Source organism: Phoenix dactylifera, unplaced genomic scaffold, assembly GCF_009389715.1.
Source record: "Phoenix dactylifera cultivar Barhee BC4 unplaced genomic scaffold, palm_55x_up_171113_PBpolish2nd_filt_p 001048F, whole genome shotgun sequence".
NCBI classification, from domain to species: domain Eukaryota; kingdom Viridiplantae; phylum Streptophyta; class Magnoliopsida; order Arecales; family Arecaceae; genus Phoenix; species Phoenix dactylifera.
Genome location: NW_024068399.1, coordinates 1 through 142,044, shown reverse-complemented (window position 1 = coordinate 142,044; position 142,044 = coordinate 1). Strand labels below are relative to the sequence as shown.

At 42.5% G+C, this 142,044-nt stretch overlaps 9 protein-coding genes and 1 pseudogene across 21 annotated transcripts; 5 read left to right on the top strand and 5 right to left on the bottom strand.

Moving 5' to 3' along the window:
* Positions 1-5,505: 5,505 nt before the first annotated feature.
* On the top strand, positions 5,506-37,575 carry LOC103696727 (annotated as a pseudogene).
* Positions 37,576-41,097: 3,522 nt separating this feature from the next.
* On the bottom strand, positions 41,098-49,066 carry LOC120107861. The gene is made up of 3 exons (XM_039121362.1): positions 48,678-49,066; positions 45,445-48,339; positions 41,098-41,299 (listed from the first exon to the last, which is right to left on the bottom strand). Exons 1-3 carry the CDS (start codon positions 49,064-49,066, stop codon positions 41,098-41,100), a joined length of 3,486 nt encoding a protein of 1,161 aa, XP_038977290.1.
* Positions 49,067-54,299: 5,233 nt separating this feature from the next.
* Positions 54,300-56,027, top strand: LOC108510729 (polyadenylate-binding protein 8; the record flags this gene model as incomplete). Its single annotated transcript, XM_017840507.3, is given in 2 exon segments — positions 54,300-55,888; positions 55,891-56,027. Coding segments are annotated over 2 exon segments (228 nt in total), but the record flags the coding sequence as incomplete, so codon positions are not given.
* A 1,215-nt stretch (positions 56,028-57,242) lies between these two features.
* On the top strand, positions 57,243-72,052 carry LOC103696729 (protein root UVB sensitive 5). 2 transcript variants are annotated; one of them, XM_008778436.4, is made up of 15 exons: positions 57,243-58,198; positions 58,323-58,373; positions 58,755-58,903; positions 59,901-59,980; positions 60,563-60,621; positions 61,409-61,455; positions 61,532-61,610; positions 61,691-61,763; positions 62,876-62,965; positions 69,366-69,425; positions 69,532-69,645; positions 70,099-70,159; positions 70,240-70,358; positions 71,064-71,159; positions 71,251-72,052. In XM_008778436.4, the coding sequence occupies exons 1-15, from the start codon at positions 57,945-57,947 to the stop codon at positions 71,494-71,496; spliced, it is 1,578 nt and encodes a 525-aa protein (XP_008776658.2). In that variant the 5' UTR covers positions 57,243-57,944; the 3' UTR covers positions 71,497-72,052. The 2 variants fall into 2 exon arrangements, with proteins under 2 accessions (XP_008776658.2, XP_008776657.2); XM_008778435.4 differs by having other exon boundaries at positions 59,901-60,001.
* A 1,945-nt stretch (positions 72,053-73,997) lies between these two features.
* On the top strand, positions 73,998-78,098 carry LOC103696730 (cis-prenyltransferase 4, chloroplastic-like). Of its 7 annotated transcripts, none has more exons than XM_026801011.2 (6): positions 73,998-74,759; positions 74,893-74,960; positions 76,782-77,233; positions 77,375-77,392; positions 77,477-77,574; positions 77,768-78,098. In XM_026801011.2, the coding sequence occupies exons 1-3, from the start codon at positions 74,013-74,015 to the stop codon at positions 77,227-77,229; spliced, it is 1,263 nt and encodes a 420-aa protein (XP_026656812.2). In that variant the 5' UTR covers positions 73,998-74,012; the 3' UTR covers positions 77,230-77,233; positions 77,375-77,392; positions 77,477-77,574; positions 77,768-78,098. The 7 variants fall into 7 exon arrangements, with proteins under 7 accessions (XP_026656812.2, XP_026656811.2, XP_008776661.3 ...); XM_026801010.2 differs by having other exon boundaries at positions 76,782-77,266; positions 77,351-77,392; XM_008778439.3 differs by lacking the exon at positions 77,375-77,392.
* Positions 78,099-83,063: 4,965 nt separating this feature from the next.
* LOC103696731 (high mobility group B protein 1) lies at positions 83,064-89,956 on the bottom strand. 4 transcript variants are annotated; one of them, XM_008778440.2, is made up of 8 exons: positions 89,773-89,932; positions 88,462-88,551; positions 87,509-87,637; positions 87,348-87,405; positions 87,203-87,247; positions 86,740-86,820; positions 86,561-86,644; positions 83,064-83,417 (listed from the first exon to the last, which is right to left on the bottom strand). In XM_008778440.2, the coding sequence occupies exons 2-8, from the start codon at positions 88,530-88,532 to the stop codon at positions 83,391-83,393; spliced, it is 495 nt and encodes a 164-aa protein (XP_008776662.1). In that variant the 5' UTR covers positions 88,533-88,551; positions 89,773-89,932; the 3' UTR covers positions 83,064-83,390. The 4 variants fall into 4 exon arrangements, with proteins under 4 accessions (XP_008776662.1, XP_026656814.1, XP_026656815.1 ...); XM_026801014.2 differs by lacking the exon at positions 83,064-83,417 and adding an exon at positions 83,596-83,973 and having other exon boundaries at positions 89,773-89,956; XM_026801013.2 differs by lacking the exon at positions 87,203-87,247.
* A 488-nt stretch (positions 89,957-90,444) lies between these two features.
* Positions 90,445-97,969, top strand: LOC103696733 (protein yippee-like). Of its 2 annotated transcripts, none has more exons than XM_008778441.4 (6): positions 90,445-90,553; positions 90,658-90,957; positions 93,019-93,062; positions 97,329-97,437; positions 97,516-97,571; positions 97,728-97,969. In XM_008778441.4, the coding sequence occupies exons 2-6, from the start codon at positions 90,862-90,864 to the stop codon at positions 97,810-97,812; spliced, it is 390 nt and encodes a 129-aa protein (XP_008776663.1). In that variant the 5' UTR covers positions 90,445-90,553; positions 90,658-90,861; the 3' UTR covers positions 97,813-97,969. The 2 variants fall into 2 exon arrangements, with proteins under 2 accessions (XP_008776663.1, XP_008776664.1); XM_008778442.4 differs by having other exon boundaries at positions 90,483-90,583; positions 97,728-97,967.
* Positions 97,970-111,375: 13,406 nt separating this feature from the next.
* LOC120107860 (E3 ubiquitin-protein ligase RGLG5) lies at positions 111,376-112,467 on the bottom strand. Its single transcript, XM_039121360.1, has 5 exons — positions 112,457-112,467; positions 112,121-112,257; positions 112,002-112,010; positions 111,715-111,812; positions 111,376-111,435 (listed from the first exon to the last, which is right to left on the bottom strand). The coding sequence occupies exons 1-5, from the start codon at positions 112,465-112,467 to the stop codon at positions 111,376-111,378; spliced, it is 315 nt and encodes a 104-aa protein (XP_038977288.1).
* On the bottom strand, positions 111,512-114,426 carry LOC113463659. 2 transcript variants are annotated; one of them, XR_005509476.1, is made up of 8 exons: positions 113,903-114,426; positions 113,753-113,807; positions 113,472-113,571; positions 113,242-113,365; positions 113,013-113,104; positions 111,912-112,010; positions 111,715-111,812; positions 111,512-111,534 (listed from the first exon to the last, which is right to left on the bottom strand). XR_005509476.1 is itself a non-coding variant. In XM_039121365.1 (5 exons), exons 1-5 carry the CDS (start codon positions 114,086-114,088, stop codon positions 113,042-113,044), a joined length of 528 nt encoding a protein of 175 aa, XP_038977293.1. In that variant the 5' UTR covers positions 114,089-114,426; the 3' UTR covers positions 112,666-113,041. The 2 variants fall into 2 exon arrangements, 1 of the variants encoding a protein (XP_038977293.1); XM_039121365.1 differs by lacking the exons at positions 111,512-111,534; positions 111,715-111,812; positions 111,912-112,010 and having other exon boundaries at positions 112,666-113,104.
* A 15,517-nt stretch (positions 114,427-129,943) lies between these two features.
* On the bottom strand, positions 129,944-138,512 carry LOC103711170 (ASC1-like protein 3). Its single transcript, XM_008797220.4, has 6 exons — positions 137,889-138,512; positions 136,345-136,544; positions 133,351-133,506; positions 131,394-131,579; positions 131,134-131,312; positions 129,944-130,449 (listed from the first exon to the last, which is right to left on the bottom strand). Exons 1-6 carry the CDS (start codon positions 137,997-137,999, stop codon positions 130,430-130,432), a joined length of 852 nt encoding a protein of 283 aa, XP_008795442.1. The 5' UTR covers positions 138,000-138,512; the 3' UTR covers positions 129,944-130,429.
* Between the last annotated feature and the right edge of the window lie 3,532 nt (positions 138,513-142,044).

The following is a 142,044-nucleotide window of genomic DNA, read 5'->3' as shown; positions in this document are numbered from 1 at the left end:
TTGGCCGGGCGCCAGTCGTTGGAGCTGCTTTGGTCAAGGATTTCCGCCATCCTCATTGCGTCTTGAAGGCGATGGGTTGCTTGAGCTTTAGTTCCTTGGCAAGCCAAGGTTGAGCCCATCTACAAAGGTGCCAAGTAGTGCCTCTTCCAACCAACCTTCCACCATGGTTTAGAGTTGGCGGAATTCATCGATGTATGCTTTGCACCTTGCCGTCTTGCTTCAGTTTGGCCAATTGGCCGTGGTGATTGATGGTTGGTGAAGGCCCCTATTGGTTCATGAACTCCTGCACAAAAGCCGTCCACCCCAAGTAGTTTTCCTCTTTTTTATAGATATTTCTTAGCCACCTCCACCACCTATTGACTCTCCCCTTTAGATGGTAGCTAGCTAAAGTCACCCTTTCTTCCCTAGGGATCTCATAGACTTGGAAGTATTGCTCGACCTTATCGAGCCATTCGTATGGATCTCCTCCAAAAGATGGGAATTCTATTTTAGGCTTCCGGACCCCTCTCTCATGTGGAACGAAAACTCTAACATCTTTTTCATAAGCCACCCGTTCCCCTCTCCTTCTTCCCTCAGGCTCATGTCGGCCATGAGGCCTCCAAGGGTTGGGACTCCTCACGGGTTCACTCATATGCCTTTCCATGCTTCTTGGCCGATCCTCCATAGGGATGCCATCGGCCCATCTATCAACAAACTCATCACCACATTCAACTCTTCCTCCTCTTCTCCTATCTTCTCTCATTTTTCTTTCTCCTTCATTCACTCCGTTTTCTTTTCTGCAAACCGCCTCTCTAGCCTTTCTATGTTGGCATTCCCTTCTCTCCTCATGGTGGCCAACGTGGTCACCAAGTGTTCCAACACCCGGCTAACTTCGGCGTTGTTATTTTCTATGGTTTCAAGGAGCTGTTGCGGGCTGAATGAGTCACTACCCGACTCCATGAAGTTCTTACCCCTTACAATCAGATTTTTACAGATTTTAACAGGAATTTTCAGATCTGATTTTCAGACCTCTAAACGTATGCAATGAAGAGTTTAGATCTGAAAAGATAGAGGGATATCCTTGAGATCGTCCTTCCGTGGATTTAGACTGAAGCCGATCACCCAACGATCTCCGTTGAAGCCTCTCAATGAAAGCACCAGTGTTGGCCCGCGGGCTTTGCGGTCCCAAAACCCCGCGCCAAGGTTTGGAAGTGGATGTGTTGTTGGGACCGACTTGAAGTGGGTATCACGCTCTTCTTCTTGCTGCCTTGGAACCACGCCGTGTGCTATTGCTTATGCTGCCAGCAATGGGAAAGAATCAATAGTTGGGGCTCAATAATGAAAGGGAAATTGACTCTATTCCAATAAGCAACGATTTCAAGGACTCTTGGCAAGATCTGGAAGGAACCTTGCGACGCCTAAAACAATCTAAGGGGAGTTGATGTTCTCCACCTTAGCCCAAGCCTTTCGGCCGAATGAAAACAAAGGGGTACAACCTTTGACACAATACTTGAATTCAAATGATGGTGGATCGATGCCGACTAAGGGCCCTAATGGCTCCTTATATAGGCGGGTGCCTTGGCTTATTCGGAATTTAATTCAAATGATAAAGACTTCCTAACTTGACCGCAAAGGGTCTAACTAAACTTGGCCCTATCGGCCTTGTGCTGGAATGAATTGGGCGCTCGGGATTCGCTACCTGGTTGGCCGGGGCGCGTGTCCCGTGCGGATGCTGCCACCTGCCCGCGCTTTGGCTTGATCCTGATCTCGGTTGGCAGGCTGGATAATCTTCCGGGTTGCGCTTCCTGATTTGCCGTGATGCGCCTCCTGATTTCTCGGGATGCGCTGCTGTCGCCCTTGCTCCCGCGGATTGCTGGCGTGGCCTCCTGTTGTGCGTTCATCTCACGGCCTGATGCATCTTGGCCGCCTATGTCTTCGTCTGCCAGATCTCCATGGAAGAGCCAGCAGGCTCCTCCGTTGATTCTGCGCATTCTCTTTCCTTGTTTAGCCCTATGCTTGTGCATGGATTTCCGCCATGTGTCCCTGCCGGCTGGCTTTGGCCGGGCGCTACCTTGCGAGGCCTTTCCTTATTTGCTCTCGCACGCGGATGATTGCCACTTGTCCTTTGGTCACACCTTTGGCTTGGCCGACCGTGGCTTCCTTGTTTGGCTCTTGGGCGCGCATGCGCTGGCTGGTCTGGGCTCAATGTGCGCGGGCTCGATTGGCTGGATGTGTCTTTGGTTGGGTTTGACTCGTGCGCTGGCCTTGAACCTATTTGGCTTGGATGCGCTCGGCCGGATGCAGCCTCGGGCTGAGCCTTGCGCTCGCTGTGCCTTCTCTGCGCGCGCACACTTGTGCGTGTGCATGGGCTGGTGCCTCTGGTTGTCGCTCATGTCCATGCCCATGTCCGGCGCACGTGCAACCCACTGTTGTGCGTGCGCCAAGTGTTGGCGAGGACTGGGGATGCGGCTTGGCTGTGCACTAGTCGTCCCCTGTCTTGGCGAGGTTCGGGTGCGCCAGGCGGGCGTGGGCGCAAGCCGCCGGGCGCGCGCTGGTGCACGACGCTGGGTTGGCCTGGCGCTCGGGCGCTGGCCGGCCCGGATTCTACTCGTGCGCGCTGTTGGGCGTTGGGCGCAGGACCGCGCGCAGGCAGGCGCGCGCTCGGAGAGCTACGCGCAGGCGGTCGCGTGCGTGGCAGGCCGTGCGCAGGCTGGCGCGGAGGACCGTGCGCTGGCCGTGGTGCGCGCGAAAGGCGGCGCGACTGTGTCTGGGGCCCACTGCGAGCGGACTGATGGGTGCTCGGGATGTGCGCTCCTGCTGGCGTGCGCGCAGAGGGCCGCGAGTCGGGTGTGCGTGTGCGCAGCGGGCTGCGCATGCCGGGGGCTGCCTGGGCGCGCGGATGGCCGCGCGCTGCTGTGGCCGGCTGGGCGCGCGGTCGGCTGCATGCTGCTGGTGGCTAGGCGCCGAACCTCGCACAGGCGCTAGGCAGGGCCTGCGTGGGGCTGTGCTGGTGGCTAGCGAGGTTGGCCACTGCTTGGGCAAACTTCTAAGCAGAGGATTTGGCCCGATGGATGGATTTGGCCGTGACTTGCCTCGGCTGAGCCCTCTGGAATTTGGCTCGGTGGGCTGGGGTGCTCATCACCAGGCCGGCGCGCACGCGCACCAAGGAACACGCACCAAGGAACGGGCGCGCGACAAGCGTGCGCATACGGAACGGGCGCGCGCGCTAGGTCGGGGGTTCTTGACCGCGCGCGCTAGGTCGGGGGTTCTTGACCACGCGCGCGCTAGGTCGGGGGTTCTTGACCACGCGCGCGGCTTGTCCGACCTAGCGCCCGACGCACATCTGCCCAACGGCCAACCGCCCATCGACCAACGGCCAACCGCCCAGCGGCCAGATGGCCAGCAGCCAACCGTCCGGCGCCCAAGTGTCAACGCCAAAGTGCCAGCACCAACCAACAGCCATGAACCGCAGGTCACAGCAGATTGCAGCGCCAGCCAATAGCAAGGAACCAACGCCAAAAGCTGCTGCAGTGCCACAGCCTCCCAACCGTCGGAAACCATCAAGAACCACCGGCCAAACCACTTGGCAACCGGACAGCGACCAAAGCATCTCTTCAGCCAATCCAAGGACAAGTAACCAGCGGTTGCCATGAAGTTATCAAGCTAAGAAGAGGGCCAAACTACAGCAACACATGGCACCTCCTTAGGCATTGTAATGGCCTATATAAAGTTCTAAGTTAGGGAAATGAAGGGGTCTTTTTCAGCATCATTGTAATAGCCACTTAAGTGTGTTCGGCCGCAAGGCTTAGGTAGGCAATAGTGCCTAATTTGGTCCCTAAGGACTTGGGCTAAGGTAGGGTTATCAACCCCCCTTAGAATCATTGTATTTCCTTTCTTCAAGTGGAATCAAAGCAGCCTTTTGTTGCCTCAATTACTTCCTTGAGTAGTCTACAATTGGCCTCATTTGCCCAAGGTTCCGAAGAGGAAATCCTCCATTCTTAGCCAAGTTAAGCTCGAAGTTAGAAGGTGACACTTGCAAGTTTTTATTTGGAAGACCAGGCAAGCAAATGGTGGAAGTGGCTTATGTCCATTTATGAAAAGGAGGCAAGAAGTCTAGGATGGACGACCTTCATCAAGGAATTTATGATCCAATGGGGTCCTTCACCAAATGTCAATCACCATGGGCAATTAGCAAAGATCAAACAAGAAGGTAAGATAAGAGCCTATATTGAAGAATTCCGACAACTACAAACATTGATGACGGGGATGGTTGGAGGAGGCTCTACTTGGCACTTTTGTGGATGGATTGAGGCCTTGGCTTACCAAGGAACTCAAGTTGAAGCAACCTACATGAGGGTGGCTGAAATTTTGGAGGAGGGCTACCAATCCGAAAGAAGGATGATCAAAGACACTATCAACCGGGAGGCTAAACTCATTCCACCAAAAATCAGTTGGAAGAGCAAGGAATCAAGCATCAACAACTCCAAAAATCTGCAACCTCAAGTCAAGAAATTGTCCCGGGAGGAAGTCCAAGAATTCATTAAGAAGGGATTGTATTTTAAGTGTGGTGAAAGATGGAACCGGGAGCACAAGTGCAAGCGGGCCAAGCCTTTCTTATTGATGTTCTTGATGCAGATTTTGATGAAGAGGAGGCCAACAATTCAAGTGGTAATGAAGAGGACTTGGCACCAACCAAGGAAGAACATTCCAAGGAAGATCATGATGATGCCGAACTCTCCCTTCATGCCCTCACAGGTATTCCCAAGCCATGTACCATGAGGCTCCTTGCATGGATCGGAAAGAATGAAGTTTCTTTGCTAGTGAATAGTGGGTCATCCCACAACTTCATCAACACCAACATTGTGCCAAAGTTGGGTCTTCATCCTACCCAAATTCAGCCCTTTGAAGTCAAGGTTGCAAGTGGAGAAAGGCTCAATTGCAAAGAGGTCATTTATGATGTCAAGATGAACATCCAAGGGGTATGTATCAAGGCCGATTTACATATTCTACAATTAGTTGGTCTTGACATTGTCCTTGGAAGTGCTTGGCTCCGAAGCATTGGAAGGGTAATCACCGACTATGATTCCATGACCATGGAATTCAAAGTCGGTGGGCAAAAGAAGATATGGACGGCGTCCCTTCACCAAGAAGGCACCACAGTCCACACTATATCCCATGAAAAATCTTGGATGAACCATGAAGCAAAGGAGTTCATTTGCACTACTATTAGTGGAGTAGAATGGAGGATTTGGGATCACATCCGTGAGGCCGTCAAATTGGATGCTCGATCTCAAGAGATCCAAGAGAAGATTGAAGCCTCCAACGAAGGAGTTAAAAATTTCAGCATCAAAGATGGCTTGATCTTCTACAAATCCAATGTGTATGTGCCGGATGTTCCTAACTTAAGAGGCGATATTCAGGTCTTTACCTCTTTCTTTAATCCTTCCCAATAGAAGAAATGCTTCACTCTAACCAATGGGGCAATGTGGTATTTGTCAAAAAATTAAATATGATCCAAGAGCACCAATGGGGCTTCTCCAACCATTACCAATTCCTAACCAAATTTGGGAAAATATTTCTATGGATTTCATTGAAGGTCTTCCTACAAGCAAAGGCTATGAAGTTATCTTAGTTGTGGTGGATCGACTCAGCAAATATGCCCACTTCATTCCTCTACAACACCCCTACACCGCCAGATCAATGGCTCAAGTATTTGTTGAGTATGTGATAAGGTCACATGGAGTTCCTAGAAGCATTGTGTCGGATAGGGACAAGATATTCATGAGCATGTTTTGGAAGGAACTACTAGCACTTCAAGGGAGCAAACTCAAAGCAAGTTCATCATATCATCCTCAAACAGATGGACAAACCGTGGTAATCAATCGCACCCTTGAGCAATATCTTCAGTGTTATTGCCATGAGCAACAAAGTAGATGGGTAGAATACTTACCATGGGCAGAATTTTGGTACAACTCTTCATACCAAGGCTCCACCAAGAAAAGTCCGTTTGAGTTGGTATATGGGTGCCCACCGCCTACCCTCACTCGTTATGAAGTTGGCACCGCCAAGAATGGAGTAGAAAAAAAATTGCTTGCTAGGGATGAAGTGTTGACAAATGTCAAAAGAGAATTGAAGAAGTCTCAATAAAGGATGAAACAATATCATGACAAAAAAGAAGGGATGGGGAGTTTGAACCCGGCGACTATGTCTACTTGAAGCTACAACCAACTCATCAAAAATCTTTGCGGAAAAGGTTTAGCTTTAAATTGGCTAAACGTTACTATGGGCCATACAAGGTGTTAGAACGTGTTGGTAAGGTTGCATACTGTTTGGAATTACCTTGCAATTCACAATTACACCCGGTTTTTCATATCTCTTGGCTCAAGAAAAGAGTAGGTGATTCCTCCACCATTGGACAAGAACTGCCCATGTTTGATGATGAAGGCTGATTTTACAACCCATGGAAGCCCTTAACTACCAAATCAAAAAGAAGGGGAGAAATAGAAGGAAAATATGGCAAGTACTTATCCGATGGAAAGACATGCCCCAAGATGAAGCAACATGGGAAGACTATGAAGAAATCGCCCGAAGATATCCAAGATTCACCCTTGAGGACAAGGGTGTTCTTCAAAAGGGGGGAATGGTGAGGTTCCCTCAAATTCTTCCCTATTTGGCGGCCGAACCATGGTGGGCAAGTCAAGGCCAACCTCGCCAAGTGCTCAGCCAACTTCTACAAGTGCCAATTTGATGTCAATTGAGGTTAGCCACTTACCCCTATTTCTTTATCAAGCCAAACCTCACTCACGGCTTGGGGCGAAACATTCGGACTATTTGGCATTGGGCTCGGCACGCGCTAGCCGTGCGCGCTCGGCCAAAGGCCGCGCGTAGGGGCTTGGCACGACCATGCCCAATGTCTTGAGTGCCCCAGCCATTCGGGCATCACCAGCCACCGCACAGCGCGCGACCTTGGCCTTTCAAGCCTTGGCCAGCACGCGCCCAAGCAAGGAGAAGGCGCTCGGCCAAAAGACCGAGCAGACATGAAGGCAACCAGCGCACGGCCACCAGCCCGCGCGCCCACGCTTGGAGCAGGCGCACAGCCAGCAGATCGAGCGCGCGCACCAGAACCAAGCGAACGGCTAGCAGACCACGTGCGCATGCTTGGAAAAGGTGCGCTGCAAACAACCCGCGCATGGGTGGCCAAGGCACCTCAAGCCTCTGCCGGTGCACGCGCGCGCAAGGAAAGCACGGCAAGCGTCGCCGCGTGCGCGGCCTTGGCGCTATCAGGCCAGGCCGGCGTGCACGCGCGCACCAAGGAATGGACGCACGGCAAATAGGCGCGCGCGAGGTTCTTGACCACGCACGCGGCCCGCCCGATCAAGCACGCCCAGGTGCCCAGCGTCCGGCGCACTACCGCCCAGCAACCAGATGGCCAGCAGCCAACCGTCCGGTGCCCAAGTGTCAACGCCCAAGTTTCAGCACCAACCAACAGCCATGACCCGCAGGTCACAGCAGATTGCAGCGCTAGCCAACAGCAAGGAACCAACGCCAAAAGCTGCTGCAGTGCCACAGCCTCCCAACCGTCGGAAACCATCAAGAACCACCGGCCAAACCACTTGGCAACCGGACAGCAACCAAAGCATCTCTTCAGCTAATCCAAGGACAAGTAACCAGCTGTTGCCATGAAGTTATCAAGCCAAGAAGAGAGCCAAACTACAGCAACACATGGCGCCTCCTTAGGCATTGTAATGGCCTATATAAAGGCCTAAGTTAGGGAAATGAAGGGGTCTTTTTCAGCATCATTGTAATAGCCACTTAAGTGTGTTCGGCCGCAAGGCTTGGGTAGGCAATAGTGCCTAATTCGGTCCCTAAGGACTTGGGCTAAGGCAGGGTTATCAACCCCCCTTAGATTAGGCTAAGGTTGGGTCATCACGCCCCCTTAGAATCATTGTATTTCCTTTCTTCAAGTGGAATCAAAGCAGCCATTTGTTGCCTCAATTACTTCCTTGAGTAGTCTACAATTGGCCTCATTTGCCCAAGGTTCCAGAGAGAAAATCATCCTCCATTCTTAGCCAAGTTAAGCTTGAAGTTAGGAGTCACAAGTGCCACATTCCAAATCAGCCGGCGTACCTCAATTCGGTCAAGGCACACATCATTGGCCAACGTCAAAGGAGCCAAAAGCCAACGCCAAGGGAGCCAAAGGCCAACGCCAAGGGAGCCAAAGGCCAACGCCAAGGGAGCCAAAGGCCAACGCCAAAGGAGCAAATGGGAACCCATTGGTGTGGTTGGCGAGTGACTGACGCTAGACCACCACCACACGGCACCCCAAGCCCGCCGACTGCTGCCACCCAACAACCGAGCCGCCTTACCAACTATCACACCAGTTCCTTCGCACGAATTATTTTTTCTTTATTGTCCTTGAACAAATGATTGTTATTCTTTAGCGAAGATGGTTATCCTACTAAGTTAATTGAGTTTCTTGATGTACACACAAGCATGTGGACAATGCTGCCTAGATGGGAATTGTTGCAGAATCTATTGATGGTTCATACTGGATTGGATCGCTAAAATCTCTTTAATCTCTTTAAAGGTTGCAAATAACTAATACAATTGATTTCCTTAGAAGTTGCAAATAATAATCACAACTAAATTCTATTTTAAATGAATAATGAGTAAGAAACCATGATACATGGGCATAAGTACTTTCCAACAACCATTAGCTCATAAATATCACGTCCAAACATGATGTTTATTATTCAGTAACGCTATATTTTACCATAGAAGTCTGGAGGTTTATGTAGAGAATATGTCATTTATATGCCACCTCCATAACAAGCAAAATGATGCACAATATTGTAGGTACGCCATCATTGTTATCAATATTGATATATGAAATTGCCTCCTTTTGCCTTTTGATGGACAAAAAGTATTCTTCCTTGTTGATTGCTAGGGAACATCTCAAGAGAGTTTCTCACCTTTGCAAACCTGCTAGAATCTAATTTTGAATGTAACCAACAAAGCATGTTTTGCCCCTACATTTCTAAAGTGCTGTGAGACTTTAATATATGTTTGGTAAACAAATTGAGAAAGTACTTTTGGTACGACAAAATGACTACAAAGATCATTGCATAGTATTATACAACAAAGCATAATAAAATATAATATGTATTAATACATAAATATATAATATAGTACAATATTACTATAATGTAATATAATATTATTATATATGGAAATATAATATTGTATACTATAGCATAATAATATAACATAATTTAATATTATATAACACAATATATCAATGTATTATGATATGATATAATATAATATTTATAGTATAATACAATAATAAAGGTATAAAATATTATAGTAATAATTATTATATATTAATATTATTATTTTTTAAGTTATTATATTTTATTATAGGTATTTGGTCTAAAAAGAAAAAAAATTATAACTCAAAATAGCTTTCTAACAGGACCTAAAAGTGCTTTTCCGGAGAAGCTCCTCTCAAAAAGCTGTTTTAACTTTCTGGCAAAGCTAAAACAACTTTCCGATTTTTCTACCAAACGCCCCTATTCCATCTAAAAATGATTTTGGGCAGCCAGAAAGTGCTTTCTGGCCGTTCAAAAGCTCTGCCAAACAGGGCTTAGTAACCACTCGAGGATTAATGGCTAAGTTTGGACAATTCTTCCTTACAAGTTAACCCATAGCATAGGTAACCTTGCAAAACCTTTCAAGGCCCTGCCAAGAGCCCTAGCTCTAGGTATAGCATTCTGGAGTTGGAACCCATTAATGATGAGGAATCAAAGAAATCTAGAAGGTAATCCGGTTTACAGTCCTTTGTGCTCTTAAGAAAATGGTGTCAAATTGAAAAGCTAACTTTATCAAATGACAAGATGGTAATAAATCACTCAGATAAAGTAAGTCTGGACAATTCTCCGCAGCAAGTCAAGAAATATCAAATTAATGTGAGAGGTCCAAAGTGATATTAAGAAATGTGAAAGGGCTTCCAATGTATATTTGTGAACCTTGCATGAAAGCATTATGCTATTTTATAGTTTTTGTTCTGATATATATATATATATATATATATATATATAAAATAAAAAAATAATTCAAATAGAAAATATTAGCGATTTGAATGATTGAATGATGTTTTTTCTAAATGATATTCGGATGTATAACTACGCAAGCAGGGATAAAATCTCTTGATGAAAAATTTTGGAGCAACAAGAGATGTATTTAGTAACTCTAAAGGAGTATTTTGACACATCTATTGGACTATTCTTAGCAAGAACCTTATTGGCTTTCGTTTTGTGTGTACCGTTTGACTAATGTTTTTCTATTATACACATAATATATTTGGATGATGTAAATTTCTCCTCATCATTGAAGTCAGGAAGGAGTGACAGTTGATTTGGCAAGGAAGAATATCTTTAATTTGGGAAAGTCTTTGGGAGTTCTGAAAAATGTTGGCGAGTTTATGTATAAATAGAATGATCATGAATTGTATTAAAAGAACTATAGATACTTTTGAATAATCGAAGTATAAAATTTGCACAGTTTTTAAGATATTAATTTCAAATATCAGTTGATATAGAAACATATGAAATTCTATCAAATGATGAAGATGATTTTCTGTTAAGGTGCTTCAACAATATATTGGCTTTTGCTGGTTGATTATATACCATTTGACAGAAATCTGAGCATTGTACTTAAGGACATGAGTAGAAGCAAAGTCATGAATATTTGTGGACCCTATGTCGAGAAAGACTCCAAAAAAGTAGATCAATTCACGCAAAAGCACGGCTTGAAATGTTGCTTGCAGTTTCATTTTTGTCTAGTTTTGTGTTGTTTCACTTTGCTCAATTTTGGCAGCTTTCAAAGTTGTGCTCCAAGTTACAAAGTTTCTCAGTAAACTCGAGAAAAAATTTAAAAAAAATGAAATAATAGGAATAAAAACAAAGAAGCCATGAAAAATTATTATTCAACGTTTTAAAGTATTTTATGTCATATAAGTTCTTCATTTTTGTATTTTTGGCAATTTTGAACTGAAGTTAATATTCCATATAGGTTAATATTTATGAGGAGCCTTTTGTTCCCACCACCCCCTGCTCCTCGAGATGAGCTGGTTTCCTTTTGTTGTAGTTTTTGTAGTGTTTTGGACAAGTATATATTCACTCTTTTGTCATAGTGCTGGTTTGCATCAATCCTGCTTGTGCTTTCATCTTACCCTGAAAATATTTAATACTTCATAGTCATTACACATTTGGTTTGTATTTTGTTTTCTTTGGGTCAATATTGCTAAAGTAATAGGAATATATTGATGATTTGAAACTCTTTATTCTTTCCATTTTATACACATTGCCAATTAATCTCTTTTTTTTGCTGTAGCCCTTTCTTGTTGATAGTTTGTCATTATTAAATTCAGGCACAGTTTTCACAAATGCGATTTGTAGAAATGATACCTGCCATTGGTCCTCATGTTCCCATGTACCCCCCGGTCCCGCTGGTCTTGGACAACAACTATTTTATCGTCAAGCTCCTCCTGCCCTTATTCCTCCACAGGTAACTACTGTTATTCAGGTAGATTTTATTTAATTGTAAGTTCCCTTTTAACATTATTGTCAAGCTTACAGTCTAACAACTAGTAATTATAAATAATGGAAGCTTTTCAATCTTATAGCATGTCAGAGGTTTTGCATTTGCCATTGCCATTGAGATCCTAGTAGCAGATGAAGCTCGAGATTGAAGTTCGAAAAAGAAACTTAAATTAGGTACTCTTATAAGTTCTAATGGCCTGTCGCATGATCAGCAACGTGGCAAGTGTATGAACTGGCATATAGAATACATAAGTAGGGTGAGAGAGATTTTGTTTTTGCAAGTTAGGCTATGTATATAGCCTCACCATTCTTTATCTGCATTGAATTTTGAGGTTTAGCTAAAGTCATCACAAGGTATCAGGATTAGCGATTTAGGTTACTGTGTCATGACCATAATCAAGTCTAAAAAGTAAATTGTCCTTTATTCTTCTTGTTGAATAGAAGATGACAGCATGTTGGATCTTAATTGATACAAGGGGGTATCTTACTGAAAAAATTATAAAGGGTAAGATTTGGTAGCCAGACTCTTTTAGTTGGAAGTGATAACTATTGGCCCGGAGTGGCAAACCCAAGAGGGAGGGGGTGAATTGGATTTTATAAAATTTTGCGGAAATAAAATCAAATCCCCTCAAGTTTTTAAATCTAATAAAATAAACTAAATACAATCACAATTATACAACTAAGCATGAAAAAATAGAGTGAAGGAAAGAAAAGTGATACACGACGATTTATAGTGGTTCGGTTATCTAGTGAGCCTACATCCATTTTTCGTGACTTCTTTCCGAGATGTAATCCACTATACTTATCCAAAGCATTACAAAATACTTGTCTTCCGAGTGCAAGCAATTTTTACACTTGGTGATATCCGAGCTAACCCTTGGTTGATCTACTACCTCAAGCATTCTCTTGTTTACCTAGAGTACAATCCTCCCAAGCAATCACTCTCTATCACTCAAGCTAACAAGAGCTCAACAACTCTCTTACAATATTTAATCAAAATAACAAGAATGAAAATAATACAACTTCTCTCAAGAATAAGCAAACATAAGCACTACACTCAATTTCTCAACAAGAAAGGCTTTTTACTTGTAATCACAATACTCTCTTGATTTTTCTTCAATTCTTTCTTTTAAATGTTGATGAAGATACTCCTATTTATAGGCTTCAAGAGATAATAGCCGTTGGTGTTGAGAAAAGACCAAAATACCCTTGAATTGGGCTCCAAAATTTGAATTTCAAATTTGAAAATTTTGAGTTTCAACTTTCTGATTTGATAGGACAGATTAGAGCCTTTGTTTCCTCCTTCAAACGATTTTTTCTGCACAAGCCACAACAGGATATAAAGTAGATCTATGAGTTGTTTACTTGCTGTATTTTTTTCAGATTTTTCCTCCATGTGGTTTGGGAGATGTAATCAAAATACCAAAGCTGGTTCTGAAAAGTTATCTGCTGCAGTTACTTTATTTGCAGCTCTTATTTCATGTACTAGAAGTTCGAGCTAAAAAGTTTGCAAAACATAAACTTTTAGATATATGAGTCTGTTATAACATAATCAAATTTCGTAGCAATTTAGTTAGTATGTCTCGAGATATGTCAAAAATACTAAGACAGTGTCTAAGGAGTGTATGTAACAATCATGTTACTAAGAATGATTGATTCACTTGAATGTATACCACTTCATTTATACAAAAAGTAATATTTAAAAAAAGTATAAACAACTACTAAAATATCATCATTAATTATTAATCCAATTCATATTTATAACCAACCTTTTATGAAGTGCAATGCCAATGAATTCATGTATGCATATAAAACAAGGTAATATGCAACATACTAATAACACTTTGAAAATCTTCTTAATAAATATTCGCATAATGTTTGCTATCATCAAAATCAATCTTATAAAAACTTAGTCTAACAATCTCCCCCTTTTTTATGGTGTCAAACATTGATGACTAAATAAATGACTATATTACTCCCCCTTTCAACATCAACAGAAACATTTATAGATAGACGATCACATAATTAATTCCCCCTTAATCTATGCATTGATCATGCCGAGTTCTCGCCTAATATAGGAAAATCTATCCTCGTTCAAAGGTTTAGTGAATATGTCTGCTAATTATTTATCTGTGTGAACATAATCTAGGACAATATCTCTTTTTTGCACATGATCTCCTAAGAAGTGATATCTAATATCTATGTGCTTCGATCTAGAGTGTTGAATCGAATTTCTAGACAAATAAATAGCACTAGTATTATCACACATAATTGGAATATGATCATATGACAAATCAAAGTCGTGTAATTGTTGTCTCATCCAAAGAATTTGTGCACAACTACTGGCGGCGATGTATTCCGCCTCCGCTGTAGAAAGTGCAATTGAGTTTTGTTTTCGACTAAACCATGAAACTAAGACACGTCCAAGAAATTGGCAAGACCCGCTAGTACTTTTTCAGTCTAACCTACATCCAGCAAAGTCCGCATCCGTATATCCAACTAGGTCAAAATTCATACCCTTAGGATAGAATATGCCTAGATTTTGAGTGCCAATAAGATATCTAAGAATATGTTTAACAGCTATAACATGCGATTCCTTATGACAAGATTGAAATCGAGCACATAAGCACACACTAAACATAATATCAGGTCTACTTGCCGTTAAATATAAAAGCGAGCCGATCATACCGCGATATATCTTTTCATCAACACTTTTATTGTTTTCATTCTTATCAAGCTTTGTTGATGGACTCATAGGGGTTCCAATTGGCTTTGCTCCATCCATCTTGAATCGTCTGAGTAGATCCCTTGTATACTTAGCTTGATTGATAAAAATTCCGTCTTTACTTTATTTGATTTGCAATCCGAGAAAGTAATTCAATTTGCTCATCATGCTCATCTCGAATTCATCTTGTATACACTTAGAGAATTCTTTACACAGATCTTCATTAGTAGCACCGAAAATGAGCCGCCTTTCATCTTGCCTTTGTTACGCAAGACGCCAACAAAGATAGCATCATTAGCTCTTGGAGATATTTTTTCGAATCATTCAATCAACCGACCTTGCTTATCATCAACATATATTTGAACAATAAGCATGTCTTTGTCGCATGTTTTGATAAAAAGAGTGGTATCTAATTTATCTTTAGAAAAATTATTTTTAATCAAAAATTTACTCAAATCTATCATACCAAACTCTAGGTGCTTGTTTTAAACCATATAATGCCTTTTTGAGTTTAAAAACATGATCCAGATATACATGATTTTTAAAACCAGGAGGTTGTTCAACATAAACTTCCTCCAAAATATAACCATTTAAAAATGCACTCTTAACATCCATTTAAAAAAGTTTGAAATTTTTGAAAGATGCAAATGCAAGTAATATTCTAATTGCTTCTAATCTAGCTACCGGTGCAAATGTTTCATCAAAATCAATTCTCTTTTTGATTGTAACTTTGGGCAACTAAACTAGCCTTGTTTCTAATAACAATACCAAATTCATCCACTTTGTTTCTAAAAATTCATTTTGTACGAATAACTAGATGATCATTAGGCCTTGGGACTAAAGTCCAAACTTGATTTCTTTCGAATTGGTTTAACTCCTCTTGCATAGCAAAAATCCAACTTTCATCATTTTTGGCCTCTTTAAAATGTTTTGGCTCAATTTGTGAAAGAAATGCTAAATGATTTACAATATTACGTAAAGAACTAGTTTTTACACCTTCACCGAGATTACCAATAATGAGCTCTTGTGGATGATTATGAGCAAATCTCCATTCTTTTGGTAAATCGTCATGTTGCTCGGTTGGAGTTTGTACATTTCTTTGAAGTTGAGAAGTTGACGGTTCTTCTTGTTTCGATTCTTGAACTCTTTCTTGAGGCATTTGCTTGTTAATTGTCAAGCTTTCAACATTCACTTCATCATCATCATCATTAGTAGTAACTTTTGAAATAAAAGGCATAGATTCATCAAATGCAACATGAATAGGTTCTTCTATCAACAAGGTTCTTTTATTAAACACTCTATATGCTCTACTAGATGAAGAATAACCAATAAAAACAGTCTCATTATATTTTGCATCAAACTTGCCTAAATTATTATCCTTACCATTATTCAATGCGTAACACTTACAACCAAATGCATGCAAATGACTAATATTCGGTTTTCAATCATTCCAAAGTTCGTAAGGTGTCTTCTTCAAAATAGGTCTAATCATGGCACGGTTTATCACATAACAACACGGTTTATCACATAACATACAGTGTTGACGGCTTCAGCCCAAAAGTATCTTGGTAGATTGTTTTCACAAAGCATAGTCCTAGCCATTTTTTCTAATGTTCTATTCTTTTTTTCAACAACATCGTTTTGCTGTAGAGTTCTAGGGGCTAAGAAGTTATGATCTATACCATTTTCATCACAAAAAGTTTGAAGATGAGTGTTTTCAAATTCACCACCATGGTCGGTTCTTATGCTAGTGATCATAAAACCTTTTTTGTTTTGAAGATTACGACAAAGTTTTGAAAACTCGTAAAAAGCTTCATCCTTATGAGTTAAGAATTTCACCGAAGTAAATCTACTACAATCATCTACCATGATAAGTGCATATGATCTACCACGAAGACTAATTGTCCAAGAAAGACCAAATAAATCCATGTGAATCAATTGCAAGCATCTAGAAGTAGATACAACATTCTTTGATTGAAATGGAATTCTAGTTTGTTTTCCTAGTTGGCATGCATGACAAAGTCGATCTTTAACAAAGCTAATTTTAGGCAATTCTATAACAAGATCTTTTTTAGCAAGTTTAGAAATCAAGTCCATATTAGAAGGAGCAAGTCTTCTATACCATAACCAACCATTATCACTCATAGCCGCAAGATATTTAACATCAACATCAACAACATTATGTAAATCAACCATGTAAACATTATCAAGTCCATGACCAACAAATAAAGTTTTCTTTTCAAGAATGCTTTCAATAACAGAATGAGAATTTTCAAATACAACTTTGTTACCCTTATCACATAATTGACTTATACTAAGCACGTTATGCTTCAAACCATCAATTAATAACATATTATCAATAATAGAATTTAAATCCTCAATCTTTTTCTTTAAAACCTTATTTTCTTCTTTTAAATAATTTGAACTAGAAATAAGATTTTCATTCGTACTTTTCAACATTTCATTCTCATTTTTTAAATCCTCACATTCTTCACTAAGCATTGAAATCATCTTTTTAAGTACTTTATTTTTAACTCTAAATTTTTGAAACTCATCATGAAGTTCTTCAAAAGCATTTTGGTAAAGCTCCTAATCCTATTATTGATAATGTGTTATTAGTTGGTTTGAAACATAACTTGCTTGGCATAAGTCAATTATGTGATAAGGGTAATAATAGAGTTGTATTTGAAAATTTTTATTGTGTTATTGAAAGCATTCTTGAAAAGAAAATCTTATTTGTTGGTCATAGACTTGATAATGTTTACATGATTGATTTACATAATGTTGTTGATGTTGATGTTAAATGTCTTGCAGCTATGAGTGATAATGGTTGGTTATGGCATAGAAGACTTGCTCATTCTAATATGGACTTGATTTCTAAACTTGTTGGAAAAGATCTTGTTATAGAATTGCCTAAAATTAGCTTTGTTAAAGATCGACTTTGTCATGCATGCCAGCTAGAAAAACAAACTAGAATTCTATTTCAATCAAAGAATGTTGTATCTACTTCTAGATGCTTGCAATTGATTCACATGGATTTATTTGGTCCTTCTAGGACAATTAGTCTTCGTGGTAGATCATATGCACTTATCATGGTAGATGATTATAGTAGATTTACTTGGCTGAAATTCTTAACTCATAAGGATGAAGCTTTTTACGAGTTTTCAAAATCTTGTCGTAATCTTCAAAACAAAAAAGATTTTATGATCACTAGCATAAGAACCGACCATGGTGGTGAACTTGAAAACACTCCTTTTCAAACTTTTTGTGATGAAAATGGTATAGATCATAACTTCTCAGCCCCTAGAACTCCACATCAAAACGATGTTGTTGAAAGAAAGAATAGAACCTTAGAGAAAATGGCTAGGACTAAGCTCTGTGAAAACAATCTACCAAGGTACTTTTGGGCTGAAACCATCCACACTGCATGTTATGTGATGAACCGCGCCATGATTAGACCTATTTTGAAGAAGACACCTTACGAACTTTGGAATGATAGAAAACCGAATATTAGTCATTTGCGTGCATTTGGTTGTAAGTGTTATGAATTGAATAATGGTAAGGATAATAGGCAAGTTTGATGCAAAATCCGATGAGGCTGCTTTTATTGGGTATTCTTCATCTAGTGAAGTATATAGAGTGTTTAATAAAAGAACTTTGTTGATAGAAGAATCTATTTATGTTGCATTTGATGAATCTATGCCTTTATTTCAAAAGTTACTACTAATGATGATGATGAAGTGAATGTTGAAAGCTTGATAATTAACAAGCGACTCAAGAAAGAGTTCAAGAATCGAAACAATAAGAACCGTCAACTTCTCAACTTCAAAGAAATGTACAAACTCCAACTGAGCAACATGACGATTTACCAAAAGAGTGGAGATTTGCTCATAATCATCCACAAGAGCTCATTATTGGTAATCCCGATGAAGGCGTAAAAACTCGTTCTTCTTTACATAATATTGTGAATCATTTAGCATTTCTTTCACAAATTGAGCCAAAACATTTTAAAGACGCCGAAAACGATGAAAGTTGGATTTTTGCTATGCAAGAGGAGTTAAACCAATTCGAAAGAAATCAAGTTTGGACTTTAGTCCCAAGGCCTAATGATCATCTAGTTATTCGTACAAAATGGATTTTTAGAAACAAAATGGATGAATCTAGTATTGTTATTAGAAATAAGGCCCGTTTAGTTGCCCAAGGTTATAATCAAAGAGAGAAAATTGATTTTGATGAAACATTTACACCGGTAGCTAGATTAGAAGCAATTAGAATGTTTGTTACTCGCATTTGTATCTTTCAAAAATTTCAAACTTTTTCAAATGGATGTTAAGAGTGCATTTTTAAATGGTTATATTTTGAAGGAAGTTTATGTTCAACAACCTCCAAATTTTGAAAATCATGCATATCTGGATCATGTTTTTAAACTCAAAAAGGCTTTATATGGTTTAAAACAAGCACTTAGGGCTTGATATGATAGATTGAGTAAATTGTTAATTAAAATTAATTTTTCTAGAGATAAATTAGATATCACTCTTTTTATCAAAAGATGCGACAAAGAAATGCTTATTTTTCAAATATATGTTGATGATATCATTTTCGGTGCTACTATGAAGATATATGTAAAGAATTCTCTAAGTGTATGCAAGGTGAATTCAAGAAGAGCATGATGGGCAAATTGAACTATTTTCTCGGATTGCAAATCAAACAAGGCAAAGATGGATTTTTCATCAATCAAGCTAAGTATACAAGGGATCTACTCAAACGATTCAAGATGGATGGAGCAAAGTCAATTGGAACCCCTATGAGTCCAACAAAGCTTGATAAGGATGAAAATGGTAGAAGTGTTAATGAAAAGATATATCGCGGTATGATCGGCTCGCTTTTATATTTAACGGAAAATAGACCTGATATTATGTTTAGTATGTGCTTATGTGCTCGATTTCAACTTGTCCTAAGGAATCACATGTTATAGCTGTTAAACATATTCTTAGATATCTTATTGGCACTCAAAATCTAAGCCTATTCTATCCTAAGGATACGAATTTTGACCTAGTTGGATATATGGATGCGGACTTTGCCGGATGTAGGTTAGACTGAAAAAGTACTAGCGGGCTTCTTGGACATGCCTTAGTTTCATGGTTTAATCGAAAACAAAACTCAGTTGCACTTTCTACGGCAGAGGCGGAATACATCGCGGCCGGTAGTTGTTGTGCACAATTTTTTTGGATGAGACAACAATTAGATGACTTTGATTTGTCATATGATCATATTTCGATTATGTGTGATAATACTAATGCTATTAATCTGTATTAGTTCTTTTTATATTTTATATTCAATGCATAGATTAAGGGAGAGTTAATTATGTGATCATCTATCTATAAATATTTCTGTTGATGTCAAAAGGGGGAGTAATATTAGTCATTTATTTAGTCATCAATGTTTGTCATCATCAAAAAGGGAAAGATTGTTAGACTAAGTTTTTATAAGATTGATTGTGATGATAGCAAACATTATGCGAATATTTATTAAGAAGATTTTCAAAGTGTTGTTAGTATGTTGTATATTACCTTGTTTTATATGCATACATGAATTCCTTGGCATTGCACTTCTTAAAAGGTTGGTTATAAATATGAATTGAATTAATAATTAATGATGATATTTTAGTAGTTATTTATTTTTTTTAAATATTACTTTTTGTATAAATGAAAGTGGTATACATTCAAGTGAATGAATCATTCTTAGTAACATGATTGTTACATACACTCCTTAGATATTGTCTTAGTATTTTTGGCATATCTGGAGATGTACTAACTAAAGTGCTATGAAATTTGATTATTTTATACTAGACTCATAGTTCTATAAGTTTATGTTTTGCAAATTTTTTAGATCTAACTTCTAGTAAGTGAAATAAGAGCTGCAAATAAAGTAATTGCAGTAGACAGCTTTTCAAAACCAGCTTTGGTATTTTGACTACGTCTCCCAAACCACATGGAGGAAAAATCTGGAAAAAATACAGCAAGTGGACAACTCATAAATTTACTTTACATCCTTCTATGGTTTGTGCAGAAAAAATCGTTTGAAGGAGGAAACAGAGGCTCCAATCTATCATATCAAATCACAAAGTTGAAACTGCGAATTTTCAAATTTGAAATTCAAATTTTGGAGCCCAATTAAAGGGTATTTTGGTCTTTTCTCAACATCAATGGCTATTAACTCTTGAAGCCTATAAATAGGAGTATCTTCATCAACATTTAAAAGAAAGAATTGAAGAGAAATCAAGAGAGTATTGTGCTTACAAGTAAAAAGCCTTTCTTGTTGAGAAATTGAGTGTAGTGCTTATATTTGTTTATTCTTGAGAGATAAGTTGTATTATTTTCATTCTTGTTATTTTGATTAAATATTGTTAGAGAGTTATTGAGCTCTTGTTAGCTTGAGTGATAGAGAGTGATTGCTTGGGAGGATTGTACTCTAGGTAAACAAGGGAATGCTTGAGGGAGTAGATCAACCAAAGGTTAGCTCGGATATCACCAAGTGTAAAGATTGCTTGCACCCGGAAGACAAGCATTTTGTAAAGCTTTGGATAAGAATAGTGGATTAAATCTTGGAAAGAAGGGGAATGGATATAGGCTCACAAGGTGACCGAACCACTATAAATCGTCATTTATCACTTTTCTTTCCTTCACTCTTTATTTTTCCATACTTAGTTGTATAATTGTGATTATTACTTGCTATACTAGTTGCATCTAGTTTATTTCATTAGATTTAAAAACTTGAAGGGATTTGATTTTATTTTCACAAAAAATTTATAAAATCCAATTCACCCCTTTCTCTTGGGTTTGCCACTCCAGGCCAATAATTGGTATCAATTATTATAAGTTCTAAAAAGAAACCTAAATTAGGTACTCTTATAAGTTCTAATGGCATGTTGCATGATCAGCAACATGCAAGCGTATGAACTGGCATATAGAATACATAAGTAGGGTGAGAGAGATTTTGTTATTACAAGTTAGGCTATGTATATAGCCTCACCATTCTTAATCTGCATTAAATTTCGAGGTTTAGCTAAAGTCATCACAAGGTATCAGGATTAGCGATTTAGGTTACTGTGTCATGACCAGAATCAAGTGTGAAAAGTAAACTGTCCTTCATTCTTCCTGTTGAATAGAAGATGACAGCCTGTTGGATCTTTATTGATACAAGGGAGTATCTTACTGAAAAAATTATAAAGGGTAAGATTTGGTAGCCAGACTCCTTCAGTTGGAAGTGATAACTTAATCATTGAGGTAAACGATGTTTTATAATGAAATAGTTTCTTTTTTTTTTCTTTTTATTCTTGGCTGGGTCAAACTACATGTGGTTGATGTTCTGTAGACCGTGCTTGGGAATTCTATGTAGATGAAGCTACATGTAATTATAATTTCAGTATTTTGCTACTATATCAGATGTTTGGTTGATTGTGCATACACTTTCAGCCAATGGAAAGCGACTATTTGGCTAGATGTAATTAAGAGATGTAATGTGAATATGATAGTTGAATAATTTATGATAATTTACAGTTATATACTAATATCATGTATGATAAAAATATCATCACATTTTATCAAGTGTATTAGTGGCATCGTCATAAATAATACTATTAAATCCCTGTAAGAATATAGTAGTCAAGATAAACAACATATCTGAAGTAAGGAACTCTTATAATATAATAATATATTTACTATATTAATATAATAAATAATTTATTATTGTAATATACATTATTCCATTATTTTCTGATACTACACTAAATATAATAATATATAATTATAAAATTTGTATATGGATATCCGATAATAATGCAGTACATTATTATATCATTCATCACATTATTTTTTCATTTGTCAGAAAATTATAATTTTATATTAAATTATTGGCATAATGCGTATTTGATTAGTATCAAGATTTAAGTGTTGTTGGCATGGGGCATGCAGGCCAGTGGTCACCAAGGTATGTGCCGTATTGGAAGAAAAAAATGACTTCTGGCTCAATATTAAGCTGTATTTTCTCATCTTGAACCGGCATGGTTTGATAGGGGCCAACTTAGATCTATACTGGCCAACATACAACTTAGTAATGACCTCGTGAATGGTTCATGATGCATGTTGGTTGACACCAATAGGCACAGGCTGGCATTAAGCATTGATTTTAATACACGTTATATTTCACAAGATACTATGATATTATGTGATTGCAATATTATATATTATGATTGTCAATAATATCATATTAAGATATTATGATATCATATAATGATAACAATAGTGTGGTCTTATTACATTACAGCAATAAAGGGTAAAGTTTCTCAATTGGACTAATTTTGTGACTTGGCCCTATTGGAAAATGATAAAATTGCTTCCATGTATTGCCATGTTAACTTTGCTGGTAGCGGGATATTTTTGTTATCATCCGATGAAGGTGCATGCTATAGATTAAATGACAGAATCCTGGAAAGTGAAGCTACCTAAGTCAAACACTTGGGGTTAAAATTGTCATTTACTGTTAGGACCAAGATACAGAGTTGTTCTGACCACAGCAAGATAACTTAATGATTTATCATATATTTTATAGGTTGATGCCTATATATAAAAACACCAATATTGAAATATTACTAAAGTGTCGACAATCTTGTATTATTACTAATGATACTATTATATTTGCTGACACATTGCCACTATTAATGAATTTATTCTTATTGCTTTGAAGTGACAAATCTCACCCATCTAACTACTGTATGATTTGATATGCAGTTATATTAGCTGTAGAGTGCATTTGGCCCCAAATATGTATTTTAATATGTAACTACATGCCAGATGCCAAACTATGTTGAAACATTGGATTTGAGCTCGTTGTCGTAACATGGATTGTTGCATGTTCAACTATCTGCAACCAAACAGGCCTATGGTGCAATTATGGATTTTATAGGCTTAAACAACTCAGCAAAGTGTTTACATTAGCTTATTAGTGAGTGATGGGATTTTAGCTTACTAAAGGCTCAGTTAAAATTCCTCTTTTTTCTCTATCATTTGTTGCCTTTTTGTGATTGTGTTCTTGTTTCAACCTTGGGTTTGCAACTTAAAATGAACTCATGATGTACATCATCATAGATATCATTGTGTGCATTTGTAATAATACTGCAGGGCAAGCATCAAAAGCTCCTTCAGTCTTATCTAGGCTGAATAATTTTTTGTTTTCGTAACTTTGACAGTTTTGACAGAAACTAAAAACAATAGCTTAGAAATATTAAAATATTAAATTAGAAAAAATATTTGAAGTCAAGAAAGTAAGTTATGCTTAATCTAAAAGGATGGTGCATTGTTTGAGATCTTTGTCTCATTTTGGAGGTTTTGCATCGGAAAAGTCAGAAAAAATATTATTTCTTAGCAAAATGTTAAAAATAATGTTTGACATTATTTTAGGGAGTAATATGTCATTTTAATTATTGTTTGTTGATTATCAATTGACTGGCAATCATAAAATTATGAGATTTAACTCAATAGGCAACCCATATGTTGATAGATTTCTTTAATTTCTTTGTACTCACAGTGCTTTCAGATTTCGAAGCATTCAAAGTTTATGTTAGGCTTGAGAATATGTTTCTTGAAATCCAACGGGATGAACAAATTGTAAAGAGGTGTAAAACATGCATATAAAGGTTTTGTGTTTTCTCTGAGTTAAAATCGTCATGTCAATTCTGTTATTGCATTAAAGTTGAGGTCTTAAGTCAGTCTGCTCTGGATGGTTACATAGAAACAAAAGTGAGATTTTGAGGGGAAAGCTCTAGCATTAGCTTGATAACTTGATTGCCAAATTTCAGGGTAGTGGTACTGCCAGTTTAATTCGTTGTGGACTCAACTGCATATCTGATGTCAGGAGTTTGTCAACGTATTCTATAATCATCATAAACTTGGTTTGCTTGTGGGATGCAAATGGTAAGCAGTAGTCAGGAATCTTTTCGTGAAGGATGTTACTTATGAAAGAAACCCTAATCAAATTCTAAACTATGCTTCTTTTAGTGCATGGAAACAAAATTTTGTTAAGCTAATATGCACTTTTACAGGAGAAGGATCTCCTATCTCGGTCCATGTGTTCGTCCACAATCAAACAAATATGTTACAACAATTGTGAAGTTGAATATTATTTTTCAAAAGCTAGGATGCATGTTTGATGTGTATATTTCCTCAACGTTCACTTACAAGAACGCCGAAACACTGTACATTTATTTTAGTTTTGTTTCCATTACAATTGTAAAATTTGTGCTTCGACAACTATAAGAATAAACATACCTACTAATTATTAATGCATTTAAGTGTGTTTTTGCTCCGTCTCTTATTTTATATATTGGCTCTATGAAAGAATTTGTTGGCATGTATATGCTTTGAAAATACTCGGTATATATGCTTGTTAAAGAAATTGTGAGGAAATGGAGCATTAGTGTTGCAGTGAGAGATTTTTACCATCATGGAATTGCATTTTCTTTTGACACAGATTTGCGTAAGCATGGAAATACTTATGTTTATATCTGCTATGCAATTCATGAATCGAAGGAATGCTGCCTTTGCCAGGAGTGGGGAGTTTAGGGGTATTTGTGGCATTAACAATGCTGTAGAGTCCTGTAATAATCCCAAAATATTTTTTTTATATAAAAAGGGATAGAATAGTCCTTTAAAATTGATATAAGGGGTAAAATTGGAAGTAATCAAAAGTTAACAGCATAACAGTAGATATGTTGAAGTGTTAGGGGCAAAAATGAGAATTTAATAATATTAAACAAAGGGTGAATAGTGTCTTGATGTGACATAAATCATGGGTTTGAGCTGGCTCACGGGAGTGAAACAGAGAGGAGAGGAAAAAAAAAAAGAAGAGGAAAGGAAAGGAAGAAAGAAAGAGGAAGAAAAAGAAGAAAAGGGAAAGGAAGGAGATCCCGATTGCGTTGCCAGCTGAAGGAAAAAACGTAGATCTCCTTCCTCTCTACGCAAGGATCTCGATTTCCAAAAAGAAAAAGGTAAATATCCATCCCTATCTAGTCTTTTGATGACATTAGGCTATACAAAAGTTGGATGTAGTCTAGAGGGGTCGGATAAGGGTTGTAGAGGTGGTTAAAAGAGGAAGAATCGGATTTCGACAAATTTTTCCGGCACTACGGAAAAACTGTGTCGAAGTTCCAACTTTGGTGAATTATTTAGGGGGTCAAACGGCCTCCGATGATGATGCATGTTATCTCCTTGGAATTCTCTATGAGTGTAGAATGTTAGGTAAAAATTTCATCAAATTTGAAGTCCTGAAAGTGGATCAAAATCGGGATGAAGTAACCCACTGTCAGTCCGGGTTACTGTTCATCCGGGTGGAAAATAGGGGATTTCATGCTATAATAGGGTATTAAGCCTAGATTAAGCTAAGGGGACCTTGTACTCATGCAAGGGAATCCCTAGTATACATAAATGATGAGTTAATTAATAGAAAAAGAAAAAGAGAGAAAAGAAAAGATTTAGAGAACGGGGGAGTTGAATCAATTAAAGTTCTCTATATTATAATTGGCACGTAGATTATGGCTCTTGATACAAACCTAAATGTATTGTAAATGCATGTATCAGTTGGGCAAGAAGCTAGGGAACAAGAGGAAGAAGTTCCCCACTGCCAGCTGTAGATTTTTGGAGGCGTATCAGGGCTGTGCCAGATTGACAGGTGAGTGGGAGTCGTACTTTGCACCATGAGCATCCTTAATTCATTTTCATGAATGTCGCCAAGTGTGAATTGATTCCACTTGAGCATATTGATTGATATTGTAGTAGATTCCTCTATAATCTTGATTCTCCATGCTTGATTATTTTGTACATGCATTTGAGGGAACATTGAGAGGAATTACAAGGGGTAGATGAGTAGTTAAATTGGTTCCAAATTGTTAAATGACTTCTTTTGTAAATTGATTTCATTTCCTCTATTTCAAAGACTTGTGAGTGGTAGCCTTGATTATACTCCTTTATGAGTAGTTAAATTGGATCCGAATTGTGAAATGACTTCTTTTGTAAATTGATTTCATTTCCTCTATTTCAAAGACTTGTAGAGCCCTTCTCATGGTATATTGAGTTGCATTGTACTCCCGTGATTCCTCACTCCCAACCCTGATGTTAGTTATGATTGGGTCATGACCGAGTGAGTGGTAGTCTTGATTATGCTCCTTTTTAGTAGAGTATTGGAAGGGTGCATTATGGCATTTATGCATGGCTTGGCAGTATCTACAGGACACCTATAGTCGATGGGGTTGAACATCGGCCTGTGTGCACATAGTAGCCTTCTGGGTGGGCGGAGCCCAATTCCTTCCTAGGGGGGACACGGCCCTAGGCGTAGGATCGGCCGGTCCTACGACTTATATTCTGCTTGCCGCCGGACATAGTAAGACCCCGCGAGGTGCAGTATGGCTTTTTGCGGATGTAAAATTTTCGCGAGGTGCCGTTTAGTATATAGATGTGAGATGGATTTCTGTTCTGGATACTGGCCAGCATTTACATTATCAATATGGTGTCTTATCCTGCATATGCATGTGACAGTGGGGAGTTGTTGCTAGTTCGCCTGGGGCGTAAAACCCACCTCCCGACAGCTGTCTAGTATTTATATTATCGATATGGTGTCTTATCCTGCATATGCATGTGACAGTAGGGAGTTGTTGCTGGTTCGCCTGGGGCGTAAAACCCACCTCCCGATAGCTGTTTTGTTGATGATTCAGCCTATTGACACCTGATTTATATGATTCAGTACTATGACCTGTTGAGCATATTCATGTTATCATACATATTTGATTATTCTATATATGCTCCAGATGAGTTGATTGGGATTGTGATGATTTACTCCTTATTTCTTATGTTGAGTTATGTGTACCTTGTTCTTGACGACTGCTCATATGCTCTTAAGATTTCACCTTGAGCCATGATTATATCTTGTCTCATATGCATAGTACTCTCTACTCCACTCACTGAGTATTTATATACTCCCCAGTTTGGTGTTTTTGATTGCAGGGCAGGTATTGTATAGAGAGGAGCCGGATTAGTGGTTGCCTGCTAGCTGTGCCGCTCCATAGTATAGTATAATGTAGATAGAGGTTTATCCTCTTTTGGTGTATTATAAACCTTCTGTTGTATATAGTGTATAGTTACAGTCATAGATCCTTTTGTGAATATGGGTTTGACCATGGATGAAATGGGAAGCAGATTTTTATACAGATGAGTTATATGCCTGAGATGATGTATTGATATATATTGTCCAGGTTCATTATATGACAGATTATGTGATTACTGCTCTGACAGGTAGTGTTGTATGTATTGAGATAATTCTGACAGGTCACTATAGGAAAAGTGATCATTTTGTGCTTGTATCATGCCAAATTTTTCAAGATTTATTGATGATTGATAGGTAGTAGGGTTCCACGCGGTGGATGGTGGCCTTATGCCTACCCGCACCCTAGGACCGTCGCGGCGGCCCGCCGGAAGGGGGCGGGGGTCGTGACAAAGCTTGGTATCAGAGCAAAGGTTAAGAAGAGTCCTGTCAGAGCAATAGGGTGAGTCAGGATTAAGTATAAGATTATACTATGGAGCATAGGGTTTTTCTGTATGTTAATTTATGAGTCATTTACAATTCAGTAAAATATATTATGACTCAGTGTATAACGACCGCCCTCTCTTTTTAACTCTTTTAGAGACATATAAAGAATACCTCAAAGGAGAGGACCTGCTCGTCCTGGAAGGAGGATGAAGCCAGATATAACATTGGATGCGGGTTCTGCACATGTCGAGCCCCAAAGAGAAAAATCTCCTCCTGCTGATAGACGGAGGGTTAATGATCAAGGAGAGGTAGGAAGTAGAGATGCATTGATGGAACAGTTACTGGCGGAGAATCAGGCTCTGAGAGAGCAGATTGCTCGGAGGAAACCTCCTGCCCCGTCAGTAGTATCCATCTCACCTCCTGTACCTGTGCCAAGAAGTTTGGCCAGGCGGGCTCTAGATGATGAAGGGATTACTGTACAGGAATTTCTTAGGCTCAGAACCCCGGAGTTTAAGGGGGAAGAAGGTGAAGATCCTCAGAGATTTCTGGAGGAGACTGAAAAGATGATACGGAGACTGCCTTGTTCTGATGCAAGAGCTATGGAACTTGTAGGGCTTACAATGAAGGAAGATGCCTGGGACTGGTACCAGAGACAAGTGGAGGACAGATTGTACAGTAGGAATCCTCCAACCTGGGAAGAGTTCAGGCAAGCAGTGATGGATGAGTTTTTGTCTCCGGCTGAGAGACAAAATCGGGCTCTTCAGTTTGAGAGGCTGAAGCAGATGCCCGGAATGAGCGTATCTGAGTACGCTCGTGAGTTTACTAGATTGGGGAAGTATGCTCCTTACATCATCCCCACTGAAGCTGCCAGGATAGAAAGATTCAGGCGGGGTCTGATTTTCCCGCTTTATAATACAGTACTGGCAGTAGAGGTCCCCACCTTGTCTAGGCTAGAAACAAAGAGGAAAGAGCTGAAAGAGAACAGAGAAAAATGAGTGTGGGGAAGGAGCAAAGCAGTAGAGGTAGATCTGAGGGAGTAGATCTCTCGGAGGGTCCGACGGAGTAGTTTGTACGCTCAGCTCCACCTGCCCCACATAAGAGGAAATGGAGGGGAAGAGGTCAATCACAAGATACTTTTCTACCATCAGTACCTCGTCCTCCAGTCACTATAGCCAGAACTGAATCCGGGTTCCAATCATGGCCAGTGTGTGGCATATGTGGGAAGCAACACCCTGACAGATGCAGAATGGGTCAGGGAGTGTGTTACAGATATGGACAGCCGGGTCATTTTGCTAGAGAATGCCCGCAGGGTGCCACCCAGCAGTTTGTGCCTTCAGCATCCTACCCTTCTGTGCAGATGGACAGGCCTAGTAGTAGGGAGCCTGTAGGCAGAGGTAGAGGTTAGACACCAGCATCACAGCAGAGTGCTGGACCATCCCAGCCATCAGCTCCAGCAGGCAGAGGGCAAGGAAGGGTGTTCACGGTAAATCCACAGGAGGCACAGGCATCGAATGCAGCTGTGACAGGTATGCTCCTCATTGATAAGATTAAAGCTAGAGTGTTGTTTAATTGTGGAGCTACCCATTCATTTGTGTCCCCTTATTTTGCTAAAAAGTTAGCTAAGGATAAGATATTAATGAATATTCCCTTAGCTATTAGTACACCTATAAGGGATAGTATAGAAGCGAAGTATGTGTATCCTACCTGTGTGGTAGAGATAGAAGGTAAAACACTCCCAGTTTATTTGATTCCCAATACCACACCGAGCAGAATATGAAGAACGGATACACTAACCCCTTTGAGTAATCAGGTAATTTACTTTTTTAAATTCGAGGACGAATTTTATATAAGAGGGGGAGGATGTAATAACCCCAAAATATTTTTTTTATATAAAAAGGAATAGAATAGTCCTTTAAAATTGATATAAGGGGTAAAATTGGAAGGAATCAAAAGTTAATGGCATAACAGTAGATATGTTGAAGTGTTAGGGGCAAAATGAGAATTTAATAATATTAAAAAAAGGGTGAATAGTGTCTTGATGTGACATAAATCATGGGTTTGAGCTGGCTCACGGGAGTGAAATAGAGAGGAGAGGGGGAGGGTTCTCAGACGACAACAGAGAGGAAAAAAAAAAAGAAGAAGAGGAAAGGAAAGGAGGAAAGAAAGAGGAAGAAAAAGAAGAAAAGGGAAAGGAAGGAGATCCCGGTTGCGTTGCCAGCTGAAGGGAAAAACGTAGATCTCCTTCCTTTCTACGCAAGGATCTCGATTTCCAAAAAAAAAAAGGTAAATATTCGTCCCTATCTAGTCTTTTGATGACATTAGGCTATACAAAGGGTGGATGTAGTCTAGAGGGGTCGGATAAGAGTTGTAGAGGTGGTTAAAAGAGGAAGAATCGGATTTCGACAAATTTTTCCGGCACTACGGAAAAACTGTGTCGAAGTCCCAACTTCGGTGAATTATTTAGGGGGTCAAACGGCCTCCGATGATGATGCATGTTATCTCCTTGGAATCCTCTATGAGTGTAGAATGTTAGGTAAAAATTTCATCAAATTTGAAATCCTGAAAGTGGACCAAATCGGGATGAAGTAACCCACTGTCAGTCCGGGTTACTGTTCATCCGGGTGGAAAATAGGGGATTTCATGCTATAATAGGGTATTAAGCCTAGATTAAGCTAAGGGGACCTTGTACTCATGCAAGGGAATCCCTAGTATACATAAATAATGAGTTAATTAATAGAAAAAGAAAAAGAGAAAGAAAAGATTTAGAGAACGGGGGAGTTGAATCAATTAAAGTTCTCTATATTATAATTGGCATGTAGATTATGGCTCTTGATACAAACCTAAATGTATTGTAAATGCATGTATCAGTTGGGCAATAAGCTAGGGAACAAGAGGAAGAAGTTTCCCACTGCCAGCTGTAGATTTTTGGAGGCGTATCAGGGCTGTGCCAGATTGACAGGTGAGTGGGAGTCGTACTTTGCACCATAAGCATCCTTAATTCATTTTCATGAATGTCGCCAAGTGTGAATTGATTCCACTTGAGCATATTGATTGATATTGTAGTAGATTTCTCTATAATCTTGATTCTCCATGTTTGATTATTTTGTACATGCATTTGAGGGAACATTGAGAGGAATTACAAGGGGTAGATGAGTAGTTAAATTGGTTCCAAATTGTGAAATGACTTTTTTTTGTAAATTGATTTCATTTTCTCTATTTCAAAGACTTGTGAGTGGTAGCCTTGATTATACTCCTTTATGAGTAGTTAAATTGGATCCGAATTGTGAAATGACTTCTTTTGTAAATTGATTTCATTTCCTCTATTTCAAAGACTTGTAGAGCCCTTCTCATGGTATATTGAGTTGCATTGTACTCCCGTGATTCCTCACTCCCAACCCTGATGTTAGTTATGATTGGGTCATGACCGAGTGAGTGGTAGTCTTGATTATGCTCCTTTTTAGTAGAGTATTGGAAGGGTGCATTATGGCATTTATGCATGGCTTGGCAGTATCTACAGGACACCTATAGTCGATGGGGTTGAACATCGGCCTGTGTGCACATAGTAGCCTTCTGGGTGGGCGGAGCCCAATCCCTTCCTAGGGGGGACACGGCCCTAGGCGTAGGATCGGCCGGTCCTACGACTTATATTCTGCTTGCCGCCGGACATAGTAAGACCCCGCGAGGTGCAGTATGGCTTTCCGCGGATGTAGAATTCCCGCGAGGTGCCGTTTAGTATATAGATGTGAGATGGATTTCTGTTCTGGATACTGGCCAGCATTTACATTATCAATATGGTGTCTTATCCTGCATATGCATGTGACAGTGGGGAGTTGTTGCTAGTTCGCCTGGGGCGTAAAACCCACCTCCCGACAGCTGTCTAGTATTTATATTATCGATATGGTGTCTTATCCTGCATATGCATGTGACAGTAGGGAGTTGTTGCTGGTTCGCCTGGGGCGTAAAACCCACCTCCCGATAGCTGTCTTGTTGATGATTCAACCTATTGACACCTGATTTATATGATTCAGTACTATGACCTGTTGAGCATATTCATTTTATCATAAATACTTATTTGATTATTCTATATATGCTCCAGATGAGTTGATTGGGATTGTGATGATTTACTCCTTATTTCTTATGTTGAGTTATGTGTACCCTGTTCTTGACAACTGCTCATATGCTCTTGAGATTTCACCTCGAGCCATGATTATATCTTGTCTCATGTGCATAGTACTCTCTACTCCACTCACTGAGTATTTATATACTCACTCCCCAGTTTGGTGTTTTTGATTGCAGGGCAGGTATTGTATAGAGAGGAGCCGGATTAGTGGTTGCCTGCTAGCTGTGCCGCTCATAGTATAGTATAATGTAGATAGAGGTTTATCCCCTTTTGGTGTATTATAAACCTTCTGTTGTATATAGTGTATAGTTACAGTTATAGATCCTGTTGTGGATATGGGTTTGACCATGGATGGAATGAAAAGCAGATTTTTATACAGATGAGTTATATGTCTGAGATGATGTATTGATAATATTGTCCAGGTTCATTATGTGACAGATTATGTGATTACTGCTCTGACAGGTAGTGTTATTGTATGTATTGAGATAATCCTGACAGGTCACTATAGGAAAAGTGATCATTTTGTGCATGTATCATGCCAAATTTTTCAAGATTTATTGATGCTTGATAGGTAGTAGGGTTCCACACGGTGGCTGGTGGCCTTATGCCTACCCGCACCTTAGGACCGTCGCGGCGGCCCGCCGGAACGGGGCGGGGGTCGTGACAAGTCCCAAGTTACCCTTGGACCTCATGTAAGCAGGGAAAAAAGGGGGAAAATGATAAAAAGAGATGTTACCTGAGATCCAATTTTACTCTAATCAAGTCATAAGTCATTCTGTTTTAGGATCAAGAATAGAAGCCTGGCCTTTGTTAGATTTGTTTTTTCTAATACTAACTACTGAGACTTGACCTTGACAATTATTTTGATTATTTTACTGAAAAGTCTAACCAAATTCATAAATTTTTGATTGACTGATGCCATTTTCTTTACAGCCTGGATTTGGCTTCCAGCAACAGCTTGTACATGGGATGAGGCCTGGTGGTGCTCCTGTGCCAAATTTCTTTATGCCACTTGTGCAGCAAGGTCAACAGGCCCAATGACCAGGGAGTAGACATGCTGGAGCAGGGCCCATGCAACAAGCACAGCAGCCCATGCCAGTAATCCAGCAACAGGTGGTCTCTTTTTTCCCCTATCAATGTTTTGGCATCGTTTGCCTCTATCATTACGTCCACCACCGCCGCCATTTGATAGGTAGAAATATGATTAAATGCCATTAGACTTGCCTGATAGACTTGCAGCTGAATCCAAGGGTCAGAGATCTTTCATGGATTGAAAGGATTGGTGGATAATGTTGTTCCAAGCAGTTGGTTGTGATCATGTTTAAGTAACAGTTTAGGTAATTGGGTAGCTTTAGAGACATTTTTGATTGCATTAAGTTGGCACGGTTCCACTCATGAATATATGTATTCTAGGAAGAACATGTCATTGTGCTTTCTATTGATAGGGTTCGCCATCACGATAATGCTTGAGGGTGTGCACTTGGCAGCATCCATGTATATTCCTACATCTTTTATTATGAAGTTAGAAGTCTGTCCTTTTTTTCGTAAAAGCCTGCTTTGCAGTGCTTCTACAGCACTGTGTTATTGGGAGAGTTTGGTAGGCATGATAGCTCATTCTTCTTTCATCATTACTCTTTTTGAAGGCTTTTGTGGTACATGCAGCAGAGATATTATGATTTTTTTTTATGTGTAGAATAATTTCATTTTTTTCATTGTTTTGTTTCTTATAAAAGAAACTGCTTTTCATGTTATAAGCATGCTTGCCATGATTTCGAAGCCATCTGTTAATACCTGATAGAGATAATAAATTATTGTTGCTATGCTGGTTTTGTTGTCTTTATTGCAGATGCTTCCAAGGGGACGCCCCTACCGCTACCCTCCTGGGCGCAACATGCCTGGTGCTGCTGGTGGAATGCTCTCTCCTTATGACATGGGAGGATTGCCAGCGCGAGATGCTGGCATGACACAGCCCATTCCGATTGGAGCATTGGCTTCAGCCCTTGCAAATGCAACTCCTGAGCATGGTATGTCACTTTCAATATTATACCTTCTGTGCTATGTACTACTCCATTGGTACATCAGGCAATCTTTTTGACACGTGCATGTTATCTCATACAGAGGCTGTGAACCCTGTTACCAAACTACAAAACTCAATGCTAGCTTTCTTTCAGCCAAATGTAAATATTTCACTATGTGCTAGATTTCTATCCTATATTGACACATAGATGCCTGAGACTTTAGGACCACCATTGTAGGGTAGTATGGTTTTTTTGATTAATTACTAGTAAGATGACTAATTTGCTATCCTTCTGTGGAAGTTGCACTCCTTTTAGTGTGGACCGGGTTTTCATCCCCTCCAAGATATCGGTTTGCATTGGTATCAGGCACTCACTGATACAATAAAACCATATCTTGGCTCTAATTATCTCCTTTGCTCTATACTGATATATGACTGATATGATATTGGTATATCAGCAGTGATTTCCTAATTAGTCATTCACAAATTTAAGTAGGTTCACCATAATTGACTGAGTTTCCAATATCAGATTTTAAAAATAGGGATTTTGACCAATAGTTTAGATACCATGGGATAGGACAGCCCCGGTTTTTCTGTGGAACTAGATGCCCTGTGATCTGACACTCTGGACAGTGGATGTATTGCTTTGTTCATATCAATTTCTTGACTAGTCCTGTTTTGACACTCGGGATGGTGCTCCAATACTGGATGGTGGGGCGTCTTGTCGTTGCACCGATATTTAAAACCTTGATTTTAATGTTACAATCCTTTTTTTATTGATCTAAATCGATATCAGTTTCACTTTTTTCATAAAATAAACAGATTTCAAAATCTATTTTAGAGGTCAGTACAAGGTTCACCATCTCGGTACCGGACCCCGTACTGGTGCCACACTAGCATAGTGTCGGTACGGTACACAGTTTTTTGGCATACCGAGTGTCGATACGCTACCAGTATCGGTGCTGAACGAGTACGGTATGGTACGATATATCATAGGTCAGTATAGGCTTAGACACCCACTTAAGAGAGGGATCTATTAACCTTTTTGTTGCCATATATGAAATGATGCCCTAACTTCTTGTTTTCTTTACCATAAAATTCATCCTTTCTATCCACCTCTACAACTCCGTTCCACAGCCTCTTTCTCATTTGTTGCCCAATTCCAAGCGAGTTGATTAGGTTGCTTCCTTTACTCTTTAATGTTGCCTCCAGCCCCCAACTTCAAATAATTAATGTTATTTGACCACTTTATTTTTCACATGAAGGTTGTTGCTCACGCTGTCACTGGAACAAAGCCATATCGCTTTGAGATAAGACTTGGCACTTGAATGAAATTCATGATAGGTACATCCATGTCTCCCTCGATATTATTCTACTTTCTTGCAGACTTCATTAGATGTAGATTGGCGCCACAGAAGCAAGTTTTTCTCTAAAGAGAAGATGGGAAACAATTAATTCCCAATTCAATTAAAGTGATTCATGGAACTTATTAAGAGAATGGTTTCAAGTACTTGATCCCAGATATCAACTAGAAATTATAGAAATTCTCACTATTTTGATTTCCTTTGAGCTTTCTTTATTGATTTAAAAAAATGTGGATCTTGAATTTGCAAACCTGATCATTCTTAAGTGTATGAATCAGGGTCGGTGGAAGCCTTCCGAACCGGGCAGTCTGTACTTATGGCTCACCGGTATGGTTCCAGCAATGGAAACGAAACCTGTTGCCGGAGCCGGAGGAGAAAGAAAGAGAGCGAGTGGAGGACGAAGGGAGAGGGCGGGGGGCCGGCGGATGCTGGTCTCCGCCGGCGTTCGCCACCCTCCGCCAGCCTCCTTCCCTCTCTCCCTTCTCTCTCTCTTTTTCTCTTTCACACAGTCTGCATGCTGTCTTCATCGGTACAGGCCCGACACCGCCCACTCATGCCACCAGAGAACCGGTACAGTGCCCGGTACCAGTTTCGCCGACCTGAGTATAAATGCTGGATACAAGTGGGTGCTAATGGAGGAGGGAAAGAAAATAGAGCATGGGAGGATGGTAGTAGAAGCTTTGACAGGAGATGTGGTAGTCATTTAGTCGAAAAAATCTGATGGAAGAATAGGTGCAAATAATGGTTGAAGCTAGTTGTACATCACATGAAGTTTCAAATGGCATATTTACTTTTTCAAAAAAAGAGATCCTTTTGGGATTCAACTAGAAATCCCTGAAGAATATTGCTGAAATTTACAATATTGGGATATCTTGGAGGTTTCCAATTTGGAACCCAACCTTCCCAACCAACATAAGCTGAGATCTCGGTCATCTCAGTCTCAGCTCAGTTTTGGCCACGCACCGAGATGGCTGAGATTAACAATTTTAAAAACCTTGATTTTGGGAGAGGTGATCACAAGTGTGCTACAATTATGCAGTACATATAGTTTTTTTCTCCTTTGTCGGTTATTTAGGAGTGTAGTGAGACATCCAAGTGCAGTTCCGAAAACTGAAGATGAGACATGCAAGTTCCCTTTTGAAGAGTGGAATATTTGAAACTAATTGGTAATCCAAGTGTGTTTATAGGGATAGAGCATGGAAGAAATAATATTAGTTAAAGATGAATATGAGAGAGGTGGTCAAATAGATTGAACATGTTTTTTTTAATATTGACAATAATATGCTGTCACAATATTTTATTTGAAGTTCATCTTGCATGCGGCCTCACTAGATTGTTTATGCCCAATATCCTTTAGCGAAGTGATTGACTGATTAATTGTTCTGCCTCTTTAGATGCTTGGCGAAGGTCTGTACCCCCTTGTGGAGCAACTGGAACATGATTATGCAGCCAAAGTGAGAGGGATGCTTCTGGAGATGGACCAGACTGAGTCCTGCATTTGTTGGAGTCTCCTCAGGCTCTGAAAGCAAAAGTTGCTGAAGCCATGGAGGTACTGAGGAATGTTGCTCAGCGGCAACAGCAGCCCAATGCACCTACTGATCAGTTGGTTGCACTGTCTCTAAATGATGGCCTTGTATCTTGAGGCGATGCAGTTATTATTCGATTTGCTTTGGGGACTGTCGTAATTTGAACTAGTGATGGTATTGAGTGGTTTTGGTTTGGCTTTGGATGGCAGAACTTGCTGGCTAATGTAGGTTCAGAATTTAGTTATACTTTTTTTTTGTTTTGGTAAATCGGTGGCTCACACCTAGCGAGTGTGAAAAAAAAAAATCTTCCGAGTGATGAGCCACGAAGGGAGCAATCTAGTCTGCAGCATCATTCGTCTCTTGATATATATGCGTGTTCTGGTTAGAGTCAGTCTCTCCTGGTGCTCTACGATATTCATAGAGCAGCTGCCGGTCCTCAATTGAGCATCTGCCGGTCTACAAGTCTGGCGTCGTGATCCCTGATGACAAATCCTCACCTCCGCAGCTCCCATCCTCTGCTACGCTCTCATCGAAGTTCACCTTGAGATAGCCAGGGGGTGAGGGTGTTGGGATTTGTATCCTAAATGTCAATCATCAGCATATTGATGATTGAATTTTGTAAATGAATTAACAAATTAATAGAGTGTTATTTGACTTTTTTCATCATTTCATCTTCAAATGAACTCTTATATGATGAAGTCCTTAGGACTTATTAATGATAAAGGAGGATTTATCTTCGAGTCCTTAAACTAGTTCGCGGCCAAATGATATGTTGTTACAAAAACGATAACATTATCGAGATTAGGTTGTTGTGTGACATATACGTTGGTTGTTCTCTTAACCAAGAAGTGTGAAGACATTGGTATGCCACACAGGTGAAGTGTTGGAGTATATTTCACTGAACGTGACCAATTTCGGAACGCTCTATTGTCAAGAAATGTTCTAAGTGGATATGGGTATAAGTTTGGCCCTCTGACCTGAGACCGCAACCTGTGACTAGCAAGTAACTCATTGTACTTTGGTACCGGACTATCTGGATTTCTAATTCAGTGATGGAAGGTCACTAGGTGCAGTCAAGTACTTGCATAGTCAGTTGTGAGTTGAGATGGAATTGACCTCTTCTGGAAACAGGAGATAATGTCATATGATTAATTTAGCAAAATCTTGGTCAGGGTAATCCCAGTGAGGAGTCACGGGACATCTAAAGTTAATCACATAATGGATGTACTAATTATAGGATTGACAGTGAGCTCTAAGTCATCCTAGCATTAGGAGTCAAAGGGATTGAATTATACAGTAATCATAATTCAGGGTTTTAGAATATTTGCTTCGCATATATTCGGCATATCGAGACGTCGGGTATCATTACTAAATGGTCACATCGATTAGTGTAGGAAGTCGTTCCTATACTACTGGCTTAGGATCGAATCTATGAGGTCACACGCATAGAAGATTCCTGATTGATCGAGATGGCTGAAGAATGATTGAGAATCATTCAGGGCTAATTTGGTTATTTCGATTGAAAAATTATTCTATAAATAATTAAAGTAATTATTGGAGGATTAATTAGTAATTAGATTACTAATAAACTCAATTTGATTGAGTAAATGGACTTAGGATGAGCCAAATTGAATTGGATTCAATTTTGGGTAAAATCAGATTTTTCACCTTATTGGGGTCGACTCGAACTTAAGAGGAGTCGACTCGAGATGGTCTGGAGTCGACTCTCTCAGAAAGTCCAGAGGATGACCTCTTCTGTTTTTCCAGGTGGGGTCGAGTCGAGTTTTTTTAGGGTCGACTCGAAGCAAGTTGGGGTCGACTCGAGCTATGAAGGGGTCGACTCGCTGGGCGTATCAGAGAAATTGTTCTCTGTTGTCTCAGCCGGAGTCGACCCGCGAAGCTTTGGAGTCGACTCGAGGGAACTTGGAGTCGACTCGAGCACGAGTAGGCCAAAAATTCTGGAGCTAGCGGACGTTCTGAACTTTCGGGATTCGATCCAGAAGTTGTTTTTCAATGAAATGTGATGGGATTTGGGTCGTGGAACATGTGGAAAAATGGGTAGATGATGATGGAAGAACATCACCACTCATTTTGATCCTATCTTATCCGCATGAACCATATATTGTTTGGATTTTGAATTCAAACAAAGATAAGATCTATCTTGTTGCAACCATCCCCTACATGTGCCAACTAAAGGAGGATTTCAGGAGCTAATTTTCGAATTTTGAATGAAATTCGAAAGCCATTAAAAAGGGGTCAAAATGGGCGCCGGATATAGCAACCATTGCAGCCTTCTTCCTCACACGCCTTCTCCTCCTCCTCCATTTTAGATAGGATTTTCAGGGTGAATATCTAGAAGATTCAAGATCAGATCTGAGTCCTCTACTTCCCTTACAAACCTCATCTCCATCTGCTTCAAGACGATTGATCAAGAGTTGGTTGAATCCCGGCGAGCAGATTTCAGCTTTCAAGTGTTCTGCAGCTGCTAGCACTGTTGCGGAAGAAGATCCTTCAGGGCTTCGCGTGTACTTCTTGTAGAGGCCATTCGTGTGCGTGGCTGCGAAGTCAAGGATTAGATCTACAACTTTCATCCATCATAAAAGGTATTAATCTAGCATTAATCATTTATTATGGTGTCAAGGTTTAGGTCTGATTTTTTGAGGTTTTACCTTTTTTTTGGAGCTCCTCACGGAGATATTTTCAGAATCTATTCGATGGATATTCAGAAATTAATTGGAATAGAGTTTTTAAGTTACAGATCTAATAGCTAATCATGTATAAAAGTTTTAGCATAATTGTTTAAACGACTTCGGCATAATCCTATGTGTTCTTAATGTGATGAATTCTATATTTGATCTTATAAGCATGCATGAATTAAATTGTTTGATTCATTTTTTCGCTGCGTTTTTGAAACTTAAAGAGAACTACGTGTGGCTGGATCCCCCTTGTGAAGGGGTACGTAGGCAACCCGATCAGGTTCAACCATGGTTTTCAAAAAAAAAAATACAGCATGCTAAACACTGAAGAACCTAGGATTCACTTTCAGAGGGCACCCAGGATACCAATATCGTTCTGGACGCTGCAAGAGCAGAATGGGGGCCCCAGATGTCCCTGACCAACCTAGTAGGTGAAGCCTCAATAGTGCCGGTAATCTCCGTCGCATGCCATAGAGTTCGATCCGCCACCACCCTTGGGTGGCCGTCGAAAACTCGTGTATTTCTATCCAGTCAGCAATGATAGGCCAGGTAGGCATCACGAGTCCCCCTTTACTCCTGTTCGGACCCTCGAAGTGAGGCCTCCAAATGCCGTAGGAACTCCTCGGTGGACGCCCACATCTGCCCCAGGTCAGGCTGAGCTGAGGCATATCTCCATATCTGACTGGCTCTTGAGCACCCAAAAAGAACATGGTGAATGGACTCCTTCGTCGCCTGACAAGCTCCACATCCGGCAGGAATCCTCACTCCCCGCCTCACCAGCACTCCACTGGTAGGTAAACACCCCCAAATCACTTTCCACAAAAACAAGGCCATTCGGGGGTGAATGTGCATCCTCCATATCCAGCTGCAATCTATCTGTCGCATTGAGGGCCCTCTGCTTACCCACGAGAGGTTCCGGGCATCCACAGTCGTCCTTCTAGTCCGACTCCATACCCTCCTATCTACTACCTCCCCCTCTAGGATCGGCAGAGCTAGAAAACGCTCAGCAAGGTGCTCCCCGAATATCTGTCGGACGAGGACCTCGTCCCACCTTTGCTCCTCCTGGGCAAATAAGGCACATACTCTGTGCCCCTCCAACCAGCCATGGTCAATCATGGTGGGCCAGCCCTGTAATGCTACCTCATATAGCCACCTGTCCTCCAAAATGTTGATCGTCCGACCATCCGCAATCTCCCACCTGATCTCCGGTATCACTCCCGGGGCGCGGACGCAGATCTCTCCAAATAAAAGAAGCTCCTTGGCCAGCATGGAGAACGAACTGGGGGCCTGGATCCCCATACTTTGCCTTCAACAGCGAGCCCCAAAGGCTCTCAGGCTCTAGAAGAAACCTGTTGCCATCCTGGTCGCCAATAACTCCCTACGCTCAATTAGAGAATAGATATTAAGCCCTCCCCTGTTGGACGGCTGACAAATAGTCTCCCATGCCACAAGGTGAATGCCCTCTCTACCTCCCTGCCGTCCCCAAATAAAGCTACAAAACATCCTCTTCAACCTCCGGATCGCTGCAAGAGGAACCAGGGTATTGGAGAGCAAGTAAATGAGGATGGAGCTCAATACTAACCGTACCAGAGTGACTTGCCCCATCATCGACAATGCACCCACCTGCCAGCTCTCCAATCTGCGTCTGATGCCTAGCTCCATAGATGTGCACTCCCCCCTGCATAGGCGACATCCTGTAATAGGGACCCCGAGATATGTAAGGGTCCCATCCTGCTCGCCGATCCCCATAATGCTCATGATAGAATGCTTCGCCCTCTGGTCAGTCTTCAGGCTGAAGCAAATGACAGACTTGGTCAGGTTGACCTGCTGACTTGACGCACCACAGTATGCCCCCCAAGATTCTGCTAATAACCCGAGTTGATCCACTCGTCGTGCGAGCCAAAAGTATATAGTCATCAGCGAATAGCAAATGTGAAATTCTGGTCATCCCGACCGTCGGGCCATAAACCTCCATCTCCTGCCCCTCAGCTGCCTATATGAGCGCTCGGGACAGAGAATCTGCACATAAGATAAACAACAGTGGTGACAAAGGGCAGCCCTGTCTCAGCCCCACCGACAACTCGAAGAAGCTCGATGGTGAGCCGTTGACCAGTAAGGCAAAGGACGGGGACAGTATACACCCGAGCACCCAACTGATCCACTGTGGGTGAAATCCAAACCCCTCCAAGCATCGCCGCACAAACTTCCATCTAATCCTGTCGTATGCCCGCTCCATATCGAGTTTGATACCAATTAAGGCCCTGTTTGGGGGAGCTGTTGGCAGTAGAGCTGTTGGAAGTAGAGCTGTCTGAAGTAGAGCTGTTATAAAAAGTTGTTTGTTGTTTGGTAATTATATTTTTAAAGTGCTGTGGCACTTTAACATATATTTAGTAAACAAACTGAGAAAGTACTTTTATATGACAAAATTACCATAAAGGACATTGCATAGTATTATACAATAGAGCATGATAAAACATAACATATATTAATACATAATATACGATATAGTATAATATTACTGTAATATAAAATATTATTATTATAATATAGTAATATGATATTGCATAGCATAATGGTAATATAATTATTAGAATAAATTAATTTTCTATAATATAACATAATATTAAATTATTTAACATAACATATTAATGTATTATGATATAATGTAATATATATTATATTTATAGTATAATACAATAATAAAGGTATAAAATATTATAATTATTAGTATTAATTAATTTCTCATAATATAACATAATATTAAATTATTTAAAATAACATATTAATGTATTATGATATAAGGTAATATAATATAATATGTATAGTATAATACAATAATAAAGGTATAAAATAATATATTATTAGTATAAATTAATTTTTCATAATATAACATAATATTAAATTATTTAACATTACATATTAATGTATTATGATATAATGTAATATAATAATATATTTATAGTATAACACAACAATAAATAACCATTTATCTGTTTAATAGATTATCTCTTTACTTAACTATTTGCAATGGCGACAAATTCACTGTACTTATCAATATCATAAGGATCAGATTATTTGCCACTCACTTATTATTTTTCTTTATATTTATTTATTTATACGTTCATTCGTATATATATTTTTATTTATGCATTTATTTATTTATTATTTTATCCATTGAAATATATTTATTTATTATCTTATTATTTATTCATTCATTCATTCATTTATATAAATATTTATTTATGCATTTATTTATTTATTTATTCTTTTCTTTTCTTTTCTTTTCTTTTATTTCCTTTTTTTTTCTTTTCTTTTTTTCTTCTCTTCTTCTCCTTCCTTCCTCCGCCCCCTTCTCCGTTCTTCTCCTCCCGCGCGGCCGGCAGCACCGGAAGGGGTCCAGGCCGCGGCGGCCGCCGAAGGGGGCCGGGCCGTGGCCGGCGGCAGTCTCGGTGGCCGACGGCGCCAGAGGGGGTGCGGCACTACGGCGACAGGGGAGAGGGATGGGGTGCAGCGGCGGGGGAGAGGAAGGGGGTGCGGCACTGCAGCGGCGGGGGAGAGGGAGGGGGTGCGGCGGCGGGGGAGAGGGAGGCACAGCAGCGGCGGCAGCGATGCGGGGGGAGGGGTGGGGGTGCTGGTGGGTTGGGAGGTGGGTTGGGAGAGGAACAGGGCGGGGGGGGGGAGGGGGGTGGGTTCGGGTCGGTTGGGAGAGGAACAGTCGGTAAGACAAGGTTTTGGGGGAGGAATTTTTTTTTTACACGGGGGTATTTTGGTCAAAAATATAGCTTTCCGAAAAAGCTGAAAACAATATTTTCGGAAAGCTCCAAATTGGAGCTTTTCCTCAAAAACTGTTTTCAGCTTCCCGCAAAAGCTGAAACAGCTTTTTCAAAAAATTACCAAACACCAATTTTTAGCTAAAAGTACTTTTGGAGGGCCAGAAAGTGCTTTTTGGCCCTCCAAAAGCTCCCCCAAACAGGGCCTAAGCACCTACGCTTAGGCGCTTTCTGGAGGTCATCCATGAACTCATGAGCAATGAGGACGTTGTCGGAGATGGGTCGCCCCCAATGAAAGCCCCCTGCTCAGGGCAAATGAGTCTGGGTAGAATACCCCTCATCCTCTGGACCAGGATCCTCACCATCAGCTTATAGAAGGTGGTGCACAAACTAATCGGTCTATAGTGACTCGACTCAACGGGATCCTATCTCTTCGGATCATGTCTAATCATTTAGTTATACTTTCATTCACTTTCTTTTGTTCCTAGGATTCATGACATGCCCTCTTAGATTTCATGACTTGGCTCTCTGAGATTTGGACCTCTTTACAAGGTTTTTTATTTGCTGGTCTCCTTGATTATTCCTGTGCATCAGTGGGTATCTGCCCTCATGAACTGCCTGTGCTTCAGTGTGATATATATATCACAGGCTGGCAGATTTCTTCGTTGATGCGTTCGAGGACAGCCTTTAGAGAACCCGAAACGTCATTGGGAACGGTGACAGGGCGAACCTATCTCTTCAAGTGAGCTGTCTGGCGACTTTGTGTGCTGCGTTGAACTGTTTCTTTTTTCTCTGAGACACCGGTACGTCACTTATAAATCGCGGATGACGAACTGCACCAGATGAGAGGCATCAGTTTTGAGTCCCATGATAATTTGCTGGTCAAATCAAAAGGCTCTCCTGATATTCCCAGGCAGGGGCAGCGGTATGGTTTTCTACATCTCTCTTAGCAACCAGCGGTTGCCATGGTGGAAACGTCCCCTTGGTGCACGTAGAAAAAGGATTTTCGCCAAGGGTAGAAAGGACACACAAGTTACCGCGGTTCCGACTTTCCCCAAAGCTGGTTGGCATTCTCTCTCTAAATGCATGACTTGTTGCAGGATGCAGTTTGCTTACACAGACGAGTAACCTCGTTAGGTGTCTCATCAATTCTCTTTGTGACTCTAATCCCCATAGACTCCATGATGAGTCCTTAATTAAGTCAAGGTGCCGACAGCAGGAAGGTACGGCCCTCAATTACCCCGTCAAGCTGCTTTTCGGCTTCACACAATCACACCCACTGTCCAGATCTCCTTTTTGTCTATCAATCATTTCTAGATACAGTATTCTTCCTTCGGTTTCACACCCACCGTCCAGATCTCCTTTCCCATTATCTAGTTTTGTTTCGTCGACATTAAACCACAACTATGCTTGTTGCAGAGCAGATCCAAGAACTTCTGTGGTAAGGGAGCAATTCTAGTATCCTTTGAGCATCTGCTCTTGTTTGAGTATGCTACTTCAGACTGGCTTCTTTTTTTTTTTTTTTTTGGGTGAAAACGGCAATTCATATAGCTCTAAATTGAGTACATCCAGCCATATCAAAATAAAGTAAAGAGTGCAACGTAGAAGGAATATCTCCTAACGAAGTCCAAATGACCTCTCCGGAGTGCCGAGCGGCAAAGAAGGCGACCCAGTCTGCTGCACTGTTCGCCTCCCGAAAAACATGTGAGGCCTGGAAAACGCTCGACTCCTGAGCCAATCTCTGAATCTCACGGATGAGAGGATGATCATCTCCATATCTGTCCACTCCCCGAATCCACTCTATCACCACAGAGGAATCTCCCTCAAGGCAAATGTGCTCAGCACGCAGTACCCGCCTCGCATAGGATATCCCCTCCCAAGCTGCCCGCAGCTCCGCACCAACTACGGTAAATCCCGGCGCGCGGCGTCCACCAGCTGCTATCAAACTACCGAGATGGTCTCTGATAACAAAGCCAACTCCTCCTGACACCCCATCAGCCGACCTACTACCATCAAAATTCACTTTGAGATGACCAAGGGGTGGGGGTACCCAAGAGACTAGGGCAAACCTGGGCGCTGTGACAGCAGAAAGAGTACCCCAGGTGTCCCTGGCCACCTCAGAAGAGAAAGTAATAGCAGCGGTAGAAACCTCCCTAGCAAGACGCATGGCTCTGTCCACCACCATCCACGGGGGAAACTGCCTACCCTCAAAAATGCCGGCATTCCTATCCAGCCAGATAGAATGAGCCAAATATGCCCCCTGGATCCCGGCCTCAACTGTGCTAGGCCGCCGTATAGCCACTCTCAACCAATGAATCAAACCCTGAGTCGACTCGACTGAATGGGGTAGCAATGTGGGCGATCGGCTCCAAATGCCCCTAGCTCTGGGGCACTGCAAAAGGACATGATCCATCGTCTCCTCAGTCTCCGTACACTCATCACAAAACTGAGTGATCCTCACCCCTCGCCGCGCCAGTAAGCTCCTAGTCGGTAGGCAGCCCCACGCTACCTTCCAGATGAAGAGCGCCACACGCGGGTAAATCCGCATCCTCCAGATCCATCCTCCCTCTATCTGTCGTGCTGGCTCTCGGCTCAATAATGTGTGGATATCCCTGGCTCGCACCTGCGATCGCCCTGTCGGCATCCAGACTAATCTATCCGCCCCTCCCTGGGCAAAAATAGGTAGGGCCAGGATCCTCTCCGCCAACTGCTCCCCGAAAGCCTCCCTGATCAGCTCCATCCTCCAGTGGTCCCCCTCCGGCTCCATCAAGTCACTGACCCTGAGACCGGCTAACCTCGATGTGTCCACTGTAATCGGAAGTCTACTCATAGGCTGCTCCGTCACCCACCGGTCCTCCAACACATCAATAGATCGACCATCACCAATGGCCCATCTAATCGCCGGGAACACCAACCCTGCTCTAGCACAAATCTCCCTCCATATCGGTGAGTGGCGTCGCCCCGACCGGGCACCCGGCACTGGATCGCCATACTTGGCCCTCATAAGTGAAGACCACATGCCATCGGGCTCCAATACCACTCTAGCAGCGTGTCGTGCAGCTAGAACCTCACGCCTCGCCACCAAAGACTGCACACCCAAACCACCATATCTCGTCGGCTGACATACAACCTCCCAAGCCATAAGATGGATACCCCTTCTGCCTCCAGTCCTACCCCAAATAAAATCCCTGAAGATCTGCTCAATATTCCTAACTGTAGCTACCGGTATAAGAGAGTTAGATAATAAGTAAATCGGGATCGAGGAAAGAACTGACCGTACCAGTATAATCCTGCCCATCATAGAAAGAGAGTGTATCTGCCACCCCTCCAGCCTATGCCGGATACTGATCTCAAGAGAGGTGCAATCACTGCTGCGCAGACGCTGACCAGAGATAGGGACTCCCAAATACCTCAACGTGCCCTCCTGCTCTCCCACCCCCAGAATCTCCAGTATAGCGGTCTTCACATCTGGTTTGGTCTTCGGGCTAAAACAAATTGCTGATTTAGATAAATTAACCCGTTGACCAGACATAGAGCAATAATCCCGCAAGATCGTCCAAATGATCCCTGCTGCCTGTCTAGTCGCACGGACCAACAGAAGACAATCATCGGCAAATAGTAGATGAGAAATCGGGGAGGCATCCGGCACGGGCCTATAAACCTCCAGCTCCTGGGTGGTCACTGCATACCGCAAGGTCCTGGAAAGCGCATCTGCACATATAATAAACAATAGAGGGGAGAGGGGACAACCCTGACGCAGCCCACCAGAGGACACAAAGTACCGTGATGGCGTTCCATTTACCAAAATGGCAAAGGAAGGGCCTCTGATACACCCCATGATCCATCTGATCCATGCCTCGGGAAATCCAAACTCCTGCAAGGACTGCTGTACAAAATCCCACCTCATCCTATCGTATGCCCTCTCCATGTCAAGCTTGACCCCCATCAGACTTCTCCTACTCGACGCCCTGCCAAGATCATACATGAACTTCTGGGCAATAAGAACATTATCTGTGATACTCCGTCCTCCCACAAAAGCCCCCTGCTCCGGACTGATCAATCTCGAAAGTATGATCCTCAATCTGACAGCTAGTAACTTCGCCGTCGCTTTGTACAAGGTAGTACAGAGACTGATCGGGCGAAAGTGACTAGGCTCCGAAGCATCCTGACGCTTCGGTATCAGAGTGACTAGGGTCCTCTGCCAATCTGTAGACATCACTGCTGTGCTGAAAAACTGCTGTATGGCCGCCGTCACCCCCTGACCAACAATCATCCAGTACCTCCGGAAGAATAACGGTGGAAAGCCATCCGGACCCGGCGCCTTGTCCCCCTCAAGGGACCACATCACCTCCCTAATCTCACTATCCAATACCGGCCTAGTCAGTGCGACCATATCCTCCTCTGCCACCCGTGCCACTGGCGGTATGATACTCCCTGAGCTCCCAGTACCCATCTGCTCAGACCATCTGGCCCTGAAGAAACCCTCCAGCACCCTCCGAATCGAATCTGGATCCTCCACTAACTGCCCATCCTCATCCCTAATCACCCTGATCCTGTTCCGATGCCTCCTGATCACTGTCGACTGGTGGAAAAACCTAGTATTCCGATCCCCCTCCTGGATCCACTGCACCCTCGATTTCTGTCTCCAAAAGATCTCCTGCTGTCGCAAGAGAGAATCATGTAAGGATAGTAGAGATCTAAGCTCCCCCATCTCCTCCTCTGCCAAACTCCCTCCCAAGGCCTCCTGAGCCTGTAATCCAGCAATAGCCTCCTCAGACTCCTCAATCCTCCTGAAGATATTCCCTACCTCCTCACGGTTCCACCTCCTCAACCTTCTTTTGGTCAGCTCCAACCGGCGAGACACACGATACTGTCGATACATAGCATCCCCTCTCATCGGTACATCCCATGCCTCCCTCACAATCTCCCAGGACCGAGGATAACATGTCCAGAACTTCTCAAATCTAAAAGGGGAATGAAATGAGACAGCTGTATCGGTACTCACCAGTAGGGGGCAGTGGTCGGACGCAATCCTCGGCAAGTGACGGACATGGTAGTCAGAAAAACACTGGGCCCACCCCGCTGTGGCGTAGACTCTATCCAATCTCTCCCAAACCCGTGCCTGCTCCTGCTGATTATTACACCATGTGAATGTTGGTCCCGATCCCAAGTCTATCAGTCCATTTGACGCTATAAAATCTTGGAACTCTCTGATTTCCCTCTTATAAGTGAAGGCCCTCCCCCCATCTTCTCCTGGGGATCCGTGATACAGTTGAAATCACGTGCCACCAACATGGGATACCCCTGAGTGATAAGCTGAGACGCCTCCGCCCACAACCGCCTCCGCACTCTATAATCTGTACTGGCATACACAGCTGCTAGGACCCACGGGCTCCTATTATCCTCTGATATCACTAAGATGACCTCCTGTTTACAAACATTGAAAACATCAATTTGGTAGTCACCCTGTGCCCAAGTCACTATAATACCTCCCGACAGTCCTTGAGATTCCACTGCATAAAAATTCCATGACCTCGGTATCGCCGCCCGGGCCTTCTGAAGGCTTTGCCCGGAGAGCCGGGTCTCGAACAAAACACAAATTTCAGGTTTGTGCTGTTGCACCAACCTGCGGAAAGCCGGGGCAAAGGAGGGCTTACCTGCACCCCGACAATTCCAAAGGAGGGCTCTCATGGTGCACGTGGTGCGTCGGCACAGCCCACCTCCCCCGGGCCGCTGCCGCTTCTAGGTTCCAACTCCATTTCCTCACTACACAGCACAGCACCTCCCTGCTCCAAGTCACTGTGCATCACACCCTTAGCAGTGGCCAGCAACTGCTGAACAGCCTGTTGGTGTGACCCCCTCAGCCCCTGTGCCATTTGGGATTCAGAATCCACCGACATCATCTTGAATTCTTCCCCATTACCAGCCCCGCAATAAGCCTTCTCCTCCACTCCTGGGCCGCAGACCTTGCTTCCCACCAGGGCATCAAAGGAAGGGGAAGGGGAGCTCCCAGCACCCTTCTTATCGCCAGGTTGGTGTACCAAACGGCACAAAACGTCCTCCTCCCTTTCCACTGAAACCCCCATGGCCATGGGTCGTACCACACCGGAAAGAGTGGCCTCCTCGTGCTCAATGGGTTCCGCGACTCCCACCTGAGACGACGGTCCAGCTACCACTCCCGCCGGTTCTCCGGTCACCGCCGCCAGCAATTCCGCCGCTACCGACGCCGCTCGGGCCAGCCCCTGCCGCAAAGGTATGCTCTCCCCCTGCCGTCGGCTCCCTCCTTCCTCCGCCTGCCTCATCGTAACTATGTCCGCCGCCACAAGGGGTGGCGGCGAACTCTTGCTCCGCCGACGGCCACCTCCGGCCGAGCGGAACCCATCTCCCCGAGGGGGAAGATCCCGTCTCGGTGCAGCATTCGGGCCGGTCACAGGAGGCGTCCCGGCTGCCGGATTCGGCCCACGCGTTGGCAGCGCCCGGTGGGCCTTAGGCGGACTCCGGGCCCTTTTGAGCGGACTTGAGCCCGGCCCAGCCTTTCCCAGGTCCACCTGGCCCAACGAGGGCGGCCGAGTCCCCCCACCGAGTCCCCTCGCCGAGTCACTGCTGGGTTCACCCAGCTCACCTGGTTGACTCAGGCCTCCGTCCATCTCCACGGACGAGCCGCCTTGAGCTAGCTTCTCCGGCGACTGCCGTCTGGCCACCTTGGTTGGCTTTTGCCAACCTTCCAAATCCTGCGGTGAAACGGGCAGCCGCGGCCCCCCATCTCCCTCACACGGACTCACCGCAGACGTCGCCGGAGCCGAGCCCACACTGGTGCTAGCCCCTGTCTGCATCGTCTTCCCTTTCCCCCTTTCGGAGCTCCGATGCCCTCGTTCCAGCTCATAGAAAGCCAAGGGCCGTAGATCAGAGGATCTCCCGCTTCCCTTGACGTCTTCCCAGTGTCTGGACATCGAGCATTGCTACCAGTTCCAGCCTCCATTCCACCCGTCGCCGGGGAAGAGAACTCACAGGCCGCCTCCTCATGACCGATTCGGCCGCACCTGTAACAGTAGGCAGGTAAGTTCTCGTACACAAACTCCTGCCATATCTTCCTCTCTAATCCCTCCTTAGCTCCCTTCATGAATATTCCCGGCTTTAGAGGAGCTCTTATGTCAAGCTCCACTTTAACCCGTGCAAACCCCCTCTTCCTCCCTTGATCGGTGGCTGCGTCCAAGGCCAAAGGTCTCCCCGCCGTCGCTGCAATCTGGATCAAAGTCTCCTTAGCCCAGAAATCCAACGGCAACCGTGGGAGACGGAGCCAAGCTACCACCCGTCCAGGACCACCGGAGCCGATGATGAAGTTTGGCTTCCACCGTTCCATCGTGAGAAGCTGTCCAGCCACTAAACATGGCCCCCTCACCAGCATGGCCTCCCGAACCTCCTCACAGGCGAAGCGGACCGCCAGGACGTCGTCGGCCATTGTGACACCCTCGATATTATAGTCCAGGTTCCCCATCCTTCTCAGCTCACGCCCGACCCACTCCGCCGGAACCTTCCGCCCCACACTCTGCATAAAAACAGAGGTACTCCTCCACTCCTTCCTTGTCTTCTCTAACCTCTCCTTCGGGATCTCCAGAACTTCCGTGAAGCAGGACTTCAGAGCTCCCAGCTCCCCCTCCGAAATCTGGTGGCGTGTCCATCGACCTTGGTTCGCCGGGCCCCTAGCCACCGCCGCCCATGATACGCCCTTCGAGTCGGCCCCCAGGGGCTGGTGCCCCAACCCCCCGGGCCTCCCCGTCTCCCTCCCGTTAGCCCTACTGTCGACCATCAGAACCACCCAACACCCGTTTGAGGAAAACCCCCCAAGACCGCACGACTATTAACGCGGCTCTCTCTCACTCCTGTTACCTACTTTTCCCTTCCCTACTTCAGACTGACTAGGGCCTCAACGCTTTCATAGCATTTGACACCCGAAAAGGAATTTACGTGAAAAAAGGTTCAGCTCAAAAATTGTATTGACGAGGAAGGAGAAAAACTGAACACGAAAGACAGAAAAGAAACAATATTAATGTAGTTGGTGACAATTTTGCATGGGAAAATAATAGGCGAAGAGGAAGTTCCAAGGAATCATAAATGTTAATCCCCAATAATTTTTAAATATTTTTTCAGAGGTAGTCTACCTTATTTTTTTAATTTTATAAATCCAGATTATTATTATTATTGTCATTATTATTGTTGTTGTTATTGTTATTGTTATTATTATTATTAATATTGGATTTGTTTTATAGCTTTTGGTGCTTTTGCCCCCAACCTTATGAATATGTTGATATGCATTGCATGTGTTAAAATCATATGATTGATTAGAACTGTGATTGATTAGAGCTGTGATTGCTCGTGCTAAACTTAGTCGGCCTTACTAAATTTCACTTTGATTAATTTATGATGGATTGCACCAAATTTAGTCGGCCTTAGTAAACTTTGTCAGCCTCCTAGTCTATATAAAGGTTACTCCTCTACATTGCAATAGATAAGTAGAAATACAATTCTCTTTTTTAATTTTTCCATTTCAACATGGTATCAGAGCAAGAGACCTCGAATTGGATGATGCCGAAACCTAGAAGCTAGAAGCTAGAAATCTTTAAAATAGAAACAGAAGCTAGAAACCGCAGCCAAGGCAAAAGATGATGCCAAAACCTGAGCATCCGCTTCCGGTACTCCTGAGATGAGGGAGTTACGCTCCCTGAGCACCTGCTTTCAGTGCTCCTATTGAGGAAGTTAAGCTTTCTGAGCACCCGCTTCTAACGCTCCTGTTGAGGAAATTAAGCTCCCTGAGCACCTGCTTCCAGTGCTCCTATTCCTCCATGTCGGTGACCCTCTCGTTTCAAACCTCCAGAGCGGCGTGTCAAACCGTACTGTCAAAAGCTTGGTGGGTAAATTTGGCAGGCGTGATTTCGTTCCAAATCCCAGCAGCGGCGCGTCAAACCGTACCGTCAGAAGCTTGATGGATAAATTTGGCAGGCGCGATCTTATTCCAAACCCCAGCATCGGCGTGTCAAACTGTATCGTTAGAAATTTGACGGATAAATTTGGCAAGCACGATCTCGTTCCAAACCTCAGCTGCGGCGCATCAAACTGTACCGTCAGAAGATTGGCAAGTAAATTTGGCAGGCGCGATCTCGTTCCAAACTCCAGCAGCGGTGCGTCAAACCGTACCGTCAGAAATTGAACATGTAAATTTGGCAGGCAGGATCTCGCTCTCGATCATGGAGGCATACAACTGCATGGCATTGTCCCAATCCTCAATCTCCGATTTTATTTGCTGCCCCTGGCTCCTTCGTCATTCAGTTCGATGTTTCTTACTATTCTTTTATGGTGCTTTCGTCTACGAACATCGTTGAGCTTCAGTTGTCTTCTCTCTAAGATCTATTTTTGTTGCGAACATCTTCACCAAAGCTCATCCTCATGGCATCTTGCAATCTTTTGTTTTCAAACTCAAGTTGGTGTCACTTTACCACCTTGAGTTTGAGGGGGGAATGTTAAAAATCATATGATTAATTTGAACTGTGATTGATTGTGCCAAACTTAGTTGGCCTTACCAAGCTTCACTTTGATTGATTTGTGATTGATTGTACCAAACTTAGTCGGCCTCCTAGTCTATATAAAGATTGCTTCTGTACATTACAATAGATAGGCAAAAATACAATTCTCTTCTCTAATTCTTCTATTTCAACAACATGCTAATATAAAATTCATATGTATATTAAAATTCACATTCATGTAAAATTTATATTAATGCAAAAAAAATATGCACTCATCTTCATATATTTAAGCATAATTTGAGAGTGTCTCGGCTAGGATTGAAGGGGAAAAAAAGGTCTGAACATTTTAATGATGGATCAATTTTAGAAAGCACTTTCGATTTGCTGAGTTAATAAAAAAAATGGGCAGTTCTTGTAAATTTTCTTTTTAAGCAGAGGAAAATTCATCATGCATGAAGCAAGCTATGTAAAAATCTTCAGTCTGATTAGAATTCAAAACTTGACAAAAAAATTGTGTAGTCATCGTCTGCATGCCTAGCATTACTTTATTCATCTCCGCAATCTAGAAAGTATGATGAGCATGGCTATAGTATCAGATCATAAATTCAAGGATCCAGTTCTAATTCAGATCATATATGCAAGACAGCTTTTTCAACCATTCACACCTTCTAACATCCATAATGAATGAGGGCTCCTATACTAGTGCCATCTATTGAGAGAAGTTCAAAGTTGCATATCAACGAAAAAGGAGCAAATGCTCTGTTTATTCAATTAGGGAAAACGAGATGAATTTCTATTCGTTAGCCAGTAGGAGCCTACGGCAAGAAGCGGAGATAGAAATTGTAGCTCATCAAAAAAGGATGGACTACTTCTCAGGGATGGAGCGAGTTAGGAGCCTGTAGGTTTGATGGTTAGCGTTGTCCCTCAAAGGCCATCACCCTTCAATTTCGGTTGGCTGGACTAATAGGTCTTTTGAGAATGGTTACGCAAACCGGGGTAGTGGGTCACTTCATGTTCTAGATGGATGTGGCGCAAGCCTTTAAGAGGGCGTTGGGTAACCCCAACAGGATCACCACGATGATCTAAGATCCCCGGTGATCCGAATGCCAGGGTGATTTGATCTTCGGTGATCTAAGATCAATGTGTTTGGTAGGCCATGGTCCAGTGATTAAAAATCCCCGGATATCCATGAATAACTTGTTTGGTATGGTATGGAGATCCAAGATCACTGACCACATAATACCATAAATACCCTTGATATATCTTAGATGGATTTTTTATATATTTTTAATTCTCATGAATTAAAAATGTAAGTCAATATACTAATTCCTATAATAGCTCCATAATTTCGTCACATATTCTACTTTGACCGCTTTATTTTTCACATGAAGGTTGTTGCTCGCTCTGTTACTAGAACAAAGCCATATCGCTTTGAGATAAGACTTGGCACTTGAATGAAATTCATGATAGGTACATCCATGTCTCCCTCAATATTATTCTACTTTCCTGCAGACTTCATCAGATGTAGATTGGCGCCACAGAAGCAAGTTTTTCTCTAAAGAGAAGATGGGAAACAATTAATTCCCAATTCAATTGAAGTGGTTCATGGAACTTATTAAGAGAATGGTTTCAAGTACTTGATCCCAGATATCAACTAGAAATTATAGAAATTCTCACCATTTTGATTTCTTTTGTGCTTTCTTTATTGATTTAAAAAAATGTGGATCTTGAATTTGCAAACCTGATCATTCTTAAGTGTATGAATCAGGGTCGGTGGCACCATTCCGAATCGGACAGTCTGTACTTATGGCTCACCGATATGGTTCCGGCAACGAAAACGAAACCTGTTGCCGGAGCCGGAGGAGAAAGAAAGAGAGCGAGCGGGGGACGAAGGGAGAGGGCGGGGGCCATTGGAGGGCAGGCGGAGGCCGCGGGAAGCAAGACCGCGGCTGGTCTCTGCCGGCGTTCGCCACCCTTCACCAGCCTCCTTCCCTCTCCCCATTCTCTCTCTCTTTTTCTCTCTCCCACAGTCTGCATGCTGTCTTCATCAAGATAGGCCTGACATTGCCCACACGTGCAACCAGAGAACCGATACGGTGCCCGGTACCGGTTTCGCCGACCTTAGTATGAATGTTGGATACAAGTGGGTGCTAATGGAGGAGGGAAAGAAAACAAAGCATGAGAGGATGATAGTAGAAGCTTTGACAGGAGATGTGGTAGTCATTTAGCCGAAAAAATCTGATGGAAGAATAGGTGCAAATAATGGTTGAAGCTAGTTGAAGTTTCAAGTGGCATATTTACTTTTTCAGAAAAAGAGATCCTTTTGGGATTCAACTAGAAATTTTTGAAGAATATTGCTGAAATTTACAATATTGGGATATCTTGGAGGTTTCCAATTTGGAACCCAACCTTTCCAAGCAACATAAGCTGAGATCTCAGTCATCTCAGTCTCAGCTCAGTTTTGGCCATGCACCGAGATGGCTGAGATTAACAATTTTAAAAACCTTGATTTTGGGAGAGGTGATCACAAGTGTGCTACAATTATGCAGTACATATAGTTTTTCTCTCCTTTGTCGATTATTTAGGAGCGTAGTGAGACATGCAAGTGCAGTTCCGAAAACTGAAGATGAGACATGCAAGTTCCCTTTTGAAGAGTGGAATATTTGAAACTAATTGATAATCCAAGTGTGTTTATTGGGATAGAGCATGGAAGAAATAATATTAGTTAAAGATGAATATGAGAGAGGTGGTCAAATAGATTGAACATGTTTTTTTTAATATTGACAATAATATGCTGTCAGAATATTTTCTTTGAAGTTCATCTTGCATGCGGCCTCACTAGATTGTTTATGCCCAATATCCTTTAGCGAAGTGATTGACCGATTAATTGTTCTGCCTCTTTAGATGCTTGGCGAAGGTCTGTATCCCCTTGTGGAGCAACTGGAACATGATTATGCAGCCAAAGTGACAGGGATGCTTCTGGAGATGGACCAGACTGAGTCCTGCATTTGTTGGAGTCTCCTCAGGCTCTGAAAGCAAAAGTTGCTGAAGCCTTGGAGGTACTGAGGAATGTTGCTCAGCGGCAGCAGCAGCCCAATGCACCTACTGATCAGTTGGCTGCAGAGGAAGAAGAGAGAGAATCTCAAGAATTAAATCAAGGAGAGGAGAGAGAATCTTAGTCCGGATTCAATCAGAGGTCTGGGTTCGGTCCCTCATAGAGGCATTAATCAATGTATCTAGTCCACGAGTCAAGTAGAGAGAGAAAGTCCCATAAAGGGAGCAAATTCTGTAGAGAGAGAAGATCCTGTAGTGAGAGAAACACAATCTAAAGCTTATTGAACTTTTCGGTTTGATCTACTTAGTTGGATCCAATCAAAGGTTTGGCCTATTTAGTCCAGTTTGACGAAAATCGGAAAAGAGATATTTGACCTAGGTCGATCTGAATGAATGGGCCCACGACGGATGAACAGGCCCATAATGGGTGAACGGGCCCACAATAGGTGAATGAATACGACCCAACTCGGCCGAAATAGATAAACAGCCCAACAAGGCCCAAAGGGGTAAATGACCCGACACGGTCCAAATGAGTAAACGGCCAAACATGGCTGAACGGGGCCTAAATTGGGCCCACAATAGAAGAGCCCAAGATGATTGAACTGAATCCAAGTTGGGCCCACAATAGAAGGGCCCAATAGAGCCCAAAGTGGTTGAAGTGGGTCCATATGTGAATAGGGCCCATATTAATGCTCATGGCCCATTACGGCCCACTATGGGTAACAGGGTTGTTCTTCATCCCGCTAAGAAAACAGGGAGGAAGGAGGAAAGAGGGGAGAGAGGAAAGAGGAAGGGAGCTCCGGCGGTGGCCGGACCTGGGTGGCGACTGGCCGTCGACCTCCTGCCACCCGAGCGCAGAGGCGGCCGGCAGCCGCTGCGGGGGCCGGCGGGGAGGAAGACCGAGAACAATCTCGGTTGGGTTCGAAATAAAGATTCTAAGAATAAAAGAACAAGGAGAAGGAGAGCTCGTCGGCGAGTCTACGGAGGGAACGGATCTCGGCCAAGGGTGGTTCAGTCCGGCGGTCAAGCGGCGGATCTCACGGCGGCGGCGGCGGAACTCGGAGGAAGAAGCCGAATCAGGTGCTCCGGCTCAAACCCAAGAAAGGACAACGTATAGACATAGAAAAAGAAGAAGAGGAAAGCAAGCGACGCTCACCTCAGTCCGACGACATTCCGGCGGCGTTTCCGGCGAGAAATCCAGGAGGAAGAAGCTCGGAGAAGAAGGCTTCAATCTTGGCGATTCTCGGCGGCTTGGGTGGAGGAAATCAGAGGAGGGGGAGGGGAGATTTATAGGCGCGATCCTAGAGTTCGAATCGAACTCGGATCGCCCCATGGGAGTCCTCGATCCCGCCGGATTCGGGGGAGGAAGAAGACTCCCAGTCGGGGTCTTCTTCCCCGTCTCCCCCACGGCCAAGCATGGGTCGACCATGGCCCTGGCCTATTCGGGCCGGCCCACGAGCCTAACAGTTTTTTTTCTTTTTTTGGGATATTACACTATATCCTAAATCCTAAATCCTAAATCTTAATCCCCAAATCTGATAAACTCTAAATTCTGAATTCTAACTCCTAAACCTTAAACTCCTGAACCTCTAAATTCTAATTTCTAAATTCTAAATTTTAAAAACTCTAATTCTAAATTTTAAATCTTAAATTTTAAATTCTAAATTCTAAATTCTAAATAATAAATTTTAAAATCTTAAATTCTCAGCTCTAAAACTCTAAATCCTAAATTCTAAATCCTAAATTCTAAACTTTAATAGTTTAAAATTTTATGTTTTAGATTATAAATTCTAAACTCTAAAATACTAAACTTCTAAATTCTAATCCCTAAATCCTCAACCTCGAATCTCTGAATCTCTAAATCTCAGCTCCTAAACACTAAATCCTAGCCACAGCCGCATCCGGCTCCCATCTTTTCGTCCGTCACACGATTGGAGGGGAGTCCAACTCTTTCCCACCTTGCCGAAGGGCTGGATCAGGCGAGGGGGCATGCGAATATGCCGCTTCTGCGTTGCTGTTTCCCGTATAAATACAGTAGCCGCTGCTGCTCCTTCCCAACATCTCCCCCTCCATCTCCGTCTCCATATCCATCCACTGTCTCGTTCGCTCCTCTCCCTCTGCAACATCTTCGCAGCCGCCGTCCACACCGGCCTCTGCGTCCACTCTTCTCTCTCGAATCAGAAGTCCCCGACGACGATGATAATGACATTGGTCGAAGCAACCGAGGCCATGGGATCCCACCGCGACCCAGGTGAGCCTCCACCTGTTCTCTGCTACATGATTTCTAATTCAAATCCTAGCTCCTTTGTTTTTGCTTAAAATGGCGTGGCAAAAGGAAAATCTTTTGTTGTTTCTCTTTACTCCCATTGTTGCAGAGAGCCGCGCCAAGTACTTGTGGAGAGACGCCGAGACGGCACGGCTAAGAGGTGGGTACCTGAAGACGGTATTTGCTGGACTTGCCAGTGGATATGAGGGAGAGCGGAGTACATGCTATGGACCGGAAATTCAACAAGGAAGGAGGGAAAGAAAAGGGACACAGAGAGAATAGAAACTACGAGGGGGAATAACAAACCCCTTAGCAATTGCGGAAAACACATCTAAGGATCCATAGCAGACTCTCTCTCTCTCTCTCTCTCTCTCTCTCTCTCTCTCTCCATCTCTATCTTACCCCCATCCCCCTCCTCCCCTCCCTTCCTCCCTCCTTCCCCACACACACGCACGCACGCACGCACTAGTATGGTTCTGTAATCACATTATTATGTATTTGAGGTTCTTTTTTTTCTTTGTTTTGCTTCTGCATTTGACAGATACGTGTTAGATGTTAACTCAGAACTACAAACTTACTGGAAGGGGCGCCAATCGTTGATGAATATAATGATAGAAGAAGAACGCTTCTCCGACTTATCTTGGATTCCCGACATCTTCAAGAATTTTATATTACCTGCAGGGTTTCCAGGTAAATATAGGAACACTCTCTTTTATCAAATTTCCTTCTCGGATATGAATCTTTTGCTGACATCTGTTGGAATTCATGTTCTTAATTAATTCGCCTCTATGGAGATATATAAGATGGTTTAGCATGCTAGTTGGCCTACTTGAATGGGTTAGTAGAGCATGAAACTCATACTTTGATATGCAACCATTTGTATGGCGAAGTGCATCATTAAATTGATCTTCACGAGAGGGATAGGAACCCGCTTCCCCCACCCTTACATGGCAAACATGAAATCAGAATCAGCACTCATAAAATTTAGTAAACTTTACACTTCAATTTGAATTTTGGACTTTTAGATTTTAATGATATCATCTCCTCAACACATTACCTACTTCGAGGATTTCACCATGAACTGTTTTTGGCTATCTCCTGATAAAAGTTGATATAGTATATAAATGCCATTCCTATATGCTGAAAGCAACATGCCATGATCGGGAAATGTCTGTTTGGCCACTGATTTGTTGTGGAATGTAATGGACCTCCTGCAATGCCACTGCCTGACAAAGTGATGCGAATACAAGAAAATCATGAAAAGCAATTGCTCTTCAATATTATATTTTGTGGCTGAAATGGAGTCATAATTGCTTTTGAAAAAAATCAAGCATCCAGTTGTGATTAATTGATAGTGCTTACATGATTAACATGGTATTTTTTACTTGATGATTTTGATGATTTTCTCACCGTATCCTCTGCTAATTATCAATTTGCATGTATACTTGTAAGAAAATATCTCAAGAGGAGTATCTGTGTTAAGGTATCCCATCTGAGTAATCCTCCAAGATTAGTCTCAGAAGATTATCTGGAGTACATGCTATTGTAGTTCCCTACAAATGATACATACGTTTTTTGATGTTTTTGTCATTGTATCCTATGCTGTCATCAGTTTGCATATATACTTCTAAAAAATATCTCTAGAGGAACTTCAGTGTTAATGTATCCCATTTGAAAAACCTGCCAGGATCAGTCTCAGAGGATTATCTGGATTACATGCTTTTGCAGTTCCCTACAAATGTAACAGGATGGGTCTGTCACACATTGGTAACGTCTAGTCTTTTGAAGGTATCTCATCATTATGAGTTGTTCATTTGCTCCGGAATTATTTTTCCTCTATTGAAATGCAAAGCCTCAAATGGAGAAGTCAATTAATCTTAGTGAGTTTTCAAGTATATTTCAGCATTCAAGCAGTGTCCGAGTATGGGTGTAAATCATTTTAATGACATGTCATGCCATCTTAAGTAGTCATGGTGGTGAATTTGTCACCAAAAAGAGTTATCAGAGATTCTAGAAGCATGGATAGTTTTAAGTTGGATGAGGAAGTTCCATCATGAACTGTGGATTGGCTAAAGAGTATATAAAGTGTTCCTAATAGTTATGCGGGCTCATGTAGTTAAATATGTATAGAGGCTGTATTTATGATGTTTCAGTGGCTCCATTATTATCCATGCTTTGTTTAAAATTGCATAACCTCTATTCCAATTTTGCTAGCCAAAATGTGTTGCTTGATCTAATTTTAAGATGATACTCAATGTTTGAAAGAGAGATAATCAATTTGTTTATTGCCCCCAAGATCATATTCATAAAATAATTCAAACTGACTGCTATATATGAAGATTGCATCAGGCTGTTGGTGTAGGCTCTTCTGCAGGAACTAGTGCTGCTGCTGCTGCTGCTGCTATAAAGTAATGTTCCTAGTTCTGTCTTAAAATTAATTTGTTGGTAGACTGTTTAAGTTTGTATTCTCAGTTCCTTTGCTACATGTTGCATAGTCTGTACATCTAAGTAACTCCAGGTTATGTCATTGTCCCAATCACTGATTCTAAATATCATTTCGTATTTCTCTATTTTAGTTGTGTTTGTTAGATTGTGTTGGTCTACTTGTTGCTATTTGTTGAATCGCATCTATCATTATGTCAATCTATTGTATTGTGCTCTTGGAGTGTTATGCTGTTTCTTTTAGGGTTTCTTTGGCCCTGCTTTAAAAAAAGTGCTTTTGTGACTTTTAAAGCAAAAAAGCATTTCTTTAAAAAAATGTGTTTGGTAACATTATCTGAAAAGTGCTTCTGCAAGAAGAAAAAAGAGCTTTTTTGGAGATATTAGAAAATCTAGCTTCTAGCTTTTCCTTCTATAAAACAGAAGCAACACTAAAAATGCCCTTAATTTTTTTTTCCAGAATCTAAATATGATTTAATCATGATGGATCAAGATTTTGTTTTCTGGAAAAATGAGGCCTGCAGTAGTATATGGAAAAGATGCTTGGTACTCTGTTTTAATCTAATTGAATAATTGGTATAACATTGGGTCCCTTGATTATTATTACTAAGTCAGTTTCCCATTAAAAAGCTGGTAGTGTTTGATGATCTTTGGTTGGAGACATCTATATTATAGCTAGAAGTTAATAATTATGTAAAGATTCAAGTTTTAACAAATTCAATGAGCACTAATGTATTTATTTTGGCCTTTTGCCAGATGGGTGTCAAAGGATGGCCTGGGAGCTATTGGACGTCTATTTGTTGGTAAAGGAAATCATTAAGAATCATTAGAGAAAAGTATAAAATCATTTGCTCTAGCTAAGAAATATGTGTCTATTAGGTGGGCGTTTTGGGAGTCTTTTTGATGATGACCCAAAGCAATGGCGGATGTATGCAGATATCATTGGAAGCGCTGGAAGGTTTCTCAAAGCACCTTGTCCACAAATTGACATAATTTTCATTAAATTAATGTGACTGCAATGATTAATCCACCATGCAGCATCTTTGAGCTCAGCACACAACTTTATCCAGCATATTTCCTCCCACTTGCATCCTTAGGGAATCTTGCAAAGGTATTTAAAGATGAGGGAACTTTTCTGAGAGTAAATTCGCTGTCAATTTCGTGGACTTCCCTAACTTCTTATTGCCTAATTTAGGAAACTATTTACAACATGATTTACTGCTTGACCACTGATATCTTTTGGGATCTAACAACTCCAAATGCTGTAACCTGTTAAAAGTAATATTATTGTAATAGCGAAAGAGGAGTTTTCTGTGATTTTTAGGCTGATAAAGCCAGTACATGTACAGTATTAATAAGCTTGATATGCACTATAGACCCATTCCCTGTTAGCTTAAACTTTTTCAGCCAAGTGGTTAGTCAACATGGTACTAGAGCTCCATTTGCTGGAGATCATGAGATCAAATGCCCCCCAAGTTAGTTATTTATTTAATTCACCAAGTTGTCATCTTGAGTTGTTCCAATTATTATCTTGATTTGCTTACCCCCCGCATGCACAGACGGGGCCACATGGGGCAAGGATGTTCAGCCTGATATACATCGTTGAACTATTCTCTATTGGCTTAAGCTTTTGAGGTTAAGTGGTTAGCTGACAAGTTTCAAGGACACACCAAAGAACCACTAAATGAACTTAATGTAGCTGTATGTATTGTATATTGCACTCTACAAAGTTGTTTGGTATCTGTGAGTTTTTTCAAAACAGATTACTATAAAATTCTGTTTTTTTTGTGAAATAGTTTTTATAAATTGGGGGGGGGGGTGTTATATTTTCATAGAACTCATTTTTCAGGTCTTATGACATGCTGATTCTACTAAACAAGTTTTGTAAAAGCAACTAAATGAGCATTTTGGTAAAAATCATTTATTTTATGTTTTGTAGAAACCTATTTTTAGTAAAACCTGAGAGCCATACAACCCCCAGATTCTTTAGGCATTATGAAAATAGTGCGAGTTTATTAAGTAGAAGACATTAATAATTAAACATTTCTCTCCATCAGAGGAAGTGTTGTTACTGGTTTGATGTATCAATCATTTTGTTGACAATATTTGATGCTCTGCTTACAGATCATGCATTTTGAATATAGTAAAAACTTGAGCTTGACTTACCTAAAGTTCATATTTTTGATGCAATAGTTTTCTAAAGACACTTGGTTTTTTAAGCAGGCTATAGCAAGAGGGCTCAAAGACCCTTCATTTCGTGTTATCCAAAATCATTTTGCCATGTCTGCAAACCTTGGAGAGGTTGCCGCAAAGGTAATCAAAGTAAATGAACACAATTATGCATATAAAATAGTTTGATATGTTTGTTAGATATCAAACCAACAAGTGTTCTATTTAATTGGCTTGACTTTATGAATCCTCATGAAATAATAGAGAAATATTTGAACATGACTGGTTTTAGTAATGTCTTTTTTCTCATTTCTTATTGCATCAAATTTCTCTATAAGACAAGCTTAGAATGGACAGTAACTTCTGTTATGGATTATAGGAGCTGTTCTCATGTAACAGGGACAAATTTGGCAGAGATAAAAGACTTTTCTTCTCTTAAATAACTTAATGTGCTGAGATGCCAAAATTTTCAGTCTGTGGGTTTCTGTCATGGACTTTTAAGTTAGAAATTGATCTCATTCTGTTTTCGTCTTGATTTTAATCTGAGATTCGTTTACGCATTCATGCATCTCGTTAATGTTTTTAATTATCTAGAGCCATATATGATTTGAGAATAAATTTGAGGATAAATGTGGTGGAACAAAGAAATGCTAAGAGATGACTATACTGGAGCATATGTAGGAATTGCATCAATTAGTGGTAAGAATGGAGAAAAGTTAGATGTTATACATGTGATGCAGAGATACAAGGGTGAGCTGAACGAGAAAAAGTAAGATGATGTACATCGAAATAACGAAACAAAGAGATCTTAACAGTAAGTGAGGCTTGGTTTCTGGCTTAGTATTGGGAAGAGGAGTAGATAAAAGGGTTTAAATATCAGTATCAAGCCTCATACTGGTTTTGATACAGTGGTTGTATGGTTGGGACAGGTCAAGGTAGTCAATATCAACAAAAAAATGCAAACCAGCATGCAACCAATATGGTTGGCATCTGCCAATACACATGTGAAACCCCATGGATTGGGCCTGGTCCACTTGACCGACCCAGCCCAAAGGCCAATGGGAGGAAGACTCCAGCTGGAGTCTTCTTCTCCCCTTCCAATCGTGGTTAGGACTCCTCCTCGATCGCGATGGGATCGGAAGTCCATCGCGATCCAGAGACCTCCGAATAAGGCCAGGAGATCTATTTATAGAGCTCCTCCTCTAAGTTCATCCGAAATTGAGCCACCAAATCCCACCTCTTCTTTCGATTCGGGTCTCCATCTTCCTTGATTCGTCACCGAAGAGGGAGCTGCTAGAACCCCGCGGGGACTAAGTTAAGCATTCCTCGTCCTCTTCTCTTCCTCTCTTAGTCTTTCGGCCGTGAACTACCTTGGCTTTGAGCCGGCAAATCGCCGAGATTTGACCCAAAACAGAGGAGCCTGTTCGACCCATGTTCTCTCGCCACCGGCCTTGTTCGCCGCTGCCGGCCGCCGGGGTTAGCCGAGCCTACCTCGCCGTCTCCTGCCACCATTGGGGTTGGCCATCGCGGCCTCCCTTGAGTTTGGTGAGAAGGGGGAATGGATCCCCTTTTTTTGGATAAGAAGAAGAGCAGGTCTCTCTCTTCTTTCTTTCTCCTCTCTCCTCCCTGCTCTCTCTTTCTCTTTTCTCTCTCTTATTAGATTTTCTCTCTCCTACTCTCTTTTCTCTCTCTTGACTCATGCCAAATATGATCTAGATTGATCTATGCCATTGATGACCAAACCCAGACCCCTGGTTGAGTCGAACTAAGATTCTCTCTCTTCCCCATCTTTTCTCTCTCTAGATTCTCTCTGTTAAACTCTCTCTATACTCTCTAGGATGGAAGATCTAGTAAAGACTCTTCATAGTAATTTTGAATTGATCTTGGTGAAAGATCCTGATCTGGAGTCGTTGGATGGCGTGTCAACCCCACGTTAGTCCTTGCCAATACTATTAGATTTGATCACCTCCAATCTCTGTTGAACCATCTGTGTCCTAATCCGAGCATGATTTGATAAAATCATCTTGATCGAACCGATCCGGATGTCAGACATTCCTGCTTAGTCATCCCTATGAGGATGTTGGAATTTAGGATTTCTATTTTTAAAATAATTATGATGAAATTCTGATGAAAAGTATAATTTTGGAATATTAGGCTCTGAGAAGGATTTTCGAAATTAATTAGATTTATTAGTTGGATTGCATTTGCAAGGTAAGTAATGATTTCCCTTTTCTAATTTCTTCATTTATATAATATTTTTTTATATCAAATAAATTGTTAATGAATTTTTATGTGATTTATGAATTTTACGAGATGATTTGAATGCAAAATAGATATGTAAATTAGAGTAATATTTTTCGGACTATTGTTATATTTACTGTTCTTACATCATATAGGCATATTTAATTGGATTATGATATATTTATTATTTTACAAAAAGAACTTTGATGTGCATCAGATTTGGAACTCTCGGCCTGACTATATTCTAGACCCTGCCAATTGGGGGTTATGCATTGGTAATTCTGATCAACTTCGCACGGTATAAGTGCAGTATTCTGGCCCACTCCGTAGGGTATAAGTGTGGTATTTCGGCCTACTCTGCAGGATATAAGTGTGGTTCTATTTTTGGCCTAGCCACAGGGTATAAGTGTGGTTGTAGTTAAAAGCTGTTGAGTTGAATGTGATTTGTTTCAGATCAGATTTATGATTATGTATACGGATATTTAAAAGATACAGATTTCAATGGATTTGTATTTTGAAACGGAATTGATTATATCTTTATGCTGATTCATCGTAATTTGTATTTATATTTTATGTTATTAAATGAATTGTCTAGTTAAGGTATTCATTACTTACTGGATTGTCTAGCTGATTATACGATTTCTTACTATTTTTATAGATCCAAAGAATTAGCTCGATCCGGAGTTTTACAATAGGGAAGAGTGATTAGAAGAACTGTGGCATAAGTTATCTTAGATTAGAATTTATTTAAATTGATGTATTATCTTAAACTAATGTTGGAATTGTAAGATATTGTATGTTAAGTTAGTTACAGAAATAAAGATTGCATATTATTAATTAAATTATTTTCGCCGCCTGATTTTGATTTCATGATGAGATACCTTGCATGCTTGTGGGAGAGTTCCCTATAAGTATGCGGCAGTTGCCGCGACCCTCGGCTCGTGATCTCGGGTCGGGGCGTGACAATTTTTATAGTACCAGAGCATAAGTGGATAAAATCTAAGACAAAGAATCTTACATAATATGAGTGTAGGTAGGTAGACACTAGGAATATTGGGATGTACATCTATGTCAATTGCATTGTAAGCTATTTTTAAGATTTTCTATTAAGCCTTGTGATTATGAATGAAAAGGTTACTATGGAATTATGATGAAATTTATTTGAGGTTTGATACATGATGGAAGGTTGGGCAATCTATAAATCAAGTTATAATTAGTTAGATTTGGATCAAAATTAAGTGCAAGAGGATTGACCATGGAATATTATCATGTATTGTGATTATTTGTTATTTAAGTGAACTTGAAAACTCAAAAATTGATATGGAGGTATTGGATCTTATTCTTCTGATAAGAACTAAAGTTAAAGTTGTATTGATAAGTAGAAATATCGAAAACTTGAGGATGATATTAGAACTATGTATCTCTAAGCTTTTGAAAGTGCAAGAAAGAAAAATTTTGTGGACGAATTTTTTTTTAGCAGGGAGAATGTGGAACCCCATGGATTGGGCCTAGTCCACTTGACCGGCCAAGCCCAAAGGCCGATGGGAGGAAGACTCCAGCTGGAGTCTTTTCCCCTTTCGATCGCGGTGAGGACTCCTCCCCGATCGCGATGAGATCGGAAGTCCATCGCGATCCAGAGACCTCCAAATAAGGCTGAGAGAAATCTATTTATAGAGCTCCTCCTCTAAGTTCATCCGAGGTCGAGCCACCAAATCCCACCTCTTCTTTCGATTCGGGTCTCCGTCTTCCTTGATTCGTCGTCAGAGAGGGAGCTGCTAGAACCCCGCAGGGACTAAGGTAAGCATTCCTCGTCCTCTTCTCTTCCTCTCTTGGTCTTTCGGCTGTGAACTACTTTGGCTTTGAGCCAGCAAATCGTCGGGATTTGACCCAAAACAGAGGAGCCTGTTCGGCCCATGTTCTTTTGCTGCCGGCTTTGTTCGCCGCCGAGGTTAGCCAAGCCTACCTCGCCGTCTCCTATCACCATTAGGGCTGGCCACCGCAGCCTCTCTTGAGTTCGGTCGAGAAGGAAGGGGGGACAGATCTCCTGTTTTGGAGAAGAAGAGCGGGTCTTTCTCTTCTTTCTTTCTCCTCTCTCCTCCCTGCTCTCTTTCTTTTTTCTCTCTTGTTGGATTTTTCTCTCCAGCTCTCTTTTTTCTCTCTACCATACTTTCTGTTTCTTGACTCATGCCAAATACAATCTAGATTGATCTATGCCATTAACGACCAAACCCAGACCCCTAGTTAAATCAGACTAAGATTCTCTCTCTTCCCCATCTTTTCTCTCTCTAGATTCTCTCTACTGAACTTTCTCTCTCTACTCTCTCTAGGATAGTTAGATCCAGTAAGGACTCTTCATAGTAATTTTGAATTGACCTTGGTGAAAGATCCTGATCTGAAATCATTAGGCGGCGTGTCAGCCCCCACGCTGGTCCTTGCCAACACTGTTAGATTTGATTACTCTTGATCTCTGTTGAACCATCTGTGCCCTAATCCGAGCATGATTCGATGAAATCATCTTGATCGGACTGACTCAGATGTCGAGCACTCCTGCTTAGTCAGCCTTATAAGGATGTTGGAATTTAGGATTTCTATTTTTAAAATAATTATAATAAAATTCTGATGAAAAGTATAATTTTGGAATATTAGGCTCTAAGAAGAATTTTCAAGATTAATTAGATTTATTAATTGGATTGCATTTGCAAGGTAAGCAATGATATGCCTTTTTTAGATTCTTCATTTATATAATATTATTTTTATATCGAATAAATTGTTAATGGATTTATATGTGATTTATGAATTTTATGATATGATGATTTGAATGAAAAATAGATATATAAATTGGAGTAATATTTTTCGGATTATTGTTATATTTACTGTTCTTACATCATATAGGCATATTTGATTGGATTATGATATATTTATTATTTTACAAAAAGAACCTTGATGTGCATCAGATTTGGAACTCTCGGCCTGATTATGTTCTAGACCCTGCCAATTGGGGGTTATGCATTGGTAATTCTTGCCAACTCCATAGGGTATAAGTGTGGTACTCTGGCCCACTCTGCAGGCTATAAGTGCAGTATTCCGGCCCACTCCGCAGGATATAAGTGCAATATTCCGGCCTACTCCATAGGGTATAAGTGTGATTCTATTTTTGGCCTAGTCACAGGGTATAAGTGTGGCCGTAGTTAAAGGCTGTTAAGTTGAATATGATTTGTTTCAAATCAGATTTATGATTATGTATACGGATATTTGAAAGTTACAGAATTCGATGGATTTTTGTTTTGAAACAGAATTGATTGTCTTTATGTTGATTCATCGTAATTTGTATTTATATTTTATGTTATTATATGAATTGTCTAGTTAAGGTATTCATTACTTATTAGGCTGTCTAGCTCATTATACGATTTCTTACTGTTTACAGATCCATAGAATTAGCTCAATCCGGAGTTTTACAATATGAGAGAGTGACTAGGGGAACTGTGGCACAAGTTTATCTTAAATTAGAATTTATTTAAATTGATGTATTACCTTAGACTAATGTTGGAATTGTGAGACATTGTAAGTTAAGTTAGTTAATAAAATAAAGATTGTATATTATTAATTAAATTATTTCTATTGCTTGATTTTGATATCATGATGATGCCTTGCATGCTCGTGGGAGAGTTTCCTACGAGTGTGCAGCGATTGCTACAATCTCCGGCTCGCGATCTTGGGTCGGGGGCGTGACAACACAACCAGTCTAGACCGAAATATTGGCAAGGACTGGTTCAAGAGAGTACTTGTGCCTCGAACACATGCCGGTACTGCTTTTCTGTTAGAGCGATATGATGCCGGTGGTACCATACCAACCAGCGGTATTTAAATCCTTGGGTTGGTCTATGAAAACCTAGTTGGAGACATAAAGCATGGTTTCAAATGGTTCTATTAATTGAAGACATAACTTCAATGCTTCTGTTAATTGAAGATATAGCTTCAATGCTTCTGTTAATTGAAGATATAGCTTCAATGCTTCTGTTAATTGAAGATATAGCTTCAATGCTTCTATTAATTGAAGATATAACTTCAATAACCATGAATGGTAAAGGATAATTCATAACATGGCCAAGGTAGTTGGGGTATGTTTGTTAGCTATTGTTAATAATTGCTTGGAATTTATAAAAAAAAAAAAAACTTTCTGACCATGATTGCTAGGATTTATATTCAATTATCTATGTTAGTTTTATATCTTATCTGATCTACTTATGATGTTTTCACTTTTTAGCTCCTTTCCAGAACCTTTTATGGATTTCAAATGTTGCAGGAGGAAGTTTGGGAGGTAGCAGCTCAGCTCCTAGGACTTTCTCTTGGCGTATTAGTCATGGTATTTGTGTAATTAAAGTTGCTTTTTCTATGTCTGTCATTTTGCTTTGCTGAATTAGAACATTATTTCTTAATTGAATATATTTTCCTGTAATTGAATAATGCAGGATACAACGGGAGTACAATCATCATATTCCATGCTGGCTTTTGTATGGTTGAGTGTGCGCCTTCTGCACCTTTGGTTACGTTACCAGTCACTGTCAGTTCTCAAGTTTCACACGGTAAGGGTGTCTCTTCAAATCTTTTAATTTAAGCTTACTTGAAATCAAGCTTTTAAGCATTGATATCAAGCTCCATACCCATGCCTTATCAGTAAGTTACAGTGCACCCGCATGCTGAGACATTGTACCCACTACCAGAGTCAGCGCAGCACACATACCATGTTTCAATGCATGGATTTGTCGAGCCCTTGTACCATACCGAGTTGATACAGTATGCCTCCTATCGTGTAGTATGGTTCCTGTGGCAGCTTGTATTTGTCAATGAAGTTGCACCTTTAATCATGAGAGAGAGAGAGAGGGGGGGGGGGGGGGGGATTATATAGCAAAATATACATTAACAACATTTAAAATTTGTAATTTATACTGATTTTATGAGTCTTACCGTTGAAGTTATTTGTTACATGTGCTTAACAATATGCATTATAACTAGTTTATCTTCGATTTTTTTGTCAGATAAACCTTAAGCGTGCTCGGATTCTTGTGAAATCACATGTTGTACTCCATACAGTTCCTGGTGCAGATTTTACTGCCTTGTGATTTTGTGGTCATTTTTATAGCCTTTGAGCACACGTAAAGTTATTTTTGTTGATATAGGGTATGCTGATTGCAACAAGGAAGAGAACATTTTATCTTGGGAAAGATTTTTGCTGCCCCGAGTCATTTTTGGTGTATCATTGGAGAGAATGATTGGTAGGGAGGGCTCCAGCCACATGGTATGATTCTTTTGAGTGTGATATTATTTTCTGATCTGAATCCTACAGCACAAAGGTGATGTCTAGTGGCATCAAAAAATTTTCCTTTTCCCCTGGTGTTACCCTTTACGTGATATAGGTTGGTTTTCATTTTGCCCTCCATTCTTCTTTTTAAGATATCTGAAACTTGTATATTAAAGTGAAGATAGAGAACCATCCAGGAGAGGTAAAACATTCTCAGTCAAAACATGGGCACTCATAGTTGCCTATTAAATATATCAAAAATGCTTCCATACATTAATCGGAGAGGCAAACTGGATCTCATGGATCTCTACCTGACATCTAGAATTTAAGAGAAAAACCACTAGTTACTCATGATTTTCTTATTTTTTCATGTAAACTTTCTTTTTTCCTGGCAGACGTTCCCAGCGTTGCCATTCATCTTCATGTTCCTGAGAACCTCTAGCTCGTTTCTCAACTATTTTTTCCAAAATTTTCAGTTCAACTCATCCAAGAATCAATGAAATGGTAATCATGAAAATGAGATTAGAAGTAAGAACTATGATAGGCCCTAATAGTTAAAGTGAGTTAAACCCACAAGAAGCGACTGGATATTGCAAACTGATACCCTGAATAACCCAGATAGTTATGTTCAGTAGCAAACTTATTAGCTGCTCCCTTAGTTTTCAATTTGAAAGATCACTCTTAATAAACTGTTTGGAACAGGTGAAGGCACTTCTGAGGTTGTACATGAAGGAAAAATACATTCTCTTTGTGAACCAATGTGGATCAAGAGGGCTTGAGTTTTTAATTACATTCAAGGTTGCTTGCTGATGCCAATTGTTGTAATCATGGATTAATGTTTTAAATGAGGTGAGCACCTCTTAACTGGGTTGATTCTATTGTGGTTTAGGTGGGAGCTACCGGTCTCTCAGTTTTGAAAAGCCTGTGGCAAGTCTATTGGCTTCATGGAAGACAAGAAAGATTGCCAGATCATGTGTTCTCTTGGCTTGAGGAGAGCCTTCTGAACTTGGAAGCTGGATTTGCCGACTTTCTTAAACAATTGGAAGAAGCTGGATGGGATAAGCACCAGATCAGCCTTAAAGTGCCTAACGGATTTCTTTTTGAGGAAATTGGATCCGTTACCTGTGACAAGTAAATTCTCTTGTGGCTGCTTCCTAATGCCCTTCATTTGAATTCAACCACCGCATGTTTATCAATTGCGACAGTATGTTCGCTGGATGATGAGTCCACGGTGTTGGCCCATATGATGACATCGGGAACTCTTTGGTCTGGACAACACTTTGCTGCCATCCTGCAGCCTGTGGGCTGCATAATGGGCCTTGCCTCCTCTATGCATGAAGTCATTCTTGGATTGCTTTGGATGTAACAATGACTTCCTCAAATCCATTACTCTTGTGGGCTCCAGCCATGGGCTGCTATGCGCCTATGCCCTTAGACAAAATAGAAGATTGGACATTTAAATAGAAGAATCATCAGTCACGACTTTCTCTTTATGAGGAGGGGGAGGTTGACGAGTCCGGTTTTTGAGAGAGAGAGAGAGAGTACATGAACTTATAGCTTGATGTGAGCCTTTTTTCGAATTTTCTTAACAATTATTGATTTTCTATACAAATCGATGATCTTTTCATGTTGGTGAAACAAAATTATCTAGTTTTTTAATATAAGGAAACACTGAAAATCATTCTACAGAAGCATTACTGAAAACGAGCAGGAAACTTGTTGAAAATACATTATTGTGTTAGAAACTAAGCGAATTATTACAGTAAATTAGTTTAAGTTTAGTTCCTCCTGATTTATGCAATTTGTGACATGGTTTCAACTATTTCTGATTCTTTTTTTTTTTTGAGTGAACTAACTAATAGGTTGTTATTCTAATCGGTTGTTATTCTTTTTGAGTGAACTAACTAATAGGTTGTTTTCCGTGGTCTACATGCTTGACATTATCTTGATGCTCGCTTCTTGCTTCCTATTACATTTTGCCTTATCTATTCCTCGGACAACCAGGATGATAAATTTTTGATGAGGCAATTATGGTTGATGAAGGTCACTGTACTGATTCTATAGCTTCAATTCGTGCAATAAGAAGCAAATCAATTGATCTTTTCAGTGCAAGGATGTCTGTGTTGGAATGTTGTTTTACATGCATGTGGACATACATACCTACATATCTTTTCAGTGAAAGGATGTCTATAATGGAATGTGGTTTTTACACACATACACCTATGTATGCATGTATGCATGCATGCATGCATGCAGATACACATGTATGACTTGTATCAATCTAAGTTGGGCCTCATGCTTCCAGCTCCCATTTGTATTTAAACCATCGACATGATTAATGTGGCTTCCAACTCCCGTTCTTATTCAAACCATTGGCATGATTAATGTTTCAAGATAGCAACATTATTAGATGTGACTATCTTCAGATTAGTGCGCATGTACCTTGATTTTATCCATTAAATATTATAATCTATTTTTTTTTGGTTGAATATATTACAAGGTTAAATTGCGATGGACCATGCAAGAAAAACAATGACCTTTAGGGGGCGTTTGGTATGGGGTGATCGTCTCAGAATCAAAGATAATGTGGGTAGAGGTGATGAGATCACCGTGTTTGGTTGCACCACGGTGATTCTATGTGGCGGTGATCCTAAATCAACTCCATTCCTCAAATCACCGTCCAATCCGATGATGGAATATGTGTCCTTGAGGTCAGAAATCCAAGATCACTCCAGGACAATGATTCTAGGTTAAAGTTAAAAACAAAAATATGCCTCAATTTAGCAGAAAAATTGATATATCAATATACTATTAATATATTATGTCGATGTTATATATATATATATATATATATATATATATATATATAATATTATGTTGATATTATATATTATATTAATGATATATTATATTATAATATATTACTAATCATATTATTATCATATTATTATTGAAGGAAAATTTTAAATTTTAGTAGAAATGTATTATTATATTTTATATTTATATAATGAAAATATTTAATATATTACTCCTATTTACCTTATTTTTCTAATCAAAATAATTATTAGTATTAAAAAATATATTATAAGTATAAATAAAAATATTAATTCTATAATAAAAATAACATATTTTTATAAGATTAACAATTTATAGGAGTAATAAATATATTTTTAGAATATATTAATAATTAATATATTGATAAATATATTAATATTTTATTATTATATATTTTATATGATTAATAAATATATGATAATGACAAAATTATGGAGCTATTATAGGAATTAGTATATTGATTTACATTTTTGATTCATGAGAATTAAAAATATATAAAAAAATCCATCTAAGATATATCAAAAGTATTTGTGGTATTATATGGTCGATAATCTTGTATCTCCGTACCATACCAAACAAGTTACTCATGAATACTCGGAGATTTTTAATCACTGGATCATGGCCTACCAAATATATTAATTTTGGATCATTGGGATCAAATTATCCTAGCATTTGAGTCACCGGAAATCTTAGGTCACCGTAGTGATCCTGTTGGGGTTACCTCGAGGAAGTTGACTGATCGCTTTAACACGAGGAAAGCGGTGTCCATCGACATTGTACAGAAACACAGTTTATTGGCGGATAGGAGCTGGCCCGATGCCTCGGGGGATCAAGCGTATAGGAGCCACTGGTATGCCATTCCCTTTCAGCCGGGAAGCGCTAGCTGGCGCAAGGTGTGCGGCTCTCTGTTTTGGCTTTGGGTCGTCTAGAACCACCAGTACAACGGCCGTGGCAAAAGCATTACCGCCGCCGCACCTGAGAGATCTTTCGAGGCCTAAAAACCCGAATCTGGCGACCATAGTATATACCATGCTCTCTTCCTCCCCCTTCCACTTCCGCTTCCACTCCCACTCCCACTCCCACTCCCACTCCCCCTTCCCCTACCCCTCTCCTCCCTCGCCCGTGATTGCGAACCTACCCAGTCTCCCCCGTGTCCCCCCCTACGGCGGCGGCGGAGGTTGTAGGCCGCTGCAGCCGCCGCTGGTGTCTTACATCCCCTCCCTTGGTGCGCTTGTCCCCTTCCCTGAGAAGAAGCCTTGCTGCGTCCTTCCGGCAGATGCCGCGGCGTCCATCGAGAGCAGACAGGGAGCGTGGAGAGGGGAACACGAGGAGGATGAGGAGGATGCGCTGCCGTCGGGGCTGCGGCGGGAATGGCTGCCGAGGCACGTGGCGGTGATCATGGACGGCAACTCCCGGTGGGCAAAGGCCAGGAGCCTGCCCACCTCGGCGGGCCACGAGGCCGGCTACAAGGCCCTCCGGGAGATGCTCCGCCTCTCCTGCGCATGGGGGATTCGAGTCCTCACAGTCTTCGCCTTCTCCTCCGAGAACTGGCTCCGACCCAAGGTCCGCCCCTCGCTCCCCTTTTCCGGTTCCTTCGCTTCGAGGGTCGAGCCCCTCTCACCTCCTCTCCTCCCACTCCCCAAAAAAACTCCCTTGTGGTTTATCTACCTCGTTACCTCTAAGCTCTTCGTTGCAGGCAGAGGTGGATTTCCTGATGATGCTGTTTGAAAGGATTCTTAGGGAGAACATCGGGAATTTCTTGAGGTATGGAAATATGTGCTGTCACACACATATCCGAAGAATGATTAATGCATCTTCTTGCTCACCATTTTCTTTCGAATGCTTGCAATTTTTTTTGGTATAAAATCCGCTCATAAATTATATGGAATAGGAAACCAACCTAGAAAAGAGAAAAGAGGGGATGGGAGAAGGAGAGAATGCTGCAAAACAACACACCGCAGTTACAACTGATGTGCATTCTTTCAAAATGGTAAACATTCCATTAGGACAGAGAAGGATCCAGAGGAGGTCTTCTTTAAAGACCTAAAAATAAGCACCTCCTCTCTCTAACCTCTGTCTCAGTTACTTCGTAATCTTTGATAGCAATCTGGACATCTACATCTAGTGGCAAAATGTGTGGTCAAGATATTTGCGAGATTAAGAAAACATTTGAGTAGAAAAAGAGACTTTAATCTCATTATATCCACCATGAGGGAAACATGATCTTTGTGTAGGATCATGAAGTCAAAAGAAAATAAGGATTTTCTTTTGAAGTTATTAATGGAGATCTACATGCTCCTACAGAGATAAGAGGAACTCCACAACCGCTGTTAATGCTGAAATCTCCAACATGCTGACTAAGGGTATCTATGTTGTCACTGGACTCGTAGCCACCTAGATTCTTGAAGAACTGTAACAGTGAAACAGAGTTCATATGGATGGGCCAACCATCTGACTCCACCGAAAGCATTCAGATTATCGTAACAGTAGTTTTACTTACAAACATATTCATTTGGTGTTAATACTGAACAAATTGCAAAGAGCTTTATGGAACTCAAAGAAGAGTAGTCTTGCAATGACAATTCGAAGCATGAATTCTCTTTTTTATAATGTATCTGGCGTTTCAGAGGATATTCAGCATCTCAGATGCTGACATGCAAAGCGAACATGAAGTGCCCTCTTTTACTATCATTCATGATATTTACTGGGACTATTAATATGTAAAACTTTTGCTAGAAATTGAAATGGAGTCCAACAGTCCAGCTCCATCAGCAAGTAGATCAGCTTACTTGCGCTGGTGGCAGGCTGTCTGATGTTATGGTCCGCTGCTGGATATTAATACTTTGAAACATATTTTGCTTCGGTGTTGTCTGAAATGAGTTTCATTGGAGGATCTTCCTAAGGTGAAGCTGAACTGTCTGATAGCCAAACTGTTCTTCATATTATATCTTTTGTCCATTTATTCTTTGTAATCTCACTTTTTAGTAGAAGAAGATCTACTTGACTTTGTAAGATGTTGGTCATGCTAGCCATACAAGAATATGCACCTCTAGTTTATTCAACAACTGCAGTTTACCTATCTTTTGGGAAATTTTGTATGCACGGTCCACGTTAAAATGTTATAGTTTACTTTGGCTATTTGTGGGAATGAACATGGGTTCTACTCGGAAAATGCCTCTCTTATCTTCCCTCACTACAAGAGCCACTCGCAGAAAATATTTCATCAAACACAACCTCTATTTTCTTTACCATTACAAGGTAGCATTTTCATCTTCTTTCGATCATCTCTTCCCTTAATGTGGTCCATATTATAAGTATGCATCGTGTTATGATTGCCTTTATGTTAATATCAAAGCTCGAACTAGTTTTGGAAAGCTGTTGCCTTGTAAAGGCCAACTTCTAATGCATCCATTCTGGTAGAAATGTCACCTGAGTAAGAAGGGTTCAGTTGAATTGTATGATAATTTGTGAATGATACCTAAAGTTAGGAACCCCGATTATTTATGATGTGTCTGTTTTATGAAGAAAAATTGAATGCTGCATGTAGAACATGCATAATCTCGATGCTTGTTTGGTTCTTGACAGAGAAAGCATTCGGGTACGCATAATTGGTGATTCCTCAAAGCTCCCATTTGCTCTACAAAAGTTGGCCAAAGAGGTAGAGGAGATGTCAAGGAACAACTCGCGAATTGAATTGGTTGTGGCAGTCAGCTACAGTGGACGAGGAGACATAGCACAAGCATGCCAAAAGATTTCACAGAAGGTAAAGCATGGGCTGCTAGAACCAGAAGAGATTACTGAATCACTTATCGCACAAGAATTGGAAACAACGAGTATTGAATTTCCATGCCCCGACCTACTTATCCGAACTAGTGGTGAGGCAAGGTTGAGCAACTTCTTACTGTGGCAATCAGCATACTCTGAGCTTTTCTTCACAAAGACATATTGGCCTGATTTTGGGGAGGCTGACTATGTTGAAGCCCTATTCTCTTTCCAGAAAAGGCAGAGGCGCTTTGGTCAGCGTATTACCTAGAATGGTGAAAATTGTGAATCTCTTAATGTTTCTTTTGGCACGTGCATAATACTGAGTATTTGTTGGCTATTAAGATTTGTATGTTAAATCTGACTAGTAACTTGTTTGGTGCTTTTGCGGAGCACCTTATTGTGGTCATAAGCAGGCTTATCGCTGCCTCTGCGTAAGACATCATATACACAGGCATGTATTCTGGAGGATATCTCTCTCCGTGCCTGATCAAACTGTCATTTGGTCTTATTTTTAGTCTGCTAGAACGTGTCAAACTATCAATGAAAGTCCCGTTGTTGATTCAGTCATTGCTGGACTATCAAAAGAATTGTCAGACGTATATTATTAATTCAAGTAAGTAACCTATTTGCTGGATAACAGTGGTGTATATGCTTGTGACACATGACATTTTCATCTTTCTTACGTTTTTTTTTTTCCCTGATCTGTTTTCTTCTTTACCTCGAAATAAGGTGAATCATGAAGTGCATCCTGACTGTGATTAATAATGCATTGCTAATTTTATATTACATGTCTGATATGCTTACAGAGTACCTGTGGAGGGTTGAAAGAAACTTCGACTGATGCACATATGTTCCTGTTACTGCTAGTGAAGTTCTGACAACTTTTTCATTGCTGGTGATGCACGTTCCCTTTGTTGCGTAGCCACCATAAATTGAAGGTAATGCCTGCCTCTGTTTATATGACAGTGCTACTACTGCTTGGCTCTATTGGAGGCGGCAAGTGTAATATCTCCATTCTGGTGTGTTTTAATTAATGAGCTAGCTAGAATTATGGAAATACTGGGTACCATATGCCAGATTGTATTTGGAGATCTCACTATATCTAATAGGTTGAAGACAGATTTATGTTTTATTAGATATTTGTTGGCTGAAAAGAAATCGGATGAGTAGGCGTGGGCTGCCGGGCGTGCTTGCTGCAGCTGCATGGCATGGATATCATCATCTTATTTGATACTTGCATACCATTGAGTTTGCAGTTCGAACTTGAGGGATGTTCTGGACTGGTTGCCTACTATCGGATGGAAGGTTTTATGAGCACAAAAGAAGCTTTATAAAAAATGTTTCTATAAAAAACGTGTTTCGTATTATCTAGGAGAATATTATTCTTCGGACATTTGCATAAAGCATTTCCAGACTAAATCAAAATTTGTTAAGAGCGCTATCCTCCAAACCCAGCAATGAAGAAGAAACGTGGCATTTCTGGATTTAGGAATTTCTGGTTCATTTCTCTGGACGTGAGATCTGTAGCATTTGGCCATAAAGCAAGTGGAGGGCTGACACGTTACACCAGACTTATGCGATAATGTTCGTAGGGCTGGCATCCGAAGAAGTCAGACTAATTTCTGGGCGGGCTTGAATTTGATATTTGTGGACTAGACCTGGGCCCATAGATATACGCTATTAATTTTATTTATATGTCATTCAATTTCTAATTTTTTAGTATAATTGACTTTGTTCTATGATAGAGAAGGATACAAAGAATAAAGTGCTTCTTTTGAGGCCTGTGGCTTATGGAAGTGAGACGCGAATTCTTTTGTTTGCCGCTTTTAGGGGGGCATTTTAACATCACGAAAGATGTAAAGGTTAGGAGAGGAAACCCTCAAAGTGTTTAGGACTGCCTTGGCTTTTCCAGCTTCATCTCCTTACTGCACCTTATTGACTTTGGGCCGAAGGGAAGGGTCTTCACTTAAAGCAATTGGAGAGAACAGCCCTCCCTCGCGAGTTTAGATAGAGTTTCTTCTCTCAGTGGAACGGGATGACATTTTTCCTGGCTCAATTTAGAAAGCTCTAACCTGATCATTGTCAGATCATTCTTTTATTATTGTTGATTGCAATTCCAATTTTCACAGGCGAAAGATTTTCAAATTTGAACTTTGGTGGCTTAAGGAACATGGCTTGGATGTGGTGATTTTTGAAAATTGGCATAAAATTCGTGGCAGTCCGAACTTGGCAACTTCATGGGTGGAGAATCTCCAAAGACTCTGTTTTGATGGCCTTCACCTAGAAGAATCGTTGATAGAAAACTCAAAGATAAGCTTCTCCATGATTTTAAGATTCTTGACAGTCTGCACTGGAAAGATCTTAAAGCAGTCATTAAACAAACTGTGCAAGAAAAAAGAGATTTAACGATGCTAAAGATCCAAAATTGAGTTGTGGAAGCATGGTGATTGTAACATTTTCTTTTTCCACAAGGTGGCCTCGAGAAGAATTAGGGGGAATCCTATCACTACTATGGTGGAGGATGGAGTAGAATTAACCACCTAGAAGGATATTGTTGAAAAGGTGCATGCCTTCTACAGGATCTTATTTGGGTTATCTGGCTCCCCTTCCATTTCCATTAATTGATATTTACTCTATAGATTCCCCATGGTTGATCTTGCTACTCTTATGGATCAGTTTACTTTGGATGAAGTTAGATGGGATGTCGTTTCCTTAGGAGGCTCCAAAGGCCCGATGGTTTCTCTTCCATTTTCTTTCAAGATACTGGGACCTAATCAAAGGTAATCTTCCACCCCTTCTTGAAGACTTCCACAAAGGCAAGCTTGATTGTCAAGTATCAATTTTTCTCGCGTTACTTTGATACCAAAGAAGGATGGTGTTCTCTCTTTTCGAGATCTTCATCCTATCAGCTTGCTTAACAACCTCTATAAGATCATATCCAAGATCCTAGCTACTCATCTAGGAAGATTCCTTCCTTGCCTTCAGGATGATTCTCAGTGACTTCTATTAAAGGACGTTTGATTATCAAAACTTCCTTAGCGCCCCAAGATCTTAACCTTTGGCAATAGAACAGGAAATAAAGGAGCTCTTTGCAAATTGGACTTCTAAAAGGCTTTTGATAAGGTTAATTAAGATTTTTCATTTGTGGTGCTGCAAGCTAGAGGTTTTCCAAGAAAATGGATCTATTAGATTCATTCTCTCCCTTCTTTTGCTTTAGTTTCTCTCTTGGTGAATGGGATTCCGGGTAAATAGATCATGTGTAAGCAAGGCCTTCGGAAAAGGGACCCTCTTTCGCCATCTCATTTCATTTTGGTTATGGATGTCTTATCTAAGCTTTTAAGGCAAGCTGGAGCAGTGGGTCTCATTGAAGGGATGAGGAATAATATCCATTTTAATAGAATTAAAAGCTTACATTTTGTGGATGACGCTCTTCTTTTCTGTGCCAGAGAAAGAGAAATATCATTGTATTTCTACTTGCTTTTGAGAATGTGGCTCGTTTGAGGATTAATTTGGACAAAAGTTCAATTTTTTGCATCAATATGGGTGAAAGGGAAGCTTTTGTACTGCCACCATATTGAACTATAAGAGAGGTAATCTGTTTTTACTTACCTTGATCTTTCCTTGAGTTATAATTAGATCTCCAGGTAATGTTGCTTTTGGAAAGGTGGGTTCAAGATTGGAGGCTTGGAAGGGCAGATTTTTATCCTGGGATGGTAGAATTACTTTAATCAATGCAGTTCTCTCTGCCGTCCCCACCTCATTAAGGTCCATATTCAGATTGCCTAGATGGTTTGCTAATAGGATTGATCAAGTTTGCTAACAGGATTGATCAATCAAGGTGGACTTTTCTATGGAGGGGAAAGGAAAATGTTTAATTAACTGGGACTCGGTATACAGGGAAAGGAAGAAGGGAGGTCTGGGTATAAGAAAATAACAGAAATATGAACCTCTCTTTTGGCCAAATGGGCAGGCAAATTTACGAGTGGGCTAGAAGCACCTAAGTAGATGGCTTATGATCCAAAGAGGCGGCATGGTTTGAGGGTCAAAAGGGAGCTAAAATTTCTCCTATGTGGAAAGATGTTAGCATGGATCTTGATGCATATTAGAATTGCACATCCTTTAAGCTTGAAGATGGCGAGCATGTCAGATTCTGGAGGGATATCTAGATCAGCTCCATTCCCTTGTCATACCTTTTTGATGATCTCTATAGCGCATCGGTTAAAGCAGTCTTTAAAATGAGGACCAGATTGTTTGGTCCACTTTCACTTCACCAATCCAGGCAACTTGAAATCCTGCTTTAACTTCTTTCGTTAGAGAAATCCTCAAGAATAGAAGATGTGCTTGTCAAGAAGCTATCCGAAAATGGTGTGTTTTCTTTTTCCTCCCGTTACTAGTTTATCAACAACAGTGGTACCCTGCGACCTTTCCACCAAGTCATTTGGAAAGCTGTCGGGCTCAAGAAGGTCAAAGTTTTATGAGCATGTTACACACGAGAAGTTCTAGTGAAAAATAAGTTGGATGGTTAACAATGGTTGCCCTCTTTGTGGTACAGGTTTTGAATCTGTTGGTCCCTTATTTTATCAAATTCTCCTATACTAGATTAATTAGACATACCTTGAGAAGACGCTTTAAGCTCCACACATTTTTCATTTTATTTTATAGAACTGAGGGAAGCTTCCTGCTTCCTCCATTTCCATTCAGGAAAAAAAAACTGCATTGTTTCCATCTGGATAGCTAGGAAACTATTATAATTTGTGTGCTTGTTTGTTTGATCGCCTGCGTATACTCTATGCCATTTTAGCTGCACGCCATATTTTAGTACACTTGTCAGCTAACTATATATATTGCCTTTAGCAGATAAAAACTGGATTCCTTACTCCTATGGTTGGTACCACTCTAGCTTTCCATTGCTTGGTTGCTGCCCGTCTCTATTCATGTGGATGATAAGTGAGGTGGGCATGCAGCTTGCAGCATGTCGTATGCCTACGTGTACTGATCGTACGTAATGGTTCTATCGTCGGTCCCTTTTCCATCACTAATGGGATCGGGGCCAAAGAGTCTTCTCCATCCCCTTCCCTTCCCTTCCCTTCCCTTCCCTTCCTCTCCTTCACCACCTACGGCCGGGCCATCAAGGTGAGAGGCTTGGCTTGTTAAACTTGCGTGTCCCATTTTTTCCCGTCGACCGACCGATCGATCATCCTGCACTTCGTCATCAATTCCCCCTTTTCATTGGCGGCCCTTTCGCCCTCGCACCTACCTGCTTTTTCAAGCCTTCTCCCCCGGTGCTTATTATCGTCAATGCTCGATAGGGCACGCCCACCCACCCTTGCCTTTCAAACCACCTTGCAACCTAGCCCAATTAATAACCACCTTGCCAACATATGGCACGCGTCCTTGGCCCCCAAAATGCATCCGTCCTTGGGTGCCCATGTACCGAAGATAGGTTGGCATTCATTCAAGCGCATTGACAATCGGTCTGAGAACATTCCTTCCCTCTTCGCAAATGAAAAACAAAGCACATGCCTCGCTTTGGGTAGCTTTTCATGTGTTTGGTGCCAGATCTCCCTAACCTCCTGTTCCATCACCAGGCCATTACCCATGTATCACCCACCAAGCGATCGTTCCATCTGACTCCTCGTCCCCATTTTCTCTTGCCATCTCCCACCAAGTCTTCTGGCACTCCTAATTTACATGATTCCCTCATCAAATGAAATCTTCAAACGGCCTTTGTCCCACCAGTTACATGATTCCTGCTATTCCTTTTACAATATGATTGCTTCTTCTTCCAAAACGTAACTCACCTGAGAGAAATTTATATTTTCCATCTGACTCCTCGTCCCCATTTTCTCTTGCCATCTCCCACAAGTCTTCTGGCACTCCTATTTTACATGATTCCCTCATCAAATGAAATCTTCAAACGGCCTTTGTCCCACCAGTTACATGATTCCTGCTATTCCTTTTACAATATGATTGCTTCTTCTTCCAAAACGAAACTCACCTGAGAGAAATTTATATTTCCCACACGCACGCGCGCGGATCTGCGCGCACACTTGCATCAATCACATCGAAAATTATCCAAAAGCACATTACCGTCAGCACACATAACAAAGCATCATCAAGTTCTTGTAGGTTAAAAGACCATTGTCAAGAGCGCATCTGCTCCTATAATAAAGATTCGTCACAGCTTTGATGATAGCAGTAAAACATAGCAACTAATAAGACTAATACAAGTACGACTATTCTTCGCGAGCATGTCATATCCGCTTAGAAATACAAGCAAGATAGGTGAGCAAATATACAAAGCCTAACACGTAATAAAAAAAGACGCGACCAACACGGTTTACCATTTCAACGCCCAGCAATTTTAACCTAAAGGCACACTCATACCGTATCCAGGCTCTCTGTAATCCAGTCATGAAGTCCCTGTTCTCAATCCTCATCCTCATCTTCTTCCTCCTGCAGATGGCCAATGACACACATCAGAACAGACAATTCCCAACATCAATGTACAAAACATGGTCGTAACCACAAACATTTAAGGACATGAGTGTTGTGGTAACTTGCGTGCCCAACATTCATTCTTTATGCAGACAGAAACATGCAGAAAAAATTGCACCTTTTACTGCGACATTCATTCTCCAACTATAGTGAAAACTTTTACTGCAACATATTTTTATTTAAGCGAAATACAAAATGGCTGCTTTGGTTACAAAGAGAGTCAAAGCACCAAAGCTTGCATGGCGTGACGCCCCATACTAGGTTCCACAAACCTGGAATTCAAGCATAACATGCCATGGATTTAAGCTAGTATTCACGAAAATCAACGCACAAGGTGAAGATCATAATGCCAGTTCATTAGCCAGTTGGAGAGCCTAGAAACAGTAAAATCAGAAGAAAAACAGACAAATCAGCCAACACATGGAAAGAAGATGCAGCATTCGCCAATAGTGTGCTAACTGAAGCAACAATTCCTGAAGAACAGATAGAAACGAGTGATGCTACAGCCAACCACCTGACACCACAAAATATTAGTCAATGTACATGCTGGCAAAGAAACCTCAACCAATTGCACTGCTCTCCAGCCAAAGAAACTAGAACAGACAATTCCCAGCATTAATGTACAAAAGATGGTGCAATCGCAAACCTTTGAGGATGTGAGTTGTCCTAAATAGCATGCGCCAAAATTCATTCTTCATGCAGAGAGAAACATGCAGGAAAATTTGAACCTTTTTTTATTTTTTACTTTATCAACTACAGTGAAAACTTTTACTGCAATGCATATTTTTATTTATAGAGACATTTGGTTCGCGGGAAAAGGAGGGAGGAAGTGGGATCGATAGAAAAATGAAGAGATGCCGCATGTTTGGTTGGAAATTTCAAAAGAAAAAGAGGGACAATAGCTTTCCCATGGGAATCAAATTCCTACACTTCATGGAAAAGAAAAATCTATGACAGACATGAAAAAATCTAATCCCCACCAGCTAAAAATTGAGATATTTTTTTTCAAAAATACCCTTAGGCTTTTGGATAGAATGGGGTAAGGTCTTTTCTATTTATTAAAGGTATAACAAGCATTTTACACAATTTTTCTAGGAAAGTAGATGTTCAATCAAATATAAACTACTCTAAGATGTATTACTTTTTCATGATCGACCCAATATGCAAAAACTACTTTTTCAGGAATCATATATCCAAGCATCAGCTTCCCAAAATAAACATTCAAGTCTGAGGAAAAATGCTTCCCACGAACCAAACAAATACTAAGAGAAAAACAAAATAGCCGCTTTGGTTATGAAAAGACAGTCAAGGCACCAAAGCTTGCATGGCATGACACCCTATACTATGTTGAACAGACCTGGAATTCAAGTATAACATGCCATGGATTCAAGCTAGTATTCGTGGAAATCAGCACAAGGTTAGATAATAATACCAGTTCGTTATCCAGTTGGACAGCCCAGACACAGTAAAGTCAAACGAAAAACAGACAGTCAGCCCAAACATGAAAAGAAGATGCAGCACTTGCAAATAGAGCGCTAACTGAAGCAACAATTTCTGTAGAGCACATAGAAAGGGTGAAGCTAAAGCCACAACAAAATATTAGCCAATGTACATGCTGGCAAAGAAACCTCAACGAAGTGCACTTCTCTCCAGCCAAAGAAACTTCACAAAATTTAATTCGTTCTCGTTCTCTAAAAAGTAGTCTAAAGGCATTCTTAAAAATTTCCCACTAGCTTATGCCTGCCAAGTCGAAAAGCATCTCACAGAAATAATGCATCATTGCATTAATAATGTGCTTTCTTTTTTTTATTTATTAAGAAAGGCCAAGCACATCTCTTCCAAGTGGCTCAGGAGATACCTGTAAGTGATTTAGGGTACTAAAAAAAGAAAAAAGGCATACTCATGAAAGGCTCTAATAAGTAAATATCAACAAGAACCGATCTTATCAAGTATCACCCAAAGCACAACAAATAGCCAGAAAATGCTGAAAAGACATGGAGAAGGCCCCTTCCATTTCCCTAGTGCTAGGGATTCCTTCCACTTTGCTCAGCCCATGGTAAACTTCATGTCCCTTCTCAACGTTTTAAGATGTCCAACTCACTCATACAAAAGTGTCTCACTCACTCACACGAGTGAGCTTACTCATTCATGAGCCAGACCATCTGGCGGCCAGTCATAACTTATGTGACTATTAAAGTTCTCATTATCCACTAACTAATAAGCACTATTAGTGCCAGGCCCCGCCAATATCAAGATCGAACATACTGATGAGCCCTTAAAGAAGAACAAAAACCCTCTTAATTTCTGAAATTCTAGAATTCTTCATTGGCACACTAATCTTCCTCTTTTAGCACTTCAAGTGATGACCGCCAACTCAAGTCATGTCAATAACAAAATCCAGGAATGTCATAGGATACTTCACATTGACTTCTGTTTTTACATTGGAGTCACCTGCAGATACCAAGGATTAGCCTACCTTCTGCACAAATTTTCCATTTCCCACATAAAGCTACCTCCAATGAAAGATTTATGGCCTGCACACAACAATTACGAACACAGACCCCTTTTAATCCATTAAGTGAATTCCAACCAAGTAAATTACCCACTAAGCAAATGACCTATCACACATGCCCATCACCATCGCACACTCTCTCCTCCCATCTGCTCCATATAAGTCGCGTCCAAGGCAATCCATATGCTTGACTCATGAACTATAACCAACTTCACATTTCATTAAATCTATTTATAATCTATGTTTTGGTCAAAAGCAAAAGAAATATGTTTAAGTAGCACTAGTGCATCGTCCAATGAACTGAGGTCCTTCAAATCTGAAAATCTTGCTTAAAAATTCCTCCAACAGATTTTGGTTGTGATGAAATAAAGCTAGACATATAATAACATAGTTATCGAGTTTGGAAGCATGAAGACCTTAATACTAGAAAATGGTAAATCCACTATAAAAATTTAAATAGACAGGAAAATGTTTATTTAGGTGATCAACATGCATTTAAAAGCACAAGAAATATATTACAAGTTTCCAATATTTATTATCACAAAATGCAACATAATCTTAATCACTTGAAGAGCTCTAAGAAGCTTACTTCTCCACTTTCCTCTTCATCCTCATCATTGACTTCAGACTTTGACCTATCAGACTCATCATCACCGTCATCAGCCACACTTTCCTGAATCAAAAATATAGTAAAATAAACTAGGGACCACTGTAATGAAAAGTGACAGATGACAGCTGATATGCAACAAGACTAGTGTTATTTAGTACTTGTTTCTTATTGTAAGCAGACATTTGCTTTTCATATTCACTCTTCCTTTTTGCAGCTTTGGCTTCATATGGAGCTTTCTCCTGACAAATTAAGAAATCAAATTATTGGACACCAATGTGCAATACAAGAGAAGCCAAAAGATAGGAAAAGATTCAAATATAAAAAAGCCCAACATCCACCACCGTACTATCTATAGCTCTGCATTTCAATCCAACTACAAGAGGATACATTATAACAGTTCCATGTTATCTTAAAGACAACACAATAGTTCCATATTATATTAAAGACAACCAATCCAAGACCGCTTCAGTCTCAGGCAATCTCAGCCCAGATGAAGCAAACAAGAAGATATATAGAGTTCAAAAGACAATGACAGCCAGCTACCCATCCAGTGATCAGCCATCATTACTATGTGATTTATTGAAAAGATTTCTATTTTTTTAGCTGATAAATAATACGTACAGCATCAGACATTGATTTCCACTTCTCTCCACCAGCTTTACCAACCTTCAGTGACAACATCAAATGTTAAATCAAATCCTAAAATCTATAACTGATGAGTTCAGTACAGTTAAATATAGTAGATTCTGTCTGTGTATCTACTTACAACTGAGACAGCTTTCACATTAGGATGTTCTTGCTTGTATTGCTTCCTGAACTCTTCGCTGTGACATTAAAGTGGCAAGAAGTTAATAATCTCTCGAAACAATATGCAGCACTATAAGCAGGCACCTCTATGTGAAAGATGAGAATGGCAAGGGTGTTTACAGGAAAACAAAGAAAGCACTAGCAGGCCTCTTTGGTTTGTTGGGATCCTTTTTGGCCTTCGGTTCTTTCTTGGTCCGTCTTTTGCTACTCTTATCCGCCTTAATAGCAGCCTTGCGTTTCCCAACCTTTCTGAAATTAAAAAACATACAAAAGCATTAACAAAAATTCAGTCCTATCCACTTCAGTAGCAGCTTTGCATTTTCCAACCTTTCTATAAAAAAAGGGGGGGGGAAGCATTCAATGACCAGCATAAATGCAAAGATGGTATTAGCAGAACATCACCAGCAACTCTTATCCAGTTATGTCAAAACCCTCCCATATAGATTTCCCAATTTCACAAACTAACAATTGATGAATGCCCCTTATAAATACTATAGCATGTACATTAGAATTTATACTTTCTCAGTCTTTCCCCATTAATTCCTTTATTATATCCTGCACATTCGTGTTGTGAACAGTGTCACCTACAAAAAGTTATATAGCCTCGTCAAATACTTATTTTATTAATGTAGATTACCAAGATGGTATTTCCGAAAGATCCGTTTCTCAAGCATGTCACGTGACCAATATAACCCGTTGAAAACCTCTCTTATGAGAAGGGATCTTGGCTAGAGTAGAATCCTTAATGTTGAACATGCAGAAGAAAGATCCTCCCCCATAAGATATGTTCGTTTCACTCACAACTAGGTAATACCCATATATTTATTACTAAATAACCACTTAGGCTCCCCAGCCTTGCTGCAAATGTACTAGGGCCTCATGTATGTATCTGCACTTAAACTCAGTGTTTCCATGCTCCATGGGATCAGTCAGTTTACTCATCAATGAGATGGATATTAGTCCACCATAACAAACAGAGTATCGTAAACTATGCAAACGGATAGGACAAGTTAGTAATTTAATTGCTAGGAACAACTGAATGCAGCATATGCAAGCACCAGGCTTTAAGTAACCTGTCATCAGCTGGCTTCATCGCTTCCTTTGTTTCCTTCTTTGTTGCCCCTTTTCCCTTTCCTCCCTTCATTTTCACGATGGAGGAGCTCCTGTCACAAGGAGGTTAGCGCCGCCCCCCAAAAAAAATTGAAACCTTTAAACCATAAAAGTAACCAATTGAAAATGGAAGCAGTTGTAACTAAGAATAAGAAGAATCAGTAATGGTCAAAGAGCAGTATATGCTATGGCATGAACAAGGGGATGCAACCATGTAACATGATACATGTATTAAGCATCCAAAAAGCTATCTAAATAACAGGGCAAAAGAATATGCTGAACTGAGAAAAAGTTGCCAAGAGGATATGGAATGGAACTACATGACAGTCAAACTAAGCTCATCACACTAAATTAGAGCAGATATTCCAACTAAACTCCTACGAGCAAAGAACTTCCATATACTAAATCAGACAGAAACCTAGCACATGCGCTAATATAAACCTGATGGAGCCCTATTACTAAACCAAAATTCTGGAAAGGGAAATAAATGACATGAGGTTCAAAAGGCCCTCGAGAGCTCCAATGAAAGTGTACAAGAAGTGCAAGGAGATACAAGAAAATCAAACTAATCCAGGAGCCGGAGAACAATCCAAGAGCAAATTGATAAAACAAGGCTTTGAATTTAAAAAGAGCGAAGAGACATGCCCCCCATTAGTCAACAAGAAATGGAATAACCAATCGGACGCGAAGGGTCATCGGGCAGAAATTGCGGTAATAGTCCCAATAATAATAATAATAATAATAATAATAATTAAAGGCAGGATAAAGGACCAATAAATTTCTCCAGGTTATCATCAAACATAGTTAATGAAAGACCTTCTACACCTAAAAAGAGCGAGGTCAAAAACCTTCAAGTTAATGCGAACTAAATAATGAACAGCAGCGAAAGAAAAGAAAGCAAACTAGAATAAGTAATCGGAGAGTCAGATAATCAAAGGTACATAACAATGCATAGCAACTGAGAACCAACAAAAGAAGGAAAGAGGAGGGAGGGAGAAAGAAAGTCAAAAATAACCCGAGCAGCATCAAGAGATAACAAGCATCTTACAAAATGCTAAAATAGATTTTCCGTTCCAAAAATATTATAATGAACAGATAAATAACTAGGATGAACGGATAGAATTAGGATACGAGAGGGAAAAAGATTCGACCATCCCACGATTAAGATCTCTTCCAAAACAAGAAAAATCATGCGCCCATATCGAGCCCGGAAATAAAAGGTCTTAAAATTAGAAAATAGAAAAGATCAAAAAGAGGGAGAAAGATGCCCTAACCTCGAAGGGAAGGAGCGGCGAAAACCTCCCGACCAAACAAGAGGACAAGAAGGGAAGGAGGAAGGGAGAAGCAGCAGAAAAAATATGAGAGAGCAACGGAAAAAGCTGGAAGGAAGGAGAAGAGAAGAGAAGAGAGAGAGGGAGAATAATGATGCGTACGAGTACGACTGACTTGGGGTTTGGAATTGAAATGTACATCGACCGGCACAGCCGGTGGGTGCCGCTCCTGTTGGCCGCCACCCAGGCACCAGCACAGCACGCTAGCGACGACATTGACCGGCTGCTCCCCGCTGCCCTCCCTCGAGCTTATCGGCCCAGCACATGCGCTCACGCGAGGCCTAAGATATTTTTAGGCCGTCCTCTGAGCTAACACGTGGTGACATAAAGGCCTTCTGATATGCACGATGCCTCGACTCATCATCTCAGCCGCTCGGTGTCAGCGCAAAACTACTCCTGCTGCCTTACCTCACTATCTACTGCAAATATGTATATACACACACCTGTATGTATATATATATATATATATACATATGCGCCAAAACTAAGTGACCAGGAACTTTTTTTTTTTTTAAACCTCGCCACCCCACCTGTGACTATCCTGACGCTAGCCAACCTTAGGTAATAAAAAAAAATTGATGACAATGATAATAAAATAAGAATAAAATTAATAAAAAAAGGCTTCCTTTAAGTAATGTAAGCCATAGCTACCTGCCTGCCTTAGTGCCTTTCCTCATCCCGTTGCTTTCTTTGCCGTGTCCTGTCACCTTCCTCGGTCGTTCGGGTCCTTCATCACCCTCATGATCCTTCTCAAGTCCTGTCTTCAATTTCAATTTTTATTTCTTCCTTATTTTCGTTTCTTCAAAAATTTTCTTCTCTTCCCTGCAGAAATCGGTGGATCTGTTGCTCCCCGTCTCCGGCCGGAAAGGGAAGAGAGAGATTAGGAGGAGAAGCGTCGGCCGGTAGGTCGGTCGGTCGTGGTCGGAGGTGATCATTATTGTTATTATTTATCATTTATAATATATAAAGAAAGAAGGAAAAGGAAAAAAAAAGTGGGGAGAACAACACGAGAGAGGGGGGAGAGAGATTTCGATGGGGCTGCTGTTCCTGATACATCTAGAGGGGAAGATCTACAGCTGCAAGCACTGCCAGACCCATCTCGCCATCTCCGATGACATCATCTCCAAGGTAGGAGCACGTCGTCGCGGTCTCTTCCCCCTTGCCTTTCGCAATCTTGTTTCTATCTTCTTGCAATTCAATTAGGATGTGAGGGTTTGTGGTCCTGTGGGTTCTTGGTGTTCCTGATCTCTTCAAATTCCTCGTCACAAACGAAACATCGTCCCCAGTTTTTGTCTCCCGGCGGTCACAGAAGCCTTTTCCTTTACGGCTCTCGTCGTACGTGTTCCTCCCGCGTGCATGCTTGCCATTTACTGAAAAATTTCGTCTCTTTCCAAGAATCGATGGTTCTTTCCTAGGTGCCTCCAAGATTCCTTTTTTCCTCTTTCCCGTTTCCCTTCAACAAATGCTGATGCTGATGGTGATCTCCCTTTGCTGTTGCTGATGTCCTTCCTCCATGGACGGCTAGAAGTCTGCTCGACTCTATATCGTCCTTCACGGTGTACTTCTATCATTTTCCATGGAAAATTCTTCTATGCTCTCTTTATTAATTCATCCTGTCCTCTTCATCCAAGAATTCATTCATTTCTGTGCTGCTGGCATTTGACTCCTTGTGAGATGATGGGAGGATCTATCAGAAGACAACATTTTAATCATTTTCTCTTTGCTTTTTAACATTTACGGCCACTGTTCTGCCATCTTCTTTGGAGTCTCCACGACCTCATTCCAGGAAAAAACTGGGTAACTGAAAGATTTTATAAGAGCGGCATCTAGTTCTCTATCTTGGCAACTTTCTTTTACCCTATGCTTTTCTAAGCTTGAGTTGCTTTAACCAATGTCCTTTTTTTTATTGTGAATGCTAAAGCATCTCTTTTCAAAATCAGTTAGTAGAGACTTTTCGGACAAGAGGAGGAAGAAGAATTAGCAGGTTGCATTGAGTAGAAATTTGGGACAAGCATCGCAGCGCCTTTCACAGAAACCCTTGCAAGCTCTTTAACCCAACCTTCTTTTGCTTTATCCATATTTTCTTCGCCTATCACGTGCATACATCCAAGAGATGCGAGGCAGCATGGCGTGACGTGGCTGTGATGCATCGTGGCATGAAGAGGCATGCTGTGTGCATATAAGTTGCTTACCAGTCCCTTGACCTCTTGGCTTATCTTCTAAATTCAATTCTTTCATTTTACCCTGCCCGTCAAGACGTTTTTATTTTGATTTACTCATTGATTTCAATCGATCAGCTTGTGGATAATGATGAAGGATAGTTGCCTCTTAGGCTGTGGTGTTGGAACTGTTTTGTACAATGTTGCATTGTAGAAAGCCATCCCATTTGCTATGAGTGCATGCACAACTCAAAGCATCTGCCTTGAATAATACAGAGATTTGTCATTTGTCAATTTTGACATTTTCTTTTCTTTCAAAGTTCTTTAGGTGGGGTTCACCATGCAAGAGGGAATTTGAGTTGTCAGATCTTAAAAGAGCAGTATCATATACCCTGATTGTCTGGCAAGTCTATTATATAGCTAGCATGCATGCCCATCAACACAATTGGCACTAGACACTAATTTCTTCTTTTTTGGGGGTATCATTGTATAGTAGTTCCAGATCATAGTTGGCCAAGAGCCATAGGAGGCTATTTGTCTATAAAGCTAGGAAGATGCTAATATTTCTAAATCTTGCTTCTCTCCAACTTTGCTCGAATAACCACTGCATTTCTCCACAAAAAGCAGAAGTTCACTGAATCTAAAGAGGAGGGAGTTAACTTGATAACATCAATAATTGTGTCCTGTGATACATCCTCGTACTGCCTTTTGACTAAATTGCATCGAAATGTCCTGCTAGAGTCCTCTTTGATCAAATGCTCCTGTTTCGCTTCCTACCTCTCATTATAAAATTCAGATGCATTAAACATGGTCATGTTGATTAAAAGAAATAGAGGAATATATGAAACTTATGGCTTTCTTATAAATTTTTCTGCATGTTTCTTAATGGTGGCACTATCCTTCTTGTTCGCTATGAATAAATATTATTTACAAGAAGCCAAAAATAAAGTTGCCTGTATTTGTTATGATTCAGGCATATTGAATGGGAATGGTATAATTATACTGACAAACTTTTTTATATCCTGTCCAGTCCTTCCATTGCAGGCATGGGAAGGCTTATCTCTTCAATAAGGTGTAAGTAGTTTGGTTTTCTTTGCTTAATATTATGCCATGCAAGATTTTATTGTAAGCTTTATCTCTGTTCTCAGGTGGATGAAAATGTTCTTACATCCCTTATTTCCATCAGTATCACATTGTGATTTTTATTTTCCTTTTTTTCACTATGTCTGGTCAAAAAGTACTGGGTTCCATACGTTGTAATCAAAATATTTGTATCTCTAACATCGTTGCTCTATAGTAATGCTGAATTCAAATTGTTGCAAAAATTAAAGTACTTTTCACATTATAAAGAGGAGACATTATAAAGAGGAGAAGTAGGTAATGTTCAAAGGGTAAAGAGAAAGTATTTAGGTCCATGTTTTCTTAGGGGGATATTTTAGTGTCACCATTTTCTCATTTCGAAGGAACTAAAAAAAAAAAGCATGTCTGCAAGAGAAATGATATATATTCTTCTATAAGAAAAGGTCACATTCTATCCATTCTGTTGACCAATAAGAAGTTCAGCTAGACCTTTTTTTCATATTCCAGTCAGCAGGTATTAGAAACAACACCTCTGTCAGGTGACAATATGTCATTCTTACTTGATATTGGTGACAAAAATTGGGCTATAGATTTTTTAAATTTTTGAAAAAGTGGACCCTTAGCTTAGAATCAGTACTAGGTTGTTTTAGAGGGAGGTATAGGTGAAAGTTCCATGTAAGTTTTTGTATAAGTTCTATCTTTACTCTTAAAAAAAAAAACAGATAATGGAGAAGATAGGTCATTGGAGAGGTGGTGACCATGATCTAAAAGGAGATTCAATTCTAGGATTACTCTTAAAAGACTTTGTGTATAGAAAAAAAAAAACTAGTCGAGATTTTTTTGGAGGCAAAAATCAAGAGCCATATGGTTGAAAGAAGGGATTAAGAGATGACTTCTTTTTTGTATATATAAAAGTAAATGTTGGTGGTTCTAGGTGGCTTTGAACATAAGGGACTTCATAAGACCAGTTATTTTGCATACTACTGTATTAAAAAAAATAATGGTTTTATTAAATTAAATTGCCATTTTTCATGATATGTCAATTCTAGATGGCTTTTTGGCATCACATGAATGTGTCCAAGTAAGACACAAGGAAAATCCCCCATTTTAACACTTGGGCTTGATTTGAAGGAGGCACTAGCTAATGTTAATTGAGGTGATGTACTGTTTGTTATTAGACGTAACTGGTTTTGGAATGCTTGAAATGTAGGGCAAACAATTAGTGTTCATTATTATTGGATAAGGCAAAAAATTGGTAGAAACGGTGACATGCATTTGGCATGTGGGCCAACATACTAGACTTCTCAATCGTGTAATGGTTGATTTGCTTAGATTATGCTTCTTGGGACTGTTATGCAACTGAATTCAGACAAATTAATTAGAATCCTAAGTACAATTTCTTGGAGAGGTAGTGAGGAGGATGAAAAGGGGGCTTTTTACTTCGACTTTGGTGTATGCAGCTGGACAAGAATAGTGGCTATGTTTTAGGAGTTAGTCATATATGAACCGATCTTAGTTGGGAATGGGGCTGGGCCAGGCTGGGCCGAGCCAGAACCCTACCCAAGCCTGGCCTGAAATTTTTTTGGGGGCTTCGGGCCAAGCTTATGCCCGAAAAAATTAGGAAAACCCAGGCCTGAGCCCAATTAGGCCAGCCTGAAGGGAACAAAACATCATGTCTATCTACCTGTGGCTGTGAAGCATAAAAATAGAGTCTGCCCTGAAGAGGAAAATAATAGCAACAACAAGAAGAAATAACAACAGCAACAACAAGAAGAAATATTGAGTCGAATCATCTGGTGTAGTCAAGAAATAAGACTGCCACCTCATTCCCTATGTGATTACTAATCAGATCTAGACTAAGGAAACAACGATGTTATAGCTAATACTTGCTTTGCCGAGAAAATGAAGATCTAAACTAAGGAATGACCAGATGAGTACTTTCCTAATCACGGTGAAAATGAAGATGAAAGAGAGCGGGGAGAGAGATCATCGTACCTCAGATCCTCTAGTCTTCAATGGAACTGTAGCCGGTCGGCGATAGGGACGCTGGGGGGCTCCTCTTCGCGACTTCGCCTTGCTTGGACAGTCGACGACTGGTGACCAGCGAACGGGGATGATGGGCAAACTTTAAGGAAGACCGACAAACGAATGGCGATGAGGGTCTGCCGGATTAGATTTTGGAGTGGCGGCGGAGGCGGAGAAGAGGAATCGAGGACAATGAGGGGTGGAGAACAGTGAAGGAGGAGATTAGGAGAACCCTAGCCTTAGAAAGTGATCGCGAATTGGGAGTTCGGAATCTGGGGAATAGACCAAATAAGAGAACATTTTTTGGACCGTGATTAACGATTAGCGCCCACCTGTCGCCTGATCAGCCCATTCTGAACCGGGCGGGTTCGAGCCTACATTCAGGCTCTCAATCGGGCCTTATCCAGGCTCGAGCCCAGACCAAGCCAATGATATACCTGAGCCCGGCTCGAAAAAGAAATGGGATCTATAATAAAATCCAAACCCGGCCTGAAATTTATCGGGCCTAGCCCATAGCCCGGCCGGACGGGCTTCGGGCCAGCCCGAGCCCATTTCCAGCCCTAGCTGAGAAGTGGCGGCCATATAGGTTTTAATGTTATGATCAAGGTAGAGAAGGGCAATTAGAGTGATTCATCATAGGGTCTCACAAGAGAGTTGGTTTGCCACATAATAGTAATGTGGTGCAATCTTACCTGGATTCATGATACTTGTCAAGCATCCACATGCGCAGTTGGAAATTGGAACCTTCAAAAAATCGAAGAGAACTTGATAAATTACGAAATGATTTGCTAAATGTGATGTTACAGTCTAAAACTTCCAAGTATAATTGTCGAAAATTGATATATAATAGTGATGAATCATGCTTTGTTTATTTGTAGCATCGAGGATTGTCATTAAATATTCAAATGTCCAAGTGTCCGGTCACATCAAGAAATCTAAATTTTGAAGTGTTCGATTTACACTAGGAGGGAGAGGTTTGAGCGAGGTTATACATACTGACATATATTGGGTGGTATAGAGCTTATTGGTAAGGTAACAGTGTGGGCTTGATATCGAGAATTAGAACCTTTGGTGTGAATATGTTGAATATTTTAAATATTTGGAGCTCCTTATTATTGTTAGGAGGAAAGATCATGTGTGGCTCGATATTGAGACTAAAACCTGGGGGTATGTTGAATGCTTAGGGAGTGGAGAATCTGTGTACCTTAGCTTCTTTTAATTGAATTCTGAAATAAAAAACTGCTTCTAAGACATCCTCCTTTTTCTATCATTGAGGAATCCAAGCCACTACCAAATAAATATATAAATTTAATGATATTATGATTATAGAGGGTGAGTCTTGTCGCAACGCAAGAGTACGTCATTGTGACCTTGGCGTCATGGTTTGAAACACGTAAAGAGCCTTTCTGCTTGTACGGGTAAGGCTGTGCTCATTTGACCCTCTATAGATCCTGTAATGGTGGAAGCCTTGTGCACTAGGCCGCCCTTTTTAATGATATTGTGATCATATGATCATAATTAGCCTTTTTCTGCTAAGGTTCTATAGCACCTGCTTTGCTGCCTTTCACAGACTTTAAACTGGTATATAGTATGAGTTGAAGTTCCTTTGTGAACTCAAATCGATTGCCAGTATAACTTAGCTTGTGTGTTATCTAAAAGTGAGCGCAATAGATTACCCAGTTTTGGTCAATCTGGTGATTTCTTTGATCTCGTTACATCTCATGGGGTGCAGCTTGCAAATGATAACAGGTGCATGTGGATGGGATTTGGGTTTAGAAATGTGCCAGGATGAAATGGTTGCAAATAGATACGTATAACTTTCCATTCTTGGTATGGTAAATACACATGCCTGCTCTTTTACATGCCCTCTATCATACAGAAAATGGGTGTATTAGCTTTTCACAGCTTGCAATGTTTGTAGTTCATTGGCAACATAACTCAATATTCAGCGGAAAAGCATAATCTTTTATGGAATATTTGCATCCTACCCCTGCATCGCCTACAAGATATAATTGAGCCATTCTAGTGTGATAGGCTGGTTACTAGGAGTCTTCCGACACTGCTAAAGATTCCTATATAACAGTGTGTGGATCACTCCTGGTGCCGGACGATACCTTGTGAGCCTGATGGGCAATTCAGTGAGGGGATATGAACTCCTTTTCTGAAACATCATCAATAATGTGCTCATCCGTCAATAGCCAGGATGTCATTTATCTATTTTGTAAATTTTAATAGAGTGAATGTGACGGTTGGACTGAAAGAGGACCGTGCGATGATGACGGGGATGCACACTGTTTCAGACATATTTTGCGTTGGTTGTGGTTCCATTGTGGGATGGAAATATGTAAGATCCAATTTGCAATTGTTTTGGCTTCGTCACTTATCTTATGGCATTGACCGGTGAATAAGTGCTTTGTTTCAGGAGGCTGCCCATGACAAGAGCCAGAGGTACAAGGAAGGAAAATTTATCCTTGAGAGGTGCTCTTTAAATAATTTTTATTTATAAGAATATTTCTATTAAATAATAAAATATAGGCAGAAGAAAACAGATGATGCCACGTTTTTTGATAGAATATTTGTTGGACGTGATTAACATGTCTTAAGTTGCTGTGTTGGGCTCTTATTCTTGAGCAGGTTTAAAATATCTGGCCCTGATGGAAGTCACTACTGGGTGAGTCATGATCCTCATGTAGGTGGAAGTGATGCTGATGATGCATGATCTACTCGCTGCTTAAACAAGGGATCAATTCCCTCAATTGTAAATAAGTTCCTTATTGACTATCTGAAGTGGATTGTGATAATTGTTGCTTTGTGCACATTCTTGGCAGTAAGTACATATCATTCTAAATAATATGGTTCTCTTGCTTTCTCATATGCAATTTTTTGGATTCAAGAAGCTATCTCAATCATAAAGATGATAATATGCATTAAGATTTCGTATCTTGATCGGCAGGCCCCTCTCAATTTTAAGAGGAGGCTTAGTTGAGCATTACTGGCCTGTGCAGCTTGTTGAAGTATCCTCTAATAAAAACGCTCATAAAGATAGAGGTGAGAGTGAACCCGATAATACTGATCCATGGAAGCGAAAGGATATCAGGTGATATCTTTTCTATATTTATTTTTGTTTTACATTTATTTTCGTTTCTGGCTATCCATACGTGAAAGGATATAAGTTTGGATAGATAACTATTTGATCTATGTTAGTTTTATTTATAATTTTATTTAATTTAATATATTTTTTTATAAATTAAAATAATAATAATAATAATAATAATAATAATAATAATAATAATATATTTTTAATTTAATTTGTTTTCTACATAGTGACGGTCTATAAAGTTTAACTATTCAATTGTATCCATGTTTATATCTGTATTATTAATATTCGATTTATATCTATATCATTTTAAAATAAATATAGATATAAATTTTAATGTCCGAGTAATATCCATATTTGAATCTATATTCGCATTCAATCTATATCATTTTTGGCTCTTGAAAAGAGGCATTGAACCAGTTTCACTTCCTGGTGGATGTGACCGCCTTGATTGACTTAGGAGAGAGAGTGAGTGACTTGGGATGCGCGCCCGGGTGTGCCAATCTTCGTGCGGTGGGTGGGGTATTCTCTCAAACACTGGGTGTGTGTAGCGGAAGTGGGGAACTGGGTGGGTCCGGCATCAAACCTCGTGTTCCCGGTGGTCGAACACCTAGGCTATGCGAATGGCGCCAACCGATCCCAAGACAGAGGCGGTGGGCCAGGGTGCGAAGCCGGCGGTGGGCCAGGGCGAGAAGCCGGTGAGGCCTCAACCGTCAGCTCGGTCGTGGGCGGATGTGGCGAAGGGTATGAAGGGGACGACGAGGCCGCCGATTTGGACGAATCACCAAATCTCGGAAGTGGATTTGGAAGCCCTAAAACTGCGCTTCACGGATGTGGTGGAGATATCGCTGGAGGAGGGGGAGCTGGCTAGAGCAGCGTGGAGGGAGACCGCGGTGATCGTGCGGAGTGCGGGTCGCCGGGTGCCAGGGGAGTGGATTCGCCGGGAGATGCGGACGGTGGTGAAGCTCGACTATGATGTTGAGGAATTTCTGCTATCAAATGACACTTTTGCATTTCGCTTTCGGATGAAGAACGATCGGGAAGCCGCCATGGAGGCCGGACCGTGGTTAGTTGCCGGCCAACTTCTTGCTATGGAGAGGTGGCGACCGAATTTTGTCTCGGATAACAGGTAGCTCAGCCGGCTTATTGTTTGGCTTAGACTTTCCAACTTGCCAATGGAGTATTGGTCGAAAGGCATGATCTGGAACATTGCAGCGAAGGCCGGCCGTCCCCTGGCATTGGACAAAACTACAGATCTCGGCCGGAAACTGGGCTTCGCACGAGTTAAGGTGGAACTGGATGCGCGGGAGCCGATCCGACCGGGAACATTCATCCGGGTAGGTTCCGATTTGCACTGGCAGATCTTTCGCTTTGAAAACCTCCCGGGGTTTTGCTATAAATGTGGCCGTCTTGGTCATGGAGAGGACGCCTGTCCCTTTCCCCCAGCTTCGGTGACGCCTGCAGCAGTGGACGACCATGGTGCTCAGCAGGCTTCGTCATCGAAGTCGAAGGATGGGGAGGAGGCGGTGAAGACAGGTCTATCAGAGGGGAATCGGCTCCCCTTTGGGCCGTGGCTGTCTACTTCCAGGATCTGGCAGCCTAGGGGGACCAGACCGGTGAAGAAGACGACTGAGTCTAGGGGTGAAGCACCACCGGTTCGCCAGTCACCGGAGCCGGGGCCGAGCTCTCCATGTGTGGCGGCGTGCTCTCCCGAGTTGCCTGTTGACACAGAGGGGTGGCAAAAGCCAACCAAGGTGGCTAGACGGAGGTCGCCGGCGACGGGGGAGGCGAGCGGCTCGGAGGCCATGAACGGTGAGTTCGCCCAACTCGGTGTGCTGCCTGGGTTGACTGGGTTGGCCCGAAACTCAGCTGGGGAGATGGGCCTGAAGTCGGGCCCGGATGAGTCGGCCCATCAGGCGGACCATGGGTCGGCTATGGGTCAGGGCACAAGCCCAATGAAGCGGGCTAGGAGCCCGTCCAAGCCCAGTCCAGCGCGGGGGGCGGGGCCGGCCCAGTGCCTATCCCGAGCTACTTCATCGTCCTCCATCTATGGTCTGGAGGGTCGCCGGAGGGAGGCTGGGAGGAGACACTTCCGGAGTGCCTCCCTACCTCCGGCGAGGGCGCCTATTCGACTGAAGCCGACCGGAGGTCCCGGCAGTGGGGTCGCGGAGTCTCCAACGGCGCTGCGACCGATTGCTCCTCCGGTTGAGGGCGGTGCTGCGGTGGGCGGAATGGAGCCGATGCTTGGGGTGAAGTCGACGGCGGAGCCGGTGGCGGAGCCTGAAGACGATGGGCTGTGTTCTGCCAGGGTGTTGCTCCCTTCCCCCTCCTCGGATGTCGGAGGCTCCACGTTGAGCCGGACGGAGCGGTCGAGTCAGGGGGGGTTGATGCCGCCGGTGGCTGCGGCTGATGTCGGTGGACCGGCTCGAGCCGAAGGAGGAAAGGGTGATGAAGCCTTCATGGTGGAGCTGGGCAAGGAGAAGGGAGTTTCTTGGCCCCTTGCAGAGACTGTGGCGAGCTCTTCCCATGCTCTGTCGACCACTGTGGCTGGGAGAAGTGGCTCAGAGGAGCTGGGCAGCCCGACTACAGAGAATAGCCTCAATTTGCTAGTAGGGGCGGTTGTGACAAGGGGCGTGTCCGGGGGCTCAAGACAGGGGTCTCCGATTTTGGATCATGGGAGGGTTGTAGATTTGCTGAGAGCCTCAATCCAGGAAGGCAAGCAGGCTCCTGGTGCAGGGGAAGTCAATTAGTTCTTATGAAGGTGCTAGCTTGGAACTGTAGGGGGGCCGCCAAACCTTCCTTTTTCTCCTCATTTAAGAGGTTAGTACAGCTTCATAATCCTGAAATCTGCTTCCTTTGTGAAACACGGGTATCCGGTGACGGACTACGTCGAGTTCAGCGGCGAGTGGCACAAGATTGGGAATCCTTTGCAGTGGAGTCCCGGGGCTTATCTGGAGGCATCCTGATGTTGTGGAAGCGGGGTTTAGGTTCTGTGGATGTATTTTGTCAGTGCTCTCAGCAAGTGGTAATGGTCATTTCAGAACCAAATGAACTCCCGTGGGTGTTGTGTGGAGTTTATGCTAGCACCGACTACAGGGTAAAGAGAACCCTTTGGGGAGAATTAACTAGTCTGTTGACCCAGGGAGTACCAACAATGGTGGTAGGGGACTTTAACTGCATCTTAAGCTCAGAGGAGAAGAGAGGAGGTAGACAATACTCTGATTCGGTGGATAGGAGGGAGTTTCGTGAGTTTGTGGGGAGGAATGGATTGGTGGACCTCGGCTTTTCTGGACCTCGTTTCACCTGGTGCAATAATCAATCCGGGCAGGCTAGAGTGTGGGAGCGGATCGACAGGGCCATTGCATCCCCAGACTGGATCCAGCGTTTTTCAGCCTACCAGGTTAGTCATCTAGCTCGGATTGCCTCTGACCATTGCCCTCTCTTGATATCGACAGAGGCAGGATCGGTGCACCATAGCCCCTTCCGTTTTGAGAAGTTGTGGCTGTCATATCCCCAGTCATGGGATGTAGTCAGGGAGGCGTGGAGTGTGCCAGTACGAGGGGACGCTATGCAGAGGGTGTCACGCAGGCTGGAGCTCACCAAACGCCGGCTTCGGCGTTGGAACCGGGAGACTGTCGGCAATGTCTTTAGGAGGTTGGAGGAGGTGGAGGCAGCGATTTTGGACGCCCAGGGGCGGGAGGATCGAGGAGAGGAGCTTACGGAGACCGATATGGTGGATCTGCGGCGATCACTAGCCTCCCATCATTCCTTATTGCGCCAGCAGGAGATCTTCTGGAGACAGAAGTCCAGAATTCAGTGGGTCAAGGATGGTGACCGGAATACCAGTTTTTTTCACCGATCGACAGTTATTAGAAGGCAAAGGAATATGATCCGTTCCTTGAGGGTTGGGGCGGGTCACCGTGTGGAGGAGGGTTCGGCAGTTAGACAGGTATTAGTCGACTTTTTCAGGTCTAGATGGACTGAGGATGGGGGGATATTTGAGACGGGCCTACTCCCCCGGTCGAAGATCAGAGTGGATGAGTCAGAGAATACAGCCTTGATTCGGCCAGTGTCGGAGATGGATGTGCAGGAGGCAGTTTGGGGTCTGGCAGAGGACAAGGCCCCTAGACCGGATGGCTACCCACCATTCTTCTTCCGTAGATATTGGTGTATTATTCGAAGGGCAGTGGTGGAGGCAGTTCAGTTTTACTTTAGCCATGTAGGGATGACAGATGATTGCAAGGCCACCTTTATCACATTGATACCGAAGCGTGTGGACGCTTCGGAACCGAGTCATTATAGACCCATTAGTTTGTGTACCACCTTGTATAAGGTGGTGGCGAGGATCATGGTGGGAAGGATGAAGAGCCTGATGCCACGGATCATTAGTCAGGAGCAGGGAGCCTTTGTGGGGGGGAGGAGTATCTCAGACAACATTTTACTGGCTCAGGAGATGATGGGGGATCTGCAGCGAGCCTCGAGGAGGCGATGTTTGATGGCAGTAAAATTAGACATGGAGCGAGCCTATGACCGGATCCGATGGGACTTCCTACGGCGGGCATTAGAGAGCTTTGGATTCCACCGGGTTTGGATTGACTGGATTCTAGGATGTGTGCAGGGGCCTAGCTTCTCCATTCTGGTCAACGGCACGCCATCGCCCTTCTTCCGTGCTACTATGGGACTTCGCCAGGGATGTCCTCTGTCCCCATTTTTGTTCATTATTTGCTCGGATGTTCTTTCCCGGGCTATGCATGCTGCTTGTGGGAACCGGGAGCTGGCACCCTATTGCCCAGCCCCGGGTGCCCGACCTCTTTCACACTTATTATTTGCAGATGACTATCTCCTACTTGCCAGGGCGAGGGTGTCAGATGCCAGAGCCCTCCAGGGTGTGCTGACAGAGTATTGTGTGATGTCTGGGCAGAGGGTTAATCTACAAAAGTCTACTATCTTTTTCAACCCTAGCACTGAGGGGAGGGTGCGCCGGGAGATCAGGGCGACTCTGGGGATACAGGAGCAGACTGGGGCCCTGGTGTATCTCGGGGTCCCCATCACAGGGAGGAGGTTACGGGTGGCAGAGTGCTCCACCTTATTGGAGAGGGTGCGGAGCAGATTAGAGGGATGGAGGGCCTCGTCTCTTTCTATGATGGGGAGATTGACGTTGATCAGGTCAGTTCTGTGTTCCATGCCTATTTACTTGATGGCTCACACAGTGGTGCCGAAGACTGTGCTGGTGGGGATTGAGCGACTTATGCGGAGCTTTCTTTGGGGCTCCTACCGGGGGGGCCATGGGATACATCTGTTGGCTTGGGAGAGAGTGTGTCTACCACTGAGGGAGGGTGGGCTGGGGGTGTAGTCACTCTTGGTACGACGCGAGGCTCTCTTGGCACGGAGGGCAGTACAGCTTGTTCTGGAGCCGCTCGGTCACTGGAGCCAGGTTATGATAGCCAGGTATGGCCGAGCGGGTCTCGAGGGCCAGGCGATAGGCCGGCGGAGGAGATCTTTTATGTGGCGAGAGATTGGGAGGTATGTGCCTATGGCTCTGGCGCATTCGAGGTGGTTGATCGGCGACGGACGGAGTGTTGATGTGATGGATGACCCATGGGTGGATGCAGTTCCTTTGAGACTATGGCCGACGACTATCAGCATTGAGGTGGGGGAGGGACTCCGAGTTTCTGATCTCCTCCGGCCGGGAGAGGCAGAGTGGGATGGTGACAGGCTGGGCCAGCTGTTTGGAGAGTACCTAGTAGAGCGTGTTCGGTCGATTCCCCTTCCGGGATCAGCAGGTCCAGATGCCAGGGTCTGGAGCACTACCTCTCGAGCGAGCGTTGGAGTCGGAGAGGTTGCCCGGCTCCTTCAGTCAGGCTCACAGTCGGGCATAGATTGTGGCTGGGTGTGGAGGTTTGGGCTACACCAGAGGGCTGCTCTCTTCCTGTGGAAGGTGGCCTGGGAGCGGTTGCCGACAGGCTCAGTGCTGTGTAGACGAGGTATGAGCCTTTCCCCCTCATGTCCAGACTGTGGGGTGGAGGAGTCGGTGGATCATGTTCTATTCCACTGCGTATGGGCGAGAGGTGTTTGGAGTTTGACTGGGATCCTGGGTGCCACCTGGAGTGGGAGAGATCTCTTCCTGGAGGAGGTTCGGCTGTGGGCTAGTGCACCTCAGACGCGGGTATTGGCTATCAGGGCGTCTTGTACAGCGTACCAGATATGGCTGGCCAGGAACTCCCGAGTATTTGGGGAGCGTCGGCTATCCCTACTTTTTGTGATGGAGCGGGCCAGAGCTCAGGCTGCAGAGATTGTTCAGGTAGAGTCAGCTCATCGACCTTTGATAGCTCGGGACATCTGGGGTTCCTATATTGCTTCGGCAGCTCCACACAGGGTATTCTTTACCTGGGAGCCCCCACCCCCGAGTTTCCTCAAGGTCAATTTTGATGGCTCTGTCATGGATAGCGGCAGGAGGGGAGGGGTCGGATTTGTTGTTAGGGGCCCGAGTTTTGATGTGGTGGCAGCAGGGGGCCATCAGATTTTTGATATCTCTGTTCCAGGGGCAGAGCTGCGAGCGGCATGGATGGGCCTGTCTTATGCGTGGCGGGTACTCTGAGCGAGCTCGGTTTTTCTGGAGGGTGATTCGGCCACGGTGATTAGCTGGATCCGTAGGGGCCCGGGTAGTCATGGATGTGTTCATCCTTTGCTTCGCGACATTTGGACAATGGTGGGAGAGGGGGTTACATTTTAGGCCAGGCATGTATATCGTGAGGCCAATGGGGCGGCCGACTGGGTGGCTGCGTATGTAGCGAGCCACTCAGGAGGCACCCTATGGGCTGGGGCGAGAGAGATGCCCGGCGCACTTCGGGACATTTTGTATTCTGACTCCTTAGGGTGTATTCGTACCCGTGATGTATGAAATGACCGCTTTAGCAAAAAAAAAGAGAGGCATTATATGAAAATAAAATGGTGAGCCTGCATCGGAATGTTCTATGCCAGACTCGATATAAAATGTTGCAATGTCAAATAGTTTAAGGTGTAGTTTACAAGTTTTGTGGATTATGATTTATCTACTCTTGAGGGGAGAAACTAATCTTGTACACAAGATCCATGGCAGTGCTATAATGAAGAGAGAGAGAGAGAGAGAGAGAGAGAGAGAGAGAGAGGGAGCAAGAGGGGCCTTGGAGCTATTTGGGCATCCCAATCATGAAGAGGTGTCTGCAGATGGCGAAGTGCCTCAGCTAGGTGCAGCGCGTCCAAAATCAGTTAAAAAGCTGGAGGGCGACCATGCTTTCTATGATGGATAGCCAACACTAGTCAAGTCGGTCCTGAGCTCTTTGTTGATTCATCTCATGTCCAACAGTTATTCCGAAGATTGTGCTAACGAAGATAGAGCGGCTCCTTCGGAATTTTCTTTAGGGCTCGCATGGCGGCGACCATGGAGTGCACTTGCTGGCTTGGGAGATGTCTGCCAACCGACCCGCGAGGAGGGTTGGGGTCCAATCTCTTCTTCTGAGGGAGAGGTGCTGCTTATTCGGCATGCGGCGAGATTGGTGCTTGAGTCGCGGTGCTTCTGGAATCTGGTGATGATCGTCCGCTATGGCCCGGTGGTGGCGGGTGAAATAGCTCAAAGGGGCCGGAGGTGCTCCTTCCTCTGGCAGAAGATCTGCATATATGTGCCCACTGCCTTGGCTAACACTAGATGGCTGATCGGCGATGGGTGCAGCGTAGATGTCGTGGACCCCTAGGTGGACGCTCTTCCGGTGAGGCTCTCACAGACCATGGTCAATGTTGAGGCTGCGGGCGAGCTTCGAGATTGCGATCTTCTCCGCTCGAAAGGGACAAGGTGGGATCCTGGCTAGATTGACGATCTATTTGGGGAGCACCTCGTGGAGAGGGTCAAGTCGTTGCCAATTCCGGTGAGCACATGTCCAGATGTGAGAGTTTGGAGTTCATCTGGCATCCCCAGAGTTTGTGTAGGAGACATCTATCGCTCCTTTCGGAGTGAGTAGCACTTGAGGCGGGATTGCAGTTAGATCTGGAGATTCGGTCTCCACCCGCAGGTGGCTCTATTCCTCTAGAAGGTGGTTTGAGGCCGGCTGCCGACGAGATCAATGTTGTGCAAGCAGGAACTGGGCATTCATCCACAATGCCTAGGTTGCTAGTTGGATGAGACTGTAGACCATGCTTTTTTCCGGTGCGAGCGAGCTAGGAGGGTATGGGGGCTCATCGACATCCCGTCAAACGCGCAATGCCACTCGAGCCCCTTCTGACAGGCGCTTAGATGGTGAGCCATCGCCCCTCGGACTCGGCAGATGGTCGTTGTGGTGGCTTATACGGCTTACCACCTGGCTGGCCAAAAATGCCTGAATATTTGGACAGAGCAACCCTTCATCCAGGTTCGTCGTGGAGCGAGCCTAAGTTCAAGCGGCAGAGGTCACCTGTACTGATCCATCGGATGGGCTTTTGATAACTCGAGACACCTGGGGCTCTACCTCTGCTCTTGTAGCGCCTCGGATGGTGTTTTTCACCTGGGAGCTCCTACCCTTGAGTTTTCTCAAAGTTAACTTCGATGGATGCGTGTTTGATGGTGGCAGGAGAGGTGGTGCAAGCTTCGTCATCAGGGGCCTAGACTCCAAGGTGGTTGCTGCTGGCGAGTGCCAAATCCTCGACACCTCTATTCTTGAGGTGGAGTTGAGAACAGCGTGGGCTGGTCTAGATTATGCATGGCGTGTTCTGCGAGCCAAAGTAATCCTGCTAGAGGGTGACTCGGCCATGGTGATTAGCTGGAGTAATCCTGCTAGAGGGTGACTCGACCATGGTGATTAGCTGGGTCCAGAGGGCACCAGTAGCGTGGATGGGCTCCACCCCTACTCCGAGACATCCGGGCTATAATGAAAGGCGATGTTGTGTTCTAGATCGAGCATCTTTATAGAGAGGCTAATGGGGCCGCGAATTTGATGGCCTTGTACGTGGCTGATCACTCCATGGGAACTCTGCAGGTTGGAAAAAGGGAGCTGCTACCTAGAGCACTCCGTGATGTGTTATTTTTTTGACTTTTTTTTAGATGTCTATACTATTAAAAGAGGAGGAGATAGAGAGAGAGAGCGCGTGAGGGAGGGAGAATGCGTGGAACTCTGTACTGGGGAAGGACACGGGCATTGGCAGCACTTCTCGTCCTGTCCCATTGATTAATCTTTTTTGTCTTGGCTATTTTTTTTTTGCTGGAATAAAAGGGAAGAGGGGGGTAAGGAGAACCTCATCCGCATAGCAACCCCCACTGGGCCACCTCCCGCCTGGAGAGTATTCGATGCGGGTAGAACATTTTTTACTCATACCTTTCTCACCCGTGGCAGAGCCCCACCAACGTGGCAGCCCTATCCTTGTGTGAGTACGTCACACCAGCACCACCTAAGTAACGGCAGACCAGATAGTGACTCTACCGGACAAACCAGGCGGGGAGCATCGGTCTCCGCATTTAATCGACATCCGCACGTTTTGTGAGAACCCGTGCGGGCATGTATTTAGTCCCACATCGGTTATTCGTTGGGTAGATCTTGGGTACTTATACAGGATCAAGGAACCCAAACAATACTTTCCGGCTAGCCATTTTGGGTGAGGTCCTGGGTTGTTACATGTTTTGAATCTGGGCCACTCCAGTAGAATCAAAGCTCCGTTCCCACCATGCTATCACCTCGGTGGTTTTTGTCTTGGCTTTTCGGAATGGCAACAGCTAACATGTAACAGGTAACAGGAGGCGCTCCTTTCCTCACGATTTGTGCTGAATGGATGGCAGATAGACCAACCAAATCCAGGGCTCGCTACACTCGAGTGTAACGTGGTCGACCTTTCTCTCTCTCTCTCTCTCTATACGCACACATACAAACTCGAGGGTTCTGGTTCTGATCTAGTTCAATGCTGCGTGCTACTAAGTTCAGGCGTTCAGCACTCGACAATCCTAGCCGTCGTCGCCCCCAATCTTTTCGTGCTCGTCTCCTCCCTCTCCACCACTTGGAGTCACCCTTCGCCCACTCTCTTCACTAAAGCTGCCCACTTTCCCCCGCCTCCCTCCTCCTCCAACCCCTTGTGACCTTGCTCAACGGATCAGGTGGTTGGATGATCTCTTATCTCTTCTCTTCGCCTCGTCTCGCCTCGAGAGCATGCTCTCCAAGCTCAGTGTCCTGCCTCCGCCGCTCTCCTCCACCCCCATTCCCAACCACTAGAGCAATAACCATTTCGAGCTACCACCGGCCTCCGCCACCACCATCGTAGCCCCGATACTTCTAAGTCTCAACCCTTGCTTGAGCACATTGGAGACTCAGTTCCTTCTCCAACCCAATCTCATGCCGCCGCCTCCTTCTTCCTCCTCTCCTACACCACCGCCGTTCTCTAAGTCCTAATGGAGAGATCTCCATGTCTCCTCAGGCAGCTTTTCCATCTAGATCTACACTTCTCTTTCTAAGTTCGAGGATTTTGATGAGTAAGAATTACGTACGAATCTGTTAGTTTTCTACATAGAATCTGAAGATTCGATGTGTTTTGGGTTGCAGAGAGAACGGAAGAGCCGCTGCTGAAGGGGATTGACATGAACCGAGCATCGGCGGTGGAGCAGGAGAGTGAGGAGGAGGCAGGGGCATCATCACCCAACAACAGTACTATTTCTAGCATCGGAACCACGGCGGCGGCGTGGAGGAGGGCAGGATCCAGCTAGCGCACCAATTGATGGCCTGTAGCTGAGGCAGTGCAGCAGGAGAACCTCAAGGCAGACGAGTGGTGAGTTCACCGTGGCGAAGCTCGACCACATGCCATACGCCTACAACCTCAACAGCTCAACCGATAAGTTCGATTTGGCTTGAGCCGATTTCCACGCAGGGTCATTCTGGTCTGAGTTTTGATTTTAAAAATCTGAGCTAAGCCACTTTGGTTTTGAAAATAACCTTGATCCGACCCGAGCCCCTATCTAGAGGTTCCGCTTGTGAGGACAGACCATTATGGCTAAGACCTCAAATGGGTCAGGTTGACTCGTAACCCAACTCGGCCAAACCCGTTTAGACTCAATCCGACCCGATTTAAAGGACCTATGGGGTTGGGTTGGATTCTGAAATTGGACCAATTCTATTTTTCGGATTGGGTCTAGGTTTACTAAATTCTAACTCGACCCGACCCATTTGATTTTTGGAGCAATTTTGAGTTTTCTATCTTATGACCCGACCCGACCCCGATAAACCGTTGGTCTCAGAAGGTTCGGAACTTACTAGGGCCAATTTTGATGCTATAGTCCGCACTGCCTACGCCATGGTGTGAGTATCATGGGCCTATTCAATTACAACCACATAGACCCGCCAAGTTATTATACTAATTGTCGTTAGAGCAATGGTGGCCCAATAGAGAAGTTATACCCATGCGGAGATCAAATGTGACTACGAAGCTAAAATCTTAGAAGAATGGCCTTGAATACATCTCTACCTAGCCCTCTCAAATGCAACCCCCTACCTCTCTTTTTCCAGCTCACAGCCCTTCCTTCTATATTTTTTTCTCACTCCAATGTCCACCACCACCCAAAACCAAGCACAGCTAACCTTGGAACAGGATAAAATAATAATAATAATAATAAGTTTAAGAAATGACAAGTACCGGGATCTGAACCAGATCTGATTCGGATCCGAATTTTTTGGGTTGAGACCGGATTATACATGGACCCAACCCAACCTGAATGACTCGTTGGGTCAGAAATTTTAGTCATGAACTCGATCTAATCCAACCCGATCTTTTATTGGGTTAGTTCTGGGTCTAACATTAGGATCTGAATAAAGAACTGGGTTGGGTCGATTTATGACCTAATTCAATCCTATCCATTTGCACCCATAACTATGATGGACTCATTCTCAGTGTAGCCCTTCCTTCAAGAAAACTTGCAACTGCATCCTCCACATGCCGGTTTGCTTGAGCCAGAGTTATGTCACTACAAGAAAATTCATCTTTTCTGACGCTTTTTATAATCTTTACCGATGCTTATAAGCGCCGGCTGAAGTTCCCGCAACGCAAACAGAAGCGTCGCAAAAGCGTCGGCGATATCGGAGTGGCAAAAGTTTTTGCTGACGCTAAGAAAAAGCATCGGCAAAAACAGGGCTTTCCCGACGCTAATAAAAGCGTCGGCAAAAAAACATTCGCCGACGCTTTAAAGCATCAGGAAAGCCCAAAGCATGCCCAGTTCTGGGTTTTCGCCGATGCTCCATTAGACAATAAAACCTTTACTTCCCTTAGCCTAGATTTCCTTACCCTTTTATGAGGTCCCAGGAGGAGCTCCTAGACCTACTGAGGAAAGGGAATCTTGTATAGACGAAAGAAAGACGTTTCCTCTTTTCTGCAGTTTATCTGGGGCGGATGCCTCCTAAAGAGTAACGGAGGTGTGCGAAGGTAGGCTCAAGCGTTGATTCTACTCGTGAGCGTAATGGTATAAGCCTGCCTGACTGTGAGACCGACTGGTCGAACAGAGACGAAGGTTGGACGATCAGTGGTAGCTGCTATAAGCAGCTCATGTCCTCCCATCGTTCAGTCGACCGGTACAATCCCACCTTCGACGTGAAATATAAGTTAGTCAAACACCTTATAAATAAATAGGAGATCGGTTCACTTCATCTATTTTCTTTCTTTCTCTTCCCTGACTCGCTCGGACACCTCGCTCAAACACCTACTTCCAGATTAGATGGACGTTACCCCCTGCCCCCTCGGGGGGATATCCGGTCCATAAATGGACCTGACACCTGGGAATTGGTCGTTACCCCCCTTCGGCCTGTGGCCTCGTCCCCCTCAGGGGGTTAGCTGCGGACTTTTGGATCTTGAGAGTAGACCATGTCTTACGTTAGGGAATCCGAATCAATCCAAATCCTCTGACACTCCTTTTTTAGCGTCGGCATAGTCGCTAGTTTACCGACGCTTTAAAGCGTCGGCATAGGCGTACCACAACTTTTATTTACCAACGCTTTAAAGCGTCGGGATTGCTATTTTTTTAAAAAAAAATAAAAATACGAATATAAATTATAAAAACACATTATAACAATATGAACCAATATTACATTTACATTGACACAAACATTCAAATCATTCGAAATATTTAAATTGTCATATCTTAGAATTACAATGTACTTTGCAAAATAAGAAACATATACATATCAAACTCCATAAAAACCAGTCTAGAAAGTGTCAAGGACGGGATTCAGCTCCATCATCATCATCTCTATGAGCTTTTGAAGTCTCAGGAATCTGCAAAAAAAAAAGGGGAAACCATATATGTAAATTAATTTATTTACTTGTTTCTCTTCTAGAGAACTCTCTGATGGAACTATTGACAGCGGGTAATCACTACCAAGTACCAACATAAGAGATTCAAGTCAGAATAATTAACAGTAAATATATGATTAAAAAACAAATAAAAAGGCTTTACTATCTCAAATTAGTGCTCTTTATTGCATAAAATAAAAATCTACAAATAGGAAAAATAACAACAAAAAATTGCAAAGAGAAGCATCTTAAATAGCTGACCTGTCCATCTGCTATTATAAGAAGAACATGATATTGGCCACCACTATTATCTACAATGCCGATGGCTGTTTCAATTATTGGTGCAAAGGATGTTGGTCCTGTCAAGAAGGTCCAGAGTCATGACCAAATAGGAACTTCACAATGATCTATATGAGGTTGACAAAAAAATAGCATGTAAGTAAGAGCATCGTACAGACCAGCTAATCGAAGATGTGGAACTAATTCTTTATATCTTTGTAGTGCTTCCTCAAATTACATGGTCGGTTCTTTGGATAAAAACTGAATACCTCCTGATGCTGCAATATAGAAACAATAACAAGAATCCCCAGATAGTTTTAGAAAGGTAGCCTTGAAATTTGTAGCAAAATTAAGTAGACCTTTTTCTACAAGCTAGAGCGACACTAACCATCTCCGAATCCAAAGCAAGGAATAAGATTATCCTCATCAAAAGCAGATAGAGTTCTTCCAATAATTGATAATGCCTGCTCATATGGGTTTGGAGTATGCCCAATGTCATGCAAACATCGGCGGTTGAAAGAAACTCTAATGGATCAGAAGATGAAATCGATATGCCCTTAAACCTTTGTTGTACACACGCATGATATGTCTGATAGTTCTCCATCACTCTGCCCACAGTTTGCTTACTTTTCCCTCACCTCAATAATCTCAGCTCAGACATGCTCACCTTACATGCTTGGACTTTCTCTATTGCTCAACATTTTGAATCATACAACACGCATACCTTGTTGCCATCTTACATATTCCCCCAGGTCTTAAGGGAAGTTTTCATGACATGACATTTTAGAAGAGTCTCTATATTGCATATCTGATTATAACTCGTAAATATATCTTTAACCATCTCTCGATTGTTCTGTATACCATGTCTCATGAAACTTCTTTATCATCAGTCTTTATTGCAGTCAATGATAATGTTACTTCACTGGCATTGCTGTACATACACTAGCTGGTTCTATTAAATTTTAGACCATTATATTAACTCATCCTACTGCATAACACTATTATCAGGAAATAATATAAACAATGGTACCTCCTGTTTAGTATGATAAATTCACCTATCACCTTCAAAATAAAAGTGATGTTTAATGTTACAAAAGAGCAATAAATCTGAGGATGATGTGCACATTAAAATAAAGCACAATAGCGTGAAGTAAAAATTTCTAGCACGTATATGAAGTACAGCCATTTGATTTGAACATGCCATTTAGTGTCTTCTAATAGGAAAACAAACTGACATAAGGCGGATAAACAAACTGAGATCCACCAACACAATTGATAACCTTGCTATAGGTAACATTCTCATGGCAGCTCAGAAAACTTGCACTGCTGTCACCATCCTTAGCTTGGACAGCATCATCCTGCAACTATACAACTACTTCTATGATATTGATAGTTCTCGGGAAAGTAGTTTACAGAAAACAACTTTTCATGCTTTCTCACACATAAAGAAATGTTTGAAAAAGACATATAGAGACATAGCACTTTTGGGGAGGAAGGAGATCGACGTACCATTTTTGATGTCTCATTGTTTTCCTTCCCATTATTAGACCCAGATAGATCAGAGACGTGAGACATCTCAGCCGCAGAACAATCAGTATCAGCAATAGAATCAGAATGATAGAGAATGCTAGGTCTGCAATTAGTGGTAATTTCCAATAGTTTACTTTTTTCCAGCATTTGATATGCATATTGCAAAATTTGGTATTTACATAATAGCAAAAATGGATTTGATGACTCACTTTTTTGATACTTCCAACTTTCTTAGCCTGATCTTCTCCAAAACAGATGATATCGGCTTCTGAACAAGAGGCACAGGTTTAAATGAAACATCTCTAGTTTCTGCCTCAAAATGAAAAAGATAAAAAGAAAATTATTAGCTTTTCATCTTCGTCTTACTGACTAAAAGGCACCAATGTAGATATAATAATAAAGATACGACGTTTTAGGTCTCTTGGACTTTAGGGTGAAGATCGAACTGAACAAACTGGAAAAAGAAAAGGAGAAACCGGATTGCATATACCGCGCAACAGTCTCTGAGATTCAGCATGAATTTGCTCCAGATTAGCCCTCCTCTCCTGTGGAACAAAATGGAAAAGTAGGTCAACAACAAATAAAACCCAGAAATTGTTACTACTGAAATAAAAAATACATATATCAAAAACATCACCACCTTCTCAAGTCTTCTCTTCTCTCGAATAGTTTCTTCTAGTCTCCCTTCCTGGCCAGCCAACTCACTAGACTTGTTCTTCTTCTCCTTCTTCTTTTTCTTCTTCTCCGTGATATCTTCTTCCCCTTCCAAATTCAGCCGCTTCTTTGCCGATCTCTCCTTCCTCAGATCATCCATTATTCCCCCCATTCCAATTCTTCAAAAAATTAGAGTTACAGAGTTCCTAACTAGGCAAGGAGCCCTTCGCCCTTGCCTAGTCAGGGAGGGGGTTGGGGAAAAAACTCACCTGCAATAAAATGCCGGAGAGGAGGAAGGAGGAGCGGAGCTTGCCGTCGGACGTCGCTCGGCGCCGGGAGAGCACAAGGGTCGGCCGCTCGTCGTCGGAGAGGAGGGAGGAGGAGAAGACCTTGCCGTCGGACGTCGCTCGGCACCAGAGAGGACAAGGGTGGGCAGTTCGTCGCAGGAGAGGAGGAAGGAGGAGAAGAGCTAGGGCTTGAGATCGAGATGCAGAATGAGGAGGGGAACGGCCCCCTTATTTTTTGTTGTGAATTTGAGTTATGACGATGCGTATACGCGTCGTCTTAGGCCAGAATCTACCACGACGCTAATTAGCGTCGTCTATGGCCGACGCTTTTAGAAAGCGTCGGGCTAGACCGAAAATCGCCGATGCTTGTAAAATGCGTCGGCAAAAAAGGGTCGGTAAAATCCCATTTTCTTGTAGTGTCCTTCCCAATGTCTGGGCATGGCCACCATTCAGCTGAGATGCGAGTTGAATCAGCTCCATCTGAAACTCTGATAGAGCTACATCTTCCCTAGTTCCCAATGGCCTCAGTGACTTCACCTATGGAAACTTCTCTGCACATCCAGCAGCATATCAGTTGTTAAATATTCATGGAGAACGTCTTCATGGATGGCAAGGCTAATGATGATGCGCATGGATCTGGGCACCAAAATTTGGTATCTCCCGTTCTCAACGGGGCTGAGGTGAAAAGCATTTTTCTTCATGCTTGCACACATGCAGACCCTTGATTTCAGAAGATTGGTGCTTACGCACGGTGAGAGGACCTACTTTTACCAAGGTTTGGGGCCTGTATTCCACGTTGCAGAAACTTGGCAGCAGAAAGTTGAAACTTACAGCAAGCTGATATACCAGCTGCCCACGCGGCAATGTCTGAGGCGGCTAGGGACATCTAAGGCTTCATTCAGCTTATACAGCAGCCAACTTGACTCTCGTTTTCTGGGAGCCCGCACCACCTAGTTTTCTCAAGATAAATTTTGACGACAGTATCTTGAATGGTGTAGACAGAGGAGGAGTGGGCTTTGTAATTAGAGACCATGAGTTTAGGTTCATTGCAACGGGCGGACGACGCACCTTTGAGAAGTCGGTCATTGGAGTAGAACTGAGAGCAGCCTAGAAGGGTCTCACCCTTGCTAGGCATGCGTTGGGTCAGGAGCGGCCCAATGTATTTAGGGGCCTAAGGCCATTTTGTCTTTGAGGCCTTTTCTACAGTGGGCCGGCCTAAGGCGAATTCACAAGGGGCCTTTTTTTTCATTTTATCTTTGAGGCATTTTCTACGGTGGGCCTTCTTTGGGCTGGGGCCTTAGGCGACCGCCTCAGTTGCCTAAGGATTGAGCCGCCCCTGCGTTGGGTGTAGGTAGCATTCATTTGGAGGGCGATTCAGCCACGATGATTGATTGCATGCAGGAAAGTCACAACAATAAAAGGCTACACCCATTGCTTCAAGACTTACATGGGATCTCGAGGGAGCTTGTTGCATTCATAGCCACACGCATCTTTCTGGGGGCAAATAAGGTGGCCGACTGGGTTGTGTTCTTCGGGAGGTTTTCTATAGGAGAATATTGAGGTGGTCCCGCATGCTCTACTACTCAGTTCAGATTGCTTGGGTTGCACTCATGCTCGACTTGTGTGAGACGCTGGTTTATCAAAAAAAAAAATGTTGTCCTTTTTTTCTTTGTTCTTTCCACTCTTATCAGTCACGTTGCTCTTTGACTTCCCATTCATTTTGGCGGATCATCATATGTATATTCTTTCTTCTCTTATATAGGGATTTAACCTTGTAGAAAATAAGAATATGTGGAAAAGAAAATATTGTGGAGAATTTTTTCTATCTACCTTATGAGGTAGTCATCATATATATTTATAGTTTAGAAGGTATAAGAGATTACAACTAGAATGATACAAACATAAAAAAGAAATAACAAATGAATCCCTAGGATCAATCCTAAATTTATGCTATTTGAAAATTAAAATTCAGAATTCAAATTTCAAAATTCAAAATTTCTAGAATGGATCCTTGATATGGGGCTGAGATGAAAATACTTCCAATACTCCCCTGGAAGCTAAGGTGGGTACCATTGAGAGCTTGGAATGCAGCTGTTGAAAGTATTGAGGCGTTGGTCATTGGAGAAGATGAATTGGACATGAAGCTAACGACAAGCCACTCGCCCTCAAACAAAATGAAAATCAATTTCAATATACTTGGCCCGAGCATGAAACATGGGATTGACAGGAAGATATATAGTAGATAAATTATTACACCAAAATATAGGGGCTTGAGAAAGTGAAAATACCCAATTTCTGTAGTAAAGATTGAATCCAAATTAATTCAGCAGTAGCATTAGCAACCCCTTTGTATTCGAATTCGGTATTTGAACATGCCGCATGCATTACTTTTTAGCACTCCAAGATATGAGATTACGACCAAAAAAAAATATTCAACCCACTTGCAGATTGTCGGCCTCAGGATCATCGGCCCAAATGGCATCAGAAGGGCATGAAGAGAAGAGGATGGGTCTTTGGTTAACCAAATACCATAGTCAATAGTAGGCTTCAAGTAGCGAAGAATATGCTTGACTACAAGTCAATGGGTAGAAGTGGGCCTATTCATGAATTGACATACTTGTTTGACTATAGAGGCAATGTCAGGATGTGTAAGTATTAGAATAAGATATTGAAGCGCACCCACCACACTCCGATATTGAGTCGAATTAAAAATTGGCAAACTATCAGAATGAAAAAGTTGGGACCTAGTAGATATAGGTGTCAAGATAGGCTTAGAACCATCTATGTTGGTTTTGAAAAGAAGATCAGAAATATATTTTGATTAGGTCAGATGAAATTCAGAAGTAGTAGTCTTAGCCTTAATGCCCAAAGAGTAGTGAAGAGGGTCTAGATCCTTCACGGCGAATTTAGTTTATAAAGAAGCAATAAGGTTATCCAATGGAGCAGTAAGGGTGCCAATAAGAATAACATCATCAATATAAACTAGAAGAGATGCCACATATTCCTTGGTGCGCTTGATAAAATGTAAGACATCAGTCTTAGACCCATGAAAGCCAAGAGTATGTAAGTGAGAGCTCAACCGCTGAAACCAAGCATATGGTGCATGTTTAAAACTATAAAGAGAACGTTGTAGCTTGCAAACATAAGTGGGATTGTCCGAGTCAGTAAAACCAGAAGGTTATTTTATATAAACATCCTATATGGGATGTCCATGAAGGAATGCATTTTTGACATCCAATTGTCGAATGGGTCAACCTTCGGAAACTGCACGAGAAAAAGCAGTGCGAATTGTGACATGCTTGATAACCGGGTTGAACGTCTCATTATAATCAACACCCTCATGTTGATGGAAGCCTTTAGCTACCATGCACACTTTATAGCGCTCAATGAAGCTATTAGATCACCTTTTAATTTTGAATACCCATTTGCAGCCAATAACATGTTGTGAAGGAGAGAGTGGAACTAAAAGCCAGCAACCGTTAGAGAGCAAGGCATTGTACTTATCTATCATTGCTTCACGCCATTGAGGATCACGTTAAGCTTGAGTGAAGCAGGTGGGCTCGACAGGGATAGTGGAAGCCACAAATGCCAGAAAATATTTTATGCCAAAGCAACATGGCTTGAGCATGCCATCCTTAGCGCATGTGACCATATAATGACCACCAATGTGAGAAGAAGAAGTCACCAATTAAACAGATTCAGGAGTGGCTATAGAACGTTGGTCACATGTCGTGATTGGATCATTGTCATGTGTTTGTAAAAAACTGGATTGAGTTTGAGGACTTGGGGCTGCAGATACAGGTGGATCAATGTGGGTTGATGTTAATGGATCATTGGGCTCGGGTGTAAGCCATGGTAAAGAATAGGGATTAGAAGGGCTACTGGTTGACTTGGAAGTGTCACTAGAAAAGTTCTGTGCATAAAGAAACATTGTCTCGTCAAAAATAACATCACGAGATACAAAAATGCATCCAGAAGATGATAGCACCGGTATCCATAAAAACTTATAGGATAACCAAGAAAAACACATGGAAGAGAATGATATTCAAATTTATTTTTATTATAGCAATGAAGATAGGAAAACATAAGGAGCCAAAAATTCGAAAAAAATACAATATGGCTTTTTATTAACAATTTTTTCCAAGATGAAGTAAAATGGGGTGCACGTGTGAGTGAACGATTAATAAGAAAATTAGCCATATCAACGGCCGTATTCCAAAATTTAAAAGGAAGAGTAGATTGGGCAAGAAGAGCAAGGCCTACTTCTACAATATAGTGATGTTTGAGTTCTGCGGCCCTATTTTGTTGGGAGGTGTGTGGGCATGAGAAGCAATGACCAATTCTATGATCATTCAATTATTGAAACGGTTGTGACTGAAACTCACGAGCACAATCAATTTAAAAAAAATTAATTTTACATTATAAAATATTTTCAACATGTAGCTGAACAATATAGAAGACATGATAAATATCGAAATGATTTTTCAATGGATAATACCAAGAGAAACTGACTATAATCATCTAAAAATTATACATAGTACCGATACCCAAAATGCAACGTAACAGGAGAAGGCTCCCAAATATCAGTATACACAAGTTCAAGAGGAGAAAAAGATCTAGAATGAGAGTGTGAAAATGGTAAAGAGTGAGTCTTACTTAATTGACATGTAAAGCAAATTGCAACTTTATTATTATTATGAAAATTCAAATATGATTTATTAAGAATTCTAGAAACAAGGAGCATAGAAGCATGGCCAAGACATTGATGCTAAAGAAATTGAGAAACACTAGTTGATGTAGCATACGTAGTAAAAGCCGTTTTGGTGACACCCCTAAGTAAGAAACAATAAACTCCATCCCTAAGCTTGCCCTTGATGAGGGTTTGAGCAGAGGTGGAGTCCTTTACACAAAAATGGTCATAGTGAAACTTAAAATAACAAAAATTATTACGTGTAAATTGAGATATAGATAAACGATTTTGGATGATTTGAGGAATATGTAAAATATTCTTAAGTTAGAAAGGGCGAGTAGAAGTGTGTAAAAGAGAGTGACCAATAATTTTTATGGCTAAACTTGAACCATCTCCTATGGTAACCTAGTCAGGACCACTATAGTCGGAGCTAAGATAAAGATTAGACAAATCTGAAGTCATGTGATGAGAGGCACGTGTCTGTGTACCATGCTGAATCATTCACAGCAGCAACATCTGCTTGTGGAGAAGCAGCTTCTGCTTGGTAGGATTGATTGAAGCGATGGTAACACTTTAAGGTTGTGTGCCCATATTTGCGGCAGATTTGACAACATACCTTATTTTGTGTTCGGCCATTAGTAGAATTTGGAGGTCTTAAGTCATAGCCTTTCTAGTAGTAAAATTCCTATGAAGAGAAAATAGATGCACCATTATTAGAGAAATTATGCATTGGTTGCTGGGGTCATTGTGGCGGACCTCATTGGCTACCTTTTTGCACATAATTTGCAGTGGGTGGAATCTTATCCATAGCCGAATGAGTTATGCAAGTTTGGAGTCTCGGTCGGGTATTATATTGGAGAAGAATGTCATGTAGTTCTTCAAAAGTAGTGACAATCCCCGCGTTAAGAAGTGTAGAGATAAGGTGTTCATACTGTAGACCAAGGCCAAGCAAAACATAAATCGGCAGGTGATACTGGTCTATTAATGGCAGCAAAGTTGTCAGATATCCTATTTGCCTCTTGCAAATAATCCTTCATAGAGAGCAGGCCCTTGTTAAGAGCATGAAAATTCATCATAAGAGTACTATAACGTGCTTTACTCTGGATGGCATAAAGTCGTTCAAGAGCAAGCCAAATATCTTATGCATGTAGTAATCCGACGATATGAACCATCATCGCATTGGATATGTTGTTGAGGAGCCATGCCAGAGCAATTTGATCATGGAGAAACTATGACTCGTAGGCCAGATTAGAAATTTGCTTCTCTTTCTTCCATCATCTAAAGTTATGTCAATCGTTGGAGGTGGAGGCAAGGTTGTGCCATCTACATGACCCCATAGTCGGTTGGCTGTTAAGAGAAGTTGGATACATGCCATCCAAGTAATAAAATTATCCCTGTTAAGTTGAACATCAACTGAAGGGAGTGGTAGGTGTAGGCATGGAGTTGGAGGAGAATGCCATAGAGATAGCAAAGGTTGAAGACTCTGATACCATGTAAATATGTGAAAAAAAATATTGTGGAAAACTTTTTCTATCTATCTCATGAGGTAGTCATCATGTATAATTATAGTTAAGAATATACAAGAGATTACAACTAAAATAATACAAAAATTAAAAAAATTAATAAATGGATTCATAGGATCAATCATAAATTTATGCTATTTGAAATTCAAAATTTTGAATTCAGAATTTAGAATTCAAAATTAAAAATTCAGTATTTAGAATTCAAAATTCCAAATTCAAAATTTCTAGAATCAAGGATCCTTGATATGTGGCTTGATATGGGCTGAGATGAAGATACTACCAATCAAAATTCAAAATTCAAAATTCAAAATTCTTAGAATTATGGATCCTTGATATGTGGCTTGATATGGGGCCAAGATGAAGATACTACCAATAAACTTAGTGTGAATAACAGAAACATCCCTAGGTATTTCCCCTTAATGATCCATCTAGATGGCGGCTGCTTTGATTGGATGGTGCAGTCCATGTAAATGAACCACCTCATACCAAAAGGCAAAGAAAAAAGCTATATAGAATCTTCACTCTCATCCATGACTGTTAAGATCAGCAGACTGCCGAAATAAAAAATTACATAGAGGAAATTGATTAAAAACTTAGAGATATACTGGAGTCGAAAGCATATCATTGTTATGAACAGACAAGATCAAAGAGACATTCACCATCGTCTTAAATATCTTATCCAACTAAGAAAAATAATCTCGCGGGAAAAAAGCAGCAGCAAAGCTAGACATGGGAAACAATAAATGAAAAAAAGGGAGAAACAGAATAGCAGAACCGACCATCACTTGATTGTGGATGTCATTCTGCCTGATCTTGTGGTTCATTTAGGTTAATGATTCCAGTTGGTTTTATCAGGAATTTTCATTGGGACTGGCTGTGGTGGTAGAAGGAATGATCACACGTAAAACGGGGCATCAGGAAATGAGAGAGAAAAGTCAACGCCGATGGGTACGTGTTGAAGATGGAGACAAAACAACGCCGATGAGTAGAACCACCCAAGAAAAGTCGGATGGGTTTTTGAATTGAGCCGAGTTCAAAGAGATCGAGCATCGGCCAATTTCTATAGTATTGTAGTGGATGAACTCCGCAAACTGAGCTGACGCCGACTGCCGAGTCAGAAGGAAAGGACGAAAGGGTTGGGTCGGGATGGGGCTATCGACTGTCTACGACCGTGGGGCCCCTCGAAGGAGGAAAGGGGTTTGGAACGCAACTCCTCCTGTAGCGGGACTGAAGCAGTTTTAAGCTTGATCATGCGAATATGAAAGCTGGAACATGGCATCCACGGATCACACAACTATGGTAAAAGGTATCCCCTCCCCCTCTCTCTCCCAAGGAACACGATTACATTACCCTTACATAAACACAGTCACTAGCATCGGAAAGTATAATGTCGCGGAGCAGGAGAGGCGGTGATGACGATAAATCCTATATCACTATACCAGTATGGTTCATCATAAACGAGACCATCCGATCTACTGCACTATTAGATTTTCTATAAACATGAACCATCCTGACTGACTGTAACACGGATATCAGCTTCCTCAAATCTCCCAACATGAATTGTGAATCATCTGTAGAGGAGGGTGACTCAGAGATCCACCTGATCCCAGTCCTTGAATCCTTCTCAAGTACAATCTCTGGAGCTTTAAGCATTGTGACCGCATAGACTACACCTTCCCAAGCTTCCCTCAGCTCAGCAAGCTCCTGCTGCACCACTATCTAATACACTTCCAACAAAATTGATCTTGAGAAAACCAGAAGTGGGGGCTCCTATGTAAAATACATCACCCTAGGAGAAATTGCAATATGGGAGGCCTAGTTTTCTTCATCTATTAAAGACCAATGATCAGCATTAGCATGGACATAATTGGTTGCCCGAACTTGAGCCATCAGAACGCTCATGGCGGCACCCTGCTCAATCCCTTCAAAGACGTAACTGGTCTTGAACCTATAGATATGATGCATGACATAGCAAGTCATAATTGTTGGGGGGAAAAATGGACCACCCCACAAGTACAATTAAAGCACCCAAATCCGACAGCAAGCTTGATCTCATATGGGCCGAGCTCATGCAGACTGAGCTCAGATGACCGAGCTCATGCAGGCCGAGCTCATGCAGTCGAGCTCAGATGACCGAACTCATACATGCCGAGCCGAGCTCATGCAGGCCGAGCCGAGCTCATGCAGGCTGAGCTCAGAAGGTCGAGCTCATGCAGACCGAGCTCATGCAGTCGAGCTCAGATGACCGAGCTCATGCAGGCCGAGCCAAGCTCATGCAGGCCGAGCTTAAAAGGCCGAGCTCATGCAGATCGAGCTCAGACGACCGAGCTCATGCAGACCGAGCTCATGCAGGCCGAACCGAGCCCAGAAGACCGAGCTCATGCAGGCCGAGCTCATGCAAGCCGAGCCCAGAAGATCGAGCTCATGCAGGCCAAGCTCATGCAGTCGAGCTCAGATGACCGAGCTCATGCAGACCGAGCTCAGAAGGCCGAGCTCATGCAGGCCGAGCTCATGCAGTCGAGCTCAGATGACCGAACTCATACAGGCCGAGCCGAGCTCATGCAGGCCGAGCCGAGCTCATGCAGGCTGAGCTCAGAAGGCCGAGCTCATGCAGACCGAGCTCATGCAGTCGAGCTCAGATGACCGAGTTCATGCAGGCCGAGCTCATGCAGGCCGAGCTCAGAAGACCGAGCTCATGCAGGCCGAGCTCATGCAGGCCGAGCTCACGCAGGCCGAACTCATGCAGGCCGAGCCTAGAAGATCAAGCTCATGCAAGCCAAGCTCATGCAGACTAAGCTCATGCAGACCGAGCTCATGCAGGCCAAGGCCAGAAGGCCGAGCTCGTCGTCCACATGCTGCGGCCACGCCCTGCAGCAGTCTCACCGCACCATGCTTTGCTTGCCGGCCACGCCACGACATATCAACCAGAGACCATATCCTGCTACGACTGTCAACAATTAAATGCGCACGATCTCCACGGACCTCCAGCCAACCCAAAGTCTTAGGGCATCCACAACAACTCGTTGACTCACTCAATTCCGTCTAGTCATCCACGGCAACTCATTAATGCGCCACTCCATCTTGTTTAGCTACCCATGCCAGCTCATTAATGCGCACGACCACGCCCACTCATGACGGTAATTCATTAATTCGCCCAGTCACATCTCAGGTAACCTGGCACCCCTCCTATAAAAAGGGGAGCTTCTTCCTCTAAAAAGGGGGCTTCGAACTTCTACATAGAGTCCATCTCCTTCTCCAAAATTAAGCCCCCCTCTGACTTAAGCATCGGAGGGCCGGCGCCGGAAACCCCGGCCACCGGCTTTTTGCAGGTCCCCCTGAAGGACGCAGCCCGCCGACGGACCACCACTCGCCACTCTTGTCGGAGCTCCTCCTTCTCAGCCAAGTGGTCCCTCTCAAGTCCAATTTCCAGCAACAGTTGGCGCTAGAGGAAGGGCCCGAGTCATGGCCATGAAACTAAGGAGCAGAGGAGTCTCTGATACCTCCCGGCATCATGCTCCAAGCCTCGGACGCTCAGTCCAGAATCTACCACTAAGACCTCCGGCAGATCAAGCTCCATAAGTCCAACCCGAGCAGTTCGACGTGCTGGTGCAGCAAGTCCAAGCGCTAGCCATTGCAGCCCAACGCCTGCAACAAGTGGAGGCCCATCCTGTGCCGCCTCCCGAGCCATATCGAATCAGGCATGGCTCCCGCTGCAACAACGTAGGACGTGGGGGCAACCAGTGAGAAGTAGTAGCCCAAGTCTCACGTCAACGAGTTGGAGGGGAAGAGAAATAAAAACTGAGATCTGGAGAAGGAGAGTTATGAAATTTTAAAATAAGATTGTAAGCCTCTGTGGCAAAGGGTACAGTCCCATTAAATCCTATTGCCCTTCGAATTCTTCTCTATTGTTCCGTGATCAGGACGAAGACTACGTGTCCCCACTTTCCTCGTTCGGATCATCAAGGCCTGCAGCAAGTAAGAGACCAGTATGTACTCCCTCCTCATCGGTGTAAGTCCTTAGGACGGCGCTCGTGATGTCGCTCTCCCACAGAGCGTCGCCATCACCGAAGCTCCCACCGAGCTTGGAAGGACGACTTCGGCAGGCATGACCTCGGAAGGCATGAGCTCAGAAGGCCGAGCTCAGAAGGCTGCCGAGCATAGAAGGCTACCGAGCTTAGAAGGTTGCCGAGCTCAGAAGGCTGCCGAGCACAGAATGCCGAGCTCAAAAGGACGCCGAGCTCAGAAGACCGAGCTCAGAAGGCTGTCGAGCTCAGAAGACCGAGCTCAGAATGCCGAGCTCAGAAGGCCGCCGAGCTCAGAAGGCCGCCGAGCACAGAAGGCCGAGCTCAGAAGGCTGCCGAGCATAGAAGGCTGCCGAGCTCCGAAGCTCGAGCTCAGAACGCCTTCCTCAGAAGGCCGGTGCTGAGCCAAGTCCTGAGGGACTTCGAAGCTCGGGAGCCATTAAAATATCTCCAAAAGGTATAGGATGCCACTTTGGCTTTAAATAATTTCAATATTTTACCTATCTTCAGGTCGGAGAATGCAAAAGACGACTTACGGGTATTTCTATCTCCAACGTCGCCCCACTCCAGGTGGGGGTGCACGATCGCCAACGAACAAGGCCATCTTCGGTCTCCATCTCCATCAAAAATCCCGATAAGGTCGGGATGCCCCGCTGAGTCGACAGTGAGCCCAAGCTTCCTCGACCTCGGGAAGCATCGCGGAGTCGACAGCGAGCCCAAGCTCCCTCGACCTCGCGCATGATCCCCCGACTAAGGTCGGGATGCCCCGCTGAGTCGACAGTGAGCCCAAGCTCCCTCGACATCGGGAAGCATCGCAGAGTCGACAGCGAGCCCAAGCTCCCTCGACCTCGTGCATGATCCGCCGACTAAGGTCGGGATGCCCTGCTGAGTCGACAGCGAGCCCAAGCTCCCTCAACCTCGTAAAGACATTCGATGACATTCGACGACACTTCGACAACATTCAACGATATTTCGACGCCATTCGACGACATTCGACGCCATTCGACGACATTCGACGCCACTTCGACGACATCCGACGCCATTTCGACACCATTCAACGTCATTCGACGTCCTTCAACGCCATTCGACGCCTCCTAGGACAACACGCCCCGATCTAAGTGGGGGCACCCTGCTGAGTCGACCATAAGCCAAAGAAGGCTGCTGAAGTCGATCTCAGAGCAAAGTCGCTAAGTTCGGCTTGGACAGCTCGGCTTAAGGTCGTTAGCTCTGACTGCACGAGAGATACACCCTACTTAGCACATACATCTCCATAGACATTTGGCTATATTACAGGACAATCGACGACTGGACTACTTTCTTCGTCCGAGCCAAAAAGCAGCTTGAACTCGAAAGTCGGGGGGTAGTGTTGGGGGAAAAAATGGACCACCCCACAAGTACAATTAAAGCACCCAAATCCGATAGCAAGCTTGACCTCATGTGGGCCGAGCTCATGCAGACCGAGCTCAGAAGGCCGAGCTCATGCAGTCAAGCTCAGATGACCGAGCTCCTGCAGGTCGAGCCGAGTTCATGCATACCAAGCTCAGAAGGCCGAGCTCCTGCAGGCCGAGCTCATGCAGTCGAGCTCAGATGACCGAGCTCATGCAGGCCGAGCCGAGCTCATGTAGACCGAGCTCAGCAAGCCGAGCTCATGCAGACCGAGCTCATGCAGGCCGAGCTTATGCAGACCGAGCTTAGAAGACCGAGCTCATGCAGGCCAAGTTTATGCAGACCGAGCTCATGCAGGCCGAGCTCATGCAGGCCAAGCTCATGCAGGCCGAGCCCAGAAGATCGAGCTCATGCAGGCCGAGGCCAGAAGGCCGAGCTCGTCATCCACATGCTGCGGCCACGCCCTGCAGCAGTCTCACCGCACTATGCTTTGCTTGCCGGCTACACCACGGCATATCAACCAGAGACCATATCCTGCAACGACTGTCAACAATTAAATGCGCACGATCTCCACGGACCTCTAGCCAACCCAAAGTCTCAGGCCATCCACAACAACTCGTTGACTCACTCAATCTCGTCCAGTCATCCACGACAACTCATTAATGCGCCACTCCGTCTTGTTCAGCTGCTCATGCCAGCTCATTAATGCGCACAACCACGCCCAATCAGACGATAATTCATTAATTCGCTCAGTCACATTTCAGGTAACCTGGCACTCCTCCTATAAAAAGGGGAGCTTCTCCCTCTAAAAAGGGGGTTTCGGACTTCTACATATAGTTCATCTCCTTCTCCAAAATTAAGCCCCCCTCTGACTCAAGCATCGGAGGGCCGGCGCCGGAAACCCCGACCACCGGCTTTTTGCAGGTCCCCTCGAAGGACGCAGCCCGCCGACGGACCGCCACTCGCCACTCTTGCCGGAGCTCCTCCTTCTCAGCCAAGTGGTTCCCCCCGGTCTAATTTCCAACAACAATAATCATCTTACAAACTTCCTTACCGCCATGTGATTCCTCTTATAACTAAACTAACCAAGCAGAGCATCCAAGGATTGTTGGGGCTCAATAGTGATCCCATGGTATAAAGCAGCCTGTCACACCAACTGAGCCTGGGGGCACTGGAGAAGAATATGGTCAGCGGTGTCACCCAACCTCTTTTTCTTTTTCTTTGGTATAGCGGTGGTTCACACACAGCGGATATAGATGCAGCCCATAAGATCACAAAGGACAAGAGAATACAAAGATGATGGAACCAAGAATAGGTTGTCCCAAGTGAAACCCCTCGGAGTGATGAGCTACGAAGGATGCCACCCAGTCAGCCGCACTGTTAGCCTCCCTATAGGCATGAGTGGTCCGGTGGGAGGAACACTCGTCCAAAAGTTGACGGATGTCATGAATCAAACGCAGCCCGCCGGCATCACTGTCCGGATCCAGTCGATCACCGTGGCCAAGTCCTCCTCAAGGATAATGTGATTCGTCTTTAACGCACGCCTCACGCAGGAGACATCCTCCCACGCTGCTCTAGCCTTCACCCCGATCACCGTCTGCTCGAAGATCCGACACCCCCCAGCCAGGGCCGGCCCGAGCCCTAGGCGACCGAGGCGGTCGCCTAAGGCCCCGGGCCAATGGAAGGCCTCCGGGAGCAGAAGCTGGCTACGAGTCTTCCCCCGATGGAAGGGAGGTGGAGGGTTTCCTGGCCTGCAGAGGGGCAATTGGGGAAGTTGGGGACAGTAGTTTTGTTTTGGGTGGAGAGAGAGAGAGAGAGAGAGAGAGGAGGGATTTGGTTGGCTTGATACACGCCTGAAGCCACTCTTATCTTTCATCCCTTCTCTTTTTTGGTTTTGGTCTTGGTTTTCCTTCCCTCACAAGTCATTACTCCTGAATCCTGATTCAGCCGGACCATCAGGAAGAAAGATAGGGGGATTGGAGATGGACTTCTTGGAGGGTGGAGATTCTTTTAATTTTCTCCTCTCAGTTTCTTCTCCCCTCTTGGGTGGTAGAGAGAGAAGAGGAGGGAGAGGGTTGAATGGCTGCTGTGCCGTGATGTTGCAGTTGCAGCTTTGGTGCTCACTTGAAGGGGGAGATGGTCTTTAGCAAAAGAAAAGGAGGGTAGAGAAAGAGAAGGAGGGAGGGGGGGTTGAATGGCTGCTGTGCCGTGATGTTGCAGTGGCTGCTTGGGTACTCACTTGAAGGGGAGATGGTAGGATGGGACTTTTATTGATTAGATGGAATGAATTTCTCATAATGACCCTACTTTCTAGAGAGGTTCCGGACAAACTCTTTGACCGTGAAGCGCCATGGGATGGCCTTTTCCTTGCTCTCGCTTCACATGGTAAATAGTATTGCCAAGAACAGTTCCATAGGCCTTTTTTTTAAAATATTTTTTTTAATATTTTTATTCAAGAATTATATTAAACTGAAGAGGCTTTTTGTCTACCTTTATAAGATTCATGCATCTTTGTTGAAATAGTATACTTGACAGCAATCTATGTCCATAACATTTTTTTAAGTATTTTATATTTATTAAAAAAATTTATTATTAAAAAAAGGCCCCATTTACTGAATTCGCCTTAGGCCTTTAGATGTATTGGGCCGCCCCTGCCCCCAGCCACCACCATTCGGGCTTTCTGATCTCTGATGACAAACTCTGCACCTCTGTTGCCTCCAATCCTGCTAACACTGCCGTCAGAAGTTTATCTTGAAAAAATCAAAAGGTGGTCTCGTCCAACCTTGGGCAGCACTAGCAATGCGGCGAGATATGCATCCCCCCTGCAACGTAAGCTCCTACCAGCACGGAAGGCGGTCCCAAGCTACTTACTTTCCACGGCATACGAGCAACTCTTGGGTGCCCCTAACCAACCATTTGAATATCTGGCCACAGCAGCTTATACAAGTCCCTTGAGCTGACCTTGGGGTATACTAAAGATACGAACATGTGTGGACAACTAAAGATACAAACGAATCATCATGGAGAGAATTCTTCTTCTGGTCCAGTCCTCCCCAGACAATTGGATGACAAAATCATAATTCCATTTTTTACCTCCATCCGTGAAAAGATTGTTGACCCTCATATTTTCCAAGCCAACTGCATCAATGGTTGTTGGCATCCTCGCTAGAGAAACAGATGAAATCCATGGGTCTCAAAAGGATGACAATAGACCTACCATCAACATCCTATATCTGATACTGTGATACAAGAAGTCACTCTCGGGACAATCTGGCCCGATAAACGAACTGATACAAAGATGAGTACATTTTCGTTCCACTAGTTTCACTCTCGCGCTATTTTTTTCTTAATAGCATTTTATTCTTTAATTAAGCAACAACAGGCGAGGAGTACGATGATTGGCAACTTGCACAGTCTCACTTGTCTGACGGCCCAAAAGGCCTTTGGAAAAGAAAGGTCCCCCGCTTTGTAGGCCATTTGTTACATTCGGAACAGCTGTTAATCCCAAACACAAGTATCTGTAACGTTCCCCGCAAGGTTCGACTAAATTAAGATTTACTTAAAGCAACCAACTCAGTCGCGACAAACTTCGTGAAGGAATAAACAAAAGCAACCATACACAGAAAAGACATTGTTTAGACAGTCTCAAGCTCGCAGAGATTTAACTGCCAAGCCAAGAGTGAAGCGTATGGAGTTTGAAAGACTGGTGCTTTTTTTGGTCTGCTTATACCATCAAAGGTATTGCTCCAGTTTATTCAAAAGCCATCTCTAGAGTGTTTCCAAAACAAAACACGTCCGCAAGTCAAGAATTTCTCCAAGTTCCGGCCGCTTAGATGCCTTTGGAGTTTGGAAACCTCTGCTCCCACTGGAATTTGGGGTTTGATAATCAGCATGCACTGCATCCCAACCTTTCCACGTACCGAATGTACCGGGGTTTCTACTGGCATTAATCATACCCAATGAGTACAATATTTTCTTTCCTATTTTTTTTTTTAACGATGATTTACCCACTGAGAATAAAGTTGACGCACTCGCACTGGAGAAGGCTGTTATCAAGTTTCGCTATGACGCCACTACTACGAACAAGATGCCACTCCAAAAATTACAACTGAGCCACTACTAAGAACAAAATGCAATTCCAATAAAAAAAATTTAGAACACTATTGTGAATGAGCAATCAAATGAAACTTTCCTGCCCCATACATCTTTTAGATATCATTAACAAGGCTAATAAGCCCAAACCACAGAAACTGAAGAGGTGATCCAGGTATACCAAAGAAACCTCATATACATCCAAAAAGGCTGACTTGGTTATCTTTGGGAACAGAGGAACAGAAAACGAAGACCATAAACAACAAAACTTCATCTCTGCCTGTGACTCACTGTCTATATGGATCCTGCTCCCATCGTTGAATTCTAGAAGCCGTCTTTCATCATAAAGATCAAAAATCCTAAAACATCAACTAGAAAAAAAAATTCAGCACATGATACCTGCCTTCTGAGCGGGTAAACATATGAATACGTCTCTGCACCCTGAAGATTGTCAATAGTAACAACTTTCTAAAAAATGGCATCTGTCACTCCTGACTTGTGGACAACTTCTCGTCAGTCTCCATCTTCAGAATCTGTATTTGGATGAATGAAAGTCGGTAAAATGTTTCGTCATAACCCCAAAGATAGCTTATCAAGGAACCTGAAAGCATAAGCAATCTCCAAACGAGGGGCACAAAAGGATGGGCTAAGTCCTCCATGGGAAAGAATCCATGGAGATTAAATTCTGTATATCATCCACCTTTTACAATCATCTCCAAGGTATAAACCCTATGCTACGTTGGTGAAATCCGTCTGCTAATTTCATCTTGGTTGGTGACCTTTGCCAAACTAGTTACTAGATATATAGCAAGAGCATAGTTGTAAGAAACAGCAAGAGCGTAGTCGTAACAATAGCAAGAGAAATCAGATTCAGCATGATCCTGATGCTAAGCCTACAGTCAACCTCCTAGACCTTTACAAATTTGTTACAACCATTCGGGAATAGGCTACAGTCAACCTTCTAGACTGCAGTTTCCACAAATGCAGTTTTCTCAGTTAGTAAAGCCACATTTGGTTATTGTATAATGCATAGATATTTCTCTCATATGGTTGCAGTGGACTGATAGAGTAACTAAATGCAGATACTTCTACTGGTTCTTGATGTACTAGGAACCCTATTCAGCTTGCCAAATGATCAGACTGTTTCATCGTTTTAAGAAAATATGGTTATAAGTAGTATTTGTAAAATGGATGGTGTACAAACTACATTGTCTTACCTGATCGAATGTCCTCTCCTACTTGTCCTCTATTACTCATCTGTCTCATGATCATTGCACATATGAGTTTCCCCCAGTAGAGGTGGAAGACAAGCAGGGTAAGAAGCATTGTGTTGAAAGCATAGTATAATGTGGTGGGGAAACCGCTTGATGACATCAGGGACTCAATTGTATAGTAGCTGGAAATTCAACCATCAAAATGATAAGCAAACATAAATGGAAAAGCTTGATAGGCAAACAATTAGATGACACTGACAAACCTTGAAGCCTTAATTATCCAAAAGGGGAAGTATATTAGTCGTAACAATAGCCATGAGACTGCAAAAAGTCCAAAGACCACGCTAGCTGCAGTCTCCTTCTCCGAATATTTGAACAGTTTAGCTGCTTCAAGAAATACATCACATGTATCATGCAGGGCAAGAATCATAGTCCCAATTCGAAAAAATCTGCAAAATAAAACTCGTTCCTTTTATTATACGTAGCCTTCAAACAAAGCATCACAAACCTATTGACAAAATTGATACAGGTATTCAAGTTCTGAAGATGTAAAACTAGAAGTCAAATGCGTCAAGTGTGAAAATAGCCTCGAAGCTGCTTCTCAGAAAAACTTAGCTGTTCTGCAACAAAAGATTAAAAACACTAGACATGAAGCATATATGTTTCCTGGAAGAAAAATAAATGTAATATTACTTCTCAAAGGAATTATTTTCCATCATTTTTTATGAAACATTAGCAAGAGCTAAAGTGTCAATCATATAAGGATAAGCATCAATCAAGAACTTAAGCACACTAACAAAGAAGTATAAGAATTGAAAATAAAATATAGAAATATACTAGGCACAAGTATAGTATGTGATAAAATGCACAGGGATAACATGACGGTTGTCTACATGGAAGTTCAATCCTGATTCATGAGTCCATGTAAGCAAGCAGATCATAGAATCCAAGATGGTCCACTGAGGTTGGTTGATCATGAAGTACACAAAGATGTGAAAGTTCAAGATCTTAATGCTATGACACAAGACTGAAACCCTGAAAAACCTCTAAGTCTCGAATCTATCTCGCATATCCGAAAACTAGCAGTTCGCCCCGTCAATCCTCCAGGACCCAAATAACTCAATGGTCATAATTCTGCAAATACCCAATGTGTTCTTTACTCATAAATTGACTGAAAAGGAGAAACAGTAGTGACAGACAAAGGAATAAAAGAAATGGAAAATGAGAACTAAAAGGGAAAAAAGAGGTGTTCAGCCAATATTTTCTGAGCATACACCTCTATAAGTTATTTATAAGCTAGGATGTCCACCACTTATGGCCTTTCAGGGTCTGGCCACTGATTTACATAAGTTCCAACATTAGAAATAATTGGATCAGATAAAGATTGAAGAGACACTGTTTTAATCTTTTTCTGGTGTAAACTTATCTAATTTCTTTCAAAAGATTGATCCATGCTTAAACCTCTCAAGTTGGAAAGACTTCACAATATTTGAGAACATAAGTAATCAGAGAAGAATAAATCTAGCTTGTTCTTTTGCAATATTGAAGAGATAGTAGTAAAATTGGTTGCCTTAATTGAAGATAAAATAGGGAAGATTTAAAAAATATAAACATCAATAACAATTATGACATGATAGCACAAAGTCTGCAATTTTTCGTTATGCAACATATTGTCCTCTATCCTTCAAACAGTCGGGATAATGTTGCTGTTCCATAAGAAAAAATTGATAATATGTCCATTAATAGCATTGCTCCAACAACAACTGCATTTTTATCTTTTGTTGAAGACAAGGACTATAAACACAGAAACTTGTACTCCTTTGAAAGTATTTGAAACCAGAATTATTTTATGAAACTAATATAGAGAAATACTAATAATGTACTATTTCCTTTAAACTGAATGTGATCAAGATATTAGAACATACTCGACAAGCACCACTCTAAACTATCCAATCAAAGGATCACTACTCAGATAAGTCAAAGTCTACAGCTCATAATCATCTGATTTCATGATACTAGTCAACTGACAGGTATCTGATAAGTTTTTCTTTTGTGATTGTTACTTAACATTCCTACAAGAAGAAGAATATGTAAGCCTTGGACAGGATAACAATAATCATTTGGTGATAATGTTATTGTAACACATTCATTTGAACACATGACATAACACTAAAATGGTTCATAATGACAATCATCATCGAGAGCAGCAATGCTGCATACCTGGTTATATAGGAATATCCGATCAAAAAGGAAGTTATTATATGATGAGACATCATTATAAAGAAATCTTTCCTGCGAGTTTCCCATGCAATGAGGGCACCAATACTGTATATGTAGAATCCACATTGACACATGTAGAAAAGCATCAACGACGGCCTAATCAAAGGGGGGGAAATAAAGGAAACAATAATATTAGAAGTCATATAACTTTAGAGCATGAAAAAGCATGACTCAATTTAAAAGTGAAATTTAGATCTTTAAGCACAGACACTACATTGCCATAATCATCATTTCTTTAGAAAGAAGATGGTAAGGAAATGGTGGAAGCCATGGTTTGTCATTTATGACTTTTGTATAATGTTCAGGTAATTTTGCAGTTTTTTATACTTAAAAGCAATTTAGCAAGTAATTAAACAGTCACCATAGAACATACTTTTTTTTGAAAAAGTAGCTAATTGATAAAAATCACCCTCGTGACATATGACACACAGCAGCTTAGAAATGTGATGCAGTATGGCAGAAAAAAATTACAAACTTGATGAAAAATAAGATGAAGTCCCATACAAGATCGAATACAGCTAATGATTCCTACATGGTGTAATATATGATACAAAGTTGTCAAAGGTGCTTTGGGTACTCACCTAGAGCTCAAGTGAGGCACAGAGACACCTGAGTGCCTTAACAGTTCTCGGGCAAGGCGACTTTACTGAGGCAATGCCTAGGTAAGCACTTGAGGCAGAGATGCATTTAGGTGAGCGGCTCTCTAGTGTCCAGCATTATTCTTCTTTCCCTTTTGCCTATTCCTTTAAAGCTTTGTTAGCTTTGTTTCAACGGTTATCTTGATCTATAAGCACTCTTATAAATAAAGGGTTACTCTAAGATGCTCTATGATCTACTTTTCTTTTTTTATGTTCTATTTAAAAACATTAAATATGGTTTGGGAAGTGGTATTTTATTAACATATTGGATTTTGAAACTATTTTAGAATGCCTGGTGACTAATTTTTTCTATCTTTTGCTTAAAAGCATATTATGGAAAGTGGTGTCTTTATTTGACGTTTCAAAAGTATGGAGCATTGTATCCAATGTAAAGATGATTATTATTTAGGATCTCAAAATTTTCAATAATTAATTTATGATGTCTGTGTTCTGAATACAAATAGCGCCTTATGAATTTCTAATGCATTTGTTTAAATTTCATGAATTAGTGTGTTATGTTCTTCAAGCAAGCGCTTTTTTTTTGCCTAGTGCCTCAGGCGATCCGAGGTTCTATCACCTTAACGGCATCTTTGCTTTTGACAGCGTTGATATGAACAATATTTCTAAGGTCTTGTGTGGAGAATGTTAGTTGGCCTAATAGTTCTTACACTCTTGGATGCTAAAAAATGAGATTTCTAGGTCGAGCACTTCAGCTGTCACTTTGATGACAAAATAGATTACTTCCGTTGCTGAAACACAACCTAATAACCTAATCTGCAGCAGCGTGACAAGTAATTACCTAAAAATGATATACTTGACATTTACATTACCTTATTAAATTGATTCATTGTAATTGAAATAGGAAGTATGATATCGACCAGAAAGTCTGAGATGTAATTTTCTTCGGTGTCAATTACAATGTTAGAGGAACAAGCTTTAAGAATGTTTAAATGAACACAATATGCAGACAATTTCCAGATGTGAAATTAGTTGATATTCGTATTAGTAAGATATACAAGACCTTCCTACTAGTCTAATAAATGAACTGTATTTCTCTTAAGAACTGAATGCCATCTCATTAGAAGTTCAGCAGGCTGTGTTCATCAACAGAAATATATTGAATTTCAAGTAGGGAAAGGTGAAGACCATTTTTAAAAAGAAAAGTGAGTAGGCATTGTGGTATATTTGATGTTAAGAAGCTTTTTATGTCAAAAGCAGTCCTATGGATCTCTCAAAGAACTTGCTTTAGCTAAACCCTCAGTCCATTTTCTGCATCTCAGTCTGGCTGCCAATCAATTTTCTTAAAAGCCTATGTTAAGGGCTAATAAATTTTTAATTCATACTAGATTACCATCATCTAACTGAAAATAAAGATTGCTCAGAAAAGAGGGGAGCAAGCTAGACAGGAAGAAAATGACCCCATCGAAAAAATTTATAATATTTCTGCAACAACTATCACATTTGACCAGTAACATTATCGATCTAAAACATACACAATGCAAAGAATTCATTCATGTAGAAGCAATAGATTATCCAATGGGCAACTGGTTGCGTTTTGTTTTCTTTTAATATATTTGACTTCTAATAAATGTTGACTTGCATTATTATGTGAGATGAATAATATTTTGGATAAATAAATGTAGACAGAAGCTGTAGGAACTCGCCATTTAAACTGTTAGGGAACAAATACAGTGTTCTAGGCACAATATGCAGATGAAGTTACATTTCTTTTTTATTTCCTTCTTCTCTCCCTCCCTGTAAGTTAATTGTGTATTTTAAAACTTCACTGAATAAAGAATGGCTAGTAAAACAATTAAATGCTGTAGTTATGAAAGGTATAACAAATAATGAAGAGTAAAGCTTCTCGTCCAAGTAAATATATGCAAACAATCAAACAGCCAACTTTCTTTTATACCTAGCAAACCTAGCTTGCCTAGTAGGTGGATTGATCTTGAGGAGAGAGAAGTGCTCAGGCATAGACACTAATACCGAGTAATCATTTGTCGTACAGATAACATTATCATATTGGTCCTCAAATATTTGTAGCATAATTTCTCAATACACTTAACTTTTTGGATGGAAGGCTACAGAACCATCTTTTTTAACTTTTAGGCCTTATTGCACATATTAAGAAGATGTTCAAAAACATACAAGGCATATGAGTCGGTATGCAGCCAAAAGAACTTGTACAATATGTGCAATGTTGTAGCTTTATCTACTATCGTAATCGGTATAGTCATGAGCTTCTAGAATTGCATGTAATCCTGCAATAAACAATAAAAAATTCTTGACTCACTTCAATTCTTGATTAGGCCACCCTTCAATGTATTGCTTTGTATCCAACGACCAAGGCTCCTGTTTGATTATCAAAAGAACCCACAGTTGAACACCAGCATAATACGTCAGCTTCCACATTGACTCAGAACACTTTGCAATCTTTGAGCATCTCGCCTCATCATTTATCCGTAGAGCTCTCAATAATCTTACAGCCAATGGCTGAAAATGAACCATACATGTATACAAGTTTCAAAACATAAAGTTGAAGACTACTTGCAAATTGCAAATTTGCTTCAGCATATAAAATTGACTAACAACCAAGTTGAGCATTCCGACACAGCACAGACCATTACTCCTAGTAGCAATTGCTTGATGTAAATTTTTGAATATCATGCAAGTGGTTACATGGGTCATGAATGACCTACATTGGTAGATATAGTAATTTTATGAAGCCAGAAAAATATTTGATTGTCATGAAATATCAGATTGTAAGGAATATAAAATACGCATATTTCTTGAGTAATCAAGCTTTTGCAAGCCCAGACCTGACTTTCCTAATGAACCGAACTTAACTACCAGAATATATTTGATTATTAAATTAACACCAACTGACTATTCTTGAAAAATTTCAAGATCCAGCGTTAGAAAACTTTCTGCAGATATTTTGATTCCAAGACGAGGCTAACAATAGGCACCCCTATAATTGCATCGTCAGATAAATGAAGAAGTACTCTAACAGATTCAGGGCTCCTTATGTGCAGCAAATAAGTGGTGTGCATACATGGCATATTTCTGAGGACCATATATGAGGAATTTATTGGATTCTGTGGAATGATTATTATTTTGGTGCCCTGAATAACCGCAATCATGAGTTATTACCCGAAATGGGTAGTATACAATTCCATAGATAGAATCATACATGGCCTTTGATTTTCTTTTTTTATCATTATTTTCCTCCCTTCAAAGTTCCATAAGATGAGGTCAATCAGAAGTCAGATCATGCTAGAAATTACAATAATAAAATCAACCTACTGCCAGCCTTCCCTCTTTTCTGCGTGATCTTGAGATGTCATGTTGGATGATCCTGATAACCCATTACAAAATTTAGGCGTGTATCTTTCGCGTTGTCTCATCTACCTTGCTTGGCTAAGAAGAACAGATAACCGCGACTCGACCTGATAAGCATCGTAAATTGCTTCCTGCGACAGATGGTTCAAGTGGTTGAAAACCCAAGGAGTTCTTTCTTCCCTCGAGAAAATCAATCTAACAGCTTCGCCAGGTTACCAAGATCTAAGACTTAGAATTTCAAATAGCCCACCATCTCTTCGTGGAACCAACTCTGGTTGTTGTTATACAGGAACCATTCCCAGACGAATTTTACATGGAATACTGTCATTCCCGGTCTCCGGATACCCCAAAGAAAGAATCCAAGATTCGAATACCAAACACGCCAAAGAACCGAAGCATCAACAGCAACGGAATAGAAATATAATAAAACGGACGGAGGAAGAAAGGAATAAATAACAGGAGAAGGAAGGGGAGGGGGATCGGCGCACTTGGTACCTTGTAGACGAGGCGGTCGAGCAAGAACCTGGCACCCAAGAACCAGACCGCGAAATAGAGCACGATCAAGAGATCCAGGCCAGCGCCCGTGAGGCCCCAGATCGGTCCCATGGCACCCGGAGAAGAGATCGATCAACCCAGGGGAGCAACGTCAGACCGCTAAAGGCGAAGGCGGCGGCGGATCACGAAGAGGATCTCCTCCGAATCAGCATCGCATACGCACAGAAGGGAAGGAGACCCTGGAGTAGAGAAGGAAAGAGAGAGAAACAAAAAATAATACTACTTCTGATGATAATAATAATGATAATAAAGAAAATGGATCCTCAAGGGATGGGATCGCAGAGGAGAGAATGTTGGGTGGGTAGGGAGGTCCGGTCTTCCACTCTTTCCCTCTGTTTCATCTCTCCGAAATAATAGTGATGTGGAACGCCATCCCGTGTTTCCTCTGCATACATCCGCCCGGGCAATTAACGCTTGTTCCGACAAATCGGAGACCAGCGGAGAGATCGCGGCGCATTAGTGAGCGGGCTTCCCATTGGAGGACCGCATCTTGGTTCGTCTATTTCAGAAGTTTTGAAACATCGACCGTGGGTTCAAAGAAAAAAACTATTATAGGTAATCAGGCCCTTGCCCCGTGGGCGAAATCCGCGCCTTTTAAAAGGGGAAACCGTTGATTAATCCACAACCAGGCGGAAGGTCTGACCCGTTGTTGAAGGCAATAGGCAACAAAAACAAGAAAAAAATAAAAAGTCCAACTTGTCACATTTATGATTTATCCGCATTTTCCACTGGGATAGGGAAAATGTGGCATGGCTATTTCTAATTTTCCAATATATCCCTATATTACCCTCTCTTTCCCAATTTTTTTTTTTAAAAAAAAAACTCTATACCATCTGCATTCTCTATCTCAAGATCAAAGATGACGGAACTGTTCCAAACCATTCAGGATGTAGCGGGCCGGCGATTGATTTATGGGCTCGTTTGGTTCACGGGAAGGATTTTTTCCTCCTAGCAATATGATTCCTGAGAAAAGAATTCCTAGGAAAAGGATGCCTAGAAAGTACTTTTAGCATTTTTGGTTGACCATTGGAAAGTGACAAATTTTCAAAGTATTTATATTTGGTTGACCATCAACTTTCCTGGAAAAGTTATGTATAATTTCTATTATACCGTTAATAAAAATTAGGTCTTTAATGCTTCTTTAATGCTTGTTGCTGGAAATTGGACCCGGGGGCTGCCGCGAAGCCGGGGAAGGAGGAGCTCCGCCGCGGGGAGGGCGGATGGCGGTGCGCCGGCCGGCCGCGTCCTCCTGGAGGGGTGCAAGTCCGCCGCAGGAACGGTGGCCGACGGTGCGCCGGCTGGTGGCGTCCTCCTGGGGGGCGCAAGTCCTGCAAAAAGCCGGTGGCCGGGCTCCCCGGCGCCGGCCCTCCGATGCTTAAGTCAGAGGGGGCGAATATGTGGAGAGAGCAAGGAGGAGAATATGAGGAGAAGACAGCAGGAATATTTGAAGAAGATGAAGAGGATGATATCCTCAATTGTGTCTGTGCTGTTTGCTTCTTTTCACCCGGTCTAGGAGGGTTCTGTCCCGGGCCCCCCTCCTTTTCCCCCCAGGTTTCCTTTTATAGAAGGATTTTTGTTACCTGGGAGGTGACAGGAGGTTTGTCCTCTTTTGTAATAATTGGGCATGATTTGGCCCATTAATGGCGTAGTGGAGAACGGGACCGAATCGGACCGGAATCAGGGAGTTGTCACGGTCGATCGGACCTGTTGGAGTGGTTGAACCGCCGGCTGTGGTGGGCCTGGGGTCCGTGGATGGTAAGTGCATTTATTACCGAATGAACCGGCGGTCAGGGAGAGCCATACGCTTTGATGGTTCAATGATCCAGAGATCGTCTTGAGCCGTGTTCATTAAATGATTGAGCGCATCGGAGACTTGAGGGGGTCTCATGCATTAATGGCAGGTCGTGCCAAATACATGCGGAGATCTTATGCCTTGACGGCTTGGAGATAGCGGCAGGTTGTAGTGGAGTTGTCAAGTCCCTCAGGGGGTTAGGTAGGGGTTGAACATTTGGTCAAGGCAATCAGCTCGGCAGGGGTGCCGAGCCGAGCTGGTCGCCCAATGGGGCGCCCTGTGGCGGGGTTGCTTCTAGTACTTCTGGTCGACGCCCTTTGGGCGAGCACCTTCTAGCCGAGCGCCTCTATTTGGCGCTGTCTCTGGTCGGCGCTTCCTAGTTCGAGCGCTTCTCCGGTCGGCGTTCTCTAGCCGAGCGCCTCCGTGGCGGTATGACTTGGGGTTTTTCCCCCAACACTACCCCCCGACTTCCGAGTTCCAGTTGGCTAACAGCTGGAGCGTGGGAAGTAGCTTCAGTTGGGTCATTACGGATTCCGAAAATCCTAATTTATTGCGTATTTTGAATTATCGAGCACTTTGAGGTGCCTTTAATAGGCGGCGTCTCTCTTTTCCCGAAGAGTCTCATTATTGGGACACTTTTTGCGAAGCGTCCTCGCGTCGTGGGCTCATGATGGGGCCGCACGATCCGATGGGGCGCTTCGGCGTCCGAAGCGCCAGCCCTAATTAAATGTGTCGTTCTGTCTTTTGGACCGACATGCGTCGCCATCTAAACAGGATACAGCATTTTTCTCGCTGATCTGGGCCGTTGGGGAGGTCTATTTAAACTCTCCCCTGGCCCCTTGTCCTCTTTCTATTGTCTTTTGCTTCCAGCTTTCCTTCCAGTCTTCCTCGGACCGAAGTTCCTTCTCTCCGGCTTTTCCCTCAGGTCCCTCTTCTTTTTGATTTCTTTTTCTCGCAATGGGTTCTCTCCCTAGCGAAGTCGAGTCCACCATGAGCATCCTGGAGGTCGAAATGACCGAAGAGTGGTTCTTCCCTCTTCACGGGTTCCGTTTGGAGCCCGCCAGGCGGAGAGATCGGATAATCGATCCTCCGGTAGGCCGGGTTGGAGTGCACCTGGAATCACTCTGGGCCGGCCTCCGATTTCCTCTTCACGGCTTCGTGAATGAGTTGCTGACGGTATGCCAATTGGTTCCGGCGCAACTCACTCCGAATGCCTGGAGGACAGTGACGGGCTTCCTATCACTGTGTCTACTGCAGGGGATTCCGGCCTCTGTAAACGTTTTCCGGCGACTTTTTATCTTCAAGTCGAATCCGGGAGACGGAGAGTGGCTTTACATCGCCCTTCGGGCGGGTCGGCCACTCTTTCATGATGCCCCCTCGTCCATTCATGGCTGGAAGGAAAAATTCTTCTTCCTTGGCTCTGAACGGTCCTGGGGGTTCGACCCCAGGTGGGGGCCGGCCCAGCTCAAGTCCATCAACAGGCCCCCCCAGCTTTCTCCGCGTGAGCAGGAGATCCTCGACACCATCCGCGGCCTTGGGGACGGGATCTTGCTGAACGGCCTCATAAGTGAGGACGCTTTAGTGAACGTGGGCCTGAGCTCGGCGCGTCCCCACGGTAAGAGTAATTACAAGGTGTATTTATTTCCTTACTGTTCTAATGTTCTAATCCTGTTTGTCTTTGCAGATATTGCAAAGATGGTGACGAAAAGCGAAGTCCTCTACGCCCGCTTCCAGAAGAGGGCAGCTGAGCTCTCGGGCGAGCCCACCGAGCCGAGGAAGAAGCAGAAGGTCTCGGCGACCCCGGCGACCCCGGCGCCTCCGGCGGCAGCAGTGGCCGAGGCGGGTCCTTCTCGCCCCGCTCACTCCGAGGCGGGTCCTTCTCAGCCCGCGCGCCCCGAAGCCGGTCGGAGAGAGGGCGCGGATTCCGGGGGCTCGGGCTCCAGGGGAGCCTCGGTGGTACCCCCATGCCCGGTGCCCTTAGCGCAGATTCCCGATCGGCAGGACGCTTCAGTTGCCGATCAGGAGAGGAGATCCGCGGGTCCCGTGCTTGCACGTCCCGCTATAGTTGTGCGGCGGTCAGATCGGCCGCTCGTCCGACCCCAGCCCCCTAGCTCCGAGCCGGGGAGCAGTCAGGGAGCCTCGGGGTCGGCTCCGCCTAGGCCAGCCGATGCTGGCCTTCCGGGCCCATCGGGCTCGGGGGAACGGGTGCCCCTTGCACCCACCTGGTCAGTATTCGAGGGTGATTCGGCCCTCGAAAATCCTCGAGTAGCGCGTGAGATATTCCGGGTCGCGCTGCTCCCGGCC

What these genes read in the sequence shown, in the direction of transcription:
- LOC120107861 (XM_039121362.1), bottom strand. Translation starts at nt 49,066, where the DNA reads ATGAGAGCCCTCCTTTGGAATTGTCGGGGTGCAGGTAAGCCCTCCTTT. An exon ending in TCTCAGCTTATCACTCAGGG is followed by an intron (nt 48,340 to 48,677) that starts GTATCCCATGTT and finishes TTCCCCTTTTAG; the next exon opens with ATTTGAGAAGTTCTGGACAT. An exon ending in TCTGCTGTCACAGCGCCCAG is followed by an intron (nt 41,300 to 45,444) that starts GTTTGCCCTAGT and finishes TCCCTATTACAG; the next exon opens with GATGTCGCCTATGCAGGGGG.
- LOC103696729 (XM_008778435.4), top strand. Translation starts at nt 57,945, where the DNA reads ATGCCGCTTCTGCGTTGCTGTTTCCCGTATAAATACAGTAGCCGCTGC. An exon ending in CGAGACGGCACGGCTAAGAG is followed by an intron (nt 58,374 to 58,754) that starts GTGGGTACCTGA and finishes TGCATTTGACAG; the next exon opens with ATACGTGTTAGATGTTAACT. An exon ending in TGTACTCCATACAGTTCCTG is followed by an intron (nt 70,160 to 70,239) that starts GTGCAGATTTTA and finishes TTGTTGATATAG; the next exon opens with GGTATGCTGATTGCAACAAG.
- LOC103696730 (XM_008778439.3), top strand. Translation starts at nt 74,013, where the DNA reads ATGCCTCGGGGGATCAAGCGTATAGGAGCCACTGGTATGCCATTCCCT. An exon ending in AGAACTGGCTCCGACCCAAG is followed by an intron (nt 74,760 to 74,892) that starts GTCCGCCCCTCG and finishes TCTTCGTTGCAG; the next exon opens with GCAGAGGTGGATTTCCTGAT. An exon ending in AACATCGGGAATTTCTTGAG is followed by an intron (nt 74,961 to 76,781) that starts GTATGGAAATAT and finishes GGTTCTTGACAG; the next exon opens with AGAAAGCATTCGGGTACGCA.
- LOC103696731 (XM_026801014.2), bottom strand. Translation starts at nt 88,532, where the DNA reads ATGAAGGGAGGAAAGGGAAAAGGGGCAACAAAGAAGGAAACAAAGGAA. An exon ending in AGTGCTTTCTTTGTTTTCCT is followed by an intron (nt 87,406 to 87,508) that starts GTAAACACCCTT and finishes TTAATGTCACAG; the next exon opens with CGAAGAGTTCAGGAAGCAAT. An exon ending in CTGCTTACAATAAGAAACAA is followed by an intron (nt 86,645 to 86,739) that starts GTACTAAATAAC and finishes TTTTTGATTCAG; the next exon opens with GAAAGTGTGGCTGATGACGG.
- LOC103696733 (XM_008778441.4), top strand. Translation starts at nt 90,862, where the DNA reads ATGGGGCTGCTGTTCCTGATACATCTAGAGGGGAAGATCTACAGCTGC. An exon ending in GCTTATCTCTTCAATAAGGT is followed by an intron (nt 93,063 to 97,328) that starts GTAAGTAGTTTG and finishes AAATTTTAATAG; the next exon opens with AGTGAATGTGACGGTTGGAC. An exon ending in CCATTGTGGGATGGAAATAT is followed by an intron (nt 97,438 to 97,515) that starts GTAAGATCCAAT and finishes GCTTTGTTTCAG; the next exon opens with GAGGCTGCCCATGACAAGAG.
- LOC120107860 (XM_039121360.1), bottom strand. An exon ending in TTATAATAGCAGATGGACAG is followed by an intron (nt 111,436 to 111,714) that starts GTCAGCTATTTA and finishes TTTTTTTTGCAG; the next exon opens with ATTCCTGAGACTTCAAAAGC.
- LOC113463659 (XM_039121365.1), bottom strand. Translation starts at nt 114,088, where the DNA reads ATGGGGGGAATAATGGATGATCTGAGGAAGGAGAGATCGGCAAAGAAG. An exon ending in AGAAGAGAAGACTTGAGAAG is followed by an intron (nt 113,808 to 113,902) that starts GTGGTGATGTTT and finishes TTTGTTCCACAG; the next exon opens with GAGAGGAGGGCTAATCTGGA. An exon ending in ATCTCAGAGACTGTTGCGCG is followed by an intron (nt 113,572 to 113,752) that starts GTATATGCAATC and finishes ATTTTGAGGCAG; the next exon opens with AAACTAGAGATGTTTCATTT.
- LOC103711170 (XM_008797220.4), bottom strand. Translation starts at nt 137,999, where the DNA reads ATGGGACCGATCTGGGGCCTCACGGGCGCTGGCCTGGATCTCTTGATC. An exon ending in TCGACCGCCTCGTCTACAAG is followed by an intron (nt 136,545 to 137,888) that starts GTACCAAGTGCG and finishes GTTCATTTTCAG; the next exon opens with CCATTGGCTGTAAGATTATT. An exon ending in TGGCCTAATCAAGAATTGAA is followed by an intron (nt 133,507 to 136,344) that starts GTGAGTCAAGAA and finishes CCCTTTGATTAG; the next exon opens with GCCGTCGTTGATGCTTTTCT.